The sequence below is a fragment of the Leuciscus leuciscus genome, assembly GCF_965113295.1.
Source record: "Leuciscus leuciscus genome assembly, chromosome: 13".
Taxonomy (NCBI): Eukaryota; Metazoa; Chordata; class Actinopteri; order Cypriniformes; family Leuciscidae; genus Leuciscus; species Leuciscus leuciscus.
The window spans coordinates 15,605,811-15,749,989 of NC_138737.1; the positions used below are offsets into that span (position 1 = coordinate 15,605,811).

The 144,179-nt window shown below is 37.8% G+C and overlaps 6 protein-coding genes and 1 long non-coding RNA gene across 12 annotated transcripts in view; 4 read left to right on the forward strand and 3 right to left on the reverse strand.

Moving 5' to 3' along the window:
* Window positions 1–18,488, reverse strand: part of kazna (kazrin, periplakin interacting protein a) — a 60,607-nt gene extending 42,119 nt beyond the window's left edge. For 2 of the 3 annotated variants that reach the window (XM_082188610.1, XM_082188609.1), the window contains exons 1-3: window positions 18,167–18,488; window positions 13,645–13,796; window positions 7,007–7,205 (exon numbers count right to left, since the gene is read on the reverse strand). In XM_082188610.1, the coding sequence (XP_082044736.1) occupies window positions 7,007–7,205; window positions 13,645–13,796; window positions 18,167–18,230 (415 nt within the window). In that variant the 5' untranslated portion in view covers window positions 18,231–18,488. Of the gene's footprint in view, window positions 1–7,006; window positions 7,380–13,644; window positions 13,797–18,166 lie in introns of those variants that run through there. The other variant, XM_082188611.1, reaches the window with a different exon arrangement.
* Window positions 18,489–27,701: 9,213 nt separating this feature from the next.
* pdpn (podoplanin) lies at window positions 27,702–36,780 on the forward strand. The gene is made up of 4 exons (XM_082188597.1): window positions 27,702–27,965; window positions 34,061–34,420; window positions 34,542–34,647; window positions 35,588–36,780. The coding sequence occupies exons 1-4, from the start codon at window positions 27,902–27,904 to the stop codon at window positions 35,592–35,594; spliced, it is 537 nt and encodes a 178-aa protein (XP_082044723.1). The 5' UTR covers window positions 27,702–27,901; the 3' UTR covers window positions 35,595–36,780.
* Window positions 36,781–45,611: 8,831 nt separating this feature from the next.
* Window positions 45,612–52,793, forward strand: prdm2a (PR domain containing 2, with ZNF domain a). 2 transcript variants are annotated; one of them, XM_082187632.1, is made up of 3 exons: window positions 45,612–45,685; window positions 47,567–47,644; window positions 47,784–52,793. In XM_082187632.1, the coding sequence occupies exons 2-3, from the start codon at window positions 47,602–47,604 to the stop codon at window positions 52,208–52,210; spliced, it is 4,470 nt and encodes a 1,489-aa protein (XP_082043758.1). In that variant the 5' UTR covers window positions 45,612–45,685; window positions 47,567–47,601; the 3' UTR covers window positions 52,211–52,793. The 2 variants fall into 2 exon arrangements, with proteins under 2 accessions (XP_082043758.1, XP_082043759.1); XM_082187633.1 differs by lacking the exon at window positions 45,612–45,685 and having other exon boundaries at window positions 45,692–47,644.
* A 2,879-nt stretch (window positions 52,794–55,672) lies between these two features.
* On the forward strand, window positions 55,673–76,070 carry rimkla (ribosomal modification protein rimK-like family member A). The gene is made up of 5 exons (XM_082188636.1): window positions 55,673–56,306; window positions 63,739–63,969; window positions 66,437–66,523; window positions 71,101–71,304; window positions 72,837–76,070. The coding sequence occupies exons 1-5, from the start codon at window positions 56,144–56,146 to the stop codon at window positions 73,343–73,345; spliced, it is 1,194 nt and encodes a 397-aa protein (XP_082044762.1). The 5' UTR covers window positions 55,673–56,143; the 3' UTR covers window positions 73,346–76,070.
* On the forward strand, window positions 64,136–66,093 carry LOC309512919. Its single transcript, XR_014211217.1, has 2 exons — window positions 64,136–64,989; window positions 65,632–66,093. It is a non-coding gene; the product is annotated as an uncharacterized lncRNA (long non-coding RNA).
* On the reverse strand, window positions 76,071–85,445 carry zmynd12 (zinc finger, MYND-type containing 12). Of its 2 annotated transcripts, XM_082188639.1 has the most exons (8): window positions 85,156–85,441; window positions 83,130–83,271; window positions 82,863–83,034; window positions 80,956–81,125; window positions 80,611–80,733; window positions 80,446–80,527; window positions 77,333–77,478; window positions 76,071–76,682 (listed from the first exon to the last, which is right to left on the reverse strand). In XM_082188639.1, the coding sequence occupies exons 1-8, from the start codon at window positions 85,266–85,268 to the stop codon at window positions 76,569–76,571; spliced, it is 1,062 nt and encodes a 353-aa protein (XP_082044765.1). In that variant the 5' UTR covers window positions 85,269–85,441; the 3' UTR covers window positions 76,071–76,568. The 2 variants fall into 2 exon arrangements, with proteins under 2 accessions (XP_082044765.1, XP_082044764.1); XM_082188638.1 differs by lacking the exon at window positions 76,071–76,682 and having other exon boundaries at window positions 76,929–77,478; window positions 85,156–85,445.
* A 1,183-nt stretch (window positions 85,446–86,628) lies between these two features.
* On the reverse strand, window positions 86,629–121,547 carry slc16a1b (solute carrier family 16 member 1b). 2 transcript variants are annotated; one of them, XM_082188629.1, is made up of 5 exons: window positions 121,384–121,547; window positions 103,702–103,996; window positions 91,813–91,956; window positions 90,899–91,693; window positions 86,629–89,458 (listed from the first exon to the last, which is right to left on the reverse strand). In XM_082188629.1, exons 2-5 carry the CDS (start codon window positions 103,916–103,918, stop codon window positions 89,220–89,222), a joined length of 1,395 nt encoding a protein of 464 aa, XP_082044755.1. In that variant the 5' UTR covers window positions 103,919–103,996; window positions 121,384–121,547; the 3' UTR covers window positions 86,629–89,219. The 2 variants fall into 2 exon arrangements, with proteins under 2 accessions (XP_082044755.1, XP_082044756.1); XM_082188630.1 differs by lacking the exon at window positions 121,384–121,547 and adding an exon at window positions 104,088–104,208.
* Window positions 121,548–144,179: the final 22,632 nt, after the last annotated feature.

The following is a 144,179-nucleotide window of genomic DNA, read 5'->3' on the forward strand; positions in this document are numbered from 1 at the left end:
TTTGATCAAAAATATAGTAAAAACAGTACTATTGTGAAATATTAATATTACTCTTGAAAATTACTAGGTTCATATCATTTAAAATGTAGGCTAATTTATTCCTGTGATGGCAAAGCTGAATTTTCAGCATCATTACTCCAGTCTTTAGTGTCACATGATCCTTCAGAAATAATTCAAATATACGTTGATTTGGTGGTCAAGTAAAATTTCTTCTTATTATAAATCTTCAAACATTTTCTTAATATTTTTTTAGGAAACTGATTTTTTTTTCATGATTCTTTGATCAATAGAAAGCACAACAGAAACACATTTATTTGAAAAAGAAATCTTTATAATTCTCTTTACAGTCACTTTTGATCAATTTAATGCACCCTTGTTGAATTAAAGTATTAATTTATTTTTAAAAAACAATATTGACATCATACTTTTGAACAGGTAGTGTATAACTTAAAGGGGCCTATTATGCTTTTTGACTTTTTCAACTTTAGTTAGTCTGTAATGTTGAGCATAAACATGATCTGTAAGGTTACAAAGCTCAAAGTCCACTCCAAAGGGAGATATTTTATTTAACATAATCCACTTTTCAAGAACTACAACGAACGACTCGTTTGGACTACAATGCGTTTTTTCTGGGCTTTGTGATGTCATAAATGTTACTAATATAAATAATCCCCGCCCACGGGAGGGACGAGGTCTGGGGCCTGTACCATGAAGGTAGCTGAACAAACTCGGGGTTACAGGATTAGTTTTGAGTTGACAAAACCAAACCGATGCAATCAGGCTTTATTGGTACCATGATGCAGCTCATCAACTTTCTCTGTCAACTCAGGCTTTGATCCTTAAGCTATGATTACTCCACGCGCGCGTGCACATAAAAGAGTGACGTCGACACTGAACAACCAATTGCGGGTAGAGCGTGAGCGATATATTTTCCCGAGGAGGAGCAAGAGATAATCATTCATAATTACGATGAATTTAAATACGTATTTCAAGCTCGAAACAATACGGTCTCTGCTGCCAAAGCAAGAGAAGACTGTTGGAGAAAGATTGCTGATTGTTAATGTGTAAGTTAAACAAATACGTTCTATATTTATGTAAAATGATGTATGTATGTGTAGCCTATATGTGTAATGTAGCCTATAGCCTATTTTATAATATATAAAAAATGATACATGCACATTTTTTATATATTATAAAAATAGGCTATAGGCTATATTACACATAGGCTAGACATATACATAATTTTACATAAATATAGAACGTATTTGTACTACTAAGAAAGCTAGGGAATCCTATCATAAGATTAACAGAATAATAATAAAGATTTAAAATAATTCTTAACATGTATTATATTGTATATTACATTTGTACAATTTGCTTTTTGAAAAAAATAAATAAAATGTGTTCATGTGATGTCACCCTATCAATATATCTTACCGGCAATTTTATAAAAGCCCTCTTTATGGACATGGTCGATAAATGTCCGGGGAACACTATTAATGAAACTATTCATGTACTCCTGAGCGAGGACCACCTTACGAATGGTTTGACAAACCGTGTTTTCCCCGAGCTTCTGTGTGTCACCCACCGTGCAGGAATGTACCACTTGCAACAAAAAAAAAAAAAAACGCAACGCAATATTTACGGTACAGTAAGTGCATGAATTCGACGTGTTAAATTCTTTATGTGCGGCTCAAGAAGTTCGCAAAGATAAGACATTCCTTCCGCGGAAAATCTGTATCTTTCATACAAGTAACTATCAGGAAAGGCAAGGGGATTTTGTCTGGCTAAAAACTCTTTCTCTACGAAGTGCTAGTCAAACAATTTGCGCTGAGATGTCACAGGATTTGGAAGAAAAGGTGAAGTCATTGCAACAGACACTGGGAATAAGTTACGTCACCTATATGTTTCTTTGCTCTCAGCTGATTGGTCAAACTTCAGTCTGAGATCTTGAATCCAGAACATAACCTGCCCCGGAGCAGGTTAGCCGTGCAGCGTAAGATACCATGGCAACGAACACCGATTCAAGCCGAGCTACTTTCATAGTACCTAAAACCCAGGGTTGGCGGAAACTAAACTGAAACATAGCTGGCTAGCCACCTAATCCGGCTTCATGGTACAGGCCCCTGGTTGAGCTACAGCTATGTCAAAAGGACGCTGTTTTTTCCACCCCTATTCCAAAACTCATTTGTTTCCAATTACAAGTTTTTTGTTGTAGCTACGATGTGAACAAAGGGCAAAGCTGTTTGGCTCCGCTCTTCCCATAGCTAACAATAGTGTTGATATAGTTTTTACTGTGGCTTTTATGATCGATTCCTGTTTGTATTACCATAGTTTTCCAACAAATATCATGATAAAATGATACAATTACAACAACAAAAAACACCACTCTGAAACGTCCTGAGAAATCCGTGCTTGCAAAGTCTGTGCATGAAATCCGTTCAAGATAATCCTCTTGTTGGTTAACATTGTCAGGGTCTGAATCAGGCTTGAATTGGTTTGAAATTGACACCATCCTTAATAATTACACCTGAGTAGAGCTTGTGGTGATGGTAAGGGGCGGGACATTTCCCAAACATGCACATAAAAGCCAGCGGTGCCAATCACAACACACTGGGGCAGCTAACCAACATCACAGCACATTTCGAATTTCGAAAGGAGGGGCTTCATCGAAATAGGAACTATATGGTGCGTTCGAGCCAGAATGGGAAGAGAGGTGCTGTAATAATGGAAAATAATTTGAAAAAGAATGTGTTTTTTGAACAATCAAGCATGGAAGCATATTGTAGTACATCCCAAAAACAAAATCAAGACTTCATAAAAGCAGACTTCATAATAGGACCCCTTTAATTATACTAAATTAAATCTTGACAGAATTCACCTACTTCACACAATATTGATTAAATTCACTAAATAATATTTGCCAGTAATCTCAAAATGATCAAATATCAGCTGATTCACTTATCATGACATCACTAGCACATACATAATTCTGCCCTTTGAAATCATGAATCAGTCTGAAGGTCAAAAAGGTCCATAACTATGCTGTGTCTCAAGAACAGCAAATCAGCAAAACAACTAGCTAAAGTAGCTAATACAAAGCACCCAGTGGCCTGGCCAGAGGAATTTATTGCTGAACAAGATAGATTTAGTCAGTCATATTTGTGTTGAGCACACTTACAGTATTAATCACTGTGTTTTTTTCTTTTTTTTTTTCTATGATGTGAAAATAAGTGAGTCACAAAATTGGTGTGGAAAGAGGCAGTGAATATCAACAAGGAACAAGACTGACTCTACATCATCAGTAAATAGAGTAGAGCACCATTATCAGTCAAATAAAATAATGAGTCTGCATTATTCAAGAGGTAAAGTCTTTATAACCTTTAGTTAAAGGTTAAAGCCACATTACATTTCATTGCATCTATTTTCTAAATGCATATTTTATTGTGATCTTATTGTGAACAATTCATCCATGAATTCTGTTTTTAGTTGAAAACCGTGTCGTTACTGTCGCTCCTTCCATTTCATCGCAAGTTTAAACAGCATCATTCCCAAGAAAGGAGCCAGAATCACAGGCCAGGGGAAACATCAGTCAGCACCATCAGGAATTCAAGAAGGATCAAATAAAGAGAGAGAGAATGAGGTATCACAGATTAGATGAGAGCACATCCTACTCATATGTCTAATAATATTAGATTAAAACTGAGCCCGGAACTGTCTCTAACTTGATGGTGGTGATTTAGCCTGACCTTTAATGCTGCTTTACTGCCATTTAAAGCCTTACATCTTAAATTATGGTGACTCCTTTTGATCCAAGCATGGAAATGGTCTTTAAGAGTGAGCTGAGCTCTTGACTACTTCAATCCAGCTGCTTGATCTGGATATATGTCGTGATGCTTCATCTTCTGCCTTGCATTTAAATTAGGCAGTTCACACGTCTGAGGGATGAGGATCAGGACTGCTTTCAGCCAGCTTCCATCCCAGCGCGCTCACACACATACAACACCTGTCTATAAACACGCTCTTGCTGGGATACAAACAACTAGATTTAGCATTTTAATAATAGATGGGACAAATAAATGGTCAAACACCCTTGTGAACATGGACAAACACCCATATGAAAATATAATCACTTTTATACAACGCAACAATCAAATACGAAGAGCTGATGACCCCCTTAATAGCTCATTAATGTCAGTAGGATAAACTAAAAGCATTGATCCACTGGAGTATGTGCAAGCGTATATAGAGAGAAGGGAGAAAAGCTTTTAGCTGCATTATCAGTCCTCCCCTTTGTGATGTCATAATGAGAGAAGATTGCCTAGCAACCCACACTGCTGCCTAGAGACCGATAGATGGGGAATTTGAACGGCCCCTATTACATAATCTACAGAACACAGGTTCACCTGTGTGGAGCGAATCTTCTGTTAGTATTGTCTCTCAAACTAAAGCAGTAAGCTTTACAGCAATTACTTCGGTAGTGAAATTGGATTTATCCTGACTAGCTCATATTTGCTATTCTCAAATGTATATGCAAGTGTAATTGAACAGAAACAGAAACAACCAGCCTTGCTGTATGTGCATGGCCGCCGACAGCTGTTACATCAAAACAATTATGCAGCCAGGCCATTAAAGCAATTTAGAAACATCAATATCATAGTCAGATGTATGGTGGCCAAGTGCACTTAAGACATATCCTTTGCTGGCCATAGTGGGGAAACACTATATAAACATCATCTTTAGGCAAATAAAAGAACTCTTAATGTAGATACTATGCCATAACTGGGAAAATAACTGAGACACAAAGATTTAGTGCGTGTGTGTTTATTTGTATGCGTTTAGCGTCTCATTCATTACCAGCAGGTCTTTGTAGGGCCATCTGCACTGCTACTCTCTCTTCCAAGAGATAAATAAGCACTGTTCTCATCTACACTGACAGGCCCGTGTCTGGGCACATGTGTATGTGTGATTTTCAATCTTGATAAGTCATTATTTTGTCAATACATATGTCCTGCATTCTGACATGTGGCAAAATAACACAAGCAACAACAATCAAGTCCTTGATTCGCTGATAGAGCAGCTTGGCTTGGCCAGACTGAAATACTGTAGCTTAACAGGCCCTAGCAACATCAAGGTCATAGGTTTGATTACCAGGGAATACATGTAATGATAAAACGTATAGCCTGAACGCTTTTTAAATTGCTCTGGATAAAAGCAGCCATCTGCCAAATACATAAATGCACATACAAATAAATTGCATCAAGTGACTTGGCAAGTCAAACCCAAGGCAGAAAAGTGCCTTTCCTGGAGTGGATGTGGGACATTAGACACAAGATCACAATCTGCTGAGCTCTCAATGAAGTGCTGAATGAAATCAGAGAGAGCTGCGGGCAAGAGCCTCACAGTGTCAGGATTCATCTGCGGTCATGTGACGGATTTCTATTGAGGAATAGAAAGATTAGTGTATTTTTGCTTTATACAAGTAATTTTAGCAGAAATGTATGTAATGCATATAATGTACAGTTAGCCAGCATAATCACAAAATAAACATCCTGTGATGTAAATCTGGAAGAGGTTTGTTTTGCAATAACTACTGGTTGACTGCACATTTTCCCACTTGTTATACGGCTGCTTACCAAATAGATAAACAGACATGAAAAAATTGGGTGGCACAGATAAGGGTCAAATATACAGTTTAGTGATCATTATAAAAAATGAACACCATAAAAAAAAAAATCAAGTAGCCATGTAATACGTGCACACTGGAAAAAAAATTTTGTTGTATTAACAGTAAAATTATGGCAGCTGTCTGCAAGATTTAGGCTACATTCATTTACAATTAATAGGTTTTTACTGTAGCATTTCGAAAACATTTTTTACAGGGCAAGATGTATTCATTCTCATCAAAACACACACAGACTAACCTTGTATTGTGTAACCTTGTAAGAAAGTGTAAAATGATGTATGCATGTTTGTTTGTACAGTGAAACAAAGCTTCACTGTCACCTAGGGCATATTAAATGCAGCAAATTATCTGAGATTGTTGAGTGAGTATGGAAATCACAATCCTGATTCATCATTGTGCCCTTAAGCAAGGCACACAACATAACCCCAGGGTGGCTCTGGAGTACAGTAGGTTGCTTTGGATATAAAGCATCTGTTAAATGTTAGCCCAGGGTGTCCACTCCACCCACTGAGAGCAGGTGGATCTGAAACAGAGAATCACTCTGAACACCCAAGAGACTCAAAACCAAAGCCATCCCGAGCTACACCACACAGCTTACAGACAATCAGAAGACTGACCAATCAATCAATGACCAAACAGCAAACAGAATGGCAGGAGAGCCGTATATGCTCTCTCTTCTGTAATGTGGAACACTTAGTGAGACTAGCATTAATGGAAAATGAAATGAAGGGCCATTTCCTGAAACATGAGCCGTGCTCGATTACAGTACCCGGGTTCTCAATAAAACAGTTTCTCTTGTGGATATCTTGTTTAAGCAAGGGAAAGATGTAAACTGCCACCAAAAATGACAATGACCAGATGCTCAAAACATGGAGGATAAATTTGGTATTTGTGGATTGGTTATGTAACATTTCATAATATCCAGCCATGGGTTTTGACAATGTATAATTTCAATGAACTGATTAAATTGTTGTTAGAAAAACAGTGGGCTAAATATGTCTTATAATGATAAAAAAAAAAGTTGATTTCTGAAACTTGCTGATGAACAAACACCCTTTCTCTTAATGAAAAGTATTTAAACACATACACACACACACAAACAAGCATTATTTCCTGACACTTTCACACACACACACAAAAAAAAAACATATTGTCCTGAAACACCCCAGCTGTCAGTGAGAACTGAAAACTGAATCGCCTTACTAACCCACTAGAATGAATCGGAGCAAAAGAGAGAGAGAGAGTTTGTAGCTATTCTGTCCATTCACTCGAAGGTCACGCAGGTAAGAGATATGAGCGGTCACACGTGCGGTTTCTTACCGTGGTGGTTCTGTTGCTGTTGTTGTTGATGTTCCTGCGGTTCGCCCGGTTCTTCCAGCTCGCCGAGTTCCGCCAGTCTGTGACCGGTGGCTGTCAGCTCCGCGCGCAGGTTCGCCACCTCCTGCTTCGCGCACTGGATCGCGCCATCGATCCGCTGCGCGAGCTGCTTATTCTCGTCCATCATTCTCCGGATCTTCGCCTGCCGGGAGAATCCACAGAACCCACGGAGCGTGTCATATCGCCTGCTGCATCATAAGCACACTAAAATCCCATTCTGTCCTTGTGCTCTCTTTTATAAGCTCAGAAATCCCCCCAAATCCACAAGATGAGAACGGATATTCAGAGTCCCATACTGTCCTGTGTTTGGATGTGGCTGTCAGAGAGAAAGATAAACAGTGAGAGACAAGAGACTTTGAGAGAATAAAACAGCGTGCTTCACTAAACGAATCTTTCCGCCGCGCGCTCTCGTGGAGAGAGTTGAACGCACGAGAGACTCCAAGCGGCTCTTTAAACGGACTGTACCATCTGAGGAAGAGAGGAGGAGGGCACCCATCTAACAGAACGTCACATTTGCATCTTAAAGAAACGAACTAACTAACTATTTATTTATTTAACAATATAGGATTTAAGACTAATTTAAGGTAAATAAAAGTAAACAACTAAATAGATAAATACATTTGTTTATTTATTTAATTAGGGATGAATTCAGGTTGATTGGGACACTTTTCCCATATTTAGCCTAATTTAAATATTTTAATAAATAAAGGTGAAAAAAGAATATAGCTATAGGTATAAAAACAGCTAATAATAATAAAGAAATGTTAGTAATTGTAATAATAAATTATATAAATGTAAAATGTAAAAAAAAAAAACACTCACAAAATAGTTACTATTCGATTAATAATTAGTTTTTTCCCCCTCAAAAGCCTAGATCAAATATCATCTTTGATAGATTTTTTATTTATTTTTAATTGCATATACCAAATTTATTTTAACATGTATATAGTTCTGTTCGACTGAGTGAATGCATCCCAGAGGAAATGTGCCCGTTTTAGGTTTGGCTACAAAGGCCGCATTTTAATAAATGTGCTCATAAATACATGGTGAAATATGTGAAACCTGGGGATATTTGAAGTGTTCCTCACTGCTTGAGAGGCTCATAAATCTGCCGAATTATGTTCCACTTTAAAACTAATAAAGTGAGTTGGTTTCTGTGAGGGTTAAAGTGTTGGATATAGAAAATGTTATTAATGTGAAATGTGAAAAATATTGTATTTAAAAAGACCCTTGCTAATATGGCATATAAGGTCTTTATGTGTGACACTCATCCTCACTCATCCATCTCTTATTTCAAACTTCTCCCACATACATTTATTTGTTTTATATCAAACCATAAGGGAGAAAAGGATAAGCCGAGGCATTCAAAGTGTTTGTGAGGCTTAGGCTACAGTATGTGTGTGACAGAGAGAGAAAGAGCATATGTTTTGTTCTACTGTACCCACTCAAATTCTTCACTTCAATCATCTCTGAGACAGCAGAATAGTGCGGTTTTTGGAGAATGGTATGAATGTGTGTGTGTGTGTGTGTGTGTGTGTGTGTAAGATGGTTCAAGAGCCAAAGCAAAATAAAGGACTCATTTCAAAAATCCCCTTTATGCCACTTTCTGCTTGAGAATCCTTTTTCTTCATTCCCCTGTATAAACAAAACGATTCCACATTAATGTGAATCGCAAAAGCTTCCTGACTGCGGCCAGTCCTGTCACATCTCGGTGGAACCACATAGATCATCTGCTCATTCTCTCTTTCATGTTAATCACAGTGTCATAATGTCAAACTCTTTGAGACTTGGCTTAAAAGATTACTGACCACACCGGTAGTAACAATCTGACAACATCCTCTTAACATCCATCACCTTCTAAAAAGTATTCCATTGGGATCCCAGTTCAATATTATCTGCTTTTAGTGAAAAGCTGAATCATGGCTGCAATTGAATTCGTTTTGTTCTTGTGACCTTCACTATGTTCAGTATAGAATGTTAACATACTATTTTTACTACTTCAGCAGTATGTGGTATGTATACTGTGCACAGTACGCACAAAATACTCGGATGACCTCCTGCATTTAATATTGTGTATCAGTGCAGTATAACATCAATTTGTACTATCTCATAATGCAATGCACCCAATCAAAGCCCCTTTAGGGCAGGCATTTCACTCAGCTGCAGTGATGCAATTACTTTACCTATTGGCGATTGGCTCTTTTATTTAGAAGGCGGGGCTTATTCTGCCATAGTGTGCATTGCACTTTCTCCCATTCATAGTAATAGGAGTGCACTATCTTTGTAGATCTAAAGTCTTTGACTCAACCTGACCTTCTATTTCCAAATTGATGAACAATCTCTTATTTTTAACATCACTTTCTTGACTCATTATTTAATCAGACTGCCAGAAGGTCATGTGACAACAACGTAGCATACTACTCTTTTTGTTTTTCATAAAGGTGAGGTCACATTTACCATTGCTCCGTGAAGTTTCATTGGCACAATTCAGTCATTTCGATAGGAATCTGCACAATCAGGAGTTTTGAATGAGGGCAAGATTTTGCATCAGGTTGAAGTACTACGTGAATTCACCGCATTGACCAACAGAAATCTGCTTGCTTTGAAAGTGACTTCTGTGTGAGCTGTGCTTCATGCATTGAATTGACAATACAGTACTGCACAGTGTTCAGTAAGCAATGAGATATTACATTACAAGGTTTTTTTTTCCGTGTTAATTTAGTCCCACGTCCCTGACCAATGTCCACACTGACCACATCCCTGTTAGGATACGTGATGTTGACCACCAGCTGCAAATAATTGCTGCTCACGTCACGTGGATGAATGTATAAATCAAGCAGATTAAACACTGTTAAAGAGAATAAGAGTAACATATATAACTGGAGGTGAGCAGCTCTGCGAGAAATATAACACATGCATTCAGCTTGTATTTTGAAGCAGATGACAACACCTCCCTCTGTTTATGACATCACTTCCTCCGGCTGCTGTCAGAGTGGTGTGAGGGTGACATTCAGCTGTCTCTCTCAATGTGTTTATTGTCAGTCACAAAAAGCTCCAAAATTCCCTGATGGAGGACTGTTTTCCCCTGACCTCTTCAGTACTTGAATAACTGCCACTCTCCACCCAAAAATGAACACTTTGTCATCATTTACTCACCCTCATGTCGTTCCCAACCCGTATGATTTTCTTTATTCTACACATAAATAAAAGAAAAGAAGGTATTTTGAAGAATGCTGGTAACCTAAACATTTTGGTTAAAACTGACTTCCATTGTATGGACAAAAACGGCATGCGGGTCAATATACTTCAAGCGAAATAGAACGATCTGATGTGATGTCATGTTCGTATGGAGATTGTTTTGGGAGTTTGAAACAGCTTTCCAAAGCAATCTATCCGGAAAAGTTCACTCCAACTGGTAAACCTTGTGACAACTACCAATGGTCCGTGGTGATTACATTATAGGTGTGCTGTGCTCCGAGGCTCCGCTTTTATTGACGTGGAAATCTTCTCTGGTTCATTTCTTCTGTTCAGTCCTTCGAGGTCATACGTGAGTAAAAACATGATCACACTGGAAAGCTGCTTTGAGATAGAATTTGTAATTCTAATTGTAAGCAACACTGACATGGTTTCTTCATGCTTAATACTGTAAAGCTGCTTGCTTTAAAACAATCTTTTGTACTGCTTTTGAAATGCTATTAAAATTAACATAATGGGACTTAACTGCAGAGCCAAATCGCAGAGCTAGTGCAATTTTTTTATATATATTTGTGTTAATTTTGTTCCTTGAAAGCAGTACATATTCACCTAAACACTACATCCAGCAGTGGGATGTTCACTGACAGTATTCCGGTACTCAGATACTTCAAACTTCATTTTACCCCTAAGCAAAGAACAAAATAGAAAATTTGGACTAAACCGCTCAATTCATATGGATCAGTTTTACGATCTCTTTATGAACTTTTTGAAGTGTCAAAGTGGTTGTTGCGTAGCTGTCAATGGAGGGACAGAAATCGCTCAGATTTCATTAAAAACATCTTCATTTGTGTTGCGAAGATGAGAGAAAATCTTACGGGTTTGGAACAACTTGAGGGTGAGTAAACAATGACAGAATTTTCCTTTTTGGGTGAACGATCCATTTAAGAGATGACAGAATTTTCACTTCCCTTTAAATGCTTTAAATCCCAGAGCCAGAGTCTCTCATCCAGCCGCTGTTTTATAGATATGAAAGATCCTCACCATCCTCACCAGAGTTTTTCATCATGCCTGATTTTAATTACTACTTTCTGACTTTGCTTTAATGAGATTTAAGAGAAAGAATGAGATCCCATTTTTCTTATTTACACTTTTTTGCTAATCTCCTCTGGTTCTCTTTGTCTTCTTCTCTTTATGCCCCTCTGAATCTTCCTCTCCCTTGTCCTTTGCCCTCTCCCTTTCTCTCCGTCTCTCTCTCTCTCCGCTCTGCTGAGCAGGAAAATGAGGAGAGGAGAGACAATTAATGTAGCTCTTCCACATCCAGACACAATAGACCAGCCAGACCCTCGCATATACACCTATTGAGACACTTACTAAGCATCTTGCCCCGATCTTAAACTGACTCAGACCTTAAACACAAACCTGACACACATGCACGCAACCTCTAAAACAATTTGTTGTGGAGTTTAAGGCACTCATCCAAGCTGGGCTCATCACCATGGTAACAGCCGGCCCTCTAATGTCAGTCAGGTGTTTCTTTGGTGACCATGTGTTTCTGATTGGTTGGAGGCCTTCTGGGATATCAGAAGCAGATGGCATTATGGGATACGTTAGTCATTTGTGACATGTGCCCTCTGAGAACCAGCTGGGCCTTTGCACACTGACCAGTGTGTGTGTGTGTGTGTGTGTGTGTGTGTGTGTGTGTGTGTGTGTGTGTGTGTGTGTGTGTGTGTGTGTGTGTGTGTGTGTGTGTGTGTGTGCTGAGTTAGGCTTGATGAGGAATAGCAAATTGACTCTAGCAGACCTTATCAGTTCCCCAGGGACTCACTGTTGAGATTAGTCTGGACCTTGCTAGGTCCCGTCTAGGCCTGATTCATACCGAGGGTCATTAATGTGTAGCGTGAAGCTTGAATCGGCAAGGTTTTTAATCATAAAGTCACGATAAACCTTGTAACCCTATTAAAAGCTCACTCGAAATAAATGTGTTTATGTGTGAGTGAACGCCGTGAGAAGTGAGAGTGTGCTTCGGGATATTAAAAATTGCAGGAAAAGGACAGGAAGATGGCAGCAACATTATCATTTCCAGCCCCCCTTTGGCCTTGAATGGCAGGTTGGCTGATGGATCTCTGGTTTGGGAAAGGGGGGAGGTTTCGGCTCATCAGCGTTTGATTCGGCCAGGCGGAGCAGATGGGATAGGGAAATTGTCTGTCCAACCACACATTATACAAACACATTCTCACACCTACTGTATACTGGAACACTCAATTTCACACTGATCAACACAACATTCTACTGCATATTTTTTGTGGAATTTTACAGATTATGAACAAAAATATACCAAATGTTTTTGAAATAAATATTTTTTGCTCACCAAGACCACATTTATTTAATCAAGAATACAGTAAAAAAAAATAATAATAATAATAATAAAAAAAAAAAACATACATAAACAGTGAAATGCTATTACAGTGTAAAATAACTGTTACACTAAAAAAAAATAGATCTTTGACTGAACATGATTCATTCATGGACAGTGGTTTCATGTGATTAAAATAAGTACGGTATCTTAACAAAACAGGATCAAATAAAACCCAGTAAAATCAACCATGTAAAACCAACTACAACCAATGGTGTTCATTTAACTTGAAAGAATGATTTTAGTTTAACTTGAATGAATGGTTTTAGTTTAACTTGAATGGATTTATATATAAATATTTATATACATATATGTTTAAATATTTTAAAATGTAATTGATTCCTGTGATGGCAAAGCTGAATTTTCAGCATCATTGCTCCAGTCTTCAGTGTCATGATCCTTCAGAAATCATACTAATATGATGATTTGATCCTCAAGATAATTTCTTATAAATATAAATGTTGAAAACAGGTGGAAAATGTTTTTGGTGGAAACCCTAAATTATTTTTTATTATTTTTTATAAGAAGTTCAAAAGATGTATGTACTTCTGTTGTTATTATTTTATTCCTTCATGCGGAATGCTGTTTAAACGTAATTTGCATCATATGACAGATCCATAATATTTGTATAATTCATTTTTATTATTTCATAACTTAGAATTAACCTTATTCTGTCTCTGTTTGCTGTCCTTTGAACAAGAGAGACGGATTTAAGTACATGTGATATCTCAATGGTATCTGTAATTGTGAGATGTATTCTGTTTATGGAGAAAATCAAAATAAAGTGAGAAAAAAAATTAAAGTTCAAAAGAACAGCATTTATTTGAAATAGAAATCGTTTGTGATGTTATAAATGTCTTTACTGTTCCTTTCAATTTATTTCATGCATCCTTGCAAAAACACTTTTGAACAGTAGTGTCTATAAAGTAATAATGTATATAAAATATACATAAAGGAACATAATTGGCCATACCTGTGCGTTGAGCTGCAGGTGTGTCATGAGCGTCATGGCTCTCTGAAGTGCTTCTCTTTTGATAAGCAGTGACAGCTGCTCTTCACCTTCCAGATTCTTCCTCCACCCATACAAAGGAACCTTCTCGTTCAAACTGCACAAAGACTGACCCTCTGCAGAAGAACGAGCATACATGTACATTCATACACAATTAAAGCACTAGCATAGCTGATAAAGAGAAGCCTTGCCAAGTCCCCCTGTGGTGAAAATAAAGAGTTTTTAATATGCTTTAAGCCAAACCCTGTGCAAATTTATAAGGCAGCATTATTTTAAACCTATTTTTTAAACCTCCTTTTAAACCTATAGTGAACCAAAAAATCGGTTTGAAATCGCTGGTGTTTCTGACGTCACAAACTACCTTGTAACAATCACGTCAATGTGTGATCATCAACGAGTGGATCTGAGCTGGTGAAAGTGAGTGGGGGCGGTGCTAATTTGCATATTAGTGGAACAGCGTATACATTTACATTTACATTTACATTTATTCATTTAGCTGACGCTTTTTATCCAAAGCGACTTACAATTGCTATATATGTCAGAGGTCGCACGCCTCTGGAGCAACTAGGGGTTAAGTGTCTTGCTCAGGGACACATTGGTGTCTCACAGTGGATTCGAACCCGGGTCTCTCACACCAAAGGCATGTGTCTTATCCACTGCGCCACTACCACCCCATATACTAAATGAGGCAAGGGTGTAGAGTTACATTATGGCATGAAGAATTTATTTTCAAGGAAAAAACTGTTAAAAATGTCATTTTGGTGATCAAAGATTAGTTTTACGCGATAAAATTATTGACAACAGCGGGACTTTAAAATGGCAGTTTTAACGCTGACAGTCCCTGAGTGATCCCTGTTTTCCATTTGGACTAAGTTGAAGTTAATTAGCATTTAATTTCTGTATAATTTAATGAGTTTTAAATTAAGTTAAGCTTTAATGAGCAGCACATCAAGGTCGGTAGCAGAATCTCCTTGTCACAAAGAGATTGTGTCTTAAAGGGAACCGTACACCCCACAAAAATGATGTAATTATTTATTCACCCTCATTTTGTGCCAAATGCAAACTTTCATAGTATTTTTTTATTCATTTTATTCATACTATGGAAGTCAATGCTGTCCATCAACTTTGGTTGCACGTATTCTTCGAAATATCTTCTTTTGTGTTCAGTAGAAGAAAGAAATTCATACAGGTTTGAAACAACTTGAGGGTGAGTAAATGATGACAGAATTTTCATTTTTGGGTGAACTGTCCCTTTAATTTTATTCAATACGTCATGGTTACATTTATTTTGAATTCACAATATGTAAATCATTTACAGATTATTCAGTTAAGTTAGATTACAATGTTTCATTCGTTTCAACTTATTTAAATATTCAACTAAATTAAACTGACTTAAAATTAGTTAAATCTTGTATAACAAAAAAGTTGAAAATTACTTAACTTATTTTGATGAGTTAAAGCAATGTAAAAACATATGTGGTCATAACTTATTGATCATAATTTTACAGTGTAAAAGCAGACATGTACAATATTTTCTGTTTCTGAAGGCATTAATAAATTAAGCAAAATATTAATAAATATAATGGTCAAGAGACTCAAGAAGCAATATCCACAAAATAACAGGAATATTTTCTAGCATACTGTAATGAGTGAAAGTAAAATCTAAATTGTACAACGAAAGGAGCAGCTCATGCGTCAGAATTTATCACACCATAAAACATTTTCTGAATCACTCACATATTACTTCATAAATATACAGACATACTTTATTGCCTTTAGAGTCATATTTTTCCTCTCATCTTTTATGCTCTTTACTATCAGGTGTAAACACAGAACTAAACCTGAACACACACATACATGTCTATTGAAAAAGAAAAATAGGAGGAACTCTTTCAAAACCAATTTAAAGCTGTGTCTGTAGTGAGGGTTACAGACCACTACAGCTTTAGGCATTTCATTAGCTGATGACAGATGCTTGAGTGAAATTAGACCACTTATCTTTTGGAGTGCTTTAATAGATGCATGTTAATGAATCTAAACAATGCTGACAGGGAGAAGGAGGGACGACATAGGCTAAATGTCACTGAATTCTAGCATCAGCTCTGTCAAGGAGACTATATAGGCAAGAAGATTAGTTCAGAGCAAGGGTTCCTTGTATTTCTGATATCAGATGTGTGACTCTGATGAAACAGAATGTTTAACATGCAAAGATTGACTGTCAGTCCTAATGTTGAAGCACATCCCTCATTTTCAACCGCAACAAAATGAACATGTGTCCGTGCATCTTCACCACCACTGCAAAACAGATAAAATACTGCTATTGAGTCATGATACACCACTCGTTGTGTACTATGATAAACATAAAATTACACTCACTGTGCAAACAGCTGATGAGGGAAAGTCTGGGCTAATGCAGAAATGCTTTGCCTTGATTGTAAATTCAATTATAAACAGAATCGAATCTGTTTTTGTGTGATTATAGGTTCTATAAATACTATGCATGAAAGTACCTGTGCGTTTTTGTAAGTCTATGCATTTTATATGGAAAAAATGTTTGCAATGTACTTCCGTGGTAATAGTCTATCTGGATAGTTACACTGAGGATTTATGTCGCCCTCTAGTGGTCATATATCACTAAACAAGAGCAAAACAAACTGATCACAGGATTCCTCAAAATACTGCATACCATTCCATTCCAATGAATCATCTAGTATTTGTTTATGCAGGCAGGCAGTAAGGAAAAGTGAACTATAAGGTATTAATATACACAACATAGACCATTCTGCTGTAGCCTACTTGAACACAACATCTTAGATTGCATTTTGCCTGTAGAAACATCTTCCTTTAATATTCTTGCACCTCAAAACAAGTGTGAAGAGAGAATTTTCTACTGTGAGATTCCAAACAGCAATTTAAAAACACATTTTGTACAGTTAGAAAGAGCGAGAGAGGGATAGACACACAACACAGACTATGTTACACCAACAAGTAGAAATTTCTCATTAATATTTGTTTACAGTGTTCAATGCTGTTCAATCCCTGTGCTAAAGTGTTTGAGTGTGTGTGTGTGTGTGTGTGTGTGTGAGAGAGAGAGAGAGAGAGAGAGAGAGAGAGAGAGAGAGAGAGAGAGAGAGAGAGAGAGAGAGAGAGAGAGAGAGTAACATAAAGGTGTCAGACAGACTATATAAAGCTTCTGATATAATAAGAGCTGACACCAAAGGTCAGAGAACTGAAGCATCTCCCCTGTCTCTCTGTTCTTTTGAGATACACAAATAATCTACTGCAGTGATGTCAAAACGTCCTATTGTGTTGCATTTAAATGATCTGAAGTGAGGGTCCTTGCGATACGTCATGTTTAACTGCTGCCCTTTGGTCACTGTGCTGATGGCCACTCGAGTACATCTGGGCAGAAGGCCCTGCCACTGCAGGGAAAACGTATCCAAGAGGCTTCTGCTGATGTGATCCTACAACACTCAGGGGGAAAAGCCCACAGGGTAAAGGAGCGCAACGAATGCAGCCAGGCGAATGAGTGTGCTGACATCCAGCATTTACAGAAAGTACAGAAACTATACAATCTTGGAAAGACAATGTGCGTGTGTGGAATAATCTGCCTCATCATTTGTAATCACAAAAGTCAAAGAAGTGCACAGCAAAGCTGAGAATGGCGAAAAATTAACATTCTTGCACTGCAGTTTTTCTTTTGCCTCGACCAGAGAAATCAGGTTGATGTAGACCTTCGACACATGCAAGCAATCAAGTGAAACAACAGCCCTCTCTCCCTCTCTCTCTCTATATATAATTTTTTATTTTTTTTTCTCAGGCTAATTTGACAGTATCCTTGAAGGCTTGAGGTCACACACTAAAGTAACAATCACTGTCCAATCACCATCTCAGTCTGTGTCCAAATCCGACACAAACCACAAAGCACATTAGCCACAAAACAACAGTCTGTTCTAAACAGAATTTTCTGCTACAACTTTACAATGAGTTTATTATATAATGTAATGGGGATGTTAACACATCATGAACTAACAACGAATGTTACAGCATTTATGAATCACTTTATATTTAATGATATTTATTTATTTAATTAATATGCAATCAGATGTAACAAAGACTATAAGCTATTCATTATGTGTTCATGTTGTCTAATTTTAATAAATAATGTAAAAAAAACATGCAAAGTATAAACAATGCAAAGTATAAAAACCTTACTGTAAAGTGTAAATAACAATAAATAAACAGAAGGAAATTGAATTTATAGAATTAAAGTAGCATTAGATAAAATAAATACACTGAATAAATTGACAGTAAACCAGAACCAAAAACAGTTTTTGCCATACAAACATTTAAATGAAAACAATAAAGATTACCATAGTGTTTTATTATTACTGATTTCTTTTTATAAACCTCTCAGATAACTCAAGAAGTGCACTGCAACACATTATGGCGTGAGATGAATTTGCGTTTGAAAACAGATACTCACTGGCTTCTGTCCGCTGTCTTTGAGGACCCGTCACCTGACAGAGGCTTGGAGGAGCATCTGCCATCCTGCGTGAGCCTTTACGAGTGTGCAAGTTTGTTACTAGTAAATATTGATATATATTACTGATCTAACTGCATTCTCTTCTGCTCTTATTCATATCTCTATCCTCCTTTATCTTTCTTTCCTTCTTTCTTGCTTTCTCTCTCTACTGCATATAGAGGGAGCGCAGGCAATACTGCTATAGCATCTAGATCACTTCCCCTGGGAATTTGTAGGTGAACATATTTTTGTGTGTATGTAATAATATTTTCTTCAAGTGACCCTTCTGTCTCTCATTCTTGGCTAAACTAATTTACCTTTCCTCTTACTTAAGAGACCTCCTCTTGCATAGTGTTGTCACAATACCAAATTTATGACTTCGATATGTTTTTCTAACAACCGCTGAAAACAGGTAACACAGGCTCATCCAGGTCACTGAAGTCAGCAAACTAAAACATTTTTTCTTCGTGGAAGTTTTGCTTTTGGTGAGCTAATAATATATTAAAGGGCACCTATTATGCCCCTTTTCCAAGATGTAAAATAAGTCTCTGATGTCACCAGAGTGTGTGTGTGAAGGTTTAAAGGGATAGTTCACTTTGAAATTAATTTTTGGTATGTTTTAGCTTACCTCAAGGGCATCCAAGATGTAGGTGTCTTTTTTTCCGCAGTAGTTTCAATTTTGATATTTTTAGGTCAAACCGTTCTAGTCTGTCAGTCATATAATGCAGGTCTTTGGTCACTGTCTCAAAACACAAGCACAGAGTCCAAATTAAAACAATTCCCCGTCGTCCAAATTAAACAATTCCCCATCGTAAGTACACATTGATGGCCTAAGACACGAAACGAGCGGTTTGTGTGAGAAAACGAACAGTATTTATATCGTTTTTACCTCTTATACGCAGACATGTCCGAGTGATCTGATCTGACATGTACGCAGACTGGTGCATAGATATATACACTAGATGTCGCCTTAAAGACATTCGTTCCAATGAACTGCCGTAGACAAGGCGACATCTAGTGTGTATATATCTATGCACCAGTCTGCGTACATGTCAGATCAGATCACTCGGACATGTCTGCGTATAAGAGGTAAAAACGATATAAATACTGTTCGTTTTCTCACACAAACCGCTCGTTTCGTGTCTTGGGCCATCAATGTGTACTTACGATGGGGAATTGTTTAATTTGGACGACGGGGAATTGTTTTAATTTGGACTCTCTGCTTGTGTTTTGAGACCGTGACCATAGACCTGCATTATATGACTGACAGACAAGAACGGTTTGACCTAAAAATATCAAAATTGAAACTACTGTGGAAAAAAAGACACCTACATCTTGGATGCCCTTGAGGTAAGCTAAAACATACCAAAAATTAATTTCAAAGTGAACTATCCCTTTAACTCAAAATGCCCAATAGATAAAAATTTTTACAGCATGTTTAAATTGTCACTTTTTGGGGCTCAGAAAAAACGAGCCGTTTTAGTGTGTATCCCTTTAAATGCAAATGAGCAGCTGCTGCCGGCCCAGAGGGCGGAGCCTCATGAGCTCATGCTCTGAGTCAGGACAATCTCATAAGGAATGATAATATCAGAACAGAAACTCTAAGTAGGTGTTCATTTCGACCCAGAGTCGGACAATAATGCCCACAGAGCCAGAGAATATATGCTGTATGAAGATATAACATGTATAGTTTAGTTTAATTACGGTTATAACGTATCTGCTTTTATCCACTATTAATGTGTTCTTCTTTTACTGTGTTTATTCAGCTCTTAAAGTGATTTTCTGGAGTAAAACTAACGCTTCATCTTTTGTGTGATGTACAATAAACTTAATTGAACTTTTGGCCATCATTCCGACGGGGTCCGCTACAGCAGGCTTGTATTAAAGTCTTATCCATAAACTTTCTCTCTCTCCCTTTCATAAGCATCAACATAAACAGCGAAGTGCACAAAACAATCCTGACAACTAACAGTAAACAAAAATATACACACCTTTTCAGTGGATGCTTATTAAACTGGTAAACTTTATATTTGTAAAACGACTCGATGAGCCAGCTTCGGATGAGCTGTCATAAAGTCTGCGCTCTCACTTTCATTACTGCAGTGATCAGTAACGTCAGGCCTATCGCTTCGGAGACAGTAAGCTGGATCACGAACAGCAACAGATCTATCCTTGAGTAGAATGAGAGTAAATGACGACTGCTATGTTCATTCATACATCCAACAACAAAACACCTCAATCGCTTAGGAGACATTAATGTCTACAGTTGCTCCGGCGTTTAAACACTGGCAGACTGTGTTTACCGGTATCTCACTCAAGGTGGGTCTAGCTAATACTGCAGTGTCAATCAACAGTCGTGGGAGGGGCCTGTGCAAAGTGACGTCACATTGCCCCGAATCTTAGAACGGCTTGTTCTGAGACACTGCTTGTTTTTTGGGGATTTAAAAAAAAGCACTGGGTGGATTTTTATCATTATAAGGTGGTTGTGTACACACACTGCCAACACACATTTATGTTCAAACGCCATGTAAAAGTGAATTTTGCATAATAGGTGCCCTTTAAACTCAGTTGAATCAATATTTTGTGTACAGTTATTTAATTATGCCATCCAGTATCGCTCTATCATGATTCATACAAACGCAGCTGCTGCCATTTTGTGACTATTGTTTTGTACCTATTTGTACACTTTTGGATTATAGGTTAACAAACAGGTACGAGTTTAAAACAGTTTAATCTCAGATCAATATCTCTTATCCCCATAAGTAATTATGTGGAAAAATCTGTGTAAAAAGTGGTATGACTGTACCGTATCCCTTTAATGACCATCTAGTTTGAACTCTCTCCGCAGAAGCTTTGCATTTAAAGAGCTAATAAAATATTTAGACTGTAAAATATTTAATGATTTACTTATGTGGCAAGTAGCCGTGTCATAAGCGCTTCACGTCGTGGTCCTGATCACCCTGACGGTTTTTATTCTGAGATAACAACCGGCTGGATGTACATTATCCCTTACATACCGCTGGATGGCTCTATTGACCAGTCAGAATCAAGTATTCCACAGAGCCGTAATAAATTCGACTACAATACCTCGATACCGATACTGAATTGATACCACGGCAAAAAACAAAAACAGTAAAAGTAATTGAATAATATGACAGAACTTATGAATCCCAACTCCTTTCCTTGGGTAATTTTGGCTCAAAATGAGTTTATTAAAATTTTTAAAAAATCAGGTGGTCTCTGAGTGGTCTAAGACCACTTGCTTCAAGACCACTTTCTTCAAACATTCACAGTTGGGGCCAGGGCCGGCGCGTCCATATAGGCGAACTAGGCAATTGCCTAGAGCGGCACTTTTGTAAGGGCGGCAAAATGTGTGCCAATCGGGAATGAACAATTCACAAAATAGGCTATATGATTTGCTGAGCTGCCGCTGCGCCGCCCCGCGCCGCCCCGCCCCTCATGACTGAGTGATGGGAAGTTCGGATCATTTTACTGACTCTCTTGTTCGATCTCGTTCATAAAAATGAACGAATCTTTATTTGAGTCATTTCGTTAATTTAAGTGGCTTTAAATGTTACACAGCCAAAATCCCCGATCACATCCACCTACGCATAGTATACCGGTATGTATATATTTGCTTCCTCTTGGCCTAAAGTGTTCCTGCAACGGGAGTGTTCTCTGGCTAGAGCGCAGAACAGCGGAGTTTGTATGGACAGAAGTGCATGCCTGAGCTTGTGTTTTGGGTTAAGCTGCGTTGCTTTGACATTGTGGAAAATATAACAATAGAAACAAAATATAGGCAATTAGCATTTTTACCCATTATTATCAATCTAAATTAATCTCGATTTTAATTTAACTTAATTTCGTTTTTCTTTATGTAAATTTCGTTTTTCTTTATTTAAATTTCGTTTTACTTTATTTAAATTTCGTTTTTTCTTTATTTAAATTTTAAATTTTGTTTTTTCTTTATTTAAATGTTTTTTTTCTTTATTTAAATTTCGTTTTTTCTTTATTTAAATTTTACATTTAGTTTTTTTCTTTATTGAAATTTTGTTTTTCTTTATTGAAATTTTGTTTTTCTTAATTTAAATCTACCCTTTACTGTGTCAGTAATTTGTTAGTCAGAAAAATATAGACTACCTTAAAGTATTGCTTAATTTAACAGACATGTGTGTGTGCGTTTTATATTGCTAGTGCAGCGTGGATAGGGGCGTCACCACTTTTGAATAAGAAACAATATCAAGACTATAAAACTCCTCAAAAAACGCGCACACTCTCAAACCTGACTGCACATCACATTTTTGACTTTATTGATTCTGCTTTTATTCCGGAGTCCCTTTTATTTTATTGCTCCGGAGTCGCATATCAGTCACAAAATGCGCCACGAGGAAGAAAAAAACATATATAGCCTAAGTCGCACTGGACTAAGTCGCTTTTTTTTTTGGAAATGTATTTCTCTAAAGCGGCACTAAAAGAATGTTTTAAAACTTTCACAGAGACCTCAAACTGAAAGCACAAAGCCTGTCTTTAAATTTAATTTCGTTTTGTATTAATTGTATCTTAATTTTAATCGATGTTTCATCAACCAATTGTCTGGATTCAATAAATAAGAAGAATATATAAGCTATTAGAAAATAGATAATCAGGACACGGAGGCGCTGGCGAACCTGGAGCTCGTCTCATAAATGAACCGAAACTCAGCGTGGGCCTATATAGCCTATTGCCTCACAGACCTGAGACATATAGATAGCTTGAAATGTCTACTTTTAAGCAGAACAATTCAAAACGAAAGAAAACAGACTGCGCTCCTTATGTAATTCGTATGAAATGTGCATTTCTCTCTGGCGCTGCGAAGATCGCGAGTCGTCAACTTCATCTGTCTAGCCGACAATGACATAAAAAATAACTGTTTTATTAGTAAACAATTAAAATTTCTCCTGCTATATTTTACATATTTGCCTGTTCCTTACAAAACACTGACAGTGGGGTTTTTGACGGGTTTTTTTTGTTGTTTTTTTGAGCAGCTGCGGACAAATTCTTTCGACACACACACACACACACAATATTACGTAACACTCTGCGCTTATGTTTTAAAAAGATAATTTAACATATAAATAAAAAAAATTAAATAGCCCACTTAAAGTGTTTATTACAAATAAATGACTTAATGCTAAAAATTAATACATTTTAATGAACAAACATATGCGTTGCATTTACAATTCTGTGAAAACAGGGGGTGCTGCAGCACCCCCAGCACCCCCACTTCCCGCGGCCCTGTTCGGACCAGCCCTAGGGGCGGCACAAATGTTTTTCGCCTAGAGCGGCAGAAGTGCACGCGCCGGCCCTGGTTGGGGCATATAACAGGGACAATGTTCAAGGGGTTTTTTCTTTTCTGCTTTTTCCCCAAAAATTATTTTAACACATGTACAATGCAGAAAACTCCCCCTCCCCCTGAATGCATAAAGAAGCAAACTGACATCAAATGGGACTTCAATTTAGTTCCCAATGGTAGGCCTAAAGCTTATTTGCTTCAAAGATATACGGCCATCTAGTGGCAATACTCACAAAATGCATGTTATATTTGTTTTTCCACAAGAGGTCAGCAGAGACACCTAGTGCTGTGCTTGTTTAACTGGACTTTGCATTTACTGCAGTTATTTTTATTCTAGTATTTATGTGAAAGAATGTTAAGAATGTGCTAATTTATATTAAAATTATTGTAAAAATCTAGTAATTTAGAGGTAAATAAAAGAATATTTAATAAAAAAATCACCAATAAAATAGCAATAAAACAAAAAAAGTATAGGCTAGTTTAAAGGGGTGGTATAATGCCCTTTCCACAAGATGTAAAATAAGTCTTTGATGTCCGCAGAGTGTGTATGTGAAGTTTTAGCTCAAAATACCCCACAGATATAGCATATTAAAGTTGTCACTTTTTGAGGGTGAGCAAACCTTTTTAGGTATACTGGCAGACTTCCACTTACTTCTGTCTCCCTTCCCGATGTGGCTAAATCACCAGTTGGAAAAATCTGTTTTTTCCCAACTTCCTCAAAATAATAAGAACACTCCTGCATTATTTCAGAAAGAAATTTCTATTCCAAATGTTACATTTTATTGGAACCGATTTGTAAATGGCATTGACTGGAAAAAGGTTTGGATGATTCCTCACAGATACTTGATAGTAAACAAGGTGAAAGAAGTGTCGTTCAGAATAATTCACAGATATTACCCTGCTAATCATTACATGGTTAAATTTAAAAGAGACATCAATACAAACTGTTCTTTTTGTGAAGACCACCCAGAAACTGTTTTGCACCTCTTTTGGTATTGCTCACACACCAGAACATTTTGGCAAAACTTCAGCAGATTCATCATTGACCATATTTATAAAGACTTTACCTTATTGTGGATGAATGTTGTATTTTGCTTTTATAGAAGTCAAAGTAAAGAAAAGATGTACTTCATTATAAATTTATTAATTCTTTTGGCAAAATTTCACATTCATAAATGTAAATTCAGCACTAAAAAACCTAATTTTGTATTTTTTCTCCATGAAGTTGTACATTATATTAATCTGATTTCTGGCTCCAACAAACAAAAAGGCAGTTAAAACTGTCAACATATGGCCTCTTTCTCTTTGTAATGGCCCATAAGCTTCCCCTGGTAATATTGTATAGTATTCTGTTTACGTACTATAATCTTGTATGTTGTTATGTATATTTTGGTTAGATATAGATGTATATTTATTAAGTCCTCACCAGCCGTTTGTTGTAGTCCTTAAAAAGCAATTTCTTTAAAAGAAATGATCTCCCTTTGCTTTGAACTTTGAGCGTTATAACTTTGCAGATGTTGTTCAAACAGCAACATTACACACTAACTAAAGTTAGAAAAGTGAAATCATATTCAACCACCCCTTTAATATTTTATTGTAATTTTATATCACCATATAGCCTACTTATTTTTATTTATTTATCTTTGTTATTAAAAATAAGCAAAGATGCAAATTACAAACATTATGAAAAAAAAAATATATATATATATATATAAAAATACAAATAAACACTACTTTACATTTTTTCAGGTAGCCGACATTAGGTCAATTTAAAGGGTTAGTTCACCCAAAAATGAAAATTCTGTCATCATTTATACTCACCCTCATGTTGTTCCAAACGGTAAGACTTTCATTCATCTTCGGGACACAAATGAAGATATTTTTTATGAAATCTGAAAGATTTCTGTTTCTCCATGACAGCCTATGCAACTACCACTTTGATGCTTCAAAAAGTTCATAAAGAGATCGTAAAACTAATCCATATGAATTGAATGGTTTAGTCAAAATTTTCTGAAGAGACACATCGATCGCTTGATGAACAGATTGAATTTATACATTTATTCACGTATAAACATTGATCAATGAACATAAACAGAAGCTCAACTTGCTTGATTCGCGAGAACAAACATAATTTGTTCTTGTGAAGCTCAAACATCCTGCGTAACACACGAGAATGAACCTCATTGGTTCTCGCACGTCAAACGAAACATGCTTGAGCTTCAGTTTACCACAGCTGATGTGTGTGTTGATGAATGTTTATATGTGAATAAAAGCAAATCACATCCTGACTCCTGCTGTCAAACATCAACGCAAATTAAGAAATACGGCTCTTATTAGAATGCTGTCATTCTTAAAGTACTGGCACTAACAAAAGGTGGTATTGTATTAAACTATAGCCATTTGAAATATCTTCAAACAATGTCTTTCAAATGCTCATTCCTGTTTGCAGCACCATTTTGAACTTTCTAAGACAGATTAAGAGTTTACTTACATGAGTCAAAATGTTGATATTACCATACCAGTTTCTGTATGTAACACAATGGAATGCTTCAGAGAGAAAAACACTGACACAGAATACATTTTCCCACCAAAATTATGTCACTTCATTTCATTAAGGAATATGCTTTTTTTAGTTAAATGGAAATGACAAAAGATTAGGATGGAATGTCAAATTGAGGCTACACTGTAAAAAAAAAAAAAGTTGAGAAAACTTAAAAGTTTAAGGCCACCAGCTGCAGGACATTTTTTAGTTTTCTCAACTTACGTGTTTGAGTTATCTCAACTTTTCTCAACTTTTTTCATGTTAAATAGTTGAATAAACTTTAAAAACTGAATTTGTCATACAAAATGGATTTTTTACAGTGTAGGAACTTTTTGTTTTGTTTGACACATTTTGACCAAAAAACTATTTGAAATCCACCCATGTTCACTTTATTGTGATATTGTGGTAAAGGAAACTCATCTATTATTTCCATTTTTAGTCAAATTTTTATCCAAAATTTTAGGCTCCAGCTATATAGACATAACACGAATGACCCGCCACAAATTTTGTGTGCTGTTAATAAAATGCATAACTGCCCTCAGTCTTTAAGAAATGTGCATTTTCTGTGTGGTCTTGTTGATATGTGAGAGATGATTTGGCTGCTGTTATAGACAGAAGGAACATTGTGCTAAAGTAATTACACTAACTAGCCACTAGATGTCAGCATAAAATGGGCGCATTCACACCACCAAACAAACAGTACCTCACAGGGCATTTCAAACGTTTAACGGTTGAAAATAATTCTGTGCCAATTCCTCGGAATCATAATCTGACGTGCTGGAGGATTTTGCTGAGAACTCGTGGCAGTAGTCAGCCCTTATTTTCAGGCGTAATATAAGCCATCAGTCCATAATGACATCCTAAATTCACCAAATTACCATAATTTAATTGTCAAGATAGACGCCATATTTAATTTGACGCAATTACTTGACACAGCGTGGTCATGAGGGACAGTCTGGACAGACATAGCCTACACACAATAGGGTGTAGGCTACTGTAGGCTATTAAGTCACATATCATTTTCTCGTTTTTTTTTTGTCCATTGTATTTATTATTATTATTGTTTTTTTTTTTAGAAAAGCCATATTTTCAATGTTATGTAGGCTATAGGCCTACCTTTATTGATTTAAGAACCGGTGCGACCACACTGGTTTGTAATGCAAAAAGTTTTACCGTTTACTCTACTTTGTTATTCTTAGTTATTTACCAGCTAATGAATCGGAAGTCTTGCGTATTCACAGAACAGCTTACTTCTGTTTTGCAAAATAAGGTGGATACAACATGTAAACCATTGCTAAAACTGCCTCTCACAGACCCATTTTCATTCTCATAAGATTACATGGTTCCATTAGACTGATTTTTGGGAATAGGCTATTTAAAAAAAATAAAAGCAACGGTAAAAGTAATATAAAACAGAAAAGATCTTTTTTCTTTGAGCTCTTTTCAGGTTTATAATGAAAATTTGTAAAAGTCTATCTTGAGAAAGTGATAGTCAAGTAGAGAGAGAGAGAGAGAGAGAGAGCAAGACTGACAGACAGAGACTTACTTGAAGGCATGGAGGCAGGACCACCTAACGCCATTGCCCAACCCCCTCACCCTCTGAAGACACACTAAAGCACATTTACTCTCTCTCTCACTCTGGCTCTCAGTGCCTCTGTCCAGACTGCTACTCCAGACCTCACCGCCCCTTTCCATTCAAACCAACTTTAAGCCACACTTCTGTGTGTGAGCCAGCATTTCATCCAGAGCCTGCTGTGTGCCTTCAGGAGCCTCTTAGTTTGTTAAAGTTTCAGTTGGAGGATAGTGACCAACAGTGACCAAGATGAGGATCGTACTGCTGTTGCTGGTCGCCCTGGCAGGGCCTTTCTGTACCTTTATCCAAGCAAGTAAGTCAACATACACACACACACACACACACACACACACACACACACACACACACACACACACACACACACACACACACACACACACACACACACACACACACACACACACACACACACACACACATAGTCTTTCTTTCACACACTCTGCCCGTTCTCCTCATCTGTTTCTAGTGACCACAACTTTCATTCATTTAATTCAGTTTTGTTTGATTACACACAGTATCTCCACTAAATTATATTTGTTTGATGTGTGTTTCAGTGCCTTCTGTTCATGATAAACATTATCCAGACATCTAAGTATGTGCTGATACAGTGTTCCTCTCATTTGGACCTTGTGATGGGAAAATGATGTAATGGTGCAATGATTGCTACACCATTATATGCCAGTTTTGAGTTAGTCAGCACTGATTTATTGCTTCGTTTCTCCCTGTTTCTCTCAATCTGGACAGGGTTACACATGTGTATTAATAGAGCCGACTCTATATTTAAGGGAAGCATTTGAGCATTTCGTACACAGGCTGGTTACATCTAAGAGCAGTGCAGGCCTGAGAGAAAGAGAGAGAGAGACGCCCCATATGTGCTTATTTTGTACGTCTTTCTCTCCCTCTTCTCACCCCCCTTCGCTTGTAACCATCTTTGGCGGGGTATCAAGCTTTCACCCCTCTCAGAGGTGGGTTGGTGGGGCATGTGTGTTATTTTTAAACTGCAGCGCCTCTGACTCACTGCTCAGGGTCGGTTACAGCCCTCTAAACATCACATTAAAATACTCAGCAAGATTCAAACTTGGGAAAACTTCACTCCCTGCAATCAGAGGAGCGTCACCAGTGCACAATCTTCCTCTCCAGACTTCCTTCTGCCTCTCTCGTTCTTTTTTCCTGCTGCCATTCGTCTCCCATTTTTCCCATTCTCCCAGTCTGGTGGTGCCACTCCCTGTTCTAAAAGCGGGGCGTCATCAGACAGCTAAAAGTTTCTACTCTAGGCTACACTGTTTAATATACAGCATTATATACAGTTCTTTTGGAATAACATAAAATTTGTGTTGTTCTATGAACTTTTTAACTTTTCAGATGGCACACTCTGTCTGTTATGTGTTGTGTGAGTGTGTTATGAATAGAGTAATGGTAAACTGACACGTGAGAGCAGCACATCGAGGTATTGGGTGTACTGGGTGTTAATTTAGCTACATGAACCCTGAAACTCTCTCAGGGTCTCTGAATGCAACCACAGCCCTATATTCACGGAGCTCAATCAAACTCACATTTAACTTCAGAGTGCAGTCAGATTTTCAATGAATTTGTTTTGAATTCATCTTTAGCTCCATACGACTCAAAATACATTCAAGTCACTGTCATACAACTTCATAATATGAATACATTTCTCAAAAGAGGTGCATTTATTAAGAAAAAAAAATAGATTAAAGCTGTATAGAAATTAAAAATGACTAAAGCACATAACAACACTGCTAAAACTTCAACTAAAATGAAAAGCGAAAATATAAAAATGAAAGCTCATTTAAAATGTACTCTATAAAAATGATACAAAAATAATAATCTAAATCAACTCATCAGTGCTCTCACAATCAATATTGGAAAACTTCACAAATGTATTTAGATTAGAATTGAGATTTGTGGGGAACTGTGGAGCTCGAGTAGATATTGAGTTTTATGTCCCTCAGGTCTTACCTTCTGTTATATTTTAGATTAGGATGTGTATGAGTGTGTTAGTCTGTGATATGTTGTTCCCTGGAGATTGTGAGTGTGAGAGCCTAAGCATGTGTGTGTGTCCTGTTCTAGTGATAAGAGAGATTTTCCACTTGCTCTGTCCCCTGCTGCCCACTCATGAAATGTGTGTATATGTGTATCAGTGAGAGGGAGGGAATCTGCTTTCATGAGATGTTCTTCACTCGTTCTTCTTGTACAAAAAACATTCCAGCATCATACTCCCTCACAGCCTGAAAACACACACACACACACACACACGCTGAAGCTGTTGATGGATATTTTTTTTATATGGATTTAGAGTAATTCAATTAATTGTTCAAAAGACACCCAATACTGGCCTCTTGTGCTCTATTTCCCTCTGCTTTTCTCTATATTTGTCTCTCCTTTTCCTTGTCTTTCCCTTTTATGGTATGCTTTTTGTCAGGGAAATGTTTCAGGCTTGGTCATAGATTTGAATTTGATCATTTAATGGGTAGTTTTTCTCTGACACACACACATGCCTGCACTATTTTAGTGGGTTTTGACTCATTGCAGTTTGTATAGCAGAAAGGCTGTTAGTCTTTGCTGTTTCTCACAGTCTCAAATCTCCCTTTCTTTTATTACATGGTGCTCTGAAATTACTCGATTCTGATTGGTCAATTACGGCATTCAGCTATCTGATATTTCCTTATTACTGCCACCATCCACAAATAGGACATACAGTTTGAAGAATGGATGGATGGATCATCACCAATGTCAATGTTGTTTTCAATGCAGAAGTGAGCTATTTCTTGTGAATGTATGACTTTTAATTAACTAGCTGCTATAGGTAAATAACTAGAAGAATAACAGTACACTGCACAGTAAAGTGCAGTAAACTGTAAAACTAGTGCTACACTTTTTTTGTGTGTGTGATTATTACTATAAAAAAAATTCAACTTATATGACAACAAATACCAGTTTGTTCGGAGCCCCGCACATGATATGCAGACAGAAATATATTGTGGCCTCCAATTAAGAATTTGATTCTACAAATTAAGAATTCGTTCTTTTGGTTAAGAACATTTTGATCACATTGAACTTATTTGTTCACTCATTTTGATTTAACTAAAAAAAGGGAAAAATTATTACAACGTGGCTATGATTTAGTAAAACGACGGAATTAATTATTAGCATATAGTGTGCTCCATTTACTTAAAATGAGGGAAGGAATTAGTAAAACATGCAGACGTAGTAGTAAGCCGTGGAAATAAATTGTCTGGTTGCTATCAATATAGCACGATGAAGGAGATAGCTCAAATAACAATCTTTAATCACAAACACTGTGAAGGAGAAATAACAAAACCACGTATCATAGACAACACCAAGCAAAGAACTGAATGAACACAGGATTTAAATACACAGAGGAATTAAATTAATTGGACAGGTGAACTGAATCATTAATCAAGGGAACACACTGGCACACACTAGGAAACTAGGCCTAGTCCACACGTACATGGGTATTTTTATAAACTGAGTTTTTCCTCTGTTTAAAAAAAAAATATATCATTCACACAAGCACGGTTTAAAAAAAATCTCTGTCCACATGAAAAGGCAAAAACACGCTATGAAGCAATATAACCCTAACCGTAAAGCCACGTTGGCCAATTAGAAGCCTGAAAAAAAGGTTAATACCAGTTCCGGTAGGCTAACAACATGTTGTCATTGGCAGTGACCTGCGTAGTATTGCATTCTGACGCCTCTGTTCCACAATATAATGGAAGAACTGTGCATGTATCTGTATATACATGCCCTGTTAGCACAGTTATTAGCAGCAATATTTTGGCTACGGCCGCCATTGCACAGACTCGCCTCGTGTAAACAAAGGAGATAGCGGCGCACAATCTGACGTCAAGCAAAGGAGATAACAGCGCGTATTCCGACGTCACAAGCCAAAATCTCCGGTTCCACCACCTACACGACAACACTGCAATCAGAGTTTCTGAAACTTTTCACCCTGGCTGGAGTTTTCAAAAAGGTTCGGTTTCAGTGACCTGATACTGCGTTTGCGTGTGGACGAACGGCTAAACCGCATAGAAAAAGCTGCAGTTTTGAAAATACCCGTGTTCGTGTGGACAGAGCCTAAGTCACACAGGCAAACAGGAACAGGGAAAACAGAACCAAAACACAACCAGAACAGATCATACATGTTACACAAGCAGCATAACAAACTTTATATATATATATATATATATATATATATATATATATATATATAAAGGTAAAATAATTTAAAGCGTCTGACACCAGAAGCCTTGTACCTTGAAGTTTGCGCCTGCTCGTTAAAAATAACCGGTGCTACTTCCCAGCAAACACAGAACGTTCCCCTAACGTTGGTTATTTTTTAGGGAACCAAACAAGAATGTTCTAGGAACGTTCCCTGTAGGTTATTTTAAAAGGAACGTTCCCGGAACATTCCCCTAACCTTAAGGGAACCTCTGGGAACGTTCTGGGAACATAAAATTGTTAGCTGGGTTTCAAGTCTCTCATATCACACAGCAGACTTGCTTTTTGATTGGTTAATACGTATGTGACTGCCACCATCTTGCGTCTCAGTTGTCAATTTTCGTAAAAATGCCCTCAGAGACTTCAGTAATATTATCGCTACAGTGTTTGTCTTGCCTCTATGCCAATTGTTTTTGCATTGTAGTGGACTATTTTTCTTAGCAGAAGCTTAAGATAAAATAAGTCTTGATCACCATGTCGAGGTTTATTTCTCGATAATGAGCGGTTGACTGTAGCCTACATTATTTTTTACATAAATTACAGTTACAGTTTCTGCCCATGCTGCTGTGTACAACTCAGAGAAAGAGAGGGAGAGAACAGCTGGCTCTTTCTGCATACTCTGCTCCTCCCATCACATCATGTGTATTTATGTGAGTGTGTGTGTGGTTGGAGAGGAAGAGAGCCATACTTAGAACTAATTGTTGGGGTCTCAAACATAATGAGCTGATTGTTAGCAGCAGTCAACAAGAATATTAATATAATCACACTGCACACATACACCCATGACATTCTGATCTCTGACCCCACTATTAACAGGATAGGTTTGTTTGATTGTGGCACCATGAAAAGCAACAGTGATCTTTGGAGCAGAATAGTTATTTTAATTTTATTTTTTTACACCTTACAATTAAATAATGTTCTCCTCTCACGTAAGAGGTCTTAAATTGTTATGACGCTTTATTTTGGGAGTCTAGTTAATTAGGTTATATAAATGTAGGTTTAAAATTACAAACTGAGTGGGTACATGTTATTAAAACAAGTTCACCCTAAAATGAAACATCTGTCATTGACACCCTCATGTTGGTCTTTCTTTCTTCTGTGGAACGTAAAAGAAGATATTTTGCATAATGTGCTTCTTGAAATTCTCTTAAAATTTTTACATTTAAAAAATAAAGGCCAGGATATTCTTCAGAATTTCCCCTTTAGGGTTTTACAGAAGAAAGACTAAATAAGTAAATGATGATACAATTTCCTTTGGGTGAATAAACCCTTTAAATTCCACACTGCTGAAAGTGTCTGAGTCACATAATAATCAGTAAAAAATAAATCTGCTTCTTGAAACTCATATGAACATTTTGTTACAAAAGAACCCTAACATTAATTTGCCATTAACCCAGAGTTGATAATGTGTGCTGAGTTTTTTAACCCATGCTGAGTTTGATATTTTAAACTGTGCATTTCAGCAGCTGAGGTGGTGTTATTATAAAGGGAGGTTCCCTACAGATCGCCGAGAGAAAGTCTCCCATATGCAGTCCATCTGGCTTCGACGCCAGCACAGATCTGAAATCAGTTTTTGCTGTGTGTCTCTAATGGTTGCTGAAGTCATTGTGAGTGGTGCAGAAAGATCTAAGATCAACCACTGAGGAAACTTATTCGTAGGAACATTTTTGCCATGTTTTTTTCTCCAGTGCTTCATTTCCTTGTGTGCAGTTATTGCCGGCTTAACCCAGGAAGTGAGACAATTAGTCTGGTTGAAGGTATGACGTAAAAAGGAAGTGATCTCATTAGTGTGGAGCTGAATAGTTAGGGCGTGACTTTCTGTATGGTGGAATGGCAGAATGTTTTTGTACGTAACGTCTAAGTGAACGTGTAAGTCTGTGTTTATTGGGCTGATGGAGAGGCCGGAATGTTCTCACTATTAACAGCCATGAGAACATTCTGGCTCACCCATCTGATACAAGCACTAGAGAACCAAAAAACACAGCAAACATTGTCAGTGTCTCTGGAATATCTCCATTTCCATCCAACTCTCTAATGCAGAGCTCCCCCTTATGTTGAAATGTAACATCTAAGGGTGGGTTCTTAGTATAACATTTTTATAAAACCTTTTTGTTGTTTATGTACCAGGTACTCTGGTGATACCAACATCGGCTGGGGTGACTACAGAGCCAGCAGTTTTATCAGCAACGACTACTGTCATTGACAAAACAGAAGAATCAGCTCCTCAAGAGGCTGCTTCAACACCAGTGCCTGTTTCTGAGGCTACAGAAGCAGCTGCCTCAACAGAAGCGCCATCAGTTTCCACAGAAGCACAGGTTACACAGTCAGAAATCCCAGTAGAAACCGCAGCCCCAACAGCAGCAAAATCAACAGCTCTACCAGCAGAGGTGGCCCCCACTGAAGCCTCTACTGAGGTCGAGTCGATAACAGAACCAGGAGAAGTTGAAAAAACAACTCAAGGTGCTGGAGAGATGGAGAGGGAAGAAGGTGAGATATGCTACAGACATACAGTGTAAATATTGTTACAGTTGAGAATTTGAATTGAGAATCTGTGTGAGTGAGGATGAGCAGTCACTGACATGATATCTGGTGTTCTTCCTTATTCCAGGTATGGGCACGGGACAGTTGGTTGGGATCGTAATCGGCGCATTGGTCGGAGTGATTGTTGTCATTGCCATTATCATCATGGTGGTCAGAAGAATGGGCCAGTACTCGTAAGTCCTTTTATTAATATGATTATATGATTTTATTGTATTATTATTATTAATATATATATGTATATAACTTTTTTTTTGATATCATTAAAGGGATGAAAATTTTGTCATTATTTACAAGACCTTTTTGCTTTTTGCTTATACAATGAAAGACAATGAGTTTCAATGTTGTACTGATAATACTGTGTGCTTTATGAACATGTTCTCTGTATGAATGACTGAGGTGAAATGTTGCATGCTGACAGTAAATGATTTCTATGTTTTAGGACTGCAAAGAAACGAAAGCCTCAAAAACAAGACAGCATCTTGATCTCTGTAACTGTCTTACTGTTTCATAGATAATCCTGATTAATCAGTGTAACACAGTTGCTCTTAAAATATAAACGTATAACAGCTTAACACAACTATGTTGCTACTCCAAAAGTCTTCTACCAATGTTCATCTAAATGGCAAATATTGGAGAAAAACACCACTGAACCGTATCAAGGCTAACAAGGAAATTATGTCATAATGGAATCTTATACCAGCCAAACAGAAGTACAGTGGTTACTATGGTTAGCATCGCTCTTCACCATCTTAGAAAATCACACTGCAAATGTGAAATGGAGTGGCAATACAGTGCTGTTGATGCTATATTATTTGTGGTACTAATATGGTGTTGCCCAAAAAAATAAAATAAAATAAGAGGGCCAAAAATAACCAATTGTATTCAAATGTCCTTAAAACAATTTTTTTTTTTATTACAATTTCTGTCAAGTATATCTGAATCAAACTCATGAATGAAACTGATAAATGCAATTGAAATTTTCAATAACCTATTAATGTACTGTAATTTATTTATCTTTGTTTATCTTTGTGTGTTACATGTATAAAAAAAAGCTTTAATAAGTGTCTGTTGCTGCCATTTGTACTAAACTGCTTTGTCGTCTTTCTTTCCCAGCCCCTGAAAAGGAAGGCACGACAGGAAGAGAAGAAGAAGAAATTGCGGAAGTTCTGAACTATTGTTCTCATGTTTTAAACAATGCAAGCAGCACTCTCACCATCCATCCAGGACTATAAGGGGAGCAGGAGAGTGCCCCACCCCCTTTCCAATTGAAAAAGATGCCCTCCCCAACCCTCCGACAAAAACACCTCCCCAACGCCCACAAGGCCCTTATTTAGCCTGAGAAACCTAATTTATACCCTAACAGTGGGAGGCCACAGGAAGTTACAATATCTTTTTTAATGCATATTAATGTAACTGTGAGTTTGTGAAGGGCCTAATAAACAAAAATAGCAAACAACTGCACATGCAAGCAAAAGCTTGTATGTTTTTTTTTTATTCCACTATGTATTGTATGTAAATATCAAAAAGCCAATCCAGGATCATTTTTTTTCTCAATTTCTCTCTTTTTCCTCTCTACAGATGTGTCCAATAGGACTATGACGCATTATGTACAGTTTATGATACATATAGGCAGATGCTGTGGACACATTCTGTTCTCAGAATAGGCTCAAGATGTGTGATTTACCGGTCTAGCGGCATTAACTAATATTTTTGAATTAATATTTAAGGGGAGCAGCACACAATAAGAGCTTGAGATTTACTCTTTTGAAGTGCATTAATACGGAGTGACTTGACTGTGTTGTTCTTAACTGTCACCCATTCCAAAAGTGACATCACTTCCTCTGGGACGCATCATTATTATGTGTTCCAATAAGCTTAGCTTCATGCGTGCAGCTGCTATTGGCATGCATAACTAAAATCCTGATGTTTTTCACCATGGATTATGACATTTTAACAGCATACAGACATTTTGCATGGTTTAGTTGTTTGCGTTTCTTTTTTGTCAATGTTGGGTTTGTGTTTCTTACTGACGGGCTTTGCTTTATGAGATCAGTAATAGGTGCACTGAATGATGAAGAATAAATGTTCAATATTGAGAAAGGACTTTAGACACTGCAACTGTTTGCAACGATATATATTTTTTTGTTTTGCCAGATTCCTCTTTATATCCCGTCACTACATCTAATTTTACCATTTGATCTCAGAATCCACTTATAACCAAGTGATTGTCTTTGTATTTTGGGGGTGGTGTTTTTTTGTTTTGTTTTGTTTTTATTGTTCAGTTTCAATAAAAAAGTTCCAAAGTATGTTGTATTGCCATGTTGTGTTTGTTGTGGATTCCAGATAACATTGTTTGTCTGTGTTTACTTTCAGCCCCTTTTACTCAGCATTCCAGCCTCTCTCTCTCTCTCTCTCTCTCTCTCTCTCTCTCTCTCTCTCTCTCTCTCTCTCTCTCTCTCTCTCTCTCTCTCTCTCTCTCTCTCTCTCACACACACACACTGGTATTCCTGTCATTATTAGGACATTCCATTGGCGTAATGGTTTTTATACCGTGTTACAGTTTTTTTCAACTTCTTACACACATTTTCAAAATCTTGCCTCTTTTTTTCAAAACTACACACAAATCCAAGAATTGCACACACAAAATGCAAAATGCCTCATGAAGCACTGCATTCAAAACATCACAAACGCATCTCAAAAGCAAACATTTGTCTTATACTTTGCAAACAACTTTGCCATTATATTTTGGATATATCATACACAGTTATTCAAAACCTAAAGCTCTTCTTTCATGTACATTTCTGTACAAGATTGAAAGTAATTGAAAGAAAATTCACAGTAAACATGAAAGCAAGATTGAAACCAAACTATTTATTTTTTTACTGTAAGTGTTTGTGGTTGTGAATACAGTATTACACAGTCCGAAAAACCTATAACTTGACCTTTGGTCTATTTATAGGCCTATTCTAAAGCCATGATTGGTTGGTGTTACAGTAAGTAAAGGCACTGATGAATTAGTGTGGCATTTTGAAAAAGGAAATCAAGATACTTCCTGTTAGATTTTCGTGTGTTACATAGAGAATTGTGTGTTGTGGCTTGCAAAAGGTGTTTTATGAAATTGAAAACTGAGTCGAAGGCCAAGAATTGGTATATGGTTTTGCAGATTTGGTGTGTGTCTCTGGTGTTTGAGTGTCAGGTTTCAGAAATTGTGTGACAAGTAAGGATTTTGTGTGTAAGCAGTTGAACTGTAATAACATTTTCAAGCCACAAACCCTAAACCTACCCATCACAGAAAACTTTCTGCGTTGTTACATTTTCAAAAAAAACACACAAAAAAAAAATAAAAAAAAATAAAGAAGATGAAGAAGAAGAAGAAAAGCTGTTTCATCATGGGGACCAAAAAATTTCCATTTGGTCCCCACAGGGTTGGGTTTATAGGCACACACACACATACACGCCTATGCACTTCTTTTTCTCATACAAACAAACACACACCCACACATTCCCTCTCTGTCTCTCTAATCCATTATAAAGACTGACAGAGAGAGGAAGAGATAGAGAGTCAATGAATAAAGGCATCATTGTAAATATGAATATGTTCTTAAGTGACCTCTCTGGTTAAGTAGGGTAAATAACAACAGAGTCCCAAACAGCTGCCCCCCAAAAGTATTTAAAGTGGACAGTAAAAAAGTTACTATATACTATCTATAAAGAGGTGGACAGTAACAAAGTACATTTACTTGAGTACTGTATAAGTACCTGTTTTTGAGTATCTGTACTTGAGTATTATTTTTTTCTGGAAACTTTTTACTTTAACTTCTCTACATTTGAAAGACAAATATCGTACTTTTTACTCCACTACATAGATGCGTACTTCTTTTGTTGGGGTGGAAGATGATTATGGCTGTTGTTCAGTTGTTTAATTTCTATAGGTTTTATAACATTCTAAAAGCTCTTAATTCCACAGATACTACTAACTGATAGGTGTATTCACTAGGTTGCTTCAGAGGCATAAGGTACTGTAAGTATTACATACAACAATGCAACAACAATAAAACAATGCCTTTTACATTTATTTTTTACTTAAAACGAATACTTCTGTACACCGGCATCAGTATCTGCGAACGTCCATATGAGGAGACGTGTCTTAAATTATTATTACATAATTGTTAACGAGTTAATTTATTTTCTAGTGATGAAGTATGTTTACAAGCTGTTTAATTCCTAAAATGTATTTTAAAATACAGTTTTTTTCCAATTGCTTACACACAAAATCTTTTCATGTCACACGATTTTTGAAACCTCTCACTCAAAGTGCAAAACTACATACCAAATCTCCAAAAACATAAGCTATTTCTCAGCCTTTGACTCAGTTTTCAATTGCATTAAACACTTTTTTCAAAACACTACACACAATTCTCTACCTAAAACACAAAAATCTATCAGGAAGTGACTTGCTTTCCTTTTCCAAACACAACCAATCAAAATGCTACACTTATTCACCAGGTCACACACACACTCCTCACATGTGCAAACACTAATTGCTTAACTGATCACTAACCAATCACTGCTTTTGTGTTCTTTACTGTATTCTAAAGAATATACTTTTGGTTTACAGTACATATGTTTATGGTTTTATTGTATGCTACTGTAAACAACAATAATGTTAGGCCTAATAAATATTTTCTGTTTCTACATTGCATTGGTGTTTACAGTGTACTTGTTACATCGGATTACTTTCACTGTAGAACATTGTATTGAAATGTAGATATAAACCTATGAAAGACCAAAGAGCTTTAGATTTAGAACAACAGTGTTTACATGGTATATCCAAAAATGTACTATTACTGTATGAAAGAAGTGTTTGCCATTTGATGCAAATGCTTCATTCTGACTTGTGTTTATGGCATTTTGAATGCAGTGTTACATTTTGAAGGAGATGTGAGGCATTTTGCATTTTGTGTGTGCAGTTTTGAGAATTGTGTGTAGAGTTTTGAAAAAAGGAGACTTAGTTTTGAAAACGTGTGTAAGCAATTGGTAAAAACTGTAAATTAAAACAAAATTATTCAATTAAAAAACAAAATTCATAAAATGATCCCATGATGAAAACCCTAAAATGATCTATACGAACCATCTGACAGAACCCTTTAAGGTTTAATATAGAAAATTTTATTCAAAGAGTGGACATTTTTTAAGTATTTTTACTCTGCCATAGTATTTTCATGTTTGGCCTTTTCATTGCTTTTACTTTGCTAGATTCCAAAGCACGTCTGACTTTTTACTTGGTCTCCACAATCTACTTATGATTCTTTTGGATAATGAAGCCCAGGCCAAAGCTCTCTGTAGTCAGAGTGAATCTCTGAGTCAGTGAATATCCGACTCAAATGAGCCAAGAACCTTAATGAGCTTGAATGTCTTCGTCCACCACAGATTAGATAAAAAAATAAAAAAATAAAGTGCCATTTATTTTATCGTAAGAAGTACATATTTTGAACAAAATTGTGAACAAAAAATTATTCTATTTATGAGAATATATATTTTCCAGATTTAAAAAATACAAATAAATGCACAGTCCATTGTTGTCCCTCTCTTTAGTCTTTGTATTAACAATTTACTTTGAGAAAAACATGCTTGAGAAATCAGTTTCCACAAATTTGTCTCGACAAGCTTGTTAGAAAACTGTTTTGTTTAAGTTCAGTGTACTTACGTTTTTCAATTGACTGAACTAAGTACTCAACTTGAAAAATGAATAGAGTTACCAATATTCAAGTTTCTAAGTAACCTCTTATTTTGGTCCTGATAATTTACTGAAACTCTAATATAAATAATAAATAATATAAAATATATTCTTAACAAATATCTCATTCTCTCCACATTAACTTAAGCCCTCTAATCATGTAACGTACAACAGTCACTTCTGCGTGTGTTTATGTGGGTGTGTGTATGCGTTTGAATGTGGTTTTAGGCAGAAGCCCAGCCACTCACTCTCTCTCTAGCAATGAACAATGGACTCTTTTAGTGGGAGACCCACTCTGACGTCCTGTTCACTGTCTGAGCTCTATAACAGTGTGTTTGTGATACAATGATTTCTGTACATTCCTAATGAGAAGGGCACTTCCTGACCAGCAACAGCCTTCATGTACACTTGCATGAACACACAGGAAAGTGAAGTGCCAAAACACACAAAAAATGTCTGGACGTGCACACTCTGAGATACAAATACACACAATTTTGCAGATACGCACAAGTGTAAAAATAAAATCTGTGACATCACAGAACTATAAGTGGCTTAGACTGAATAAATGTGGAAAAGGCAACACAGACCCTCTGAAATTCCTATGAAATCTTGCTAACACAAATACAAATACATGTAAGATGGTAAAAATAAACCTATTGAAATGTATCAGTATGTGTATCACAGAGAAGAGTCTATGACACACACATGCAAAGTCTCACAGTGTTTCTGATCACTCCCCAGGTCTTGAGAAACACTCACTCTCAGTGCTGTCCACTCGCTGTGATATATATCCTGGGAGGGTATGTACACAGTACCAGTGAGAGACTGGACTCAGCTGATATGCTGAGGTTCACACAATCAGGTGACTTATTCAGTTATCAGATCAATTCGATTTTTTTTTTAAACATTCTCTTCTTATAAATATCTATTTGTGTGTTACATTTATGATGCACAGAAAATTTCAGCAATTTTACATTCTCAAAAAAAAATAAAAAATGTTTTTTGTTGTTGTATGATTTAAAAGCTGTTTACCTCATGGGGACCAAAAAATGTCAACACAAGGACAAGGATTTCAGATATTTCCAGGACATTTTGTTCCCATAACGTAGGATTTACCATAACCACACACACACAAATATATATATTATACACACGGTAATGCACTAATCTGTGTGGTCTGAACAGCCTGAATGATGGCATATGAAGTTAGGAAGCAGTCATGCTAAGACATGTGTATGTGTATTGATTAACTGATACTTTATTTATCCACATGGGTACATGTAGCCATTCATAATTACAGGACAATCAAACACGTAGACTAAAAATACACAATGACTTACAAATATAGGCACATTTACATACACATATAAACATATATGCAATAAATACATTCACATTCATAAAAACGCATTTGGTGGCAGTTAAGACACAAGCAGATTATTAAAGGATATGTGTGCTGTTTTGGGTGGATAAGGGTGTGAGTGTGGTCATTGCTACAAGTTCTCCACTTGTCAATAGCGCCTCTGCACATGAGAGATAGTTGTATAGTCTTATAGCAGTTTATTCATCCGTTTAGCATCACCTGCTTTAACACCAGAGCCCCAGCACACCACAGCTCAGAACATGGCACTAGCGACAACAGACTGATAGAACATGTGAAACATCTTACTGTGCATGTTGAAGGACTCAAGAAGTAGAGCTGATATGTCCTTTCTTCTATATCGCTTCTGTGTTTTTAGTCCAGCTGAGTTTGTCACACATATATATCTGTATATTCCGTGACGTTGCCTCGACTTTGCTTTTCAACCCGGAAGAACGAAATTGCACAAGAAAACGCAAAATTTCCATAACCAATTTCCAGTTTCAGTGATGTGCAACCTGTACATATATCTGTTCACATCTCAAGAAATGTGTTTTGGGGTTTCATGGCCCTTTAAAGGAATCCACTATCTTCACATCACAGCCACATGCAGACAATAACTATTTGATCCTTTCTTCTCGAAAGGATGTGAAAATTGAACTTGTATGTATGTAAATGTAATAATTCAGATTCAAAGATTTTCCATGTTCTACATCCATGTATTTCTGTGTTGTTAAAGTCAACTAAATGAACAGTACATGAGAAGCTGATGTAATGAGCAAGGCTGACATTTGAATTTATGTGTGTGAGTATGTTGGGTGGGTCAGGATGGAGGCTGTTGTTGAGTTCACATCTGGTGTTCTGTGATATGTAAGTCTCTCTCCTTCTCTTTTGTTAAGCAGTTCTTTGTGCCATGTGGACGGAACATGCATTGTGTATGTAACACTAATCGCAGCTCAGAAGTGACTATTGTTTAGTGTGTCTATGTGTGTGGCAATGGTCAGTTGGCACAAACTTGTATCTACCACACACAGTGTCCTGTAGATTGTTCTGTGTTCATGTCTTCATTCTCAATACATGAATGAAATACATAGACATTATGTGCAATATAATTTTGGTTCTTGGTGAGCATAACCTATTTGTATGAGGCAGCAGAGCCTTTAGACACTTGTGCAGTTTACCAGACCATACTGCATTTATATACTGTATATTTATATACAAATATACAGTGTTCATTTGTTCATTTTTCTAAAGTTATCTGGAGATAACTATAGAAAAAAACCAAGATTACTTGTTTTGTGAAGATCTCAAAAAGAACAGTTGGAAGGAGTTGTTATTTTCGCAATTCATTTGGTGCCACAATTATCTTAAAATCACTGTCCTGATCTAGGATGCCGTTGTTATCTTGTAAAGGAATCAGTGCTGCATTGCTGCACACAAGATTTTCTCACGGCAATTTTATTCTGGAAATAACAGACATGCAGATAGAGTTCAGCTGCCCTTTCACATATTCAAGAAATATCTTGCTTTATTACACAACATTTTGAGTCTGGCTTATCAATCTTTACTCTTTTTTGTATAGATTAATTTTTATACTTTCATATTGTAATAGTTTGGGTGAGCACTTTTCCTACTCTCCAAAAAAGTTGATCCAGAAATGTTTTGTTTGATTGCAACCCAATCAGAGTCATATTTCTTCTGCTCTTTTATTTCAACATCATATGTACTATTTATGACATTAATATATATATACAGTATATATTTTTTATATTAATATCTTTATTTATAAGATATATTCAAGTGAAAGGAAATTCAGGTTCGTTGTCATTTAACTCATGAATTTTCAGATTTTCATCCTCCTACATTTCTTACTTGTAGAGGTCAATACATGATAAGATTTAAGGGTAGCATGTTATAAGATGCTTGAAAGACTATCTATCTATCTATCTATACATTTTGTTTAGGTGGAGGCTTTAAATGAGCACTGTATTAATTGTATAACTGCTTTTTATTGTATATATTTTATATTCTGCAAAATAAACTTAAATAACAATTAAATAAAAATAATAATAAAAATTGGTCACTGAAGGTCTGACCTCAAAAGTCAGTATAGCTTTAGCGAGTATTTATAAAAGGTTGCTGGGTATAATGAGGATTTGGGGGCTTTTGGGTACATTTTTGAGTTCATAGGTACAGGTAACAGTGAGAAGATGGCGAACACTCAATTCTCAGATTCTCCCTCTTGTGAAATTGTTTTGAGTTTTTTCCTGTTCTTTGATGCTGAACGAAATGTACTTTCATTGTGTGGCATGTGTGTGGTGACAGAGTTGGATTATATTTAAATGAGCAGTCTCTAAATAGATTCATCTTTCAGTTTAACTCTTCAAAACTCTGCATAAACGTTAAAGAACTAAACTAAAACATCTTGCAAATATCTTAAAAGCAATGAAATACAGTGAAAGTGATAGGTGTTTTCTCTCTCTCTCTCTCTCTCTCTCTCTCTCTCTCTCTCTCTCTCTCTCTCTCTCTCTTTAGCTCAACAGCATCTGTGGCTGATCCAGGGTTGAGGTCACACACATGATCTCACCCATTAACATGAGAGGAACATGCATGGCACATGCATGACTGACTCTCACACAGTCACATTCTAATGTAAAAGAATGTTCAGTATGATGGTGAAAGTGTGAGGGTGGAAGGCAAATGATTGAATAAGAGTGGGACAACCCGCAGATGAAGTTTGAGTAGGAGAAGATTAATGCAGAGTAATGTGACAGTTCTATAATAGGTTATTGTTGAATAGAACAGAACCCTGCTGACCACAGATACCAAAGTAGGCATATAGCATTCATTCCACAAATGGAACATGTGCTCATATCAGACCTGACTTCACAATATAGGCCTAGGCTAGGCCTACACTGCACACAGATGGTTGGTTCCCACTCCTCTTTAGACAAAAATGTGACCCAAGGTTCTACTTGTTGACTCAGAAACATACACATGCGTAAACGTACAACAACACACACACATTAGATATCCGATTGAGTATTGACGCAGTGATATTACTTTTTCAGCGCAGCATCTTACATCAGTAAAAAATTGGGACACCGCGGCCTCTAGTGGTCGCTCGTAATAACTACAGGAATTTGGGTTTCTGAAATTGAATAGGCTGCATCGTTTTAATTCTGATATAAGAACAAAGACCTTGAATATAAATATTTTTCTTAGATAGTTTTTAATGTCTATAGCATACATTAACATGAGCACACACCTGCCAGCAATAAAAGCCGTGCTCCTTTGCACTCGAGTAAAAAATCCATGTATAGGCTATTAGCTACAACGTTATAGGCTATTGCAATTTCGGTTCGAGGTTGTAGGAGTGTGTGCTTTGTTTCTGCTGTCATCTGACACAATGGATGATGAAAACACACCAGCAAATCGTGGGTGTTGCCTAATTTGGAATTAATTTGCATAAAATATTTCATAAAAGATTTTTACTGAGAACAATACATATTTATATAGCATAATATAAATACATTTAAATAAACAAATATGTAATTGTATAAACTATATGCTTAAATTAGTAATATTTTGTATTAATGACAATCCTTCAGATTCAGTTGGTGGATAACACCGAGTTTCTTTTTAATACATTGTTGGTGTTGGTAGGCCTATATAATCTCCTTTTAAAAATTGCTTTCATGCATTTACATTTCTGAGGGATTTTTTTTTTAAACAAAAAATACCTTATTATCAAATAACAACATTCCAAACACAACATTTTCAAGATCTCTAACCAATAAAACCTTCTCCCTGAAAATATTTGAAAATAGCCTAATTATGCTGTTAAAAACGGCAATCTGTTGTCCCTTTGCCCATTTGGGAATATATATATTTGTCGTGATCAGACTAAAAAAAATAATAAAAAAATTCAAACTGACTCATTACACATAACTGAATAATGTAAAGAGACTTTTGCTTTGCGTGAAATATTCCATGTACTGTACAGGTGCATGAGATCTCGCACATGCGCCTTTTCAGTAGTTCAGTCTGCAGTAGCGCGTCCGTCCTGCGCGTGCCCACCAGACTCAAGCAGCGAGGCGTCACAACAAAGCTGGTAAGCAATACATAGGTATTGCCAATTTAATACAGAGACCAAAAAGGGCATACCTAATCAAAATCATGTGGCATAAAACGGCTTGCCGAAGTTTTAATATCAATCTCGTTTATGTTGTCTGCGAGTTAGCTCTGAGACTAACGGCGCATGCTTTTTTTTATTTATTTTTTTGTTAGTAATAACGCCGTAAAACTCACAGCGATATACAGGCGTACTAACTTAATGCATGTCGAAGCATTTAAACGTGAAGCGTGTGTCTCTGACCGTGACCTTCCCGTCTGCGCTCAGCGACAGTGCCAAACGAGCTTTCTAATTTTAAGGGCTGTCAGACACCCGCAACATGTGCGCCTTGACTGTACAATAGACATGTTTACACGATTATTCCCGCTTTAAACACTTGAATCTATTCGCTGACAGCATGTATTTATGTTGTGTAATTACGTAATTATTTGAACACATGCATAAATCCGAATAGGCCTGGGAAATATTATAAACATCCGCTGCACGGTGGTAAATCGATCCGCCGCATATGTACAGCGGGAATGCGGCAGTTATTGGTGCATTACGTTATTTCTTGAGCATCGTAGACAAAGACTCGTGCCTATTGCCATTGTGTTGACATTGATAAGTTGTCTATTTACTGCATTAGGACGCCCTGTGATCCTAAGAAGTAAAATGAGATTATTTAATATTAGCTTAGGGAAGTTTATCTGACCCCACCCACTCCTTCATAGTCTTACAGGTAGACTACAAATGAACCCATGAGGATGTCACTTCCTATATGTTTATCTTCAGCCACATCTGAATGTATATCTTGTAGTAGGCTACTGGTCGAATGTGGGGTATAGATTGCATCACCAATTTTTACATTTTGTGCATGGATTTGTTGTGGTAATTTAATTTACAAACATGCCAACCCACTCACCACCCACAACAACCATTAAAAAACATAATAGACATCACATTCTCAGAATTGTGTAAAATGTATACATGGTGCTATTTTGTGCAACCTTGTACAATCAAATGACAATACTTTGGAAAATAGCATTTCAACCCTCTCTGCCTGGCCAGCCATGATTTTTAAGGGTTTTTTAACATGCAGGTGAAAAAGTGTTGATACACCAGATGCATGTAATTTTACATCAATTAACATGATCACAAATGAAATCATAAATCATAACATTTACAATAGTAATTTCACTCCTGTAGCTAATTTCAAATTGGTTAAACTGATAGTGTACTCAGCCAATGTTACAGCAGTCTTCAGTTTTCAAGGTAAAATGTGTCTTTGTTTTGCACAAGTATGTTTGCATTAATGCTATTTTTTTTATTGAAGGGCAGAGTAAGTATTCTTGGGAAAATAATGTTTATCTCTTAACACTCTGCACTGCTGGACTGTGCTTGGCTTAATCAATCTTGTTGTTTTGTTATTCCAATTTATGTATATTTGTCTAAGGTCATAGCAATCTAGATATGCTTTTAATGGTAAAAAGATTTTCTGTAATTCAGCAACTGCCCACCTTTGTTTCATTTGAAAAGTTGCGATTATGATGATGATGATGATTTAATTATCCTTTGTTTAGGCCTTCACATTTTCAGACATGTCGATTGCCTTTATGAGTATATGTGTATGCATTGATCCTAGGTTAGTTTAAGATGTCAGACAAGAGTGACATTGCAGCATGCCATGAATCAGCAACTGCACTCTCTGTCACACAGTTGGTTAATTTTTCACACAAACATAAATTCTGATAAAGTATGCAATTAATAGAGATATATCTTATGGATTGTTATTTTTAAGTTAGTAGGCTATTGTCTTTGCGTGCTTCATTCTAAAATTAAATCTTTGTCAAAAAAATATGTGTTCATTTTCCCCTTCAGCCAACAGGGGGCCTCTCCTACATACCCAAGAATAAATGTTAGGGAGGGCAATGAGGAAGATGTGGAGATCAGATGACAGTAAGTTTAAAAATGTTTCTTCATTTTGTGCATTTAGAAATGTTTTTGACATACGTTGGAAAAGATTGCACAGGGTATATACAATCATACAGCAATTAACAATTCTTCCTTATGTCACTGGTATATTCATATATTTCAGTTGTGGAAGAGGAGAGACATAGTATGCCATCAGAGGTTTTTCTCCAGCAACCTGAGGTTCAAGATGACCACTCTGATGAAGCTGCACTTCATAGTATCTTGCAGCCAGAAGGGAGAGAGATAGAAAGAACCAATGAGAAGATGGATTGCAAAGACAAACAAAACACCCAATTGTTCCAGAATGCAAGCCAGTCTGTGTCTCAAAATCTAGCTAATCATAATCAAGCCTGTCAGGCAAGTGACCATGAGCATGCTGGAATGATAAAACAGGATTATAGAACTGATTTGCCTATAAATGACACTAAGGCTGACCTTGACTATAGTACTAAACGTCAGGGTAAATTGCCCTGTCCTCGATGTGAGAGAAGGTTTACAAGTAGTCAAGGCCTGCAGCGTCACATACAAACACATGCTCTTTCAACCTGCCACACACAGCGGTTTAAATGCAATCGCTGCAGAAGGACCTTCAGTACGCTGTTTAGTCGTCGGAGGCATGAGAAAAGGCATGAAAAAATAAATAGGAAGACGAATGATCACACAATTGCGACTTGCACAGCTAGTCAGAATGTCCCTGGCAGTGGTGAACCTTTGAAAATAGCATTACAAAACCCACAGCCAAACAAGTGCATTAATGCAGCTGATGGTGAACATAGGGATGATACAAAATGTGCTTTCAAAGTCTCACACATCTGCAAGTACTGCAAAAAAGCATTTAGGACTCATACTAGTCTAAGGAGACATCAGCGCAGGATCCATGAGCGCCAGCTTCTTCCTAGAGGAGTTTATAAGATGGTCAAAATCACTCAAGAACCTGAAGGACAGCAGCTTGTTGAGACAGCACAGGACTGTCAGACTCCTAACCCACGGTGTGCAGAGGACATTGATCAGGAAAAGGAATACATGGTTGACATCTCCAGTAATATTTCAGAGAATCTTAGCTTCTACATAGATGGGAAAATTGTCTCGACGAGTGCTGTAAGTAACTGTGAGGTGATTGAGATGAACTCTGGGAGCTCTGCTGTGATTGGATTGAATGCTGTTATAATCAGTCCAGCTCAAATTACACAAGCTCTTAAATTAGAAACCAGTAACAGCAGTTTCATATCTGACCTGTCTGGACAATCCTCAGCCAAAAGAAGGACGTCGACCCCACCTTTACTCCCACAAATAAAAACAGAATTAGAGTCTGAATCCATCTTGAGTACCTCATCATCTTCCTTGTCATCTTTAACATTGTCCTCTATTTCTGGAGCTCCACTGGTCACTGCTCATTTACCTCAGTGCATTGAGACAGTTGCATTTCACAAGGAAAAAACGGTCTATCTGTCTCCCAAACTCAAGCAGCTCCTGCAGAATCAGGATGGCAGTAATCAGTCGTTTGCGTTAATTGCCGATGGTCACAATCTGGGTCCTCCCTTATCCCTGACTGTTTTACCTGCAACAACAACTAGATTTAAGAGAAGGACAACCTCGCCTCCCAGCTCACAACAGCAAACCCCTGATCTGAATGTAGAAAATCAAGATCAGGATTCTACAAAAGCCAAGATGTCAAAGTCGGAGAGCCACGAGTTGAGCCTTTTGGGCAATGAAGAAATTGAGCTTTTAAATTTACCCATAAACAGCTCTGATGGAGCTCAAATGCAGCAACAGATCTTGCCATTGGACTGCTCTGTATCAAGAACAGGAGGAAACTCCTGTAATCAACAGCCATTGGACCTCTCCAACTCTGTAGGTAAGCGAGACAGCAGTGAAGACTTAGCAGAGTCCATTTTGGACTTAAGTATTAGTGGAAAGAGTTTAGACTGTGACTCCACTGGAGTCTACCTCACTCAGCCTGCTTTGAGGAAGAATAAACCTAACTCTAGTATGCTTCAGAAGGTGCTTATGAATGAGTATGGTGGGGTAGACAATCCTTCTGTTGAAGATTCAGCTGCTGCAGGTGTCCTCAGTGCTCCTGACCTAACAAACCTTGCAGTTGTGCCAGTGTCTGATGCAAGTCCACCAAACCCTGAAAAGCTTTTGTTTGAATTGGCTCTTCCTCCTGCCTCAATCCATTTAACCCCTCCATTGCTCGCTCCTGTCAGTATCCATCAAACTGCCCCAGTCCCTCCACGTCACTGTTCATCTTCTTCATCTCCAACTTTTGTATCCTTTCTATCAACTCCCACAGTGGAACCCAATCAGGACATTCAAACTCACCATTCAACCTTCCTGGTATCTGACACTGTACCACCCACAGCGTCTGTAGAAGACTGCGCTGATAATCCTGTACATCTCTCACAGGATGATTTGAAAGTGACAATCCCTGATTGGGTGTCCTCTGCAGCCCCTTCCCTGACTTTACAAGGCCCTCATTGGGTTGCTGATCCTGCCATATGTGAACTAACTCAAAGAACGTTGGTTGTAGATTCTGTATTAGCTTCTGACACACAGATGTTTTCTCCATCTCTGCCTGTTAATCAGTCCAACATCGCATCCTTGACTTTTCCTCCAAACACTGTTGTTATTGAGTATACAGTTGCACTGCAATCTACAGAAAATATTCTCCCAGCTCTCCAAGCTAATTCTGTTCATTGCCTCTCAGATAAAATACCTGTCGATGCATTACAAGAAGAACCTTATGTCCCATCTGAGCCGCAATCTCTTAGTCAAGACACCTCCCTACTTTCTGAATCATCCACACAGTCGGTTTCTATAGAGCAGTCATCAAGCTCTACAGATGGTACACCGACCCTCACGGCTTCCACTAGTGTTGTAAAAGCAGAGAGCGAAGAAGAGGGACAGAACAAAGCCCAGTCCTCTGATTGTTCTAAGCAGGAAAACACAGTTGAAGATGAATTGCCTCCCTTGCATACTTTTTGCAAGAACTTTATGTGCAATGTTTGTGAACAGCCCTTCCAGTCCATGAAGATTCTCAGCCAACACGTAGGTGAACACTCTAAAGAGTGGCCCTATAAATGTGAATTTTGTGTACAGTTGTTTAAGAGCGACACAGGTTTGCTGGAGCATCGTTCCAGTTATCATGGCATCGGTAAAATTTATGTTTGTAAAACATGTTCTAAGGAATTTGCTTTCCTCTGCAACTTGGAACAGCATCAGCGAGATCTCCATCCCGGTCAAGAGTGCTCACACACCGAAGTAGTACATGGCAAGTTAAGACCTGAAAACCATAACAGTCCCAAAACTGACATGACTGATCCAAGCCTTCCAATCAAAGAAATTAAGCAAGAATCTGACAACATAACCTTAAAAGCAGAGGAGGATGCCTTGGACGACTTGGACACTTCTGAAGAGCTGTTTACAACAATAAAAATCATGGCATCTGGAGGGGTCAAACCAAAAGGCCCAGATGTACGTCTAGGCATTAATCAACACTACCCAAGTTTCAAACCACCTCCTTTTCCATACCATAATCGAACGCCAACTGGGATGACAGCTGCATCAGCCACCAACTTTACCACCCACAACATCCCTCAGACCTTCAGCACAGCCATTCGTTGCACCAAGTGTGGTAAGAGCTTTGACAACATGCCCGAACTGCACAAGCACATCTTAGCCTGTGCTAATGCTAGTGACAAAAAGCGCTACACTCCTAAAAAGAACCCTATACCACTTAAGCAGTTTGCAAAAGCACAAAATGGGGTGTTATCAACTGCAAGGATTGATAATAGTAGGCAGAATCTCTCTCAAAAGGTCGGACAACCGAAAAAACTGAACTTTCACGAATCGGCAGTTAAAATAAAAATGAGTCTCCTGAATAAGAAGAAATCTCAGCTGTTGCAAAGGGGTAGACCTGCTGGTCTGAGAAAGGCCTTTGTTCAGGATGACCTAGACATTTTTGCATGTCCTCACTGTAGCAGGGAGTTTACATACAATGCTAGCTTAAAGAAACATGTAGCTTTTAGCTGCCCCATGAGGCCGGCTAGTAGAAACTCCAAGAAAAGAACACTCAATATCGTTTCAGCTCAGGAGAACAACGGGAGCCTTCGCAGACAAATAGCAAATATGAGTGCAAAGCCACAAGGGTCAAACCATGGGCCAAAAATAATAACAAAGAGTCAAATCATCAAGCAAGATGCCGCAGTTGATACCACTCAGGATTTTAGACTCAAAAGATCTTCCATTCTGTCAACATCTGTGGTTCAATCTGGTAAAAAAGGCAAGATAGTCCTCTCCTCTGTTGCTCAGGTTAATTCTCAGGAGCCGGGTGTTCGGGTACATGTTTTAGGTAGAAAAATGGAGCAGGGAGTGGGCGACGTGAAGCTACAGCCCAGAAGAGAGGACCGTTTGTCTCTGAGGTTGAGAGAGAGAGTAGGAGGACCTATTACTCGCAGTGTGCAGCAGGCCAGCACTACAACAACAGTCCTTAAACAGCCGGACAGCAACAACATCATCATGCATCCTGTCATTCTTCAAGTCAAGAAATGAGACTTGTAAACTATTGACTTGTATCCGGGTTTTTTTTCTCTTTGTTTTTTTTTAATGCCCCCTCACTGCAACATTTACCTGTAAATATGCATCTAAATATTGGACATTGTTGAAACAAACTTAAAATTATGGCTGAAATAAGAATGTCCTTAATTTTTATTTTATTTTTTTTAATCTTTTTAAATTCACTGGCTCAAACACAGCAGGCTATAATATTTACATTGTAAGTATTATTTACATTGTAAGTATTATGAAATGCCATTATCTATTCATATGAGAACACAGTCAACATATCAACTTGTCATATGTAAATACTTTTGCCATCTGAAACATTTTAATATGCTATCACAGTTTCTGGATATGTCCTCTTACAAAGTTTAGCTCCTCTGCTCTAACACATGAAATTACCTTTTGAAATGACCTTGATGAGCTGGTTTGGGTGTGTTAGATTAAACCGTGAACTAAATTCGGCAGAAAAGTAGATCTCCGGGAGCTAGGCTGAGTACCTTTGGATTACATAAACCTCAAACCTTAGAATCATAGTAAAATGTCATGTTAAATCAAAGTCTGAAGAGTGGGGGAGTGGGGGAGTGGGGGGGGGGGGGGGGGGGGGGGGGGGTCTCATGCACTTTATGCTGTAGTTCATATTCACCTGTGTCAAAATGCATTGCAATACAGTCAATTACTTCCAATTATTTATTAATGTATGTATACTGTGTTTAAGAGAAGACGAGATGTGTTCAGTGAGGTTCACTGGAAAACAGGTATTTGTTGTAATGGTTTCTGGCTTCTATTTTTGTAGATTGTGTTAGTTGTGTTTTATTTGTTTGTATTGATGCAGTTTAGATTATTCATGCATGCCAGAGATTCCATATGGGTGAAGGGAAGGGTCAGAATATAATATATCTGCACCACAAGGGGCAGGAGAAATGTATATTCTGTTCACAAAGAATATGTATGAATATATTTTAAAAGTCTCTCTAGTTCTCTCCATTTCTCCCTTTTTGTGCTATTCTCCTTCTGAAATATAAACATATTTGGTCAGCTGTCAAATGAGTAGGTCTCTTTTTTTAATGCACATATTGTGTAGCATTAGGGAAGATAGTTATTTATGAAATAAGACATTAGCCATCAGGTCTGGAAATGTAGCTCTAAAGATGATTGTTTTAGCACAAATATGTGTCTTGATGACGTGTCTTGTTGGCCATGCTGATGGTAAACAAAAAGTCTTAAAAGGGTCAATGATTTAACAATAATGATGATATAAATACGATGCATATATAGAGAGAGAGAAAGAACAAGTTAACAGGTAAAGTTAATGAACAACGAAAAGTTTACACTATGATTGTTGTGACTGAAAATGTTAAGCTTGCTAGCAGAAAGATACACTTAGCTAAATAGTCTACTTTATAATACTTATATAATACAATGTATAATACTTTATTTATAAAACTTTTAATCCATTGTTTACTTTCTGCCTAAAAGTTTGCTTTATGGCACTAATATTCTTGAGTTTGACCCAACGTTTTCAGGCTTTGAAAGGGTTTCAGAAGCAATTTATTGTGAAATGTGAATGATTGAATAAATTGCTCTGTTCTAACTTCATTTAATGAATGTGTTTGATTTTTTAATTACATAATATCACAAGCTAAACTACACCCTGTATCATAAACATAAATGTATCAGGTTTTTTAATAACATTTATTCTACCCCAACAATTATGCATCCCAAGGGTAAAGGATGTCAGTGGCATTTCAGATGCATTCCAATACCACTCACAAGCCTGATAAACACAAACTTACTATTGTGACAATGTTACAGTGTATATCTAAATATGACTTATTATAACTAAAAACGAAATGTTAATGAATCATGGATAGTGTTTATTGTCTTGCACAACTGGTTACTTAATCAAGTAAATAAATAAAAAAAATATTATATTTATCATTCTATATATTTTACGTATGATTTTGATTTTATCATGCCAAAATAAGCTTATTCTATCTGAAGTGTGTGCTGTTGTTATAGTAATGATATCCACTAGGTGGCATCGTTGACTCGCCGCATGATCGCACCACCAGGAAATTTACATCACAGTAGCCCACATCATTGTTTACATTTACATTTATGCATTTGGCAGACGCTTTTATCCAAAGCGACTTACATTGCATTTCAAGGTACACATTTCAATTCTTATCAGTTCTTATCAGTTCGTGCTTGTTCTTGTTTAGAAAAAATATATTTGTAATGCATTTGCATAAGAAGATCTTTAATTTGTCCATCATATTAAAGCACTTTGTTAACATGAATGGGTCACGGTTTTATAAACATTATTCAGGCTGTGCAATGAACATTGAACGTATCAACATAAATAAATAAGTATCACGCCATAAATGTTCCGCCCTGAAAATATTCCTTGAAAGCTGATTGGCTAAGAAAATTGGCGCTGGGGGTTGATGGACGTGTCAGGTCAAAATAAGGGCGGGACCAACAGTCCTTTAAGGCTGAAATGAGAATTTACTGCATTGTGTTATTTCTGTTAACAGTACAGATCACATTTCACTGAGAATAGAAGAAAGATTAATTTGAGACAGGTTTGATTTTACTTAAAGACATCATTTATCTACCGGCTGGTTTAATAATGTCTTTAATGTATCTATAATGCTTGATTTCTCTCCCCCATCGCCCCTCCCTCTGCCTTTCTGGGTGTAAACAAAGCCAAAGTGGGTCATTTTGTCGTGGGATGATTTGATCTCACATAAGAATAGTACGGGTTCTGCTTCCGTAACGAATTGTGTGAATAGCCCCCAAGTGATGCATTTGTCACTAAAACAAAATAAATTAAACATCGCCGTTAACGTTGCTCTGAGACATATCCGACATCTATCTTTCAGAGAACAAAAATCTTCAGTGTTTTGTTGTTATGGGGTTGCCACGACATTAAGAAAACGCTGGTTGAGCTACACAAAAGAGTGAGGATGCGCCTGCAGACGCGCTCATTCCCCACCTCCTCGGGGTGGGGGGGTTTCTTCGCGCAACCGTTCTTTTCTTTTTTTTAAACGTTTCAACACGTAGCATGAGCGAGACAGGCGTTGGTATCCAAACCAAACCAAACCAAACCTCCCTACGCCCGGTCTGAACCGGTTCGGGGGTAGTGCGCGCTCTTGGAGACTCCCTCCCCTCTCCCTTGCTGAAATTCCTGCCACGCGCTCATACACAACAAAAAAAATCCAAGCAGAGAACGAGCGCGCGCACGCCTGCGCATACGTCACTCCCTCCCCTCTGCCTTGTTCACCCCGTATCTCCCCATTGGTTCCTGCGGACATCTCGAGCCTCCTCTTGTTCTCTCCCCCGATTGGTTCGCGGTGAGGACTGTGGACTGCGATTGGTTAATGTGAGTGCGAGCCCTTCTTGCTCATTGGCTGGTGTGGGCTGTGCATGAGCGCGAGGGAAAGAGTTGTAAACGCGAAGCGCGTGCTGGAAAAGACGAGGCGTAGAGCTGAGAGCGGCGCGAGCACCGGAGATCAGCAGGGGCATCACTCGTCACAACATCCAGCCTCTCATCCGCCCTCTCTCCATTTTGTCGCGATTTTTTTCGGTATATCTTTGAAGTCTGAATCGAAGTGAGCAAAAGGGTACCGAGTTCTGTAGTGAGGCTTTTGTTAGCCCGTGTTGGGGGCAATTACTGTTGCCCTCAGTGGGGGGGAGCGCGTTATCATTTTTTGCTTATTTGGGAGGCAAATTTGCCGCCTCTCACCGCGTGTTCGTTAAAAATCGATTTTAGGGGCGATTTTTGCTTCATTTTGGATCTGGCTAGAGCGGATTAACTGGGTTTTGTTTTGTTTTTAAAACCGTGTTGCGGCTCTTTGTGTGGGTTCAGCTTCGTGTCCCTGTGATAAGCTACCCGAAGTTCCGCACTCCGAGCTCCAAAACATGTGTTCCCGGGTGTGGTTTATCACAGACCGGCGGATCAGCCAGGAATACCCGCAGGTCCAGATCCTGCGAGCTCTGAAGGAGCGCTGCGCCGAGGACGATGTTGAATTCCGCTATCTTCTAATGGATGAAATCGTCCTGACCATCACGGACGGACAGCTCGGTAAAAACCGCCGCGCGCACATACACATTCATACACGCATATTCCATCTATACGAGTGCTGAAATGGTTGTTGTTTAAACTGTTGAGTTGGCTAAACTGGTCAGTGTGGCTGGTTAGCATGCTTGCTTTGAGCGGATGTGCATCACCGTGTGAATGTTTTGTGTAACGTTAGATGTGCTGGTGGGTGACCGCCTAACCCACTTTCAGTCCGCCACCACAGCCTACCCGATGGATGGAACGCCGTTTAAAATAGTCGAGAAATCGTTTTAATCTCATATCAAATATATACATATATTCACATCAGTATTTAGGTATCATATAACCGTTTATTGTTGCACCATGTGCGCGCGAACAGTCACGAGTGTGCGGCGCGAGCGCGTTCATTATCATCACATAAAGCCTCGAGCGCAGATGGCGCGACGTTCACAAAGACCCGTTATATCCAGGTGCTACACACGCGATGGTTTTGGGGTTTTAAAGCTTTTTTTATATGCAATCGGCAAGTTTTGATCGGAACGAATTAAACTGGTATACTATGACGCATTTGCGCGAGGTTTCACAAACAACGGGGTTAAATTAAATAACCGATTCGTCACGTGCAAACCTCGACTGAAATGCGACTTTAGTCTAAAGATGTTTGGTCAGTCGTTTAGACGATTACTGATGTAATAGCATCACGGTCTGGTATTAAAGCAATATTAAGAATACAGACATTGTGGTATCTAACTTGTGGTATCCGGGATGCTTAAAGATACACACACCTACCTCTTCTTAGTCTTAGATCATCTTGTTTTACCAGTCTAGTTTTAATAGTCACTTATTATATGCTTGTATGCAAATATGACTTCAGGTCACTTAAAGACTTGAATTGATCTGACAGAACTCCTTATATAATGCACAAAACGTGTGTGGGGGTCATGCTGTTAAATTAAAAGGATAGTTCACAAAAAAAATCATAATACATTTCTTAATATTTAATCACTCTCATGTTGTTCCAAACCATCATCATGCTGATTTTCTTCAGTGGTAAACAAGAGATGTTTGGCAGAATGTGAGAGGTTGGCAGCCTGAGTCACCATTTACTTTAATTGCATCTTTATTTCCATGCAATGCAAGTGAATGGTGACCTAGTCTGTCATTCTGCCTAATGTCGTCTTGGAAGTAAAACATACTTGTTTGGAACAACATGAGGGTGAGTGAATGGTGACATTTTCATTTTCAGCTCAACTAATCCCTTTCATAATAAGCTGACAGCAAGTTGCAAAGTGTTTCGTAAGATAATAATCTGAGTTATTGACACCGGTGTTGCCATTGTGGAAGGTGGGGCTGTTTTGTTTTGACATGACAGCATTTATTTTAGGTGGTGCAGATGGGCACTGGACATAAAGCATTTTACATGGACCTGAGGTAAAGGGAGTGGCTATGCACCAATGCAGCTCTGCCTTGAATCAGCTACTTTAAGTTTAGTGGTGTGACTTCGCGACATAATGGATTGCCAGTCTAACAGAAATACCCGAATAGACAAGATGAGAAGGAGAGAAGAACTAAGACCATATTGAGCTACTTTAATGCAAAGGTAGACCGCTGTATGGAGAACGTGACAGCAACACAAATGGAGCAGGTTGTTGGCCTGTCATGTTTATGTCTGTGTGTGTTTAATGTGCTGTCCTGGATTCTGTCTTGGTCCAATAAAGAGGTGGTTGACAGTTGGTCAGCTCTGGGATTTAAACCCCCAGAGATCCTGACATTCTGCTGCGTTACATCATCAACGTGAGACGCATGGAACAGAGTAGGTCAGCACATAATCATGATCACTTATGTCAGTAAAAGCATTGCAATTAAAGACCATTGTTGGAGGACATACCATAATTCCTAAATAATAATTGCCTGAATTTATTTGTGAACCTCTTGGCAGGTGTGCCACAAGAGTGTGTGTTATCTTATCACCTGCTGTGTGTTACGCCACATGCGGCAATCAAACAATCAATAGGCAATCAGGGTTCAGGACTTTTGGCAGCGTGATTTTTCAGTTCGTGTGATGGTGTGAGTGATATGTGTGCATTACTTTATGTCAAGTGTCCATTCCTCTAAGACATGTGAAATCTAACACCAGTTTCTCACACATGCACAAACTGCAAGCCTGCTGAAAAACAAACAAACATGCAGATAATGCATACACGTGACTGTATAAGACTGTAGTTAGTGGTAAGTGAAACTTCAAACTGGAACGATTTAATCAACTACTTCCCAAGACATTTCTTTCTATCAATAAAGTCATAGGGAAGATTTTATAGACACAGAAGAGGGTTGAGACGTGTAGTGTTTAGATAGCAGTGGTATCTGTTGTGCACTAAAATTGAGGTACTAGTAGTTCCCCATGTTTATCTCAACTGGGAAAAAGCAAGTTGCACATTTGTAAACACAAATGTACAGGGTTCCTATGCATTATGGAAAAATATGTGCATTTCCAGACTATTGCCCTGATTTAGTTTTCATAATAGAAAATTAAGAATTTAACGAAAATATTTATCATTCAAGAAGTGTTTTCATGGCAGCTATTTAGTGATTCTTTAGTGATTGTCAAACACGACTGAATGAATTCAAGGTGCACTTTTTCAATATGAAAAAAATTGGGTTATAAGTGTTTTGGCTATCTTCTCATGATATTTTTAGCACAGTATTACAGAGCCTCTAAAAGGAGGACCTTTGCAAAAAAAAAAAAATATACAGACTTTTGTGTGCGCACGAGAAACCATTAAACTTGGCATATAGGACAATGCACGGTTTTGCACACTGAGCCACCTATTGCGCCATCAGCCCATTTTGCAGTGTGGTTTCTTGGCCGCCACAGAGTATGTGTTAAAGCAGACCTAAGGCCTTGAAATATGATGTACTGCCTTAACGAAAGCTACATTTTGAACGGGAAATTTTTACAGTACCAGACTTTTTTTAAAGACCCTTGAACTTGGCAAATAGGACAATGCACATAGTTGGCACGTATAGTGCCATCAGCCCATTCATGTCATGTTTTCTCCGTCACAGAGGATGCCTTAAATTGGACATTAGGCCTTGATATTAGAGGCTCTGCGAATGGCAGCGCCTGAGCACAGCGGTCACATTCTCCGTCTTCATTAGTTGTGGTCTCTGTTTAACAGTTTTGTCGAAATGCGTTACTGGATAGAACCGTTGAACAAAGAATGTAAACTGTTTATGAAAGAGTATCATAGCTTTTGCTTTTATATTATTAGTAACATAAAGGCAAACACTATTAATACTTTCTCATTTACCGTCAGCATTCAGCAAATGCGCATTTATCTAATTTAAACAAATCTTTCAATATCTAATAAACATTTAATTTCACAAACCTTGCAGGTTTAGTCGTCAACGTGTTACTGTGCGTTGCGTGACTGTCAGATCAGCTTCACTGGAGACACACGATCAACAAACTTTAAACCCTTAATTTCAAACTATGCTGTGCTATATTCAGTTGCCCACTTTCATATTCATATAATTTTCACTGTACTGTATGTAAAATTACTGTTACCCTGTCTTAAACAAAACAAAACATTCCCAGTACGCACAAATTTACCAGATTACTAAGTTTACTTCCTTTTTATAATTTTTTCCAAACAATTTCTTTATTCGTGAAAAGTACAGTAATATGATTACAGAATCAAGAAGTTACAAGCTAAAGTCGATATAATTTAGAGATTTCTTTTTTAATTCATTTTCATATTATTTCGGCCAGTCTGCTCTTTTAAGATATCGGCATCAGCCTTCAAAAAACAATATCGGTCGACCACTAGTTTAATGACTATTTTGACAACTGATTGTTTAAAGCAATACTGTGTTTTAAAGTGAGAAAATTGATCCGTCCATAAGCTTGTTCCAATTTGTATATTCTCGATAGTACATCACAAAATTGTAAAAATCGCGATTTAGATCGTGATTGTTTGTTATAAGATCGTGATGTGAAATTTTGGGAAGATCGCCCACCCCTAGTTATAGTATATACAAAACTAGAAATTGTAATTTCTGTGCACGTGTGAATAGTTTCTCGAGGGCTCTTGTGCATGCAAAATTCTATTTTATCTCTTTTTATTTTAGGGGCTGCTCTGTTTGTCACTTCAAGAATCAATGAAAAAAACCCATAGAAAATAAAAATATTTACAGATGACTGTATATACCAAATATAAATCGTAAAATAATGCTGCATTTGCTAAACATAGTCTTAAAAATCTACAGAGAGGTCTGGAAAAGTATGGAATTTTGAAATGGAAAATGTGTAGGAATCCTGAATGCAGAAGGTGGTACACTTGAGTTAGGAACCTCAGTGTTGGATGACACTGCTATAAATTCAGTGGCTGAATTTCCGGTTTCTGTGGTGTATGCTAGTGTAATAAAGCGTGGAGTATACAGGAATAAATGCCACTTCTAGCCCTTAACATGCACGATTTAGGCTGTTTGTGTATGCAAGTTGTTTATGGCGGTCCAGATTGTTTATGAATGGTAGGCCAACATGGCTTATTTTTGTGGTTGAAATTCCACAGGATGGACTTAAATATGGTAATGTAGTTTTGAGTACTGCTCTCTCATTGGCAGCTGAATGACAAGTATTCAGAACACACAAAAATGCATTTTAATTAAGTAAAACAAATGGATATTCACTTGCACTACTGTTTAAAAAGTTTAGGCCCAGTAAGATTTAAAACAAAATAAAAATAATAATAATACTTTTATTCAGCAACAATGCATCAAATTGATCAAAAGTGACTGATCTTTTGTAACATGGCTTTACTATTTCAAATAAATTCTGCTCTTTTGAACTTTCTATTTAAAGTATCCTGAAAAAATATTAAGCAGCACAGCTGTTTTCAACATTTATGATAATAAGAATCAAATTCTTGAGTATAGAGTGATTTCGTGTGACACTCAAGACCAGAATAATAATGCTAAACATTCAGCTTTGCCATCACAGGAATAAATGACTTTTTAAATATGTGCAAATAAAAACATATTTTAAGTGTGGTAATATTTCACAATATTATTCTTTTAATTATATTTGAGGAAATAAATACAGCCTTAATGGGCATAAGAGAGACCCTTATGCCCATTAGAGAAAAAAAACCCCTTACAACCCCAAACTTTTGAGTGGCAGATTATTTTGAATAATTGTGGTATTATTCAGGCACTGTTTTTTGTCTGTTTATATACCTGTATCTAATTCCAGCTCACCTAACCCTTACAGTTACCTCTGAAGTAGGTTAACCCTGTGTCTATACTGTGCTTAACACAGTAGGTTACTCTGAAATCCTCACTCGCTCTGGACTCAGTGTGTGAGAGTCAGTCATGTTTTTTAACCCACAATGACAGCTGCCGCAGGACTGACAGAAGGGGGAAGTTAGGGGAAGTGCTGCTGCTTTCTTCTGTTGAACACAAAAGATATTTTGAAGAATGTTGGTAACCAAACAGTTGATGTACCCCATTGACTTTCATAGTATGAAAAAAAAAAAATACCATGGAAGTCAATGGGGCCCATCAAATGTTTGGTTACCAACATTATAATATGTTGTGTGTTCAGCAGAAGAAAGACATTTATACAGGTTGGAACAATTTGTGGGTGAGTAAATGATCACAGAAGTTTCATTTTTGGGTGAACTGTCCCTTTAAGGGTTGATTCTCTGTGCTGCAGTGAATGTATGACTTATCATTTCCTCCGGAAATTTGTCAGACTGGCATGAGCGTCAGATCTGTTAGTGTACCTGGCTGGTTACAGTTGGTCAATATAATGTACTGTTTTATAGGTTTTATTGGGAATTAGTCAGGTAATTAGTTTATTCAAAACCAAATAACAAATAAATGTGCAACCACCATGTTTATCAGTGTTGTGAAATACTGAGTAAGAATTGTGATGTTTTAAAACCTAGTGGACCACTGCACTGACACCATCCAAGATGGTGGACAGAGAAATGTCAACTACGAATATAGACTTACTTGGATGCATAAAAAAAAATAAAAAGTGACTTTTACATTGTTGCATAAGATTTATTTAAAAAATGCTGTTTTGAAAGAATCCTGAATTTTTTTTTGGGATAAATAAATGCAGCATTAGGTGAGCATTAGAGATTTCTCTAAAACAATCTTGCAGACCCCAAACTTGGTTATAATTAATATTATAATTGGTTGTAATTTTAAATGTATTTTTGCACCCAATATTTGTGTGCTCTGTATTTTTATTCTGTTTTTAGTGTTATGATTGTAGATTAGCAACATGCTAAAGTCAAATTCTATTAAAATCAGTTTCCAATGTGTGTGCACTGTTTGTGTAGAATGTTGAGATGCTGTCTTTGTAGAGTAACTTATGAGGCTACTCTGCATAGACAGTGTGACAATTAGGATGCTGCCTATTTAGGGAATTCACTAGGTTTTGGAACAGAGCTATTGTCCTCACAATGGTTGTTCAGCAGATGACTGTCTGTTAGTCAACATAAAATACAATACATAATGTTATATAATTTGGGAATCAATAATGATTGTATTTCATATATGCCCAAATCCCATATAGTCCTGTGATGCCCGTTTAACTGCGTTCAAGTCCCATCTGCTTTGATCCATGAGAGGAAAAGAGAGTGCTGATGTAGCAGTTGCTAGTGAAGATGCTGAGTCGTGGTTTGTGTGTGTTGCTCCATCCTAAGATGGCGGAGAAGCAGGAGAGATTAGAAATACTGTGACGCATTCATGTTTTGTCTCTTGTTCCCTTATGGCTCCTTTTATATCCTCCGTTTTACATTTCCTGTTGTCTCTTGAATTACTTAATCACATGCTTGGCTTTATGTAATCTCTGAAATCCTTTCTTGTCATGCTCTATTTTGTTTTGTTTCATCCAAACAACAAAATTACATATTTGCAATTTTTAGTAAAGTTTGATTGCTTTCATCTGCTCTTGTATTTGTAATCACTCAAAATGCAAGATTTAAGTCAAATCCAATGAGCGCTGATTTTTAAAACTGATTTTAGATTTTACTAAGTGAAGGCTGGTGTTAAGTGAGCATAAACCCAAACTGGCACCTTAATTAAAAACAGAAAGCAGTGCAAACTGGGTTAGTGGGTCAGCGTGAACGCCGCAATAGCGAGGCAAAGCAAGCGACCTTCTGCAGCATTGTGTAACTTCTCTCAGAAGGAGATCCGCAATTTAGTATCAGAGAGATGCTGTCGTGTGTTTTGTGAGCCAAGGCCAGCTCATATGTCATATTGAGTGTTTGTAAGTGAGCGAGCAAGAGAAAGGGGCAACACATCCAAATGAAAGTCTGGCTCTCATTGGTTTGCTCGGATACATGAGTGTAATCCCTTCACACAATACTGCGGCGGCCAAAACACAGACTGCACTGCCTGTACTGCAGCATGTGATTTATCTTCCCTTTCTTTCTTTCAGGTCTGCGGGTTGGGCAGGAAATCGTTACCTCATACCCGCAAGTTGCTGTGGTGCGTGTTCCGACCCCATGGGTCCAGTCTGACAGCGACATCACCGTACTGCGTCACCTGGAGAAGCTGGGCTGTCGTCTGGTCAACCGCCCTCAGGCCATCCTCAACTGTGTCAATAAGTTCTGGACCTTCCAGGAGCTCGCTGGGCATGGAGTGCCTCTGCCAGACACGTACTCCTACGGTGAGAGATCATCTTTATGTCTGTTAACGCATCATTCCCCAATAATCACTTTGTAATAAAAAAATAAAGGAATACATTTCTTACTTGCATCTTGTATACACCACCTTATGTAACCTACACCACCATTCAAAAATTTGGGGTCAGTAATTTCTTTTCTTTCTTTTTTGAAAGAAATTAATACTTTTATTCAGAAAGGATGTTTTAAAATGATAAAATTGATAGACATCATTAGAAAAGATTTCTATTTTGAATAAATGCTGTTCTTTTTAACTTTTATTCATCAATGAATCCTGAAAGGTATCACTGGTTTCAAAAAATATACATTGATAACAACGAAGTATCAAATCAGCATATAAGAACTATATATATATATATATATATATATATATATATATATATATATATATATATATATATATATCACTGTTTACACACAAATATTAAGCTATTTCTTGACCGCCAAACCAGCATATTAGAATGATGTCTGAAGGATTGTGAAGACTTATGTAATGGCTGCTGAAAATTCATCTCTTGTTCTTCACATGAAAAAAAGACATTTTGAAATATACTAAAACATAAAACAATTTAATTGTAATATTTTTGTGTTTACTGTAATAAATGCAGCCTTGATGAGCATAAGACTTTCAAAAACATTACAAAATCTTACCACCCCCAACATTTTGAATGTTAATGTATGTGCACTCCTGTATTTAACATTTATTCAGACATGACAACTGCTGTTTATGCGACACTCTGGTTTGTAGAATGAAATGGGAAGCCCTCATCTTTACACTAAAGAAAACCAGAATGGAAAAACCAGAGAGATAGTGAAAAGAAAGGGAGTGGGGTGTTAAACAACAGTTACAGCTGCTGTAGTGACGTGTTCCTGGCAGAGCAGTTCTGACATACCCTGCATTTTCTCTTTTTCTTACTGAACGCTGAACGAGTTCATCTGTTCCTGTCAAACCAGCCAAACAGATTCTACATCCATAAAGAGTGTTCTCTTCAAAAGCAATTAAGGCCCCGTCCACACTACTGCGTTTTAGTTTAGAAACGGAGAATTAAAACGAATACGATCTCCGTCCACACCAGCGTTTTAGCTGCGTATTAGAATTGATCTCCGTCCACATTAAAACGACTGAAAACGCGGATCACGTGACCATTCACCAACACTGGGCATGCGCGTGCCGGTGTAAACACAATTTCATTGATAAAAATGATCCCACCATGCGCTGGTTCTTCCCGGGTTAACCCAAAACCGACGCTCCATGTACGGTCGGTAACGCCGCTGCACACGGGAATTGTCACAGATCGCTCGAATAATAGCTTGCCTCCGGCGCATGTAGGCAGTTATATCATTGTAAAATGCTGAATTTACTTGCACAACAGCTGCTAGCAAAGCTATACGCCATGACTGATGATACCCAATCATAGAGCCGAGCGTGAGCCTCTACTACGTCATCGTTTCTAAAGTCCTCCGTTTTGACCCGTCCACACTAAAACGCCCTCCGGAGATTCAAAACGAAAAACGGGTCAGCAGCGTTTCTAAACTTCTCCGTTTTGGGTCTCCGTTTTTGCCGTTTTAGTGTGGACGGGAGGTGCAAACGTAGCAAAAGGTCTCCGTTTTTAAACGAAAACGCAGTAGTGTGGACGGGGCCTAAGAATATATTTGAGAATGCACAGGGTGCTGACACATTTAAAAGTTAGTTATACTGGCTTTGGTTTGGCTTTGAGCTTAAATTATATTTCTACCCACTTCTTAGGTTTCTCTTTCTTCTACTCTCTTTCCATATGCTCTGTTTGTTTCATCTTGGACATGTTCTATCAAACCAGAGGTTGCGTTAATTTAAAATCCTGTCATTTACTTGACACGGGCTCATTTCAAATGCTGTCTAGCGTTCAGGTTGTTGAAGACAGAAACATTGACTGTGACTTATATTCAGAAAGGTGCTACATTTATATTGTTAAAACATGAATAACAGACCATGCGTGTTCAAAGCATGAATTGTCATTTTTAATTATTGAAATTGTTCATATTGGCTAAATTGAGATTATATAAAATGTACACAAATAGAACGGCATAGATCTACATTCTTAAAGGGGAACTGAAAACAAATTTAAAGTGATACAATTATTTATAGCACAACCTCTGGGTCTAACATGTGGCAGTCATGTATCTTCTGAAGAACATATTTTCCTAAAACATCTTTAAGCCATGAACCTTCAAAAACTGGCCACGTAGTTGAACTGAGTGCCATCCAGGAAATGGGAAACGTGTGTGGCAAAAGAAAAAATCTGTCAGTGTTGCAGTTCTTCTCATGTGGATATTGAATGTCGCAGTGTTGCTTGTTTCATTAGAGCTGTTTGCGTCTTGCTCAGGAATCTGGCACTCAAATTAAATCTCACTTTTAATTACATTCATTACATATTCACTAAGCTCTGTCTGTGTGTATGCATGTGTCTCTAGGAGGACACGACAACTTCCGCAAGATGATTGATGAAGCTGAGCCTCTGGGTTACCCTGTGGTGGTGAAGAACGCTCGTGGACACAGAGGTATATAACTGATACTAGAACAGTCTGTGTGCATAATGGCTCTTTTGGGGACTGAAAGAAACTGGCCACATTAGACTTCAGATCTGGGTGCTGATCTTCAGGAGCCCTGAGAACACAAACGCCTCAAAGTTATACTGCTGGATCTCTGAAATCAAGCAGCTTAGAAACATCATCTCTTACCTTAAAAACAAAGGTTGTCTTTCTTTCTCCCAGTGCACATAAGGCGTCTTTGTCCTGCACTGCTTTTTTTCCCCAAGCAAATTTGAGGTGTGTGTGCTGAAAGCATAATATTTTTTTACGACTGCTATTGTTTTAATGGTAGTTGCCTATGATCAGCAACAATACGGAATTACACAAACTGCTCTGGATTAACTCAAGAGTCTCATGGTCAGATGAGATCTTGCCTCATTAAAGCTAAGACCAGTGCCCACACCTGAAGAAAATTTCATTCACTTATCAATGATTTTATATATATATATATATATATATATATATTCTAAATGTCTCTTGATTTCTTTTTGTCCCATTATTTTTTTTCTCATTTTAATGCTCTTATCAACATGGAAAAGTGGATCGGCTTGCTTTGTGCAATTGTTTTATTTATTGAAAACAACATTGGCATATACTGTAGTGTTCAATTTGACACTAACATTCTCACTTGGAGCAAATAATCTCTCACATAATGTAACACTGTCCATCAATAAAAGGGTGAAAGAAATACTGACGAGGTCCTGATATTGACGAGGGGCGGAGAATTCGCATCAGCTGTGTGTGCTTGGCCAACAAGTGGTATTTCAGACTGGACGTGCTGCGAAGCCTGCGATGATAGCTCAGTTCACAACGACAAAACACACAGATCACTTTGGTCTTGTCAATTGAACCATTTGGCCACTTTTTTTAAATTAAACTTTCCATTCAGAATCTTATTGGCATCCATTTCGGCGTCTCGCGCTCATCATTCATCCACCCAAAACGAAATGTTAAAGGCGCACACTGGACGAGAAGTGAAGCGCAGCGCGTCGTATTTAAAATTCGAACACATTATTCTCTATGAGTGTACACCACACCGGTGGCGCCATTCGGCGTTTTTATTGCTGGCCATAAACTGAGAAAGTGCGCGTCCGATGTGCGATACAAGTTGTCCTAGACGCGGCTTCTCATCCGGCCGGCTCGCAAGCCCAAACAAGTGTGTGCGGCGTGCCTGTTGTTTTGTTTTCGGTCTAGCTAGATCCGGTGGTGTTGTAGTTTTACTAACGTTAGTTGTTGCAAAAGCATGTGAAAAAAAACTACAAAGTTTGTTAGCCGTTAATCACGCGATAAAAAAATCAACGCCGTTAATAATGCGTTTAACTGACAGCCCTAATATATATATATTTTTTTTTTTTTGCTCACAGATCATCCCAACCAGTCTCTGAATGCGGTTTCAGAATGCTGAGATTTTTGAATGTTCCATTCAAATCTCATCTTTAAAATATTTATGGCCTATTAGTCACTTTTTTTGCGGTCTTTTTATTTAATTTTATTTTTTTATCCGTTCCCAGTTTATGATCACTACTGGATAAGTAATTTAAATGTATTGGTTAAAGGTGTTGGAGAACTGGTTATGTAAAGCAGGATGCACAGATTTTAAAAGTCAAATCTTTGTTAAAAAGGTACCGGGTCGATTGAACTACAGATGAAAATAAAATTGCTCACAATGTTGACCTTTGTTGGGCTGTGACATGTTTTGAAAGATTTCCTCTGATCCAGGAGGAATAGGGTGGGGTGGCGGCAGCCTGATGGTTGAACATCTGGGAGAGTTCACAATCCTGCTGTTTCACCTTTGTGCCCTTGAGCGAGACACTTAACCCCTGGTTGCTCTAGTGATCTCTCCCAGCAATTAGTGTCTTGCATATCTCCTTGTATCTGATAGATGACCTATTACCTACCAAAATTGATTATTCAACCCCATGGATAAATGGCAAAATTGACAGACTTTCAGCTGTTTGCAATGAACAAATTAAAGAAAAGTAATTGAAATCGCTCAACAAATGTGGTTTCCCCAAATTTAACTGAAAATGCAACTTTTAATATCTTCTGCAGTCTCAAAATGATTAAATCCCCTGAATAGAATCCCTCAAAACAGCACAAATCTGCAATACAGGTGTTGTCTCGAGCACATCTGATGCAACTAATCAAGGGCTTCATTAGTTGCACCAGGTGTGCTTGAGCAAGAACACATGAATTATCTGAACTGGCTAGGTTTGTTGAGACAAATATGGCTAAGTCAAAAGGTGGCCGAGTCAAAATGGTCCAAAAAGATAGTGAAGGCACTAAATGTTCCAAGGGACACAGTTGGAAGCATTGTTCACAAGATCAAAGTTAAAGGAACAGTCCACTACCTGGACAGTAGGGGTGGAACGGTACACAGAAGTCACGGTTCGGTTCATACCTCGGTTCAGACATCACGGTCCGGTACGAGTTTGGTACAATGGAGGGAAAAGCAAAACAAAAATGCAGAAGGCTTGTGCATGTCTCAGGCTGTACCACCAAAGGAAAATAAATTACTTAAGCCTTGAATTTTTTTAATAAGTTTTATTAATAAAGTAAAGGCATAGAACCAGTTTATTTGTAGTGCACTGACAATAGTTTTATATTATTAGTTTAATTAAATTAATAAAAAGACAAAAAGACCTTGAGATATTTTTGGTAATTGTACTTGAATGAATTGAAAATTAATTTGCTACATTTCAGATTAATATATTTGTTTTCCTTAATTAATTAACAGTAACTTAAACACTTTGCAGTTTGAATGATGTCCTGTATAAACAAAATGACGGAGTATGTTTCCTCTGTTCGATCGCGCCCGCGCCACGCACACAAATATAATTAAACACTTTGCGACTTTTCGATCGCGCCCGCGCCTCCCTCACTCACTCATCGCAGCCTGCTTCAGAGCTAAGGCGGGGCTTCAGATTAGGTGTCCCTAAAGAACCTGCGTATCTAACAGTAGTTTCACATTACATTAATTTGCACGCAAGTTTTATTTATTTTTATACTGAATTCTCCGTGTAAATTTATGCACTGAACCGTGACGCCCATACTGTTTCGGTTCAATATGAATACATGTACCGTTCCACCCCTACTGGACAGGTCAGAAAAAGGAATCTTATCAATGGCTGAAACCAGATTTCTGGGAAGGCAGGTTCAGAAAAACCCTTAAGTGACTGTAAAAGACCTGCAGCAAAACTTGGGGGCAACAGGCACTGAGGTTTCAGCTGCACAGTAAGGCGCGTACTAAACGCATGCCAGAACTCCAAGATGTACACCACTACTGACCCAAAAGCACAAGAAAAGTCGCCTCCAATTTGTTCAAAATCATATAAATAAGCCATAGAAGTTTTAGGATTCTGTTCTGTGGAATGATGAAACAAAACTGGAACGTTTCAGCCCTATGGATCAGTGTGTATGTTTGGAGGAGGAAGAATGAAGCATATGCTGAAAAGAACACTGGTGGCGGCTCAGTGATGCTCTGGGGCTGCTTTGCATCCTCTGGCACTGGAAACCTGCAGTGTGTGGAAGACAAGATGGATTCATTGAACTATCAGGAAATCCTAGTAGAAAACGTCATGCCGAGAAAGCTGAAGCATCATTGGACCTTCCAACAGCACACTGATCCCAAGCATACCTCAAATTCCACCAAGGCTTGGTTGTAGAAGAATTCCTGGAAGATTCTACAGTGGCATCAGAGTCACCTGACTTGAACCCCATAGAAAATCTCTGGTGGGATTTGAAGGTGGTTGCAGCACGCAAACCAAAGAATATTACTGAACTGGAGGCCATTGCTCATGAGGAATGAGCTAAGATTCCTCAAACACCACCAGAAGCTGGTGTCTGGTTATACATCGTTTTCAGCAGGTCATAACAGCAAAAGGGTACTAAAGTACTAAGTACTAAAGATGCTTGCCATGAAGGGGTTGAATAATTTTGAGACTGCAGAAGTCATTAAAAGTTGTATGTTCAGTTTCATTTGGGGAAACCACTTGAAACATTTGTTGCGTTGAGCTATTTCAATTACTTTTGTTTGATTTGTTCATTCAACTTCATTGCAAACAGCTAAGTCTACATTTTGCCAATAAACCTGATTTGCATTGGGGTTTGAATCATTTCAATTACAACTAATTATTTTCTCTTCCTCCTTGTGTTAATAATAAAAAAAAAAACAGTTTTGCATGTGGCCAAATTCATGCTGCTACACCTGGCTGTGTATCAAGAGTGTAAAATTATCTGTTAATGTGTGAAAGGGATGCATTTGACACTGTTCCACAAGATTGTCGTCACATGAAGGTTCGCGCATTTAACCCTGGATTGTTATTTGTTTTATTTGCTCCTTATGCAGAGGAATCAATCATTGCTTTAGCTTTTAGGAACACTTTGAAACTTCTTCAATTTTACACAACTTGTTAAAAGTAGACACATTTTGTTTAGGTAGTTCCAAAAATTCATTTTGAGTACTTTTACAGTCAAAACCTCACTACTGTTAAATTTGCACTTGATCATAGATGGTCTTTAATGATGTCACATTTTGATCTGTGCAGGTAAAGCTGTGTTCCTGGCCCGGGATAAGCACCACCTCTCAGACCTATGTCATCTGATTCGCCATGACGCCCCATATCTGTTTCAGGAGTATGTGAAGGAGAGCCATGGGAGGGATGTGCGGGTAGTTCTGGTCGGAGGGCGAGTGATCGGGTCCATGTTGCGCTGCTCTACCGACGGACGCATGCAGAGCAACTGTTCACTAGGTATGCAATTGTGCACTTGCCTCCCCCCAAATTAAATTTTTTTTTTTAATACCTGCTGATATTTTTTTGTGTCTGTGGATTTTTATTTTTCTGTATCAACTATTTATTTTTAATTTTATTTCCATATAAATGTAAGATTTATATAAGAAAGGTTATAGGGCTGTCCCTAAAGATTATTTTGGGGATCATGTAATCGTCGATTATTTTGACAATTAATCGAGTAATCCGATATAAACAATAGCCTTTATAATGACTTAAAATACATATATAATAACAATGAGGCATTCACTTTTGCTTCAAATAATGTATCAAAAGCAAGTAATCTTGTGGTTTTATAGAACAACATTGTTAAAACACATAATATAAACAATAAATTTATGTACATTATGTAATGGCGCTTTTCCATTACCACCAGTTCAGCTCGACTCGACTCGGCTCGCTTTTCGCTCCGTTTTCCGTTGCAGATAGATTGTTCCGCTCCACAATAGTACCTGGTCGTTATAGCGACGCTGCAGGAAACTGCCGTGACTTAATCTTCTACGCGACACACACCCGCTACCCACACACACAGGACAATGGAGGAAATCGAGTGTATGCTGTTTTTGGATGTTTTTGTTTTTGCTGTTTTTTATTCAGGATACTTCGTCTGGTGCGTGCAATGACGACGCAGTGAATAGTGACGATTCTCTCTGACCAATCAGCAGTCTGCCGTGTTTTCACGTCACATTTTAGTATCGCCTCAGCTCGCTCAGAACCTCGCCGGAGGTGATACGAAAAAAAGTACCTGGAAGCAGGTACAGGTACAACTTTTACACAGTGGAAAACCAAACAAAGGCGAGTCGAGCCGAGGCGAGCTGGTACTGTGTAGTGGAAAAGCGCCATAATATAACAAATGCCTGCAGAGGGCCTGGTGATTCTTGTTGTCCCACTTTACAGCAGTTAAAATCCTTGTTTAATATTGGCCAAACAACATTTAATTCAAATGTTAACTTAATCTTTAATATTTGGCCACTTCTTTATGATAGAAATGCTACAGCCACTAATTTCTTGAACAAGAATGTGTACATCAAAACATGCTAACTCGGAGCGAGGGTTTAGCTTTCATTTTTAAATCACGATTAGTTGAAATCAGTTTGCATATTTAGAAACATATTGATGTATTGTCCTGTGTTAGCGTAGGTTTATAAATGATTTACATTACAAAGCTGTTGAAGGCGCACATGAACATTATAATCAACCCAAACTCACAACATTCAGAGTTGGAGTTTGAGGAATGCTTCCATGCATGTAAATCGAGTACTCTAATCATGGAATCGTGACAGCCCTAATAATTACAATAATAAATACTATTGAATTAAATTTTCAGTTCAAGGCAACATTTATAACTTTCATATACTTTTTTTTTCTTTATATTTTAGCTTTATTTAATATAGAATAAAGATCTAGAATATTTAATTGTTTTAGTTTTAGTTACAACACTGACCATAATTTCCAATTAGCCCCTCTGCTCATGATTTCACTCCTTTTTCTAGGTGGGGTGGGAATGATGTGCCCCCTTAGTGAGCAGGGGAAGCAGCTAGCCGTGCAGGTGTGCAATATTTTGGGGATGGACGTCTGCGGGATCGACCTGCTCCAGCTAAACGATGGTTCTTTTGTGGTATGCGAGGCTAATGCCAACGTAGGCTTCATCGCATTCGACCAGGCGTGCGGGATGGACGTGGCGGGTATCGTCGCCGACTACGCCCTCTCACTCCTGCCAAACCGCCTCAGCAGGAAGATGTCGCTGCTGTCTGTGGTCTCCAGCACCAGTGAAACTAGCAGCGAGCCTGAGGTGATAATCCCCACAGAGGTGTGTATTCCCAACGAGATCTGCCCACCAGGCACTAGCTGTACCATCCCTGACGGCGTGTCGACCATGAGCACAAGCTCCACCTCCAGCGAGAGTGAGGGGGATCTAAACGAAACGGGCCCCAACCCTGTCACTGCAGATCCCGCTTACAATATCAACTCCCTCCTCGCGAGTGAGATAACTGTTGACTGAGTGAGCTGGAATTACAGCCACAAACACACACAGATACAGACATCAAAGAGCAACACATACTGAAGTGGACATTAAACGCATACAGATGCACACGTGTAATCATACTAACCCTCCCTGTAAACCCCCGTCTGAGGCTGCTCCCCTGATGTTTCTTCTCCATTGACAGACTATAGAATTAAACAAGTGTACAGTGCAGTTTGGAAGTGCACCAGATAGTGTACACTCCAGTCTGGCTGTAGTGCACCAGCTGAATATGTGTTTTCCACTGTAATTTGAGGTTGCATGCACTGTAGAGTGGTTTTATCAGGACATGATTCCCAAAGGTAACCTTTCAGCGACCAACAAACTGGATTCTGATGTTCATACTTTGGGTTAGGGTACACACACACTGACATACACTTAAGGACATATTAAAGTCTTCTGTATTATAGAGAGAGAATGAATGAATTTTGTCTGTTACAAACCTTGTGGTAAAGCCTGGCTGAAGGCATAATGCATTGCATGCATGGGGCGAGAGAAAGAAAGAGAGAAAGAAAGAAAATGAATGGACCCAAATTTCAACTGCCCACCAGGATACAAAGGCACATACCTCCCTGCCCTCAAAAAGCCCATCCAGACAGACACATAGGGACACCAAGAACAAAAACTGGAAAGCTGTGAATATTCTTATCCATCCCGACTCTTAAAAGCATGAATGAGTATGAGTTATTTTAGTCTGTTGCAATGGCTGCCTGTAGTAAATGAATTACTGCTGATCAGACAAGCGTAAAGGTTTCATTTGCTTTGCCGGTGTCTGTAAAATTGAATGATGATGTGGGACCCATTTTGAATTGCCATCCTTAATGTGTAAGTGATGATTTGGCCTATAGGAAGTTAATTGGTTAATGGGCATCTTTTACTTGGTAATTCTGTAATTGAGGCGGCCATTTTAGAAACCTCCACTGTCCACCATTTTGGATTGGTTAATGTACTCTGTTTACAGATCAATAGTATGGAAGATAATGTGAACGGGGAACAATATTCTTAAAAATAAAAAAGCTGCTTTATCCAATGTCTAATTCAAACCTGCTAATGCCCACACGTCAATCTGCATGTCTGCCACTCCAAAAGCAAATCTCCCACATATTAGAGTCTGAACAGTGAGTTGCACAGAAATAGAATAGACTTTTAAATACTAATGTTTTTACCACAAGGGCTGAACGTTTTGCCAACACTAAGCGATGACGATGAATAAGCTATTTGTCTTCAACGATTTGTTTGTACAAAAATACTTCAACAATAAAACTGAAGTGTCAACTCAAACGGGTGCTACAACTTCTCTTAATTCAGCCCAGTGGTCTAAAAGCCAATAACCTGAAAGAAAACCAGGAATTGTATTGATTTGAGCACTGCATATTCCTCAAGTCTAATTCTTCTATTTAACATTGACTCTTTTAATGTCCCTTTTCAATTTGGAAATGTCTAAAAATCCTTACTCTGCAAATTTGCATACTCAAATTTACATTGTCTTAAATTGCATATAACAAACTTCAAATGGACCAAACTCACAATCCAAACCGGCTCAGAATGGTTTGCCATGTTAGACGTCATAGTTTAGATCAATTAAATGTGAGTTCAGACTTTAGAGGAAATACTGTTTACATTAAGATGAAATATAGAACTGAAATTTGAGTTAACTCGGGGAAGCAGCCTTGATCAAATTCCTGTCCTTGGAAACGTGACATTCATGTTAGACAGTCCTGCCTATGTGTATCAATAAACAAAAGGACAAAGCGTTATAAAATATTAAGAAATGGATGCTGTGAGACCTGATGGTTAAATGCAATCTTTTTCTTGTTTGTTTTATATTTAGTGTTCTGTTGTCTTTTGTTTTCCTAATTTATAATTTTATGTTTTGTTGAGAAAAAGGACAAACTGGTTTATATGCGATAATCTTGCTTGGGAAAGGCTGGAGAGTGGCGAAGGGTTTTAGTGTGAGTTTGACTGAACAGACGTTGACCACCTGAGACACACACACACTCTTCTCACCACCCCCTCTCAAGCGTTGTGATTTGCCGTCTTGTGTGTGATGTGTTCCATCATTCCATGCCACCAGAAACTTGCACCCTCCACCTCATCCCACTCAAGAACAAGTGTCCCTGTAAACTCTGACACTTTTCGGTGTTTGCGATAACGCACCATATGGTTGTCCAACTCTTACACACTCTGCCTCCACTTCCGGTAGAATTGAACAGGAAGTTTCTTCTCCCCTTATGTTTAGTATAATAACTGTGTGACACCAAATCTAAATACTTCAATTCAGAATGGAGTCCTAAATCTGAACTGAGAGCTAAAATGGCGTCATCAGATCTGGCTCAGTGGAAAACATTGTCTATATGAAATAATACTCATTCTGAGTATTAAGGTACCACTATACTCCACTGACTTTGCAATTAACTTAGCGTCACAACTAAAAAAAAAAAAACAGTTGCTGCTAATGAACTGTTCTATGGAATGGAAAAGGGAAATGTTTTGAGACTCCATGTGTTCATTTCATTGCGCCTCTTGTTTTGTTTTTGTTTTCCTTTTTTTAGTGGGAACCTAAATGCCAAAAACCAAGCAATGTTGTATAATTTAAAACAAGAAATTACTAGTGATAGAACGCTAACATTGATGTTATGTGTCATTACGTAATAAAACCAATAATACCAATAAAGACATTCAAAAAAATGTCCAGAACATGAAATTTGTGTCAGCTTGTCTTTATCTCACATCACAGTTGACACACCTTTTCCATCGAAATTTTGCTATTGTTTGCTTTTGCTATTGGTGCAGTCACATTTCAAACTTTTGCAGGCAAAATCCAATCGATACAATAGTAATCCATGCGCTTGGGAGTTTTGTGAAAGAGTTCCCTACACAGATTTCGCAGCAGGTTAGAGCTAGTCACATATTTACCAGCAGAAAGGTTTGAAAGTGATTTCTGTGTGAGCTGTGCTTTGTACACCATTGACAATGGACCCTTTTTGGCTGTAAAAATTCACTAAAGTGACTGGACCTTAATTGTACATCATTATCTCCCAATATCCATTGATGATAGATTAACGAATGAATATGAAGTTAAGCAGGATGCCACCGTACAGTGTAAAGTCACTGTTTGACTGTTGATTGTGCTGTAAATTGTGGTCTGTTTTGATTTATTGTTTTTTTGGAGGTCTGTGGTGTATAGGTTTAGCAGGCAATCTCATTCCAAGTGTTTTTCAGCGTGTTGTATGAGATTTTGGATTGACTCTCTCAGTCTGTTTTGTTCACTTAACCCCTGGATCAACACCTCAGCCTTCTTCCCATACTCCAGAGCCTATATACACAAACACAAAAACATAAAAGGAGCATATACCAAAAACAAAAAAGGAAATCTGATTTCCAAACTTATAATAAATAGACCAATGTTTCCAATTTAATCTGGTAGAATGACAAGTGTAGCTGTTTAATTGAGAGAGTTTAGCATAGTTTGATGAATGTTTATGAACGGGATGTAAACAATTTGGTATAAGAGCTGGGGAGATGTGAGGTAATAAATGGGAAGGTTTTTTTTTGGGGGGGGGGGTATGAGAGCTGGGATGTTAAACTAGTTAGTAATTAGGGATTTAAAATGTAGGGGAAGTAGAAGAAAGCCTGAAGGAGAATCCCATTACAACCAGAATAGCAGGGTCATGGCTTTAGTCATTAGTGTTATTAGTGTTAATCTGCACTGAATTCAAGAACTTAAACGTGTTTACAGCACAGAATGACTTCATATACACCCATGCATCCAGATCTGAATTCAAACGTTTCATCTCAGCACTTTCAATTTAATTTAGATGTTTGGACGAGGTTTTGGTTATTTACTATAATTTGGTTATGCAGGGCAGTGGTGAGGAGGTGAGTGTTGAATTGAGGAGCATATTGTAAATGTATCATATGAAGTTTCTTTATAGAATATTTCATTAGTCGATCTTTATTGTTTACCTTGGTGTAGTTGTTGCATAGCAACCACAGCATAGCCAGAGAATGAGCCAACACGACTGACTGGTCAGGGCGAGGTTTCACACTCTGTTCCTCAAACTCTAAGAGACATCTCAACATCTGATCAGCCTCTACACACTGGGCCTCATCTATATAGACACACAAAAGAGGAATCTCAATGTCAGATACAAAGGTCACAGGTCAGTGTAGTATCTGAGAAAACTGTTTCAAGTGTCTGTATTAAATAAAAGCTTCTCCACTGTTCGATCTTGCGAGGTGAGTAACCCAGGGAAATACCTGTGAAATTGTATGATGAATTCTGTTGAATAATCTCAAATCTATGACATATTCAGCAATATGATCTTCATCTAGTGTTTGAAACATAATACCTTACACAGAGTTGTTTCCATTTGACGTTGTTTGCCAGGCTGATGAATCAGCCGATATTTTCTTACTTCGAGATTGTCTGAATCGGCTGATAACCATGATCACTCGGTCTATTAAGAGAAATACTAGCTCTCCCTTGAGCCAGTTCAAAAATCGAACAACAACCTAGTCTATGAATCATTTGTTTCCAAATATTTTAAGTGTATTTCAATTAAATATTGCATGAAAATGTTTCATTTCAGCGTATGTACACTACCGTTATAAAGCTTCGGGGTCAGTAAGATTTTTTTAAATTAATGTATTTAAATGAATAACTTTATTCAGCAAGATTGCATGCAATTGCTAAAAAGTGACAGTAAAGACATAACATTAAAAAAGATTTCTAGCTAAAAAAAAAATCATGTTCTTTTGAGCTCATCAAAATTTTTCTTTTTTTTATCATGTTTTCAACAAATATATTAAGCAGCACAAGTGTTTTCAACATCAATAATAATAAGTGTTTCTAGAGCCCCAAATCAGCATATTATAATGATTTCTGAAGGATCATGTGACACTGAAATGATTCTGAAAATTCAGCTTTGATCACAGGAATAAATTAAAGTAGAAAATGTATTTTTAAATTGTAATGATATTCCACTGTATTACTGTTGTACTGTATTTTTGAAAAAATAAAAGCAGCCTAGGGTAAGACTTTCAAAAACATTTTTTTTAACAAAAATGTATGTGTATGTATAATTGAAAAGTATTCGCTTATATCATTGGTTTAGTTAAACATTTCAAGTTGTGTGCATTCCGAACAAACATAAATGCACAATGAACAATAGTATTTTTATACATTATTTAACAATACACTGATTTGCTATTAAATGTATTCATTTATAAATAAGAGTAATTATGATGATACCTATTTCATTTACAAGTGTCTTGACTGAACGGTGATTTAAGGTTTCACTGACATGATCAGACTGTCTGCCCTATAGAGACAATAAAAAATAAAACTGGCTAGTCTGTGTCCTTGATTGATATCAGGTCATGCTTGTTGTTGTTGCTCAGTGCAGACACATCCAATGTGACATGCAGAGCAAGGCCGGCTGAGCTGTTTCCTGCTATAGAGTCATCAGGTCAGAAGTTATAATGTGATGTGGCTGGCCAGAGGGTGGAACCGGCGCCAGTCTACTGACCTCAGGTCAGTCGTTAAGAGGCCAGAGAGCAGGAAGGATCAAGTGTACTGACCAGTGACCAGCCAGTATGGACACAGAGCTAAGCCAGCCACGTCACTGGAAGACTTAGCCAAAACACAGCTGAGGTTAATAGGCTTAGAGAGAGAACTAGGGCAGGAGTGCGGCACGTACTAGCGGCTCTGTCATATTTGATCTTAGTCATCAGTAGAATAAAGTAGCTTTTGCTCTAGGACACAACCTCATGACATGACTCTAATTATATAGATGACCTCATACAAACTACATACAATACACACACAATCATGATGGTACAGGCTGTCATAAAAGCTTATAAATAATTAAATCCGCACCATACAGATGTGACATTTCGTGAGAGATCATAAGTCAAATTTATGTCAGGATATGAACTACATTAAATAAATGTACAAAAATTATTTTATTTATTATTTTTATATGTATGTATATATATATATATATATATATATATATATATATATATATATATATATATATATATATGCAGGATGCAGGTGAAATGGGCAGGAATTATCTCTGAAACACCAAGTCTTGTGTTGCTTGTGTCAGCAGTGGTGAGAGTTTACCAACAGTGGTCCGAGGAGGGACTACCACAAACCAGCAAGAGGCTGTTGGGCACCCAAGGCTCATCAATGCATGAGGGCAACGAAGGCTATCCTATCCGGTCCAAGCCAACAGAAAGTCTACTGTGGCACAAGTCAAACAAAATTTGAATGATGGTTATGAGAGGAATGTGTCATAACACAGTGCATTGCTCTCTGATGCATATGGGGATATGTAGCCGCAGACCAATCAGAGTGCCTATGATGACCCCTGACCACTGTTGAAAGTGCCTACACTGGGCACAAGCATCAGAACTGGACCCTGGAGCAGTGAAAGAAGGTCGCCTGGTGCGATGAGTCCGTTTTTTTTTTTTATGGCCAGATCTCAATCCAATTGAGCATCTATGGGATATGCTGGACCAACAAGTTTGATCCATGGTGGCTCCACCTCACAACCTACAGGACTTGAAGAATCTGCTGCTAAAGTCTTGGTGCCAAATACTTCAGGACACTTTCAGGGGTCTTGTAGAGTCCATGCCTTGGCTGATTGACTTTAGTTTAGTTTACTCATTCAACCTGCATGCTAATAAGTGTTTGCAGGAATTTAGCACATTATAAGCATTGAACTTGTGGGAATGAGTAAAATTATGTTCAATACCGCAATCCTGAGCTAAAATCTTGGCCCTAAGACAATATATGCATTTATATATTCAGGATTATTTCAGGACTTACAGTTATAACTATATATTCAGATATACAATTATATGGCTTTTAAATAAATATTCAGATTTACATTTACATATTCACGATTCATATTTTTATATAATTATTTCCTAATAGGCCCTTCATAATATGAATACTGTATATTTACATTTGATATTTGATGAACAATGAAACCGTTACTGTCCACAGAGATGAGACTGTTTGCGGATATGTCTTTGTGTAGGTTTACTGTCTTTATGACACTTACCAAAACATTCTTCTGGTTGAGTTCCACTCCGACTGATATCATCCATCAGCTTACACAGGTGAGAGTGCCATGAACTCGCCACCTGTACACACGCACGCAATGCGATGAGAGACGTTTCACAGACACAGATGACTCAATGTGCACTGGAGGTGGGTGTGTGTCTACCTCTGCATAGAGCGAGAGGGCAACGTCAGGCTTGTTTTGCTTCAGAAACACATCAGCCATCAGGAAATATCCTCCAGACGTCACAGTACTGTCCAAACCAAACATCTCACTGGCATAGTACACCTGCACAAAGAAAAAATATATAAAAATTCAAAAATGAATCTAGTTAGTACCTCAACATGAACTTTGGGTGTTTAAAGAGATAAACAAATAACTGACATAAATAACGACATGAAATATGGATTTTTAGTAAAAATTAAACAATAATATCTAATGGCAGTATACCACTGGTACATTATTATGTACATGCAATCCAATCACAGTGTTCCACGCATTAGGACTTACGTCATTGGCAAAGTGAGTGAGTGCAGATGTGTATTTTCCCATGGCAGCGTGCAGGCGGCCCAGGGTTCTGTGTAGCTGATGAAGGACAGTGTGACTGCAGCCTGGTGTTTTCATCACTGTCCACTCAGCCTTAGACAGATACTCATGAGCCTGGGAGAGAGAACCTAAACCTAAACACACACAAACAACATACACTATGAACAAAGGGTCCTTGATGCCTCTTGAGTTGGAGTGAGCCTGGCTATTAGAGGGCCTGTCTGTGTCTACTCAATACAACCATCTTTGATGTTTCTATTGGAATAGACATCTAGTGTTTTAAAGATTTATGCCTGGTTTCCTCAGTTGTCAAAAAGTCCACTGTGTGGATTCTCAGCATATAAAGTGTCTATCTGTACAGACAGATGCCTAATGATCAAGGGTGTGTCTCAATCCGCTCCCTAGTTCAACAGTGCACTGCCCATGCCCAAGGAGTTGGCTATTCCTAGGGCTGTCTCACGGTCAACATTGGCAAAGTGAGTGAGAAGCATCAGCTGTGCTTACTATATTCACTTACTGGAATTGTCGTCATGTCATCTGTCTCTCGAGTTGTGAGAAGATGAGCACAAGTGTAAATGAAGACAAAGCTTTATTACTGTCTTTAAAATCTTTTATTTCTAATGTGCATGGAAAGAAAACAATCCTGCAAAAATAATTATACAGGAATTAAGGGGTTTTATAAGATTGATTTGAAAAATAAATGTATTTATTCATTGTATGCATGTTCTGTCATTTTTTTCTAAGGTTTTAATATTTACACTACCCTTTTTGGGTTGGTAAGATGTTTTTGACAGAAATCTTCAATGCTCACTAAGACTGCATTTATTTAAAATAACTGTTTTCCTATTTTAATATAATTAAAAATGTAATTTATTCCTGTGATAGCAAAGCTGAATTTTCAACATCATTACTCCAGTCTTCAATGTCACATGATCCTTCAGAAATCATTCTAATATGATGATTTGGTGGTCGATAAACATTTTTTATAATTAATAATGTTGAAAACCGGTGTGCTGCTTAATATTTTTGTGGAAACCGTTATACATTTTTGTCATGAATACAAAGTTCAAAGCATTTGTTAGAAAATAGGAATCTTTTATAACAATGTAAGTCATTGGAATTTCATGCCCCCTTTCTGGATAAAAGTATTTTGTAAAAAATAATAATAATTAGATATATGAGTAGAAATGCAAGTATTTTGTAAGTATTTTGTACCTTGTTTATTGCCTGGCTGAATAAAAAATAAAAAATTTACATACGTTTTTTTGTAACAGCTATAAAGTAGATGCACTGTGATGTTGTTTATAAATGTCAGATGCATTTTGATGCAGAATGTCTTGACACTGCAAACTGAGTCATCAGTGTCCCAATATTTAATGGATCAAGGCCCCAATTCATATTCACAATATGCAAATTGATGTCAGAGAATTATACCATGCCAACTATCAAATCTCCAGTCACATAAAGATGAATCTTTCATATGCTTTTGTCAAAGAGCTTTCAGTGAAAGAGGTTTTCACTCAGACAGTACACATCTGCATGACTAGTCTGCCACATCCTGAATTACATAACAAACGTCTCTCCGTTCAGGTCATGTCCAAGCACCACCCTTGAGTCCACCAATAGACCGTCCCACAGGAAGTAAATAGGGCTCGATGTCAGCCTTGTTTTGTTTTTTTAGCAAACTCTTGTTTCCATTCTCTACAGAAGTTAAAGTTATTGGCTGTTAGCCTCCAGAGAAGTTCAGAAAGTGAAGCAAACTGTGAAGTTTGTTATCTAATGGACCTTAGAGAGAATTAAAATTAGTTCAGCCATGGGTTGGTTTTTGCAGCTTTAGTGCATATCTTTTGTTAGTTTTGTGCACGTCTCACCTATATTAGCCTGCGCAAGCAGTAGATAAGCTGGTACCAGTTCAACAGCACAGGTCCCGTACACCTGCATGGCCCAGCGCAGGAATAGGAGAGCGGCTGGCAACACATCCTGGAACCTCTTCTTGGACACCCACCTCTGCGCCTCTAAATGAGCAATCTCTATTAGATACTCCTAGTGTCGAAAACATACAAAACACACATTTATCAGACATCTGCCCTGTTAACAAACCGATTTGCCCCATTTTATGTGCTGGAGTGCATCTGAACCTGTTTCTTCACTCTTTCTTTGTGGTGGTGGTCTTGGTCGGACTGCAGTGTGCCGAATGGTGCAGGTGCGTGAATAGATACCAGCAACGGACACACTTTTTCATGAATACTGATCCAGTCGGTCAGCTGGTGGTCAGGGTCACTACACACACACACACACACACACGTTTGGTTTCCATATTTCATGGGGACTTTCCATAGTCATAATGATTTTTATATTGTACAAACTGTATATTCTATCCCCTTACACTAACCCTACCCCTAAACCTATCCCTCACAGAAAACTTTCTGCATTTTTACATTTTCAAAAAACATCACTTAGTATGATTTATAAGCTGTTTTTTCTCATGTGGACAAAAAAAAAAAGTCCCCACAAGGACAAGGATTTCAGATATTGCCATCTTTGTGGGGACATTTTGTCCCCATAATGTAGGGTTTACCAGGACACACACACACACACACACACACACACACACACACACATTACTTAGCTAGCTAAATGAGAACATTCAAGAGACTTTTATTGTTTTTAGACACATATAGTTTAACATAACCCCAACAGAAACATTCTGTAGTTTATATCAGACTGGTTATATATATATATATATATATATATATATATATATATATATATATATATATATATATATATATATATATATAAATATAAAAGCAGGAGTCAGATTTCACCTCATTTCGCCTCACTCTTGATTGAAAAGAGGATGGCGGAAGATTTGGTTTCAAATCGAAATGGAAAAACGCCAATTTAAGCGATTTTGTCATTGTATTGTTTTGTTGTGTTTTTCACCAACAATAATAATGAACCCACCATTCAAGCAAATGCCGCCCCAGAATTGACCGTTCGCAAAGACCCGCCCCCTTTAGTTACTGTTGCTATGTCCGACAAGCCATGCCGCTCTCAGGCCCCACCATGTTCTCATGCTGTGAAAAATACAGCGCGGAGCAGAGGACACTGACAACGTGCTGACAGACAGGACAGACCACGTTACGTTTAATATGAAACAAAGTCCTAAAGTTCCTCAACTTTCAAATTGTGTAAATGAAAAAAAATGAAAAAAATAAATAAATCTTTTGTGGCTCTTTATGTGTCTAACAGATTGCTGTAGAGTCTCAGTTAAAGCTGCTCATGAGAAGATCATCTCTTCCTTCTAGTTAATTTATAGCATCAAAAAAACATGACTGAACATAAGAAGGCATGTTGTTTTAACCGTGGAAAGACGTCAATATTTGGTCAATTATAGTTTTTTAAGTTAATATCCTCCAACGTTAATCTACTAACTCTCCTTACTGCTTTGTCATAAAAAAATAGCGGATTCGGCGGATGGCGGATTATGATTGGTCAGATCGCCTGTCAATCAAACTTTGGTGCTAATTCAAAAGCGAAAGTAGAATGCACCTTTACGTCACATTTTGTAATATTTGCGTTTTTTAAATTTATTATATTAATCTCTCATCTCGTTTTTTGAGGAGGACACTGCCCCTCTTGCCTCCTCGGAGGAATCGCCCATGATACATGTTTAATTTAACTATCGCTTTAAATGCTGCCCATACCAGAACATTCTGTTTCTGGAGAAAGAAAAAAACGTGACCGAATTATAATATAGATTAGATTAACATTTGCATGTTGACACTGTGAGACCGTAGATATGGGTCTTGGTTCGTGGTGTCTTTAAAACGGCAAGTGAAAACTCCACGGATGCACACTAAAAACATATATTTTTCCAGTCATATTTCTTTCTTTTTTTCCCCTGGTTGGTTTTAAGCACGCATGGCTGGCTATTCTCTTCCCTCTGCACATAATTTCTCCTCCAGCTGTTTGAACTCGTTCAACCTTTCCATCTCTGCAGTAACACGGCCAAGAAGAATGCGTGCGTAACATGTGTGCCTATAATGCCACCTGCTGTCTGTAAACGCAATTACACTATGGCGTATTCTTTACCAGTATAAGGTGTTGTATTATAAAGACAAAACACATCATTGAATAACCCGAAGGCTCCAGACTCACCAGTAAAATGTGACCAGGCATTGTGTGCACTTCAGTTGAGCAGGTTTCTGGCAAAGTTCGCATAGCTTTTTCACTCCTTTGGGATTTGCTAGAGGGTTTATAGTAAACGACATCCCAAATGTACAAATCTCTACTAAAACTCTCAGCCTGCAAAATGTGCTTAAATATAAAACAAAACAAAACAAAAACAAGCTTTAATTCTTCGTTTTTACCACAAACCGTTTCAATAGTTTTCCCATTACAGATCAGCTCACGCAATATTTCTTGCTTTGTGTCTGAATAAGTTGTGTTTTACAAATTGGTTCCCATGGAGACGACCTCAACTTAACCGACGAGGATTTAACTGCCCCAGCGATTTTTGTTTTATATATTTTATACACTATTTATAGTGTATAACAATATCGTTGCTATTGTGTTTCCAAAGATATATTACGTACTTTCTTATTTAAACAAAACGCTTCTTTTGCATAACCTTTTTGTCTCGAAATACAGGTAACGCTAAGTTAAAACGTGATCTACAAGTTTATCGCCATCTGGTGGTGAAATTATGTTTCCGTGATAACACTTAAAGTTAAATGATTAAACTGTAGTGTATTTTTCCTCCTCTAGACTAGGATAGTTGTCACGTTTTATATATAACATGTTTTATAATAAATAATAAATAATAATAACAATTCATTACATTTATATAGCGCTTTTCTCGGCACTCAAAGCGCTTTACATATGGAAGGGGGGAATCTCCTCAACCTCCACCAATGTGCAGCATCCACCTCGCCAGAACGCCCACCACACACCAGCTTACTGGTGGAGAGGAGACAGAGTGATGATATATCTATGTAATATATACATTTATATGGGGATGATTAGGAGGCCATGATGGACAGAGACCACTGGGCAAATTTGGCCAGGATGCCGGGGTTACACCCCTACTCGTTTCGAAAAACATGTTACATAGCATACTACAAGCTTTATATTACATGTAAAGCAGCGATTTTGTTGTTCTATAGCATACTACAAGCTTTATATTACATGTAAAGCAGCGATTTTGTTGTTCAATGTTTATTTATGTCCTCCAGCTTTTTATCAGAAGGGACTCACAAATGAAAATACAAGCAAAAATTAATCCAATGACAACAATACAAATAGTAGTAGCCTACCATTTCTATAAATACCATTGAAAGACAATCCAAGTGCATGGTTTAAATGTAGGCCTATAATCTATTAGCTATAATACTTTTGTGCACAATTTTTCATTACAGTTTTGTTTCATAATTGCTGCCCTTTTAAAAACTAGCAGAAAACCCAGTTTAATGTGTCACATTCCATTGCGACAACTTACCCCATACTCACAACCTGTCTAACTACCATTATGCACATCTCATCAGTCTCCCAGTCGCAGGGTGTAGGCTATGCAACAACAACATGACAAGTTACATCAGAATTTATATATTAAACTCAGTAATAACACATTAACATTTTTAAAAAAGTTTATTGATTTGCTCATCCACACAAAACATACAAAATTTCACACTTGATCGTGTTTAAAATAGCCTACCTAAAAATACAATTAGTTTTCCTCTGCCCTGAAAATCTTCCAGGGGCCAGACTCTACCCACTCTCCTAAATTAATCATGAAACCGTGAGTTTGCATGGAATCTCTGTGCAAAAACACACACAAATACAGTCAAAATCAAATACTTCCTACCTCAGCCTCTCTTGACCTCAGTCAATCGTCTTTCTGACAGGAGACGTTTAAAAAGCACTCTGGTTAGAGTTACTTCTGTTCAATTGGCCAACTAGAAAAAATGGGAATAAGATGATTGAAAATTCTCAGGGTGGTCCATTTTCTGTACAGCAGTAGCCTTTAGTCCTTCGCACAATTACCAAAACTAATTAGAAATCCACCTGCACATACACAGACAGTCTAGTGGAGTTTAGACAGCTCTTCCTGTAATCCGAAGTGCAGTCGGAGCAGCGATGAACTTTTCGGAAATACTTAGATTGAGTCATTAACACTCAACTGAACCTCTTTCTGCTTTTTGTCTCGCAGCTGCTATTATTCAGCTGAGCTCCGAGATTACCAGAGAACTGGAGCACACATCCCCCAGGACCTAGACCGATCCACTTCTACTCAGGAAAAAAGCGAAATAAATTGCCTTACACTGTGAATGCCGCATGTGCATAATTCAACAGTATGATTTTCACCTTAAATGTAGCTATCGAATTAAAGTGCACTATACAAAAACTGCCATCTGCTCTGACTAAACGTTACTAGAAAATAATGTCTTGCTTGTGTTTGGACACAAATGTTTCTCAAAAATACTACAGAAACGGCAGTGAACCCGCATTTTTGACTGACCTGCTGTTGGGCCGCAGTGTCACAACGAAACGGCCAGCAGGTGGTGGTGTTTCCTCGCTTTTTCAATGTGTGTTTTTACCTGAAAGTGAGTCAATGCAGCACTCTAGAGTGCCAAAACTGCCACTGATGTTTGAGATCGTGTAACTTTTTCTTTTTGCATACCTGAGAGTCGTGTTGTTTTCCACATCATCAGCAACTGTTCTCTAAAAAAGCATAAGGAATAAAATGGCTTCGGAAACACTTGCACTCATAAAAAGCCAGAGCACCTTTGTTTTGCACTAGTAGAACTTGAAAATGAAGTCTATCTTTAGTCAACAAATTCAGTACCGTGTTTGATGCTGGCTCAGGTTGAAATGAAGGACTCTACTCTCCCTCAATATGGCACAAAATAAAAATTAATTTCAGACTATGAAATGAAAATCAATACACATCCTATTGATAATCGCAAACAGCTCTGTTAAAAGAGGTTTCAGGAACTAGTATTGTATGTCTGTATGTAGACAGAAAGGCACTCAATCAAAGGCACATGATCTCTTGGCAACCGTAATTAAAAGTTTCTAGACATCTAAAAACAACATGGTCAAAATGGCAAATCAACACACTTTAAAAAGGATCCCCTATTTGAATGTATCCTAATGAAACAATTATCATCTTCGCTAAAATTAAAAAGGGAAACATAGAAGCTAAAGCACATCTCCAACAGACTGCTCATGTGAAGTGAGAATTGCCTCTCAGACAAAAACAAGACCTTTGCAATTTAGTGTTTGCTGCAGTTCCTAAAAACAGTAACCATGTTAATTTCCATGGTTACAGTACAGTGCATGAATAGATGGGCAATGTGAGATCATGAGATCACCAGAGCAGGAAGCAATCTGTCAAAAACACACATTAAACTGCACTTGGAAAATAACTGTGAATTATTCTGCCACTCAGGCAAAACACAGTAACTTCATATTTTAACTTCATAAAGTCTATGATCTGTCCTATGACAGATGGGTTTCCTAAACTATGTTCAGATTCAGAGAAAACGGAGCATGAAAGTTGACATTGAATCAATCCAAAAACTTTTTCCGTCTGCGTTTTGCCTTCATGTGGCAGTCTAGCATTGCCTGGCACTATTTTCAACCAGCCAATCAGAACACAGAAAACTACAATACAGATACATAAAAAGTTCACACTCAACTTAAAAAAAAAAAAAAAAAAGTGTATCCTACATATAATAATGACCTTTAGTCCAAAAAACTATTCTTATGATAGATATCCTTCTCCCATGTCTTGACCCGACAAATTCTGTGCGCACGTCACCTTAAAATGACACGCATGCCAATTCTCGTATGAAAATCTGCTCTATTTTGAAATGTGCATTTTGCAAGTTCCATTTAAAAGCAGATTAACTGTGTAATTCTGGAGTCTCAAACCAGGAATGCTCTCGTAATGGTTGTAATATACCAGAAAAAGGTGAATTGGGTCATTAAGGTAAAGAGAGTCTCACATATGAATGTTGGGAGAATGAAAGTAACATTTGAGGTGTGTGTTGGATTGCATAAAAAATACTTTTTGTGCTCTACAAAAATTGTCTGAATCATTAAGTAATGCTTTAGAGGGAACATTTCTGTGTTCATTTTGGACGGTCAGAATGGGAAGACATGGATTGTTGGCATGTGCGCGCAGTTTTTAGTGTCCTTTTCCGTTTGGCAACGTCCGCTCATGCATAACATTCGTCTCCATCCGCCTCCTTTGCCTTCTCGTTCAGGGCATTGTCTACATTTGTTTCTTCATCTTTCTCTTCCTGCCTAGCTCTTCTCTCCTCCTCCCTCTTCTCTTTGTCCAATAGCCGGTAGTTGATTCCCATTCCCACGAACAGGAATACGCTGGCGACCACCAGGACGGCTCCACAACCCTGATATGTGTATCTATAATCATGGTAGATATCATTGAGTCTTCCTGCAAGGAAAGGAATGGGAAAATGTTTTCATCAATCTCTGTTACACAGTAACTGGAACAGGACATGCGATGACGTTCATTTATTAGTGTAGTTAAAGCGAAGCATGTTAAGTCCCGACTCAATCTTTGGTCTTTGTTTGAGCCGAGACAAACTGGTCAGGACTGGACATTCTGAAAGTGCCACAGGGCTTGTGGAACTTACAAATTGCTCACTTAGCTCACTTAGACCACACCTAACTCGTTTTTCAGGTTCGAAAACGCGAGGTGCACAGCACTGTCCCATCATCAAACTGAGCAGTGCACTGCGTTTTTTATGTTGCTAGGCAACCACTGAAACGGCTGTCCTATCAGTCAAGTAAAAGTCAAATCAGCCTTTTATTAACATTATTTACTTTCTGTTAACATTGTGGTAGTTACGGTTCGTGAAGTCGTTAAGCTCCTGGTAACCCGCGAGAGCACCACAAGTTTATCCTCCATCATCGCACTCTCCGGGCGTTCAAGCAACTGTAGCTTTCATCACTAAAACGGAAGGCCCGCCTCTCCATTCATTCGATTGGACAGTGGAAAAAACTGTCAAGTCACAGTTTTATCTCAAGTCACTCATTTATCTCAGTAATAGCATTTTAGTTGATGAGAGTATGTAAAATTTGAAGATATCCAAGCATTTTATATATTAATTTAACATTCATTCATTTATATTAATTAAAATGTTTTTAAAATTTAATTTAATCAATTTTTTTACTATTGGTTTTATTATTTGAAATGTTTTAGTTGATGACAACAATAAACCAAATATTCAAACATTTTACATATAAATTGTAACATTAATATTTAATTTGATATTCATATTTTTGATTAAAATTCCTTTAACTTTAGTCATTATTATGTCATGTTCATACATTTTTGTAATTACATTTTAGTTGATGAAAACATGTACAATTAAATAAAATATTTACCAATTAATTTAATTATAATATTAATTAATATTGCTGAATTTAATGAATATTTATTTATTCTTTTTTTATTGTTAAATGTTTTATTATTTTAATATATTTATTATAATTTTATTTATATTCATATTTTTGGAAAAAATAAAAACATCCCATAAATTGTCACAAATTTTGTCGTGTCATATTAATATTTCACAATAACACGTTCAATTATGAGAAAATATTCAAGCATTCTATATATTAAATATGTATCAACATTTAATAAATAAATAAAAACATGTGAAAATAGTCTTTAAAAGGGATATTACACTCAAAAACTAATTTTGTCATCATTTACTGCTTGGCCACCTTCTTTGGATGATCAAATGGTCAGTAGTTAACAAAACTGTTTGGTAGCCAACATTCTTCATACAGATTTGGAACGACATGAGGGTGAGTAAATGATGAGAGAATTATCATTTTGTCATTTTTTGTCTACACCCTGCCTTACCCAGTAACGGTGGCCCCAGCAGCACAGGTCCACACTCCACGATGGTGACCAACCCGACAGCACTGGAGAATCTCTGAGTGCCCACCAGGTCCATGAGAGTCTCAAACAGCACAGAACTGAGCCAGCCGAACGCCACACCGAAAAACACTGCATAAATGGCAAAACCCAAATAATCGGTGGAGAATGGCGCCATCAAGTGGCAGATGCCATTATACAGCACAGATGCTGCGAAGAAGTACTGTATGCGAGGACGGACCCAGCGTGTGTTGGCCAGCAGGCCCATGGATGGCCGAGCGATCATGTCAGTGAAGGCCAGGATGGACAACAAGAACGCAGCCTTATCCTTGGAAATGTCTTTACTCTTCGCGTAGTTACTGAGGAACACAAGGGGTGCGAAGAGGCCGAAAAACATGATGACGTTTCCGAGCAGGTACAGCAAGAAGCCTCGGTGGGTAAACAGGGTCAGATCCAGAAAGCTGTTGACGGTCTGAAGGCATGTTTTTTTCTCTTGAAGTTTGGGTTCGCCATCCTCTTTTGGAATGGCAGGTTGTGGTTTTGGTCCGATGGGTCGCATTAGCGACCCCGCAACACAGCAGTTTAGCAAAGCTCCTCCCAGGATGAGGAAACTGCCCCTCCATCCGAAATATTCAAACAGCCAGCTGTTCAACGGGGCCAGGGTGGACAAGAACACTGGGCTGCCCGCCATCGCGATGCCATTAGCTATTGGCCGCCGCTTGTAAAAGTATTTGCCAATCATGGTCAACGCTGGATTCAGATTAAAAGCCAAACCCAGTCCTAGAAACAGAGGAGAGGAGAGAAAGCTTGTACGCATGATTCAGAAAGTGAATTTGTAACTTTCATTATTTAATTGTACTCACCCTGTCTTCATGATCAGTGTCATTCAATGCACTTACCGCCTATAACTCCCACACAGAAGTAAAGACCCTCTACTGTGTTACAGAAGGATGCTGCGACTAATCCTGAGCCAGACAGAACCCCTCCAGCCATCATGATTGGTCGACTACCATATTTATTCACCAGAATACTGCTGATTGGTCCTGTTGAGAAAAAACAAGTTGGTTTTAAATAAAAATAAAATACATCTGACATAATATGTCTAATTACAGTTTAAACTGATTTGTGTGATTATTTATTATTTATATAGCTAAATACAAATGAAATAAGACACTAGATTGGGTAACATTTTTGTAAACTTGATTAGTCCGGCTAACAGAAAACATGTGGGTAAAAAAAGAACGGTAAAAACAAACAAGCTAACCCTAAATTTGCAACCCACTGTGATATTTTATAAAAATATTATTTAAAAAATTGTAAATTTAAATTTGTTTATCTAATGCTTAGAAAATAGGTAAATAAGCAAATAGTTTTAAACTGTATTCATTTATTTAGCTAAATAAAAATAAAATTAATAACACACATCACCCTGTGTAACAGGGTTGCAAAAAATTGTAAACATCTTATAATAACTAGAATTTTTTTTGTTTTGTTAATTTGACCCCCTGAGGTTGACAATCAACATCACCAACCATTTGTTGAAAAAGAAAAACCACTTTAAGAGTTTTAGGCTACATTTTGTACCCTTTAAATGTTCCACCACAAGATGGCATCACAGTCATTCACACCACTGACTGTTTCAAAGCAAGACTCCAGGAGGACACAGGAGACGATTCAGAGGAAGGAAACTTCACTACATGGCATGTGATCAACTGAGGTTGTGTGAGGGAGAAAAACTTAAATCAGCAGAATGAAGCTGACCCAAAGTGATCAGAACAGGAACAGACTATTCATTTCAGTAAACATGGCTCAAACATTATGGAAAGCAGACAAAACAAGCAGCCTAATGGTGCCTTCACGTGCTATGGTAATTATGATAAATACCAAAAGCCGACGTGGAAAATGCACATGAACACCCCCTCATGTGGTATTTTCCACTGGGCAGCTCGTAGAATATTTTGATGCACGAGTTGCCAAGATGAGATAACCTTTGACCTTTTCAAAATGGCGGAGAGCAACGCAAGAGTCGTGAATACTGTTAGCGGATAGTTTTTGTAGCCTATACAATGTTGTGTCATTAACGATTGTAATATAATGCGTTAACACTCAATTTTCATCTTAGGGTTAGGGTTAGGGTTACCTAACAAAAGCACTTGAACACAACACACTGGTAAATACCAGTTCACAAGTGGAAAATATCATCTTTTCCATAGCACGTGAAGGCAGCATAATACAACCTTCCTTTCTTCGACAGAATTAGGAGTTCCCACACAAATACACAATTTCAAGATTTAATAAGCGGTTTCAAAGATATACAGTGAACATTTCTGAGCTGTACTGTGCAACACAGAAGACAACAATACAAGTACAAGAAAGAGCATTCAGAAACAAAAAGAACTCGGCTATTTCTTCCTCTTTTTCTTGGTGAATAAATCAACTGCTTCATCAGTGCAGTGCTCTTCTTGTGAAAGGCCCCATTTAGAGCAGCGTCACCCTTAAAGGACTAGTTCACCCAAAAATTAAGATAATTTTGATGAAATTAGAGAGGTTTCTGACCAATGTTCCCTCTAATTTTTTTTCTTGCCGGGCAAAACTTCTCTATTGGGCAGACATTTTTCGCCACCTGAGCAAAAACATACTTTATTTCTGACCTGGACAGCATACGTAGAAACAATGGTTTCAACATGCAGTTGTAACTTTTAACTTGAATGGGCCATTTCTATTGTATTTGAGCCTTATTAGTATTAAATCATATTTTTGAAAACAATCAGTTAATTCACTAGTTAAGTCACTAAATTAAGGTTACCTTTTAGGTTACCCGAGAATCTTTTTTTACAGTGCTGTTAACTGTTTTAACTATTTACAAAATCTTCTGCACTGTTCAATTCTTTACAATAATGTAATATAGTATGAAAAAAATTTAAGTATTTGAAGTGACATCATATATCAGTTTAAATGCTTCAATTTGTTTTCAATATTATATTATAATATGAAAATAAACTGAAGCATTTAAATAGATCTAATAGCTAAATATTTTCAAGAAAAAGTGAATGTGAACTTTTAATCTAAACATCCCTGAAACCCTTAAATTTGATTCACATGTCTTTGCATTTCTAATTGCCTCTCGTATTTGTTATTCAAATATTGGTTATTTGGTTCGCAAACATGACAGTATTCTTACCGCGACAGATTTCACTGGCTGCAACTTTCGATGAAACCTGTAAACTGCTCTCACCGGTTTTTACTCTGCCCACGCATTTCGCATCTGTCCTCTACGTGGCATTTTATTCTTTCTGCGCGGCCGCAGCATCAGAAGTGCGGAAAAAAGAAGACTATCTTGGATTTCATCAAAAATATCTTAATTTGTGTTCTGAAGATGAACAAAGATCTTACAGGTTTGGAACGACATGAGGCTGAGTAATTAATGACAGAATTTAATTTTTTTGGCCGAACTAACCCTTTTAAGCAGGGGAGCTCAACCCTGCTCCTGCTGATCGACTGTCCTGCACAGTTCATCTCCAACCCAAATCAAACACACCTGCCTTTAATTTTCAAGTGATCCTGAAGACCTTAATTGGTTGCTTCAGGTGTGTTTGATTAGGGTTGGAGATGAATTGTGCAGGACAGTCGATCAGCAGGAGCAGGATTGGGCACCCCTGCTTTAAAGCAATCAAAGTTGGATAACTTTAAAATGAGGTTTGGTCACGGTAAGACTTTTAAACAAACAGACACAGAAAAGAAGGAGAATCTGAGAATCCATCACAGAGCTATTGAGAGAATCTAGCTCCATAAAAGTCATAGCATATAATTTTGTGTACACACAACCCAAGCTAATGATAACATGTCAAGGTAATGTAGCTTTAAAAAAAGACTTGATAGATAATTCCTTATAGTACACATAAAAGTAAAGACAAAAAGCACTAAAACTACTATAAATTCTTTATGTTTGCAAAATTTTAGTTGTAAATATCTGCAAAATGTACATGTGCTGGTTCGCCATAAAAGCTCATTTATCATCAGGAGGAGGAACTTTCCCGTATTTTCCATGCAGCCAATCAGAGTTCAAAGCAATTTGTCTGTCCCCCAGTCACATTCCTTGAATTAATTTATTCTGACAGGCTTTGTGTAGCACCAAACAGGCCATCCTTTCCAGCCCACCAAAAAGGGGGGGAAAAAAGACAAAAACAGCAGTGATTCAAATACACACATACACGATTATATAAACTGGTTCAGAAACACGGTAGTCAGAAGAGGAATTTTTTTTTTTTTTTTTTGATATTCAGTCTGAGAGCTACTTGTAAAGTATTTTTTGCAGTTTTAGAGAGATAATTTAAAATTTACAGGAGCACAGCAGTGTGATTCTCACAAACACTGGAGAAAACTCGAACACTCTAAAAGGACGAAAACACCCACAGATCACACAGTGTTATGTTTTTACACTCATACAACAGTAAGAAAGACAATCAGATCGGAGCTCATCTTGAACACGTCTTTACTGCGCAATTGCAACAATCACATTCAACACTAGAGTGTGCAGATGCAAAATAACTTTTTAGTTATTGACTCAATTCACAACAGTTCCTCTCCTCCAGCCTTGATGTACTCACTTCCGATGTTTTGAAAAGAAATAACCTGTGTTGCTGTTGCATCCAAAAGTTAGTACCATGTTGGTGTAAGTGAGGGGCCCAGTCTTAAGCCCTATTCGCACGGGATTAGTATTACCCCTGGACCTCTGTATTTAAGAAATTACCCCGTTTTTGGTGGCTCATTCACACGGGCAAATAAATATTTGTAATTCCCTCGAGTTTACGGACTTTACAGCGTGCGCCCACTAGGGCTGTCAACGAATATTCTAAATTCGAATATATATTCGAATAGTTTTAAAAAACAGAAATTCGAACGTGAAAATTAATATTCGAATGTGAATTTCGAATATGGAAAAACACGCCCGCGGAAGCAGAGGCGCGGCTGTCTGCTTTGCGAGTGGGCGCGCGCGCTGCCTGAAGCCTTGTTTATACTTTCGCCTGTCTCCGCAGCGCGAGTCTCCGCAGACTGCGCGCGCACCTCCCCCAAACGGACGAGGCGTTTATACTCGACGCGCTCGCCGTTGTACTATTCTTTGAAACGATAGGGGGCGATTCGCGCTCGTGCGGACGCGTCGAGTATAAACAAGACTTGAGGGACAGGTCACACGAGTCGCACTGTCTAGCACAGCGTCACTGCTGAAAGTTGACAGTGCACTAAAAGACAATGGAATAAATTGCAGTCAGTTTTTCCATTTTTAATACAAGCACCAATAATGTAAGTAGCCTTTTTCTTTTTTAATAGCACTTTATTTTTTATGAACCTCAGGGTAAAAGTTCTTTGTTGTCACATTTCTCGGAATTGTGTGCCTCATTTTATTTAAAGTTAACAGAAAAGTTCCATGTTTACCACAGCTCGCTCGGAGCGTTCAATGTCGGTTCTATACTGTAAAACTTAAATTAATGTTAATACATTTGTTTCAATCACTGAATGAAGCCTGCTATATTTGGGGCAAGAGTCGCGACCTTAAATTGCTTGCACAAAACTCTTGATCAGCACTCAACGTGTGCTTATTGTTGTTCATTTTACCGTTATGACCAGAGAGAGCGTGAGCGCGAGGGAGCGAGAGAGAGAGAGCCTGCGAGTGAGCGAGACTGAGGTCTGCGGTCTTGGCCATTAGTTTATTTACTTGGTTTTGTGTTGGTAATACATTGTCAAATATGTTTAAACTTAAATTAACTACCTATACAAGTTATGTATGTCTCTTTGTATTAATTTGTCCTGTTATTGACGTAATGCGCGTCATTGAAAAAATGCGCAACCAGATGTTCGAATAGTTCGAATATTCGTGTGTTTTTTAGAGGGAATATTCGAACGTCATTTTTGAGCAATTTTGACAGCCCTAGCGCCCACCTATTCACACTTCACTAGCTGAACGTGCTGAAACGAAGATCGCGCTGCAGTATTGCAATTCAAAAAAAGAACTTATTTAAAACCAATTTATTTGAGAAATATATGATATATATTATAGAATATGATATTATTGTATAAATATATAATATATCTCCTTTTTATTTTATTCTTTGTCCATATTTACAACAAGCCTGCCTGAAGAAGGTATTATAAATACCGAAACGTCGCGATAGGCTTGTTTTTCTATTCATTTTATTTGGTTTATTTCATTTTATATCATTTTTACTCTTTCACACTTTGATTTCTTGAGATACTTACGTCTTTAGAGGCCGTGTGAGACAAATAAATGCTCCACGATACAGACTACTAAATTACACTACCACAAAAAGAGTCCAAACTTTCCAAAAGAGCTTCCATGTTGCGCCAAAATACTTAATTTGACGTTTCCATGACAACGGTCCGAGTTGAGCTTCTGGATCACGTCTTCACTGTAGTTTGTTTTCTCTTTTGCAGCACTTCATAGTTTTTATTGGAGAAAAACTATAATCGGATTGGAGTGGAGCATATCGAGAAATTTTATTGTTAATATAGTTTTAATACAGACGTAAAATGGACTGTTAAACGGCCCATAATGGTTATTACGTTCTTTAGGAAACGATAGGCTCACAGAAAAACAGCCCAAATCACAGACATGGGGATTCGCACGGGACTGGTATTATCAGAGGACCCCTGTGTTGGCCGAAATACGGTAGGTCATTTTCGGGGGAATTTTTACAGACATTTTTACAGACATGGCAGATTCGCACGGGATAAAAATCACAGACGACCTCTGCGATTATTACAAATTACCGGAGGTCCCTAGGTAATACTAATCCAGTGCGAATAGGGCTTTAGTCAATATTTTACCTGGTTGCCACTTTTGGTGTGATTTTTCTATAGTCTCTAGCAAGCAAATATTGATCCAACTTGCAAGGTCCTGAGTATGGATCATTTTGGGATTTTGGCTACACTGCTTAGTTTGCACGTCGGCACAAGTCAGATTTGCGTAAGTCTTGGCGTTAACAAAGACTTCTTCCCATAAAGAGTGTGGCTGGAGACTGACCTGTGGTTGCGTGAGCGGAGTTCCTATGGGCCAAAAGAAAGTTTGCAATCTTTTCTCGCAGTGGCACTCTCCTTCCTTTTATTCTTTGTCCATATTTACAACAAGCCTGCCTGAAGAAGGTATTATAAATACCGAAACGTCGCGATAGGCTTGTTTTTCTATTCATTTTATTTGGTTTATTTCATTTTATATCATTTTTACTCTTTCACACTTTGATTTCTTGAGATACTTACAGGATGGACGTCTTTAGAGGCCGTATTCAGGGACTGAATTTTTGAATCTGTTGTTGGATCTGTGACACCCAGAACAGTTTTAGCTAGATCTTCAATTTGGCGATCTAGTCTAGGCCACCAAATATAGCTTCTGGCCAGGCTTTTCATTTGAACAACAACTAAATGTCCTTTGTGTAAGGCAGTGAATACTTTGCACACTCAACTCGGTACTCCACATGACACATCCTTGTGTTACAGAAAGCTGCTCACGGTGGTTTGAGTAGTCTGGAAGTTGTGGATCTCCTCTAGCTGGCCATCCTTTCATGTTTAGGTCAAACACTTTGGCCATTACAGGATCTTGAATTGCCTCCCTTTGTATTCGAGCACTTGTGACAGGTAATGGTTCCATTTGAGCGATGTGAAACATATCAGTGACATCTTTGACATCATCTAGGTTCTCCTGAGGAAGACGCAACAATCCATCTGCATTGCCATGGTGCTTTGTGCCCTTGAACTCAATTGAATAGTCATGACCACCAAGAAACAATACCAAACGCTGTAGTCGTGCTGTTGCCATCACCGGAACACTTAAAGTCACCACAGACACTTACATCACCACTTTTCTTGACAATTGGAACTATAGGTGTAGCCCAGTCAGTCCAGCTTACTTTAGACAGAATTCCTTGGTCTTCTAGTCATTTTAGCTCAGCCTCCACTTTTGGGCGTACCGAATATGGTACAGGCCGTGCCTTGTGAAATTTTGGCTGCAAACCAGTCTCAATAGTAAGCCTTGCTTTAACGCATTTAAATGTTCCAATGCCATCTTAGAAAACCTGTGAGGATTGCGCAAGCACATGCTCTAGTTTGTCCTGCACATAGCACAATGCTACCTTGGGGGTAACTCGCATGTCTTTTATGGACTGCCAATTGAGCCGAATGCCATTCACATCCAAATAAGGGTACTCCACCCTTTTTCAGCACATAATGATCTAAAACACACCTTTTGTTTTCACATTTTGGTCTGACTCATAATTTTCCCATGGGTGCAATTTTCACACCTGTGTAGGTCTTGATCATTACTCAAGTGCATTTTAGCTTAGGTTTGTCGAAATTGTCTTTGTAATCCGTGTATGATAATATTGACAGCACTGATCCTGCATCAAGTTCCATCTTCAATTTTACCCATTCAATAATTGGAGTCACCCAGATCATTTTGTGGTCCGTCTCTTTAAGGGAATGCAGCTCAATGTATGACAAGCCTGCCATATCAGCAATTGCAATTATCGCATTCAACACTAGAGTGCGCAGATGCAGAATACCTTTTTAGTTACTGACTCAATACATGACACAAAGAGATATTATATTACATAAATTCAATAAGTGCTGATATGAGTCAAGACAAGTGTCCAAACCTTGAATAAAAGTAAAGGACAAAAGGGCCACCACACTAGATTTTGTGTTCAAATCAATTTCTTTCATTCACTCATATACAAAAGCATATGTACAGAACATGATTTTAAAAATGCTGAGTTGTTTCAGCCCATGTTTAGGTCAAATATGGACAAAAATGTTTGGTTTGTCCATATTTTACCCAAACATGGGCTTAAACAACCCAGCATTTTTTTAAAGAGCGGGGTTCATGTGGAAACAAAGATCTTTTTTTTTTCTTTACCTGCAGCATGTCATGTGACCATTAACCGACATCAGAGAACTGTGAACAACTTATAATCCCAAGGGGAATTTTAAGTAAATATTTCAGGTTAAATGTGATCAGCAGACCAAAGTATGTTATAGAATATTCTCATTTTAGTGTGCCAAAGTTCACGTATGGTGAACTCTCACCTGCAAATTGTATGGCAACAATTTGTTTGACCAAGAGAGGGTCTAAAAGTCACAGATTGGTCAAATCAAAAGACAAACAAATTTTTGAAAGTTTAGACAATATAAACTTTACTCATTAGGAGAAGCTGCATGTTTGGCAATGTCAAGGGAGTATTTTTTGAATGCATCATTAATATTGTAATTTTTTATAAATGGCAGACAACATACGCTACAATTCAAAAGTTTAGGGATGTCACGATTTTTTCCAAATGTTTCTGAAAGAAGTCTGTTAATCTGACCAAGGCAGAATTTATTTGATAAAAAAACAAAACAAACAAAAACTCTAGTAAAAACGGAAATATTGTGAAATGTTAAAAGTCTTCAGTGTCACATTATCCTTCAGAAATCATTCTAATATGCTAATTTGGTTGTCAAAAAACATTTCTTATCAATGTTGAAAACGGTTGCGCTGCTTAATAGTTTTTTGTTAAGGATTCTTTGATAAACAGAAAGTTCAAAAGAACAGCATTTATGTTGCAAAAGATTTATATTTCAAATAATAAAATGTATTTACTGTCACTTTCGATCAATTTAATTTAATGCATCCTTGTTTATTAAAAGTATTTTAAAAAAGTATTTTAAAAAAAGTACTTTATCGAGAATAAAGTCAAGAAACTCTTCGAGAATAAAGTCAAGAAACTCTTCGAGAATAAAGTCAAGAAACTCTTCGAGAATAAAGTCAAGAAACTCTTCGAGAATAAAGTCAAGAAACTCTTCGAGAATAAAGTCGAAACATTACCAGAATACAGTCTTCTGTAGAAGTTGCGTGTGTGTGCATTCATAATGGCGCGCGTCCACTGGTGCATAGGGTGGGTTTCCAATTCTGAATTTTTTGTGTGTGTTTGTGTAAAGAAATGTGCTTGTGAAGTCGAACTGCCTCGGACATGGATCTACACAAAATTGTAGCTTTTTACTTTTATCTGGGCTTTCAACAAAAAGACAATTCGACAGGAGTGCCAATCTACCAGCATGCATTACCATGGCATTGCCTATAGACGAGCACACAGACTCCGCCGGAGTAGGTTCACAATCTGGTCGAAACTTTATGTGGCAGTGTTTTTGACGTATTTTCATGCTCGTCTATAATAGGCAACACTATCTGGGTCGAGAACACTTAACAGTAACCGCACTGTTTCCCTCTTCACCGTAAATAAGTTCTGGATACATTTTAAGTGCATCATTCTGTATCCAATAATTTGGCCGGATCCCGTGATTTCCTCAAATATAATAACCACTGGTGGTGGTTGAGGAGAGATAAATGCCTCATTCATTCATGCATTCATTCAAGCTGGATATCTTGATCCAGTCTGAAAAGTGTTTTCGCCTGTAGGCTAAAGTCTATTCCGGCGCAGTATATTTTATAACGTCCTATAGCCTAATGCCATGTTGGTAGACCTGAAGATTTTCCTTTTGTTGAAAGCCAAGATAAAAGTAAAAAGCTATTATTTTGTGTAGATCCAGTTTACACACAGACACACGCACACACACGAATGCCTGTGTGGCAATGTGAAATAACGGCAAGCACACACACGCAACTTCTACGGACGACTTTAATCTCGAAATGTTTCGACTTTAATCTTTTTTTTTTTCACTGATTTTTTATCTTTTTTTGTGGATTTTTTCCTTTTTTTACGTTGCGGTTCAGGGCTTCCGTATGAATGATACCATATAGCAGTGACATCATTTTGATTAGTGTGAACACCCCTTATGAAGAAAGAAGAAAAAAGAGGAATAGAAAGTAATTAAGATTGATTCATTCATTAGGTTACAGCACATGCTCACTTGCATCAACTCTTTACATTTATTAAACTACACTTTTCCTTTCAAACATTCACTTTTTTAATTCAGTCACATTTACAACAACTGGTTCACAAGAAAGAAAAAAGAAAAGAGCAACTATCTTTCTCTCCCCCTCCCCCGCTCTGCCTTTCTCGGATTATGGGTGACTGGAAGAGCCTCTTTGTTGAGTTCAGGCTACGTGCAAAGCAACATGAACCTAATGTAGTCAGTGTATATAACTGAGGTGGAAACCACAGACACGTTTGACACCAGGAAGTGACAGCATCAGTCTACAGTGTACTCAGCTACATTTTCTCTGACGTGGTAGTTGACTGCAAATATTAGTCATACTTGTGCAAGTTTGTATCCTCCCTAGTACAGTGTCAAGTGACTCTGCAACTTTTCAAACCTTAAACCAAAAATTCATAGAAGTAAAGAAGGGTGGTTTAACTGTCTAATAACAAATCAGCACAGCCTTCTGGGTGATTGCCTGTTAGAACATCAGGTACGAAAACTAGTTTAAACCTACATTTACCTAATCAGCTTAATTATATGAAAACCTGTTTAAACATACAGCTGTGTTTCAGATCTGACCTTATTTTACTCTACCAGAACACAGAAGAAACAAAACAGCTAGAGAGAGAGTTAAGGCTCGTTCACACCAAGAACAAGAACTCTAAAAATAACTCTATTAGTGTCCACACCAGCAGACGATATAAATGTTCGGTTTATTATAAGCGCGCACAGCGGTTTTGTCGTCTGCCACTTTAAATGCTTGAGCTCTTTAATGTTTGGCTGTCACTGTTTTTATGCTTTATCAGCTGGACAAAATCATTCTGAAAGTGATTCTAACAATATAGTTTCCCTTTGCTATTATCGTTATAGCTGTGGTGTGGTCTCAGCTATTCTCTTATATTTAGAATGATTTTTAGAACTATATCTTTATCGTTATCATCCTTGGTGTGTACGGGCCTTTACACAAAACTCAGAATTGAATCAGTCAGGTGGCTGGTGCGGAGACCTGGAGGGAAACGCATGCATTGAACTGCAGCACAGGCCTGTCTATTTTCCATCTGTTTCATGCCATGAATATTTAGATCACCTCTCAAAAGAAGGAAAACTAATTTATATGAACAAACCGCAAAGTTCTGGGCACTTTCGATCCATATCACCTACCTCAGTATTTCAATCATTACAAACAGTACGATATTCACACAGAATGCGTTTTTAAACAGGCAACTGCGCTGCTTTACCATAGTTTTTTCTATGCAAACATTTTCTTTATAATGGTTTTCTATGGGAAAAAGCTTAATCTACAATATAGCATGTTGCGTTCATTTTCGGCACAGCTGTTAGCAGGCACTAAAAACCCTCACAGATTACGTATTCAAGTAATTTTAGGTTTGAATGCTACAAGACAAAGCTGTGATCAAGTGGGTGAGATGTTTACTTGCTGTGCATTTAATGGGAAGCCCAATTACAAAGTATGCAAGTTTCATCACTAGAGGTTGTTTACTCAAAACAATAACAAAGATGTAACTTGATGATGCAGTGATGGAGAATAGAATCATGGGAGTTGTCGTGTTCACCTAATTCTGATACTGGTACCATTCTGATACATCGACCTGTAGACGAACCTGTTTGAGTGAGTGGGGGTTTGCATATTCATACTATACTAAATGATCCACGTATGCAAAATGAAGCAAGGGTGTAGAGTTACATTCAAGCTATTTTAAGGCATGAATAAATAAATAAATAAATAGTGTTTAAATGTACCATTTTGGTGATCAAAGATGAATTTTAAGGAATTAAATTATTGACAGGGGGACTTTAAGTACCAAGCAGGACAGAAGTGAAAGTAGTAAAACAAAACTGACCTCCCGCATACATGACCGCCAGCATGATTGATGAGATCCATGACACTTGGCTGCTGGTGGCATTGAAAATCACCTCGATCTCTTTGAAGAACACCGTAATGGATTTGGGGAAGGCATAGGAGAAGCCAATGCTGATAAAGGCCCCTACTACCACTGCCCAGCCCCAGCCGCCCTCGGGAGGAGTGTAGCCTACCGGCCCTCCTGTTGCTGGCGGCATCTTTACACACACACACACTGACGAGGATGATGTCGAAGAAGAGAAGAATCAGCTGAGCTTCAAGCAAACTGGATCAGTCTGTAAGGGGAAAAAGAGAAGGATTTAGAGAAGAAGGCACACAAGCATAGACTGAAATAAGAGGATTCACATGACAGATCTCAACCCTAACCCTGTGAACTGTGTCAGACACTGTTGTAGATCACACTGGACAAGATCCAATTCAGGGAAAGTTATCCACGCGGACAGAGCAAGAGTACAGCATGTGAATGAACAAAGCGTGAACAAAAACGCAAACAGCTTGTAGTTTGAGCGTAACTGCTATAGTTAGTTACTCTTTAACAGAGCTGATGTCAAAACACACAAACATACGAGACCTCATCAAAAGAAATCAAAAACATCAAAAGAAAGATGTTGGCACAAGTGCCTTCACACACAAACAGTCTTTTCTGTCTCTCTTAGCCTTTAGAGCAGAGAATAGGTTTATTTGAGCATGAAAGTCATGGTCTAGGCTGGTATTTGTGCTTGGAGGACTGAAGGCTAAATCACTGCCAGGGCCTCAGATAGGAGGAAGGGTCATATATCAGAGAGGATAAAACAGATGGGGGTAAGGAGTCCCATTTTAATTAAGTCCTTTCTTTGTTGCTTCAGGCAGAGCTTACCTGAGAACTCAAATAGCTGCTATGATGCAACTACTGTGAGGTAATGTGTGGGGTGACACGTGCACTTCAGGGGCTACCGTTTAAGCGAAGCACTGTTTTACTTGTTCAAAACAATCATAATAAAAATACATTTGATTATGTTAACATTACTCTGTGCCTTGTGGCTAATATGAGACACTTGTTGCACACTGCAGTAATCTAGATCGATATTCGAATATCATATTAATAAAAGATGGATGGCTTATGTTGCCAAAAGACATGCAATTATTTTAAAACATTGTATGGTGGAGAAAAAGCTGTATTACTGTTACTACAAATAAAGCTATTTTTTGATTATGCTATGTAAGCCACTTGACAAAATAGTGTTGTCTAATTTACTTTTTGGGTATAAACATGTAACTTGTGGTAAAAAAAAACAAAAAAAACAAGAGATTCAAACAATATTGTTGAGCTATGCAACAATTATAAGTTCTTTGGATTTAAACATTTTTGGAAACATTTGGTATAATGCAAGCACACAAGTCAACTAATTAACATTGTTCTAGTGTTTTTATTTTATTTTATATTTTAATAAAAAATGTTTACACATTGTGCCTTAAATGTGCCTCTGGTCATTGAACTTTTTAGATGAATGCCGTGGCTTTTTAGGTCAGGTAGAATCTGCGATCTCTGACCCAGTTTGTTTGTTTGCTGGCTTTCAATGCTGCAATTCGCTGTGTTTTCTGCCCGAGATGTCGAAATGCTATTGGGTATATTGGCAGTAGGCAGGATCACACATACCAAAACAAAAACAGACATTCCACCACGGAACACACATAAAAAAATAAAATAAAAAAATACTGGTTGTAACATTGTTTTTCTTAAAGTATGTGAACCTAGCATGTTTCCTAAATATCTGCGAACATATGGTATTTTTAAGTTTTAGCACAGGCCCCCAAAATGCCTCCATTGACTTCCATTGTATTTTTTGTGGAAGTCAATGGGAAACCAGTCTGTTTGGTTTCCAGCGTTCTTCAAAATATCTTCTTTTATGTTCCACAGAAAAAGAAAAAAAGAAAGAAAATAAAGTCATACAGGTTTGGATTGGAACGACGTGAGGGTGAATAAATCCTTTTAACCACATTAGTCTAGGTTATGTTATATGTCATGAGAAATCATGACAACGTAGTTTCATTTTGTGTTAAAACCGGTTTATTAATAATGTCATATGGTATTTGCAGAATCATGGGAATTGTCAAGGCCTGCTGTTGCATGTCTGAAGAAGCTAAAAGCATGAGAGTATGTTAGTACACTCAAGCCATTCAAAGGATGATGAGAGATTCAGCAGTTTTAGGTAATTGGTGAAATCGAGTGCAGTGAGCAGGGATTTTTGGCATAAATATTAGAGTGAGGGTTGTTTTTCAAGATAGCAGCTGACATTAACCAAACCAAACATTCAAGAGGGTTGAACTGAGACTAACAGTTACCGCACATTAAGCCAATACAAATATAAAAGATAACAAAATTAAGAGACTTGTCTATTTTAAAAGTGGGCGCACATATTGTTCTAGTGGGGAACGGCTCTTGTCATTCTGCCACTAGACACAGCGAAGACCTCTAGTCTCGAATAGCCAAACTTTTGACAAACAACAAAGTCTGATTCACACAGCAGAGTATCCTGCCCAAGAGCTGCTTACAGAAAAAACACCGCCTGACCGACATCCAAATTGTTATAAACAGCCAAAATACTGGAGAGTTGTGCAGATAACAATGAATGAGACGCTGAGACATCTAAGCAGCTGTTCGATCTTTAAGTATTACACATATCCCATCACTGCCAATACTGAAATGCAGAACACTTGTTTTGAGAAAGAAACTCCTGCTGAACTCAACATTTCTAAAGAGCAGCTTTCATTGGCGCCACACATAAACTTCTATTCTGCTTTATGCATCAACCTAAAACTTAGATTTTTCACAACTTTATGAATAGCCTATTAAAATCATTCAGATACCGCAAGCATTTGTGATATGCTTATCGCATTAAGTATATTTGCTATATTTCAATGTATTGTGCAGCCCTAAAAATAATAATAGGCCTAATAATAATAAATTTTATGGTCTTAAAGAATGAAATAATGGAGGCTTATGCTCCTTGGCTGACTGAAGGTTGTCATGAAAATGCTTGATGTATTTTGTACTAATGTTTGCATTAGAAAAAGTCCTGGGGTAAAATGTATTTTTTATTGAAAGTGCACCAACCCGTCGATAAAATTGAGAGTATTAGAATATCACAAATAAACAGATGGACAAGATTATGACGCATAATCCTTTAAATCTATTCCACCCTTCCACTACAAATTATAGCCCTATAGAACAGGGGTCGGCAAAGTAAGTTTGGCATTGGGCCAAAACATATTCAAAAAGGATAATTTAAGAAATTAATTGATGAAAAATGCAACTAGATTTGCCTGTGACAGACTGTTAAAAGTGTCTTTTGTAACTGGTAGTGAGCTCTGTGTTAAATCCTGTAGTAGGACAGTCATTAACAAAAAGCCACATTTGTGTGGCGGTGTCCGGGCTTTACACTGGATAAATGAATAAAGCAGTAGTGACACGGAACCTGCCAAGTATCTTCATTCACCAACTTGCAACACAGACCGCCTTGCTAAAACACATATGTGGGAGATGCAGAATGGATAAAAATGACTTGAATAAGCCCATTAATGTCATGTTTGAGTTATGCTCTTAACGAACTATGTTTTATTTCCTCTTTCCATATTGTGAATAATAAATGTGTATCATTTTAATTTGCTTGTAACACAATGGAGCCTAACTTATTGTAATAATTATTTGACGTAGCTTACTTTTTCACTCAGAATTATTCCTTGGCATCCTCACGTACTAAACTGCATTTTTTTTTTTGCGTGCTGGAGGTATGCTATTACGTCATGTGCAGAGTGATGTTTAAAATTTAAGCTGGTGAGAGATAATGGCACTATCAAAGAGTCTAAAGAGGAAAGTTGACAGCGAAAATAGGACATACAAAGAAGAATGGAAAGACGGGACGGGGGACGGGCCACAATGAGGGACGGGCCACAAATCAGTGAGTACAGTTTGCCAAACTGTGGGAACGGTTTTTGATTTTGATTTCATGTCAACTTGCATGTGACTGTTTCAATCCAGTATGTGATTTCATCTTGAATTGATGCCGTCAAATGTACAAACATCTGTGGTCAGACAAGCTCAAAGACACAGTAGCTGAATTGTTCTGGAAACAAACTGAGAATGGAGACTTGAGCATTGTGATCCCACATTCTCCAACTTCCTTGTGATGTTTTATGACTACAGACCAACCTCTGTTTGGTTTGCCAATGAAGTGATGCATTAACCCTTTCTCTTAATCCTAATTGGGCTGCAAATCTGTCAATCACCTTCACAACTTGCTTATTTTGATTTTTTTCACTGTACTACATACACACAAAACAACATTTCCTATGAGAAATACCAGACAGCACATAGGAAGTGAAACAGAGCTGCAATAAATGCTTACAAATTTCACTTGGATGCCCGTTTGCTTTTTCACTCGCGCACAATGAGCTAATGAAGACAATCACATGTCGACAAAACCCCTGAGTCTGGAAAAATCTGTAGGCTTGAGCACTTTAAAGTGCTGATCTGTTTCCTAACACACTCCATTGAGACCTGTGAGGGGCCAAAACCCCAGCAGAATACCAGATCAGCTGGAGCCAGATCAACTCATACATAAGACTTATGCATTCACCCGCTGTTCTTTTAATCCTCTGGAAACGTATGCATTTAATCTTACTTATAACTGGTACAGGAAAAATTAAGGTGTGTGTGTTGCGACCTCAAGATATCTAGCAAGATATCTAGCAAAAATAAGCATTTTTGTTTTCCGCTGACTTCGCATATATGCCCTTGTAAGGGCAGCGTAGCTTAACTGCCATAACGTTATTTATAAATCATTAATAAAGTGTGACAACCCAGCAAAAACAAATAAGCAAAGATTAATACTTCTGGTTACTGCAAAACCATGTTGTAATATTCAGGGGTCAGAAATGAATTTAAAATCAGTACAACGTTATTAAAACATCTACACAATGTATGCATCCACATCTATGTGGAAATCATGTTGGTTTAAAAACTGCTTGAACCATGACCATGTCTAAAATTAAATAGCCTGTAAATCTTCCAGAATGCTTCAGTATGGCCCAATTAAGTCTCTTTCCTCCTGAGACTGCAGTGTTGGACAGGCTGCTGGTTCAGCGGTCTCCTGAGAGTCTGTGGATGTCCTGAACTGCTCTCCAAAGTGGATCTGTGTATATCAGTCAGACTCTCAACCGAAGAGGTTATGGCCTAATATTTCTCTACTGGGAGCTGCAGGATATTGACTAGTCATAGGTTGAGAGATGATGGTCTTGTGCTTTTTACAACAGACAAGAGATCAGCACTAAAAGGAAGCAGATGTCCATTCTTACCCTCTCAGTGTAGGTCAGGTGTTACATTTAATCTAAAGTTAAGTCAGAATGGTTGACTAGTTGGTCAATAGATGATCCATCATCAGCCAGCATTAATTAAATCCCATTAAACATGGATCATTTTGCATACACACCATGATAGTGTTATTCCATATTCTGTTCACATTTTCAATGGATTTTCACTTTGCTCTCTGAAACTTAAAGGGATACTACACCGATTAGCATTAAAGGGATAGTTCACTTTGAAATTAATTTTGGTATGTTTTAGCTTACCTCAAGGGCATCCAAGATGTAGGTGTCTTTTTTTCCGCAGTAGTTTCAATTTTGATATTTTTAGGTCAAACCGTTCTTGTCTGTCAGTCATAATGCAGGTCTATGGTCATTATCTCAAAACACAAGCACAGAGTCCAAATTAAAACAATTCCCCGTCGTCCAAATTAAACAATTCCCCATCGTAAGTACACATTGATGGCCTAAGACACGAAACGAGCGGTTTGTGTGAGAAAACGAACAGTATTTATATAGTTTTTACCACTTATACGCAGCCATGTCGAAGTGATCTGATCTGACGTGTGCGCAGACTGGTGCATAGATATATACACACTAGATGTCGCCTTGTCTACGGCAGTTCATTGAACGAATGTCTTTAAGGCGACATCTAGTGTATATATCTATGCACCAGTCTGCGTACACGTCAGATCAGATCACTTCGACATGGCTGCGTATAAGTGGTAAAAACGATATATACTGTTCGTTTTCTCACACAAACCGCTCGTTTCGTGTCTTAGGCCATCAATGTGTACTTACGATGGGGAATTGTTTAATTTGGACGACGGCGAATTGTTTTAATTTGGACTCTGTGCATGTGTTTTGAGATAATGACCATAGACCTGCATTATATGACTGACAGACAAGAACGGTTTGACCTAAAAATATCAAAATTGAAACTACTGCGGAAAAAAAGACACCTAAATCTTGGATGCCCTTGAGGTAAGCTAAAACATACCAAAAATGTATTTCAAAGTGAACTATCCCTTTAAGCTTTGCATTGGTAGAAACCCGGTAATATTTTCGAATGACCGTGCTTCCCTCCCTCATGTTCCCCTGAGATGAGAGATTTCTGTATTGTGTGTCTGGAAAAAAAACTCAGATGAGGCAAAAATCGTCATTTTGCGTCATCGGAGGCTTTTTTGGCCAGAGGCTAGAGACTACAGCCAGTAGTAGGAGCTAGTTCCACATGTTTTTAACCCACCCATAGGGGGTGGCATCTCATGATAAAACTGCGTCTTTTCAGTTTTGAGTCAACTAGTGGCCTAGTTGTATAATTTCTTCTGATACTGCCCTCTGTAACCAGTAGGCGTGGCTTGGGAGTGGCCTCGTAGGGCAGCGAAGCAAGTGCATTTTGGGAGATGTTGTCTTTCATCCACATGAGCCAAAAATAAATTTTCTGGCTTTTCTCAATCTAGAAGGCACCAACTTCTAAAATAATTTCACATTTCTACTACATAAAATGACCCAATTTAAATACACATTCATCTTTCCAGCGGTGAAATACCCCTTTAAATGTAATTATGACATTTTAAGTGAAATTCTTTGGAGACTGAAATGTCAGTTCATGCTTTTCAATTTAAATCAAATCTGTTTCTCAACAGGCCAATCAAACAGGTACGTTTTTCAGAGCAGCCTGATTTAAATGTTCTTATAATTCAGGACACAACAGGTATTCATCGCAATGCATGGTGGCTAGGGAAGAATACCGGTGGTACAGGAATAAAAATAGTTTGTGAATTCACAATAGAGTGTCTACTACTCTGTGTGTAGGGAGCAGCGGCACTGAACGCAAATTTTACAAGATGAGATTATTGTCAATGACACTCAGGGATCTGTTGCGCACCAAATCCTCCGCCGTCGCCATCATTCTTCTCATCTTTCCTTACTCTCATCACGTAATAAGTGAAATCTGACTCCTGCTGTATGGAGCAGAGCAGATGCTTTCAGTTTATAATTGTAGCATCCTTTGTCCAATTAAACAAAATGGTTTTTATTTCTACAAAAAGCAAAACGACAGTGGGGCCAGTGCCATGTGTTGAAGGCCAAGTATGGTAACCCATACCATTTTGCTGTGGCGCCCAGGGAGCGATTAGGGGTTAGGTGCCTTGCTCAAGGCCACCTCAGTCATTTCCTGTCAGTATTGAGAATCAAACCCGCAACCTTTGGGTTACCAGTCTGACTCTAACCATTAGGCCACGATGGCAACGACTGCGTTGGGCAAGTAATGTAAACGGTGTATGGCCGAATACTGTGTAACACCAACTATCGCAGAAAGTCTCATATTAACTTGACAGGTAGTTAAAAATAAGTACTCTGGTGATTAATCTGTCAAGTACTCAAGTACACAAAATGATAAGAATGCATATATCCCTCGTTTTGCATGGCTTAATGGTTAAATAAGTCTGAAAAAAATATCACTTCCTATACTAGGGCTGCACGATATATCGAAATTATTGAAATATTGCAAATGTACATATCGTAATATGCATATCGAGCTTTGCATAGCCTAATCGCAACGGCTTGCGATATCTGAATCATTTTAATAGGCTACTACAAAAAGTTGCGAAAAGTCAAAGTTTCAGGTCGACTCCTATAGCAAAGAATAGACTGGGCACATGACTGTTACTTGTGTGTGATTTGCTTGACGTTAAAAAGAGTTAAGCTCAATAAGCTGCAGAAAACAACTCACTGCAGTACTCACACTGTCTGACAATTTAAATAGCATTTAAATAGTTTTTGTTTTGTTTGTTTAAATTGATGTTAAAATGACATTTGTCAGATTTGTGACATTACTATTTATGTAAAGCTAAAACACTGCTGTTCACTTTCAGAAGCTGTGATGCTTTCCTTTCTCAGAAAGAATGTGAAACATATATTGGTTATTTCATTTTCAGTTTTTAAATATATTTAAAATATAATTTAAATATATTATACACATTTAAAGCAATATTGTATCGCATATCGAATATCACATTATTTAAAGGGATACTTCACCTCTGGAAAGATGATTGTGTATTTAAAATAGGTCATTTACGTAGAAGAAATGTGAACTTATTTTTTAATTTGGAGCTTTCTAGACTGAGAAAAGCCAGAAAATGTATCCTTGGCTTATGTGGATGAAAGACAACAACTCCCAGAATGCACTTGCTTCGCTGCCCTAGGAGGCCACTCCCAAGCCACACCTACTGGTAAGAGAGCGCAGTTGAAAACAACAAGGCTAGGCTACTAGTGAGTCTCCGTGACGAGTTTGCCCGGGATTTCGAGATCGCCCAAAATGTCCGGGATTCGGCTTTTGCGTTCTACAGACGCCATTCATTATGTTTACTGTGGCGAGCAGGACGAGGCTGAGGGGCGCGGGAGAACGGCGCGAGGCCGGTGGCGTGATTACTGAGACGCAACGGTCTCTTATCTCTCACGGAGGAGCGGGAATTTTCTTAGCAATGTTAAAACGCACATCAACCGATCACTTGTTTAGCGTTCATGTAAACACTACATTCAGATTCACCAATCGGAATGAATTCAGTTAGATTGAAACAAAAGGTGTGCATGTAAACAATGAATGGCGACTGCAGTAAGCAAAAGCCGAATCCCGGACATTTTGGACGATCTTGACGGCCGGACATGTCCGGTAAAAGGGGGATGGTAACCCCTACTACTCAGCTTTCTCCTACTACTCCGCTTTCTCCAAGAGCCTGCTAGCTTAGCTTCCAAAGAAAGACGGCCGACACTGTGTGTACATTCTGTGAGTGACATCCCACCCTATATGGGCGAGTTGAAAACATGCGGGACAGACCCTACTACTGGCTGTAGTCTTTAGCCTGGCCAAAAAATCCTCCGATGACGCAAAATGACGATTTTTGCGTCATCGGAGGATTTTTTCCAGACAAAAAATACATAAATCTCTCATCTCAGGGGGATATGAGGGTGGAAAGCACGGTAATTCGAAAAAACTACAGGTTTTCTACTAATACAAAGCTTAATGCTAAATCCTGAAGTATCCCTTTAACAAGTAATCACATATCGCATTTTTCTTCACTATCGTGCAGCCCTCCTTCCTACGTTGTCCCTGATACATAATCTCCATTTGTTACACAGGTGACATTTAGTCTACCTTCCAAACGCCATATGGTTCTTAACATAAGTTTGTAGATCTGGATCTTCCTATGAACATCAGTCCTCTCTGGCACTGAACAAAACAGATCACTACAAATAAACCCATCATAAAACATCAACTTTATATATGCTAGACACGAGTATGCATTTCTGAGATGCTCAAAAGAATAACAAAATCTCAAGAATTTTAAATAGATTGCCTTACTGAATATAAATAAACCTTCAATTCAACCTCCATCAAAACATCTGTAAACATTAAATGCATCTTCCGTTGGAATGTTTAAAAGAAAGAACATTAATGCAGAAAGTAGGGGTGTAACGATACACAAAACTGACGGTTCGGTACGTCCCACGGTTTTGACGTCTCGGTTCGGTTCGGTTCGGTTCATTTAGGTGGAGTGGGGGGTTTAGAAAGCTAAAATTGTTTTTGTTTTTAAACAGATAATTTAATTAACAAATTGTGTCCTTGTCTTTAAATTAATTCAATTACAAGTAAACGTTTCGCAAGGATAAAACTAATTATCTGCTAATGCTGTAAACTATATAGGAGCCCTTACTTGCACATTACTATAACATTAAAGCTTAACAACAGAGCCAAGACTTTTAGCCTAAATTCAGTTGCTATTTATTTTTAGATATAATAATAATCAACACTCAAGTAACAAATTGTATGAAAACATGTAAACTGCACATAAGGCAGTTTTTACATTAACATATGTTTTTACTCTAATTTATTATTGAAATATAATAATTTACACAGTTGCTGTCATTTTCATGACAGATATTTTAAACATACATAAAATAATCAAGATGTCATTAACAGGTTAAGTAAAATATAATATATAGGCTAATATAGTGCATTTATTTAGTGAAAGAGTTCATTTCCTTAGCAAACCAACAAGCTGTGGACACTGAATGACTTGCCTGAGGTAAATAAAGCTATTTGAAAAAAGAAGCGTTTTATTGACATATTTCCGCTGTTGAAACACTGACTGAGCGATTACACGAGTTATGATGCCTTTCAGTATACTGTATCTTTCAACATACCTTCAGGTGTCCATTCATGTTTATTCTGTAACTGAGGAAGAGAATCGCGTTTACTCGCGCTCCGCGCTGCCGCTTGAAATGAGGAGCCTAGTAGCCTACGGTGATCTGTCACGCCACATCAAAGAGCGCCAAAACGACATTTAATGTTTGAATTTCGTCATCAAATAGACAGAATTTGAAAGATTACACCTTGCTTATTATCGAATGTAACAAAACACTGAGCTTATTGCGATTAAATGTGGTTAATGGTGGTTAGGCAACGCTGTATTCGTTGTGTACACATAAGACATGAGGTCCAATGAGCCGGGACAGCAGGGGGCGGGGCGGGCGTGTTCGGTACGCCATGAGAGTATCGCGATTCGTATCGTGGGTGGTGTATCGCGGTTTTTCGGTTCGGTTCGAATATCGTTACACCCCTAGCAGAAAGGCCAATGACAGTGTAAAAAGAGAAAGCATGGTAGATAAACAAAAGAAACGTAGTCACCCACTTAGAGACTATGAGACTTTAGATATGGCCAATTACAGCTGTCTAGACTAGAGCTCTGGTCTGGTCAACCAGTTTACAGCTGCCATTATAATGAGAGCCCTCAGCTATGTTCAGAAGAATATACTATTCTTACTATAGCTGCATTAAAGGTTGTATCAGTGATTTCAGGCCCCAAAAAAATAATTAGCACATTCATCTAATCTTTCCTAACGATCCGCTAGCTGCCCGCCCCATAAGCATGCCGTCAAAAAAACGCGTCTCTGTAGGCAGCCTAGGCTCTGAGATCTGCACACAAAAACAATTGGTTTCACCAACCACTCAAAACCAAAACAAATAGTGTTCCAAACAATCACCGACAGGGGGAGGGTGTTGTGAGGTTTTGAGCCAACTTCTTCTTCAGCTCCGACTTCGCGTGCATCTTTTTTTTGGGGCCTGAAATCACTGATACAACCTTTAAGTATGCACATTTTCTTTACTGAGATAACGTATCTGTATAAATGTGGGAGAATAATGTATCCCACGATGCAATGTGCTCTATTTTACCTTTTATATTGAGTGTGATGGATGAATATGAGATGTTGCAATGTCTGTGGCTCAATGTATGACTCATGATTTGACTGCCCAGAATTGAGACAACGCAAAAGCGCATTTATTTTTAAGATGTAAAAACTGAAAGAGTTGTTGGAAGCTTAATGATGGTGATGTTGAATTTGTGGGACTGTGGTGTAGTTTGTTTATTTAGTTGTATTTTCCTAATTACTTAAGTTCTAACACACACACACACACACACACACACACACACACACACACACACACACACACACACACACACACACACACACACACACACACACACACACACACACACACACACACACACACACACACACACACACACACACACACACACACACACACACACACACACACACACACACACACACACACAGTAGTCTGGTAAGTAACCAAAAATGTTTTACTAGCCAATGGTTACTTGAAGAGAATTATCTTATTTCACCAAAGACAAACGCATGACATCTGGCTGCATCTAAAAAGAAGGAAGTGATCGTTTCCTGAAACTTCTTGGTCTGAAAAATGTATAAGTGTTAATGTTTAATCATTAATGGTTAAAAAAAAATCAGGGGGGAAAGTGTGATAAAATGAATATGTAGCCTATGCCTTGGAGTACAATCTTTTAGGTTAAAGACTTTACGTCAAAAGTTCTTTGCAAATAGAGAAGGACATACTCCATTGTTTTGAACTTAACCAGTGTGACTAAACTATGTTCACTCTCATGTCATTTCAAACCTGTATGACTTGGAACACCACAAAATAAATTACAAAGGAGTGTAGGGTTCAATTTAAAAAAAGAAATAAAAAAACATTATGAAAGTATCGCTATATTCTAAGTCTTCTGAACAGACTGATATTGTCTATATTCAATGAAAATCTTCTCTCCTTGGTGGGCTCATGAGAGAAAGGATTCATGAACGGATCATTTATTGTATGGCTTCAGAAGAATTATGATGTATGGTCCATACTTTTATGGTACTTTGAATTCTGAAAGCTTAACTCCACATTCATCCACATTAGAAAAGGAAGCCATATGGAATGATATGCAATGACACGACAACATGAGAAAATATTTTTATATTTTTGCAACAACCCTGAAGAACTCCTCAAACCATTTCCTCTTCTTATGAAATTTGATAGAGAACGCCCAACACCTATGTGTCATAAGTGAACCACTCATGAAATCTGCATCATAATGTGTGGCCTCTAGTCAGAAACCAGACTGTTCATTTAGCAAAGTTTTGCTTACATGCATTTTACATTTTGTGAACTTTTACAGTTCATTGAAACCAAAGGCCTTGTAAAGTCTATCAGACTGATGTTATTTTTCACAATCCCTTTTCTCTCACTCTCAGTAGAGCAAAAAGGATGGTACTGAGTGACATTCTTTATTCATCCATTCACTCTGCCAAAGTACACACACACACACACACACACACACACACACACACACACACACACACACACACACACACACACACACACACACACACACACACACACACACACACACACACACACACACACACACACACACACACACACACACACACACACAGCAGGTTATTTGCTTCTGAAAACAGACTGCTCAGTATAATGCCTGATGGAAATCTAAAAGTGGGCCCACAATCATTAATTCATAGAAAGAGCCATTCATATGACTCTGATTAATTATTAATGGGTGAAACAAGTAGCATACACACGGTATAAGGAATAGCCATTAAAACAATTTCACAGGCACTTACACAAAGACATTAAAATCACTTGCCCCTTCAAAGTCTTGAGTCCTGAGAGGTGGGTTTAAACACTCCCCCAACATTCATTGGTCTCTGACTGATAGGCTATACACAGTTTGTCTCCACAGGGCTCTGACGAGGAAACATTTGACTAAAGTACAAACCTTTACATGTGAAGAGAGATAGAGTTCTCTTCCACTCAGAGTTAAAGCAATAATTCATCCCAAATATGAAAATTACATTGACAATTAAGGACAATAAATGGGGACTGAAACTTTCAAGCTTAAAGGCAAAAAAGCTAAAAAAAGTACCATAATAGTAGTCCATTCGACACATGCTATATTTGCTACATAGCCTAAGTTCTTGAGCCATTCAATAACTTTGTGTGAGGAATAGAACAAAATTCATTCTACACTGATAAATGCTGTTGAAAGCTGCAAACGGATTAAATGAGTCAGTCCAATTTATAAAAGAATCATTCATTCATAGGTTTAAGTCATTTTTGAAGTTCCTCTTCACTGTTCACACAAAAACAAGTCTCACCATTAAAATAATGTTCTCTTCTCATTATAATGTTATGTAGCCTATATAACAGACTTGCGCTGCACGTCGCACTTAACTGTATTTTCCTTTTTTTTAAGTGAATCCAATCAATCAATTCAAAAACCATCAAGGCGAACAGTGTGCATCTGAAGTCTCTCAGCAGAAGGAAATCATTTATTGGCTTTAATATATCAGCCAAATTTTCTTATTGGGTCGATAACATCAAAAAGAGCATATATCGGTTAATACCGATATATCGTGCATCCCTACAAGATATTTATTTTTATTCACCCCCGTAAAAATAAATAAATAAAAAATCTTTGAAAACCAGGATTTATGAGGCGGCCTCAGTTTAAAAGTGTGATTTCTAGACCTGTACAATTCATGTACATTAATAAAATCTTGGGCATTTTTATAATGAACACATTTTACAAGATATGCCAAGCTCTAAAATGTTTAATGAGTAGAAATTGTGAATACATATATTCTAAAAGTTATGGCGCCTTTGAATATTGTTGTGGACAAAGCAGGCCTTGGAGTAAAAAAAAGTTCAGAACCACTGCTTGAAGGGTTTTGAAGTGTTTAAGAGTGCGCATCTCAATAGAATTAACATTTACCACCAAGAGAACAGTGGAACAGCCAGATGGACCAGCCCCAAGCCATACACACCTCCCCCTTTTGCTCCATTCTCATTCAAATTCCCTTTTGATTCTCAAACTTGACACACTCAATAGATACTCATCTTTTCCCCCCTTCATTTCATCAAACCACAGCCTTTAAGTTACCCAATACGTTCCCGCTGCTAAGACTGATGGCGCTTTTCCACTGCATGGTACGGCTCACTTTTTTTGGGGGGGGGTGGGGTTCCACTGTGTACAGTACCTAGTTTTTTAGTACCTACCTCAGTTGAGGTTCCAAGCGAGCCGTCGTCGTACCAATACTAAAGTGTGACGTGTAAACCCTGCAGATCACTGATTGGTCAGAGAGAATCGTCACTACCAGCATAATTGAATTTGTGACACGAGACACCAAACCCGCTAGATTTAAAAAGTCAGCAACATTTCAAATCATTTGTTTGCACATCTTTTTTAAACGACATGCTTTAAACGACTGGTTCACGCAACTTGAAAAAAAGAAATGGCTCGTGTATCGTGGTCAGTAGACGAGGTGGCGGCGCAACTATAACGATCAGTCTATAATCCCACCCACTTTGAAGCGGTACTAAACTGCAGTGGAAAAGCAAACCGAGCCAAAGTAAAGTGAGCCGAGTCGTGCCGAGCCATGAATGTCACAACCATTGATTTAGAGTGGACGCAGTCAAAATTTCTGACATGATGCAACAGTGAGTTTGTGGCATTCATAACTAGCCAACAATAGAACGTCCTTTCTGTCATATTCAATTGCCACCTAATACAGGGCACATAACCACTGTGAGCCTATACGCGTAGCTGCCAAACGACCACAGACTGACACTATAAGTTTGTGGCTTGTCTTAGCAACAAACTATACATGAAAAGAAATATAATAAACTTAGCACTAAACAATACCTGTAACGAAATATAATATCCATCACGGTGTGCTTGATGATGACAGTTTGGCATCTTACACAAATCAATTCAATTGTGTCTTGTGACTCTTTTGAATTGCTAAACCCGTTTTTCTCCCACAACCTCAACATTTGCCCTTGTGTGAACCTTTGATCAATTACAAATCTGACGTGACCGCTGAACTTTACGTCAGCCAACTAGATCTCAAACACCACATAACAGCCCAGTCAAATGGACTTAAAACAAACATTACATACGCAGTTTTATTTATGGGAGATTATCTTTACACTCTCAACGTGGGTCAAAGTTGGAAATGAAATTGCATCAGAAGCCTTCTGGAATTCATTACTGAAATAGTTTCCGGTCGCTCTTTTGTCAAGTAATGATTGTGTGTGCATCTTATGCCTGATTTCCATTTCCAGAGACAAAGTCATATCAGTTTTCTGATAGTACCACACACAGAGTGGCACCATTTGTGCCCTTATAACAGTGTGACCTCACTGACATCTCTACCAACCATTGTGTTCTCCATGCTAGTTCTTCTCCTAAATTGAGTAGAGATCTGTTTGATTCAATCTGAGGTGACTTGGCGACCTACATTTAACCTCATGAGATTAGCTTGCAACATTGATGATACCAATAAGCTCATGATGAAATATCAGAGATGTTGAAACTTTCCCCTGCAATAAAAAGCTGATAAACTAAATCAGATTCTCCTCATGAGAATCCACTATGAAAATGGACTATATAAATAGAGCTAGAATTTTGACCCAAATATATGAGTGGAGCAGAGTGAAGCTTTCTGAGAACTTCTTATTTGTTTATTCAGAGTGTCGGTTTCCTCTCACGAATGGAAGCGGAGCTCTAATTTAGCTTAAAGGGTTAGTTCACCCAAAAATGAAAATTCTGTCAGTAATTACTCATCCTCATGTTCTTCCAACCCCGTAAGACTTTCATTCATCTTCAGAACACAAATTAAGATAGCCTATTTTTGATTAAATCTGAGAACTGTCTCACTCCTCCATAGGCTTCTAGGTAATTGAAACTTGCCGGCACAGAAAGTTAGTAAAGACAATGTTTAAAATAGTCCAAGTGAATACAGTGGCTCAACCATAAGTTTATCGAGCGACGAGAATACTTTTTGTGCACAAAAAAACAAAACATTTTTCATTATTCCTTATTATACAAAGTCATTATTTTCGTTTTCTTTGCGCACAAAAAGTATTCTCGTCGCTTGATAAACTTACGGTTGAGCCACTGTAGTCACTTTTTTTAAATAGTCGACTATTTTAACGATGTCTTTACTAACTTTCTGGGCCGACAAGTTTCAATTACCAAGAAGCCTATGGAGGAGTAAGACAGCTCTCAGATTTAATCAAATATATCTTAATTTGTGTTCCGAAGATTAACGAAAGTCTTACGGGGTTTGAAGAACATGAGAGTGAGTAATTACTGACAGAATTTTCATTTTTGGGTGAACTAACCCTTTAAAACAAGCAGTGTGTTTCTAAAAGTCAGACCATCAGTGTTTATCTTACCCACTTTTGGTCGGTGCTTGGTGCTGTTGCTTGGTGACATTAGTTGAGAAGAAATATACAAACTGGCCAAATTACTCTGCAAAACAAGCTACTCAATGTCTCAAAACCTGGTGATATGCCTGCCTAGAAAGCATCATATAAAACACAGCACATGCCTCGGATGCTCAAAAACTTATCTAGGTAGGCATCTCATCAGGATTTGATCCAGCCTAAGACTGAGTGAAAGCTCAAAAGTAATCTTCAAATAACTATCAAAATGATAAAACAATGGATATATCCGCGACTGAACAGATGCTGTTTTAATTCATTATATTTTTTTCACCCCACATCCTTCTTGCGCACGTGAGCGCGTGACACGCGAGCGTGGCGATAAACTCAAACTGCGAGAAAAGCGATCAACGTGATAAATGAGACCCACTGGTCTGTGAGAGAAGGGTCTGTTTCGGTGTTGGAGGGTCACAAACCCCCTTTCACTCAACAGCCCGTCTTAAATGGCCACAACTGTCTCAATCTGCAGGTTTGCGCGCACTACAACATCGCGAATGAATCACAAAGAGAGTGTGCTCGCACCACCAGAGTTCATGTTAATTCACTGTGTTCTTCTAAAGCTCAAGATGAACTTTTAAATGGACCCCTCTCTCTCCAGCCGGACCGTGTGGTCCACAGCCTGTAATACACACAGGAAACACATACCTGCGCGTTTCATTCACCAGCTCCGGTTGCAAGTGTGCGATATCCTTCTGTGATGTGAGCTCCCGGTTCACCGAGCAGCATGGAGAGCTCGGAATGGCTCCGTGGATTCGTGGATATGTGTGGTGTGACTTTTCCCATCCGCTCGACTATGATAGAAACCCTGCTGCTGCGCATGCGTACAACTACTGTACGGCCCCACGAGCGCTGGTGCAATATAGTCTCCAGTTACAAGGACACGAGGAGTTATGATGACTTTGAACGTGATGTTAAAACTTCACAGGGAGCCTTTGACGTTAATGCAATGTTATTTGCAACCCCATTGCCTTTTTAAAGATAACGAAAAATGCGTGATTTTAAAAATCAGGAAGTAAAGTCCAACTGAAGTTGAGTCCAGCACTGAAACGTGTTGAAAAGTATTTTGGCCGTATTATGTGAATTACGAATTATTATGAATTCTATTTAATGTGGATAGGCTACTTTTTACTTCCAGTATTTTTCTTTCTTTAAGTAGGCCTACATTTTCTCAGTAGGCTACTTTTGCTGTAGCCTACCCTTGATAAGACATGATATCTTATGCAAGATTACTTCTCAAGCAAAATTATTGTTTAAAAGTAGGCCTATGCTTAGACATAGGATGCACGATATATCGGCCGATAAATCTATCGATTTATATGTTCATTTTTAATATCGTTATCAGCCCGATAAGAACATTTGGCCGACATATCTAAGCTGAAAAATAATGGATTATTTCCTTCCGCTGAGACACTTCAGATGCGCACTGTTCACCATGCTGGTTTTGAATTGCTTGAAATATGATTGGAATCACTTAAAAAAAAAAAGAAAAAAAAAGAAAGACAAGTCTGTCATATGGGCTATATAAAATTATATTGAGAACATTATAATTGTGTGCTTGGGACATGGCTTTAAATGTTGAGACTTTGTTTTTGAAATCAGACTTTCAATTGAGTCTGGTTTAGATTTATCGGCCAATATATCTGTTATTGGCTTTCAAATATAAATAATAATTAGTTATTAGTATCGGCCAAAATCTTTATATCGGTGCATCCCTAATGTTTTTTAGACTAGTTAATGTCTGCAGCTTCTTTTGTATTCACCAATATTCTGCGGTCTCCCATTCTCTCATTTCCAGTTGACAGCATGTGAAATTGCTGTGCTGTACCAGCAGAGATTAATTAGTGCCTTTTGTTAATAAGCATGAGTTCCAGTCACAGCAGCAAAGAGAACAAAATCCTGCATACTGAATCGGAGATTGACATATAAAAGAATACTGAAATGAAATACATTTTTTGAAAATAAGTCTTGGTTAACAACTTGTTCTGTTTTAATGAATATTTGTGGTGTGCACAGGCATGCAAACACAGATAGTGGCCACAAAGTCCATAACCAAAGAAGCTCTTGGTAGAATTTACGGAATAGTCACATACATTAATCACACGGGACTCAAAGCGAAATTCAATTGCTTCAAATGACTTTGCACATCTAATTTGGAATAATTATAGTCCAATTTGGACATTCTCACCACAGAATTCCAACTGTGCATTTGTGAAATTACTGAAACATTTGTGTGAACATTCAACAGACATGCAGTTTACAAAGGTTCCTTTGTATAGTGGGTGTGTCTTTAGTTTATGATTGACAGCAATGATCAGGATTTGATATATTTTTTATGTATTGAAGCTGATATATTTTCATAGAAAATATGAAAATTCTCCCACGCAAGCATTCCAACTTTAAATAGGAGTGGACATCAATTCAAGTGGAATCTCTCAGATCTCTATAGTCATGCGCTACAGGTGCCATATGTCCAAAAACATTATTGCTAACATGATCCATGTGTCAAATCATGTGTTCTCTCTTTCTTGCACTTTCTTTTTAAACAGACACTGGCATTCTATGTAACTTGCTTTCATCATCTTTTAGGGTTTGAAAGCCATAAGGACGGCTTTATCAGGAGCAGACACACCCATCACCAGGGCTGGACTGGCCATCGGGCAAACCGGGCATTTGCCCGGTGGGCCGACGTGCTTTTTGGGCCGATACATCTCATACTCATACATAATTGTTATTATTTTTTAATTTTTTTTTAACGGCCCATAAAATTTGTACATTGGCGGCCCATTCGTTTTGTTTTATTTTGCTTAATTGGCGGCGCTGGGTTTGTGCCGGTGTAATGCAGTGGTCAAAAAAAGTCAGTGTTAGGTTTTTTTTTCTGACAGACCAGCCCATGAAACACGTAGATCAGCGACCATCACTGCCACCATTAAAATCTCAGACTTCACCTATACAGGAATAGTACATTGTATCATTGTACCTATTGACCTCTTTCAATTGACCTTTCTCAGTCTAAATCACCAATTCATTTATTTTCAAGTGTCAAAGTCAAGAATTGCACAGCAAAAACAGTGATAATGCAACCAGTCCTACTCAACCCAGTCTAAGCGGGATTCAAACCGGAGTATCTGGCGTAAAGATCTGGCATCTCTGGTAAAGACTGCAGACTCTAGCATCAGTCGCTAGCTCACCTCTCCTGACGCCAGGGGAGTGAGGTTTACAGATACAGCTCTTGCTGGCTTATACGTTACACTCAACTCCCTAAACCTCAATCCAATCCGTGTCACGACACTAAATGTAATGGGTCCTACTCACCGGCGTCTCCAGAGTGAGACTGCGGTTTTAAGCGTCCTTGTTAGCGCACCTGGCTCCCATGCTGGAAACACCAGTTCAAATCCTGCTCAGAGTGGGTTGAGCAGGACCGGTTACAATAACATAATTTGGTTAGATCTACGTATAGCAGGCTAAAAGCTAGATTAGATTTAGCTTTAGAGCAGTTTCCATAAACAATTATTAATAAAAGGGATGTTTTTGAAATTTTCTTTGAATTTTCACCCTTATGTTATTCCAAACCTGTATGACTATTTTTTTTTATTCTGCGGAACACAAAAGAAAATGTTTCCGTTTTTTTGTCCATGCAATTAAAGTGTAGTGTTGTTATGGACCACACTGACATTATGTTAAATGAACAAAAATCATTTCAAATATCAAGATATCTTCTTTTTTTGTTCTAGGGAGTGTACATCTTTCCCATATCACAGAGCCAAATCCTCTCCCTCTATCTGTTGTTTTTTCACTACTGCAGATGTAGAATGACCCATCTCTGTTTGAACAGATCACATGTGGGAACTTTAACCCACAACACAAGCAAACTAGTCCGCAGTCCTGTTTATCCACGCTGCACTTCTTCTCTTCTCAAGTCCCTTTCAAAACATCTCCCTGTGGTTCATGAGGAAAACCACCTGTATCTTCTCCGGTTTCTGTTCCATTTATGATAAACAGAAGTCTATTTTTCTGCACACAAACCAAATATTTACATCAGCAGCTGAGATGAGCAGTACTTTAACAGAATAATGTGATTAAACTGTGGATACGGTCGGTCACAACCTTTAACAGGGTGGATGGCTCTCTGATTTCAATTGGCATGGTTAATGTTGTATAACCGTGTTCTAATATCCCTTCTGCTTATCTCAAAGTCATTTCCAGAATTCGTAACCCGAAGAACAGCACAATTCAAAAATAATCTGTATCTATGGTTGTTTTAGTGATTCATTTTTATGTAAGAATCTTTTGTGTGATTCTGACAATACTGGATAAAGCCAGGTGGAAAGATTCCAGTTTAGAGGCCAGATTAGTTCAGGTCAAACGACCATTGAATACAGATTAAACTCACTACCCCAGCATCACAAGACCTTCAGTACAACAGAAATATAAAGTGCAAATACTGTTATACATTTAGATAGCCAATACAGGACCACAATTGTCACCATGACGCTTACCAGAGACACGCAGAGAAGTTGTGCTCTTTTTTCCGTTACTAAGGGGAGGCATGTGGAGGGAGAAGCATGTGACATGCTCTAGATAGTACAGAATGCAGTATAACACATCTGATTTAAATGCCTAATTCAGATGCACATATAGACCAAACTAAAGAATGTGTTGCCCACTGGGGATTTGATGTTCTCTGACTGATCAAAGACGTATTGACCACAGATTGAGAAACAGATTCTAGTCTACTCTACTCCCAAATATGTCAGCCAGACTGTCTTGTCCTCTGCTTTCTGTACAAAATAAAAATGGTGTAGTAGAGCAGTGGTTCTCAGCAGGGTCCCTCAAGATGATTTATAGTAGCCTAATATAGTTCACCTAAAAAGGAAAATTGTGTCATCATTTACTCACCCTCAAGTTGTTCCAAACCTGTATGAATTTCTCTCTTCTGCTGAACACGAAAGAAGATATTTTGAAGAATGTCAGTAACTAAACAGTTGACGGGGCCCATTGACCTCCATAGTACCATAGCACCAAATTAAGAAGCAAAACTTGCGATTGCTTTCAGACAGACTGTTTAAACAAACAGAGCAATGTTTTAATACCACTGCACGTGAACAGTATTTAATTTTTTTTTTGCAATGCAGACCAGCAAATGGCTTACTTGTCTCTGCAAATAGACATCACAAAATGATGCACTTCTACTTTTATCTATACATATACGTTTGTTTTTGACCTTACATGATGTATTGTACTAGCTGACTATGAGAGTTATTGCTCTAAACCACACAAGAGCAGCCGTATCCCACCGCACTGTCAATCCCTGTCATGTGTATATAGGTGTGCATGTTTGTTGTGATGGTCATGCGCGTCATATTTACTGCATATGGAGGGGGTGTTTCATCTCCACATGCACCCTGTCACCCTTCAGTACACCGGGAGGTGGAGCCTGCACCCGCCTCTGCTGTGATTGGTGGACAGGAGGTGGCTGTGTGGCCATCTGTATCTGATTTAAGGAAGGGATTTGAAAGTGTAGAGGGGTGGTTGCTTTTCAAAAAGCTTGTGAAGGAAATGAGAGATCTGCTGGCTGCTGGCTTTGACCTTTAACAATGTGCTCAAGAATATGTGTATGTAGTCAAACATGGGAAGAGAACAAGGGTCTTGAATTCCTTAGATGTGATGATTCCTGATGGGATTTGATCACAGCCTGAATGAGTATATGGATACTGACCTGTGTGACCTCTGTTAAGACTTCTTATAAATCACTTTGAACCCTTCACAGAAGTGTATTTATACAGATACATACATGTAATTAGTGTGTCTGTAATGCATTTGTGTGTGCTTGTGAATGAGTGTTTTTGCATGACATGTTCCTCTTGGTGTGGGGAAGTTTTAACCAGAACCAACAGGCTGGAGTCGGTTTCAGTGTGTGTGTGTGTGTGTGTGTGTGTGTGTGTGTGTGTGTGTGTGTGTGTGTGTGTGAGGTGTTCTCACTATAGTCCTTGTGGAACAGTGCATGACATAGTGAGTGAAATGCTAATATACTAATTATAGCAACAGTGCTGCAGATTTTCCAATGAGTTGAAAAGTACAATCAGCTTGAGCACATGAGAATCAGTTTGTCATTCAGTAATTCTATATTTCTCTCAATGTAACAAATCTACAGAATTAATGAAAGTTGCCCTTTATGAAGTTTATAATGACCTCATCTGTCAAGGACAAGAAAGTCATTAACCCTGTGAAACCTGACGTGTGAAATAATAGTCAGAGAAATTAATAATAAAATAGAACAGTTTATTGAACCTTTAGACAAAATATTTTAAATATATATTTTTATAAAAAATTGTGTTTTTGATTAGTAACATATTTGATAAATCAGGCTCATGGAGCTCATACTCTGGGAGGAAAAAACACCTGTTTTATTCAGAGGCTCAAACTGAGGAAAAATATGCAATCTGATGCAGCTGTTGATATTTATATGGCAAAAAGTAAGATAAAAATCGTGATAGCTTAGGGCTTTTTACACTTGAAATAGTTAACCCTAGGTCATTCTAAACCCCAGGTAAACGGAATCCTGGGATATTTGTATTCACGTGTCACACTGCTCATAGGCTATATAGCCTATACCCGGAGTAGCCTAAACATTTAATCCTTGGTATTCATAAACTGCCGTTTCACACTGCACATTCCTAAACCCTGGGTTAAAGTTATTTTTTGCATATTTGCTGTGTCAGTGTTACTGACTGGACAAACGCAGCACGTGACCTGTTTACATGTAGGGTCTTGCACGTCCTCATATTACACATTGCTTACTGTAATATCAAGTTTTTTTCTGAGTGAACTTTTCAAACTATAAATGTAAGTGTCTCTTATTCCCTTCAATTGTCCCGTTTTCCATCAGCGTTTGACATTTTTCCTATCAAACGCAGAAACGATATTTAGTCTATATTTTGGGCTGGATAAAAATGACAGGTGTGTGCCGGATCTGGGGTAGGCTTTATAGGGTTAAAGCACCATTAAAGTAGTCCATAAAATATAGCGCATATCTCAGATTTATGTGAGATGTTCTTCCCTTGATAATCTTCCTCTCTGCCGAAGCTCAATTCTTTATTGTGTCCACGTTCGAACACACAGAATAGAGAATGAGATTTACAATGTGCAGCGATGGGGAATATTTTCCAGGAATAATGACTTAAATTTTGGTCTGTTGCTCGTAGGCTACTATCATTGACTATCATGCACAAGCCACGTGAAACACTTTTATGGTCCATTTTTGTTCCAGTTAAAAAACAGAAGCAATACTATACCCGAAGTGCTTTGTTCAAGGTTATAATAGTGATAAAGCAGGACTCTAATCTCTCCATTTCACAATCCACCCAGTTTACTTCTCAACCATTAACAGTCTCCACTTACGCAAGTGAAAATCATTAAGAAACACCTGAACTCTTATTTAACCCTTACTTAAAATTATACTTAGTTAATAATTCAGTAAATTAAAGTTAATGTTTATAAAAAAAATATTTATTTTTATTAAAACCTTAAAAGAGATACAGCAGGATGCTAAGGAGAACTGTGACTCAAGAATAATCCGTTTCAATAAGGGCCTTTTATAAGCTACTTGCCTATAAAGTAGGCCTAGCCTATAAACAATCAATTAGATGACAAAAGGTATGACTGCTTTTAAACAAAGTTTTGATCATGGTGATAATTTAGAGGCCGTAGAAACTTGTCTATTAAATATAAATCTGTATATCATAGGCCTATAGCCTATATAAAATTTGAGGATCAAATCCGTACTAAGCAGAGACAGAGCGCCGGATGCGCATTATATTACCTTGGCGACATCTAGTGGAGATCAGGAGTTATTACAAAGTCGGTTGCAGGCGGTGCTGTGAGTGAACTTGATGTCCAAAAATATGACTGATAAATTATTATTATTTTTAATCTGTCACTGTTTACTTGCAGATGAATGAAAGTAAACAGATGTTCAGAATCACACGGTTTTTCTGTCGGCTCAGGATATTTCTCGAACTGTCTGTAGTTTCTCTCTTCCTGTCCGACTGGCAGCTTCAGGCTCATTCTCAGCATCAGATGTTCACAGCAGGTGGACCCAGAGAAATGATGATTCATATTTCATCACAAAACAAACATAATTGCGATTTTTTTTATCTCATCTCGCAACTCTGATTTTTTTCCTCAGAATTATGAGATTGCATAAACGCGCAATTGCGAGTTCATATTTGAAAAGAGGGGAAAAGTCAGCTCACATTAATTCTGACATTTTCTTATAATTGTGAGTTTATTTCTCACAATTTTGACCCATCACGCAATTATGATAAAAAAATAAATAAAGAATTGGGAGATGTAGGCTAGGCCTAAACCCGCAATTGCGAGAAATTATTCAGTGGCGGAAACAATCTTCCATAGACAAAAATAAATAAATAAATAAATAAACAAATAAATAATTGGTAACACTGACAGTCACCTCAATCTTCACATGATTCTTGCCTTGTTTGCAACCATCTCCCTCTAGTGGACAAGATGAGTTAAGTAGGTTGGTAGGACTTGAGTAAAAATGACAAATAAAAGGCAGGTTTATTTAATAAATTAAACCCTACCTTATCTTAGCTGCCCTTATTTTGGGCACGTGATGTGAGAATAGATATCATAAGATAAAAAAAATATCGATTAATTACCTTTGCACCTCTGTACTTGCTATCTTCTGTACATAACAGCCTTGATACATTTATTCATTTCATACAAATACTTCTATAAAATTCTTCATAAACACATTAAATAAAATAAAATAACAACTCACCCAAGACAATTCTTTAATATCCCTGAACTATGAATATACACAGGTTCCAAAATATTGGAACATGTTAAAGACATGCATGAATGCCATTATTTGCTACATAAGTTCATCACATGAATGAACATGTTCAACAAATATTTGACAACCAGAAAGTTTTCAAATATATTTTTGACTTAATTTTGAACAATATCTTAGGCTATTATTTGTGAACAATATTATCTTTATTTTGAATTTTTATTATATTAATTTATTTTGTTTAAAATAATTTAGTTAGAAAAGTTAAAGAAAAAAGAAAAGTCCCCCTGTGGTGAAAATCTTTTTAATGTAAAGCTTTTAAATGTTGTTTATATGTCTATGTGGTGTTTTTAATATGCTTTAAGACAAACCATGTGTAAATTCATAATTCGACACCATTGCTGAGTATTTGCTCCTGCCGTGAGCCAAAGACAGTCTCAAAAACGGTTTGATATCGCTGGTGTTTGTGTTTCTGACGTCATAAACTACCTTGTAACCAATTATGTTAACATGTGATCGTCAAAGAGTGGATCTCTGAGCTGGTGTGAGTGAGTGGGGTGAGAGCAATTTGGAAAGTATTGTGTTAAGTTATTTTTGTGCTTTTTGCTTGTTTTTTAATAACAACAAAAAGTTATATTTTTGGCAAATGTAAAGGACATTTTACACCAAAAGTGAAATGAATAAGCCTCAGGCTGAAGGAAATGCAAATTCACGTCTGTACAGTAGAGGGTGCAGCTCAAACAAACCTTTCAGATGGACTGCTATTCTGGATTGCAGAAAAAAAAGAACACAAAAGAGAATGTTTATCTAAAGTCATAGTAGGTTTGCATCAAAGACATTGATTAATAAAGTGAGATTAAACACATAAAGACCAGGTTTCACAGACAAGGTTTAGATTAAACCAGGACTTAGTTCAATTAGGGCATTTAAGTAGCTTTTATAAACGTGCCTTAGAAAAAAACATTGTGAGAATCTTGAGACAAAGCAGTTGCACTCTATGGCACAATAAATGGGAAAACAAAGTAACTTGCAATACTTATTTCAAAAAGGAAATTAGATATGTTGCTGTCAATTTTAAAGTAATGCTTTATTTTACTAGTGAAAAGGTAATCTGATTACAAATAATTTTAAGTTTTAGTATAATTGAGTTTTACTGACATCCAACATTCTGAGCTGACTTTGCACACTAAAATATTAGTTTTATTCACAAAAACGTGCTTTTATGCCAAAAGAATCTGCAGTATCCCACTAAATCTATTGTTTTCCATTCTGCTTAAAGAACACTTTGCATAAAGTGAAACTCCTTTGAGTGCTGATTTAGGCTTTCCCATAATACAACAACTATGACAGAGAAATCTACTTTCAGTGAGAGCTGGTAAAGGTCAGATGAGGTCAGCGTTTTGACTGTAGACCTGCAGGATTAGATTAGAATAGATTAGATTAGATGAGATTAGAGGGATACGATCAGAAAGTCTTGTCAGATGCATGTGTCCTGAAAAGCCAAAGAACAATAAGTCATCAGCATATTCAGCCTTTAAGATGATAGGGATTCAGCATTACAACACACTAACACTGACGGCCATTTTAACATGCTTTGAAATGTAAAAGATGTTTATTTACTTGGAACTTTGAAACATCCAGTTTTAGTTTAAACGATTTTCAAATAGAGTTTTAAAGCTGTCAGAGCCTGTAAGACTTCTTTTATAGGCAGATAGAGAAAGAAAGAGTGAGAGAGGGAATGGTCTTCTCTTCGACAGTGGTCCTGACAGACTCTGAGTCCATTCTGATGAGGAGATTAAAGGTCCCAAATTCAATAAATGCACCCAAGTGCGTGCGCACACACACACACACACACACACACACACACACACACACACACACACACACACACACACACACACACACACACACACACACACACACACACACACACACACACACACACACACACACACACACACACACACACACACACACACACCTCAGTGTCACACAGATACGCTCACTGACACATAATTAAGATAAGTGGACAGGGGCATTATTGCAGCCCCACAGAGACAGACAGGTGAGAGCAGCAAATTAACCCCTGTGTGTGAGACAGAAAGGCAGAGGGAGATCACTGGGCTAAAAAGAGACAGGTAAATTGACCTTTGAACGAGAGTAAGAGTGCGTGTAATTGAATAAAAAAAATAAAAGCATGCAAGAGGGTTTCTGTCTGACATTGATAAAATGGCTTCTCCTGACTCAAAAACATATTTCAGAGATAATGATGAATAATAATGGATGGCATTTTATTTAAGGGAAACTCTCAGCAGGAGTGTTCTGCTCAACTGCCTGGTATCTAAATTCATTTACATAATACACCACGGCTGCATATATATCACATCTGGGCAAAACTTACAACTTCATTGATGAAATAGCAAAATTGTGTCATAACTAATGTATAGCTTCTTTAAAATAATCAAATCAAATAAAGTCACAGATTATTAATGTGGTTTGTACTGTAACTGTATAGATAATTTGGTATGTCTAATGAAGATTTACTTGTTTTTTAAGTGTCTGTTTCACACAGAACATGATATCCAGTAAGAGCATATAGCCATGACAACTGAGGACATCTCTCTTTATCACTTTCATTCTCTAGTTTTGTCATTGTCCATCTTTGTCTTCGGTTATTCTCTGACAGTGTCCTGTGTCCTGTCTACACATCAGCGTGTGAGAGTGATGTGTGGGGAGGTCTCGGATGTCAGGCCGTTGTTTAAAGTGCTATCTGTGGCCTCAGAGATCTGCAATATTAACCACCACTCACCGGAGGCTCTCCTCCATCCCTTTCTGTCTTTACAGTGTTATCAAAAAGAAATGCTATATATTTTGTATATACCCTAGACTTTTTGTATTTTATGTATATTTGTATTTGTTAATAATGTAACATTTTAGAAGGAGTTGTTAAAAAAGAAACCCATTTTAACCTTTTCCTTTTTATTATAAGAAGCTCACTTTTAACTTTTCAACATAGTTTATTTTCTCCACTTTTCATTTTATTGTATGAACTCAATACCTCATTCTGGGGACATCCTTAATTATATATATATATATTAGTGTTGTCACGATACCAAAATTATTGTTTCGATACCGATACCAAGTCAAGTATTGCGATTTCGATACTTTTTCGATACTTTTCCTGAAAAGGGAGAAACACTCTCAAATATCACTGCTGTGCTTTATTTTAAAACCGGGACAACATTCTAATCATATAACACACTAATAAATGAACATATGAACAGCAGATATATTAAACATTTGAACAAAATATGAAATATGAAATATAAAAAATAAATTAGAGCAATGACATTCAAGGAAAAAAAAAAAGATAAATTTAGCAGCATTATCTCATTTATCATAAGAAACATAAGAGCTTTATCTTGATTCTGAACTTTGAATAAAAATATGAACAGCGATTATATTAAACAATGTTTAATATGGGTAACATATGATAAGCCTCATTGGTGATATATTTGACATGTGGGGAGAGAGTTGTGGGAGGCCTATACTTCATGTTAAACATAAATATATAGCAGCAAAGACAACAATAGGCTACAGAATAATTCGTTCTGTATTGAGAGGTGCAATATTTGAAAATAGATAATATTTTTTTGGTAACGCTTTAGATTACAGCCCGGAAAGTACTGAGTAATTAAAATTAAATTACAGTGTAACTTTCGGTAATTACAGTGTACCTATAAAGTACTTACGTGTAAGTATAGGGGAATAATATGTAAAGTCTTGGGAATAAAGGTGTAACAACCAGGAAAATACTGAGTAATTAAAATGAAATTACAGTGTAACTTTCGGTAATTACTGTGTACCTATAAAGTACTTACGTGTAAGTATAGGGGAATAATATGTAAAGTTTTGGGAATAAAGGGGTAACAACCAGGAAAATAACAAATTATTTAGGCAAATTATTTAGACTAAGTATTCCATGTAGTTACAGGGTAAGTATGACATTGCGGGCTGTAAATTAAAGTGGTGCTTCTTACCCTCTTGTTTCATAGTTACAGGGTAAGTACAATAAAAACATACATACACACACACAATCTGATATCACTTGGAAAACTTTATTTGAAAAACAACTTATTTAAAAACGGATTTACAGCAATTTGTTTCTCTTGCTTGGTTTCCTCCTCCTCTTGTTCCTCTTCTTCTTTTTCTTTCTTTCCACTGATGAATCTTAAGAAGGAATCCCATGACATGTCTCTTGCTATTCTGTATTATGTGTTAAAAGAAAATACAGTACAGAAATGTCCTCACCATTTACTCATCTTTTACCCTCATGTCATCCGAGATGTATACGAATTTCCTTCTTCAGATTAACACAAACAAAAGTTTTTAGAAAAATAAATAATCTCTGTGAATGCATATAATGCAAGCTCATGTGTTCCTAAAAGTTGACAACAGCACATAGGCCTACAACAATAACTACAGTAATCCATACGACCCCAATGGATGAATCAATGTCTTCTGAAGTGAAACGATAAGCGTTTGTAAGAAAAATACCAAATATTTAAACATTTTAAACTGTAGACTATCGCTTCCGACCAACTGTCACCTGCGCGTTCATGAGAGGGTTGAGTACGTTTACGCTTGACAATTTAAAGCGTGACGTAAGCGCACCGAAAAACCGAATGTCAAATTATTTTTTTTATGTTTTCATTATTGCTTACAACAAAATACAAACAATAACAGATAATAATAATAATGAAAAACAAACCATGCAGAAGAACAGACACCAGTTCTCGCGCGAGTTTCACATCAAACTCCCGTGAGAAGGCAATGAACGCTTAAAGCTTCACCAAAGGTGAAGCCATTCAAGCCGACACTATGAAGCCGACTCTCATGCACTCGCTGGTGTCAGTTGATCGGTAGCGAAAAGATGAGTAAATTATGAGAACATTTCTGGGTGTTCTGTATTTTCTTTTAATACATAATACAGAATAGAAAAAGACTCCTTCTTAAGATTAGGCTAATCAGTGGAACGATAGAAAAAGAAGAGGACCAAGAGGGACAAAAAAGGACAAAACATGCTACTTTCTGTCAGGACTTTAGTATTTGAAATGAAAAGTTGATTTTTAAAAAATAATAAAGAATAAGAAGTGTAATATGTTGTAAATCTGTTTTGAAATAAGTTGTTTTTCAAATAAAGGTTTTCCAAGTGATGTCAGATTGTGTGTGTACATGTGTTTTTATTGTACTTACCCTGTAACTACATGAAACAAGAGGGTAAGAAGCACCACTTTAATTTACAGCCCGCAATGTCATACTTACCCTGTAACTACATGAAACAAAAGGGTAAGAAGCACCACTTTAATTTACAGCCCGCAATGTCATACTTACCCTGTAACTACATGAAACAAGAGGGTAAGAAGCACCACTTTAATTTACAGCCCGCAATGTCATACTTACCTTGTAACTACATGAAACAAGAGGGTAAGAAGCACCACTTTAATTTACAGCCCGCAATGTCACACTTACCCTGTAACTACATGAAACAAGAGGGTAAGAAGCACCACTTTAATTTACAGCCCGCAATGTCACACTTACCCTGTAACTACATGGAACAAGAGTATATTTTCCTAGCATTTAAAAAAATAAAAAGTTGCAATAGTTTTACTTGCCTTGAAACTTAATCAGTGCACCTTTGCAATAATAACAAATTAGCCTACTTTATAAATGCACTGATATGTACCCCGCAATTTAAAAAAAGCCTGTATGTATTTGTATACACTATTATTACAAAAAGGTGCAATGTAGCCTACTCGCTAAATTGCTCCCAAAAGTAAGATTCTAAAATACTTAAATAATCTAAATAATTTGCCTAAATAATTTGTTATTTTCCTGGTTGTTACCCCTTTATTCACAAAACTTTACATATAATTCCCCTATACTTACACGTACATACTTTACACTGTAATTACCGAAAGTTACACTATAATTTCGTTTTAATTACGCAGTATTTTCCTGGTTGTTACACCTTTATTCCCAAGACTTAACATATTGTTCCCCTATACTTACACGTAAGTACTTTATAGGTACACTTTAATTACCGAAAGTTATACTGTACTTTCATTTTAATTACGCAGTACTTTCCGGGCTGTAATCTAAAGCGTTACCATTTTTTTAAATGACATTTATTGTATTTATGTCAAAACTTTCAAACATCAAAATGTCATTTATTAATATGTATTCGTGTCAAAATGACATAGAAACATCTTTTCCTATTCTATTTTGCCTGGAAACGCTTCCAACAGGCTTGCGTGTCGCGTGAAAAATAGGCGTCGGTTCTATTTATAGCATACACGCGTTTTCCGCGCGTCTCGAGCTGCGCCCAGACGCGTGTGTCACGCAGGCAGTTAACATGGGAGCCGAAATAAAAACGGACACAACACGCAGACAGTGTGTCGCCGGCCTTACAAATCTGGAACGTGGTCATTCTTAGAAGTATGATACTAATAAATTAAGGAATCGTGACGTTTTTCATTTCCTATTTACTTTTGAAGTATCGGTGCACCGTGCAACAGAGCAAGGTAGGCAACGTACTTCCATATGTCACTCCTCGCGTCATCTTTTTCTACGAGTCGTGGACCACTTGTCCTCGCACATGCAGCCAATCGCTGTAGTGTTTTGTCACATGACACTGCAAGCGGCAGGTTCTTTGCTGCGTGCGTCAGGAAAAAAACACAGACGTCCATAGGGAGGCGTTTTTTCAAAAAAAATATTTAAGTATCGATACTGATAAATTTAGGTATCGTGACGTTTTTAATTTCCGAGTATCGCGATACTTTTGAAGTATCGGTACACCGTGCAACACTAATATATATATATATTTGTCAATGAATCATGAAAAAAGTATCACAGGTTCCAAATAAAAAAGCAGCACAACTGTTTCCAACATTGATAATAATGAGTTTCAAATCAGCACATTAGAATGATTTCTGAAGGATCATGTGACACTGATGACTGGAGTAATGACCCTGATAAAAATTCAGCTTTACATTACAGAAATAAATTATATATTATATATATTCAAATAGAAAACCATTATTTTAAATTGTAATAATATTTCACAGTATTACTGTTTTTTCTGTATTTTTGATCAAATAAATGTAGGCTTGATGAGCATAAGAGACTTTTATAAGTCTTTACATACACTTTACATGTCCTAAAGTATGTCCTGACTTGAATTGCGAAGAAAACGCTTGTGTGTGTGTGTGTGTGTGTGTGTGTGTTAAAGACTCCTCTGTGACTGTCTGAGTAAGCGTCTGCTTCTAAACTGTTCTGCATCTGTTCCTGCTTCAATGGGTTAGCATGACAGCAGGACAAACCCATCACTACCACGCTAAAGAGCAGCAGAGGAGGATTTGAAAGTTGTGATACACAGAAAGGGGATGTGAGTGGATTACTGTGGGATTCCAAACAGGGATATTTAAAAGAGACGTCTCTGGAAGAACAAAAGATGGCAAGATGTTAAACTAGAGTCCCTTTGTAAATACCTACAGCTTTGGTAATTTCAAATCGATTTTAAGACATGGAAACGGAATACACGGTTGGCTCACACACGGTATGCAAATATTGGACATTTTCTCTGATTTGGTGGAAGGCCGCAAGTGAGGGCACGCTAGCTAGCGGAGGTTAGCGTGGACTCATTAGCTTGTGTGGGTTAGTGATGGCTACTTAGCTCACTCTATAGGGGGTCTCTCAAGTCAGCTGGCTAATTACTCCCCATTCATCTTTTCTTAACAGTCAATTAAATAATTAATGTTTGATAAAGGTGCGATGTCAGGCTGATCTCGTCTGTGAAATATTAATTAGATCAGGAAAGTAATTTATGAGAGTAGATTAGTGGAGTAATTTCCCTCACCCATGAGAGAAAGAGCCAGAGTCTTGGACAGAAATATGTGGCTTTGATTTTATAGTAATTTTATAGAAAGAAATATTTAGAAAAATGAATGAATATGCAAATGAGCCCCTCCTCCACTCACACCAGTTCAGAGATCCACTCGCGCAACTCATAAACAAGTTGATGTATCAGAATGGTAATGCATTTTATGTATCGCTCTCTACACTGTAAAAAGTGATCAGTTGACTTAAAAAAGTGAGGAAACCCATTGCCTTAAAAAATTAAGTAATAAACTTTCTATTACGCATGGCTTATTTACTCAATAATTTGAAGGCAACAGACTTCCTTGCTTTTTTAAAGTTATGTCAACTGATCACTTTTTACAGTGTACCTCTTCAGACACATAGCTGTAATTAATTTAATTAGCATTTGGCTTGACTACGTTATCAAACAGCTAATAATGTGTTGCTATACACTGTAAAAAATGTCTAACCTCTCCAAGTCAAAATTTTCTAGTGACTGGTCACATCCAAAAATTTTAATTGGCCCAAGTGCAATTCTTGTTGCAATAGTCTGTTAACATTGGCTCAATGAGAAATAATACGTCAGACTAATTGAAAAATTTAGATGTTATCAGTCACTAGAAATTTTTGACTTGGGGATGTAATTTTTTTTTACAGTGTATGTTACACAAACCATGTTCTCGTTCGCCATTTTAGAGTCAGAGAGCTGCCTTTTAAGAATCAGAATCCTAGGAATGCTTTTAACAACTTTTTTTTTTAACAACTTTTGACAACAAGGCATATAGTTCAGCATAACATCATAATATACATCATAATATACATTGCTAAATATAGGCTACCCAATATTTTCATATAAACAGAAAAATATACCAGGATAACCTGGTTCCCGATAACGCTCACTCTTAGCGTGCTAAGACGACTCGAAAGATATATCTTACCAAAGTTGTTTATGTTCCTAAGTGTGTTCCCCGAACCATACCTTAGGAAGCTGCTTAAGATATACCTTCTTACGTGCGACGTTACCGGGTGCTGTCCGTGGCGATGGTGCTGAATTGGTTGATATCAATGGCTCGAGAATCAATTATTCTCTCGTGCAGGGGCTGTTTATGTGAGAAAGCGGTGTTCAGAAAGAAGCACTTCAGAAATAGTCGAAATTGCATTTATTAGGACTCAGGGGATATTATAAAAAATAATCCAAACTAAATAGCCTATATAGCCTAGCCTACATATTTTTAAGTTGTATCATATATTGCTGCTATAATAACCATTTCAAATTTGTACGTGCTTTCTTCTCTTTCCCATTTTTGTTCGCTGAGGTGGAGCTGCGATGAAATATTGTTCTTGGAAATACTTTCCAGTATTTCAGTAATAAAAGTGTAGGCCTACAGTACATCTCGGTGCTCGGCAGTGATCAAAAAGGATTTAAACAGTGGATTTTGAATCTCTTCTTGTAAACTCAGAGATGTGGATTCAGACGGCAATTAAATTACCACACGACCTGTTTGTCAAAAAACAGTAGGTACTAATTTGGCCAGGGATTTTTACGCGGGTTGGGTGAGAAAAAACACTGATATTATGGATTGGGACGGCACTAAAATCACCGACTCACCCCTATAAATGTTTAAAATACAATATTAGCGTCCGAATAGGACTTAACTGACAGTAGCCTATGCTTTCACTGGCCTTTAAAAGTGCTTTTTAATTAAATTAATAATATTGTATAATAATATAATAAAAAATCTAACAAGAATCAGTGTAATGACAATTTTATTCTTTGCATGAAAACACTTGAATTGGCCTAATTGAATACTGTCTGGGTGTATTAAAACTTCAAAATTATATTCGTATAGACCTGCAACAGTGATAAGGTAAAGCTAAGAGTGGTCCAGACCAACCTTACGAAAGTGTGACTTACAGAAGATATGCTTAGCGTACGAACGTGTCGGGAATCGTGCCATAACGTTAAGAGAGAGGTTAAGGAATAACTACTTAGCGATAAGAACGTTTTGGGGAACCGGGCCCTGGCTTCTCTTGAGACTCCCCTGCTTCGCAGCATAGTAATGATGATATGCTAAAGCCCGCCTGCATGTTGACGTGATTGATTACAAGGTAGTTTGTGACGTAAGAAACGTTGATTTCAAACTGCGTTTTTGAGACTGTTTTTGGTGAACTGCAGTTTTAAGGAGAAAATACTCAACAATGGTGTTGACTTATGAATTTGCACAGGGTTTTTCTTAACACCACATAGACATATAATCAATATTAAATGCTTGATTTTCACCACAGGGGGTAAAAACTATTAAACTATTAAAACTTTAATAGTTTTGATTACTCCATCACACTATTTGCTTCAGTTTGACAGAATGACTCATCAAATAACTCATGTACATCTAATAAGTACAGTAATATAATTGGATGCTGATTGTATGAGCTGTAGAGCAGCATGTGAGGAGAAGCAAAGTGTTGTGTCTCCACACCCTTCTCTATCAAACACACAGTCACTTACACACAAACAATTGTTCTCTGGTTCTGGGAAAGGATAATATCAGCAGGAAGTGGTGGCAAGGGCCTTAGATCAATGTTCTCTTAATAACAGCACAGCACAGATCAGGACGAGGCTCTTCCTCGGAGCACCGTTAACTCGCACGCACAGCACTGCTGGGCAAATGAGAGAAAGATTAGGGGAGTTTATTGTGTGTTCACTCACAGTAAGTTCGGGCCCAAAACTTGCTCCAGGCTGCAAGATGAGGAGAATACCAAGGCAACAAATGACTGTGTGTTCGTGTGTGAATGCCTTTCGATTGCTATGGAAACGCATCTCCATCCTCCCATCTCCGTGGGCAACTGGCACCCTGAGAGAGTTATTGGATTAGCATAAAAGCTTCTTTCACAATAAAAAGCACTTTTATTGCTCTGATCGTTTAATTTCTAATGAAGTTATGGCCAGTGGGAGATCTCTGACCCGACACTGCATGATCTGTTCATCCTCTTTGGCTCTTTCTTTTCATCATAGAGTCCTCTCACATAACAACAGCTAAAGTTTATTTAAAAAATACATCATACCAAACACTTGGACATTGATGAGCGAGGTTTGAAAGTAAATATATGGATAGACAGACAGACAGAGAGACAAACAAACATATAAAAGATATATAAAAGAAAATATTGCCAAAAGAAATATTTTAAGAGGTTTGAAAGTCGACAGATGCGACAGGACAGACAGATGTACTGTAAAATATTTTTCTGAGACTGTCAGGCAGCTCTAAGATATTGAGATCCGTTTTGTTGTGTCTGAGTGAATCTAAACCCGCTCTGGGTTTCCTCTAGGTATGCTAAACGCGAAAGAAAACTAGCGCATTCTGTTTCATCGATTCTTTGAAGAGTTAGTATGTGTTTGTGAGGTCAGAAGTTCCTATCAGCTCAGCCTGGTGTGTGATGATAACTGAAATCCTGCGACCTGAAGCTCCTGTGAGGGAGTGAGGAACATCACATTCACCCCTCTGATGTTCCAAACATACCAGGAAGTCCCTCATGTCTGGATATCAGCTATAGAAAACCCCTGCGGGATGTGCTGTTTTTAGGATCGCTTCTCCTAGTAGATTCTTTTGTCTTTCATTTGAGTTCATGTTAAAAAAAAAAAGTGTTGGAGCTGTACAGTAGCAGTTAGAACACACTTGACGTTGTATTATGGTGATACTGTTTAGAGCCCTTGTCATGTCCCGATCCAATTTTTCCCTCTTCTGCCAAACATTTCTAGTCATCCAGTGGGATATCCAGACTTTTCTAAATGGACTGACCCATATGGAGAAAAGATGGCATGAAGTATTTGTCAGGATAAACACACTTGGCAGGGAGGTAAGTGAATCCACACAAGCTTTACTGAACGTACAAACTGAAGCAGAGGTAAACAGGTGAGTAGTTATCCAGTGTTGTGAATGCAATGCATGCAGATAATAAAGAAATGACTCATACAGGTGATTGATGGAAGGAGCGGATGGCAGGGAGGCAGGGATTGTTGAAGCATACACCTCAGCAGGTAGACGTAGGAGATGAGCACAAGCAAGTATCTCTTTAATCCACAAGAGAAGAATCACAAAAAACAGAGTTCAGGTGACTACCACATGTAAGGGTCCATTGTCCCAGTTCAGGGCCAGACATTGAGTGAACTGAGGTGTTTGCTTATATGTGGTGGCTGATGCGATGGGTAAATGACTGACAGGTGTCAGTGATAAGAACTCAGGGGCACCTTCAAGCTCAAACCGGTGCGCAACCGGTGTCAGCCCAATCAGCAGCAACATGTATATAAACCACGCGGTATTAAAGAGACAGCTCGAACAATGGGTCCAAGTCATTAACAAATGTGTCCGCTGCAGCTCGGTATACGCAACAACTGAAGATATTAGAAAACATGTTTGTTGTAAGAGTTTTATAGTAAAAATATAGCATATAAACAGTGATCAGAAATAATGATAAGCCTAATACTCACAATAAAAATAATAAGGTCATATAGATCAAAACACAGTCTAGGAGGTAAGAAGTGGATTATCCTTCATCTGAAATGTTTGTCTTTTCATCCTGAAATGCGAGGCAAATGTTGGATTACAATAATTAGGAACCACAGTTTCCACAAATCTCTTCACTCGATTAGGACGTTCTCTTTTATTCTGGATGGCAAGGGCAGTGACTGTAACATCGAGCGTATTTTGCAGTACACAAAGAATGGCCTTCTCAGCTGCCATAGTTGCAACTCTTGCGTCATCATAACAGGGTGTTCAATGCACCACCGTTTCCATTTAAAAAACGTTTTGCAACTTTTTGTCGGGCTGAATGCAGCCCAGGTGACTATGATCGTTGAATGGTGGTGGTGAGAGAGCCCCAGACAGAATTATCCAACTTTAATAATAATAATAATAATAATAATAATAATATTAATATTAATAATTAAAAAAATTGTCAGGTGACCTAAAAAATTATAAATAATGTAAAAATAGGCAAGTTGATAAGATAAGTTGAGCACACATATTGCTATATAGTAGCACCACCTTACAGTTAATTATTTTCTGAGTTGGAGCCGGTGGTATAAGTTGAAGAATTATGGCGAGAGCAAACTGTTCTTAAAGGATGCACGTTTTTTAAATAGGGCTTATTCACCTTCTTTCCCACATTTAGATAGGTGGGAAAATGCATTTTTGTCTCAGTGCATGCGTTGTTTTAGTTTGACAGGGTCAGCGCTAGCTTAGCTTAGCACAATGAATGGAATCCTTTGTTGCCAGCTAGCATGGCCTGAGTAAAAGTGATAAAAAACAAAACAAAACAAACCCCACCTAATTACTTCTTGTGGCCTGCGTATTCACAACGAGTACAAATAGCGATGCAGATTAACACTAGGCGATTTCCTAGGCAGATATTGACTTGGGACTATATTACGGGGAAGCACAGGCGAAGCACAGGCGAAGCACTGCTGCTTAGGCGAAGCATTGCTACTTGGGCGCAGAGATATCACGCAACACATGAAATGTGAATATGTGGTATAATATGTGAATGTGAATACAGGTATAATATGGGTCGATCTATACATGCGGCATGTTTAAAATAATCACTTACTCTGTGGTCAATTCGGCGTGGGGCTTTTTTTCCAATTCACTTTATCACGGCGGGAAATAAAATAGAGTAAAAGTTACTGCAGGATGGATCAACGCCGTGAAATCCTCGGTAGCTGTGACACAACTGCGGGCACGCTCATCTTGATCTGACGCGCTGAGCCTGGTCATCGATGGCAGAAACTTGTCCCACTCTCCACAGCACAGACACTATTTCAGTCAGGATAAATTGGCATATTCCCCCAGATTCACACCACCAGTTTGTGTTGGCTCTCAACATGACATAGAATGACCTCCTCCTCCTGTCATTCTATTTCCAAAGCACGCAGCTCATCTTCTGAAAACTCAGGTATGGTTCTGGCTCTGGCTCTTGACTGTCTGAGAAGTCACCCTCTTCGTCTCTCACAAAATTAGCCATGTTCATTGCCATTCATGTACTGTAGGAAAAATAGCCAGCTACTATTCACGCCGGTATGTTGACGGAAGTCATGGGATTTCATGTATTGCGTGATATCTCTGTGCCCAAGTAGCAGTGCTTCGCCTAAGCAGCAGTGCTTCGCCTGTGCTTCCCCCTAATATAGTCCCAAGTCAATATCTGCCTAGGAAATCGCCTAGTGTTAATCTGCATCACTATTTGTACTTGTTGTGAATATGCAGGCCACAAGAAGTAATTCGTTTTTTTTATTTTTTTTTATCACTTTTACTCAGGACATGCTAGCTGGCAACAAAGGATTCCATTCATTAAGCTAAGCTAAGCTAGCGCCGACCCTGTCAAACTAAAACAACGCATGCAATGAGACAAAAATGCATTTGCCCATGCACCTATCTAAATGTAGGAAAGAAGGTGAATAAGCCCTATTTCAAAAAACGGTGGAGTGTTCCTTTAATCAAATTAGGTTTCATAGACATGATAAGCTTCAGTTTTACTTCCCGCCTTTGACTTGACTTGGTGACCAATCCAATTTTAGAGCATCGCTCTGGCCATCTGGACACACCTGTGCTGTAATCTCTCTCTCTCTCTCTCTCTCTCTCTGTTTATAATAGAATTTTTGGGAGGATCAGATGAGCTGTGAGCATGTCAAAAGTATCTCTGGCTAGAAAACAAG

Coding starts and splice junctions, on each gene's coding strand:
- pdpn (XM_082188597.1), top strand. CDS start 27,902: ATGAGGATCGTACTGCTGTTGCTGGTCGCCCTGGCAGGGCCTTTCTGT. Junction 27,966..34,060: donor CTGTACCTTTATCCAAGCAA/GTAAGTCAACAT, acceptor TTTATGTACCAG/GTACTCTGGTGATACCAACA. Junction 34,421..34,541: donor AGAGATGGAGAGGGAAGAAG/GTGAGATATGCT, acceptor TCCTTATTCCAG/GTATGGGCACGGGACAGTTG.
- prdm2a (XM_082187632.1), top strand. CDS start 47,602: ATGTTAGGGAGGGCAATGAGGAAGATGTGGAGATCAGATGACA. Junction 47,645..47,783: donor GATGTGGAGATCAGATGACA/GTAAGTTTAAAA, acceptor CATATATTTCAG/TTGTGGAAGAGGAGAGACAT.
- rimkla (XM_082188636.1), top strand. CDS start 56,144: ATGTGTTCCCGGGTGTGGTTTATCACAGACCGGCGGATCAGCCAGGAA. Junction 63,970..66,436: donor GCCAGACACGTACTCCTACG/GTGAGAGATCAT, acceptor ATGTGTCTCTAG/GAGGACACGACAACTTCCGC. Junction 66,524..71,100: donor GAACGCTCGTGGACACAGAG/GTATATAACTGA, acceptor TGATCTGTGCAG/GTAAAGCTGTGTTCCTGGCC.
- zmynd12 (XM_082188638.1), bottom strand. CDS start 85,268: ATGTCGTTTACTATAAACCCTCTAGCAAATCCCAAAGGAGTGAAAAAG. Junction 80,734..80,955: donor TCACTCACTTTGCCAATGAC/GTAAGTCCTAAT, acceptor TTCTTTGTGCAG/GTGTACTATGCCAGTGAGAT. Junction 77,479..80,445: donor TCAACCAGAAGAATGTTTTG/GTAAGTGTCATA, acceptor GTGTCTATATAG/ATGAGGCCCAGTGTGTAGAG.
- slc16a1b (XM_082188629.1), bottom strand. CDS start 103,918: ATGCCGCCAGCAACAGGAGGGCCGGTAGGCTACACTCCTCCCGAGGGC. Junction 91,957..103,701: donor GGCGGTCATGTATGCGGGAG/GTCAGTTTTGTT, acceptor TTTTCTCAACAG/GACCAATCAGCAGTATTCTG. Junction 91,694..91,812: donor CTGTGTGGGAGTTATAGGCG/GTAAGTGCATTG, acceptor CTCTGTTTCTAG/GACTGGGTTTGGCTTTTAAT.